The following is a 143,435-nucleotide window of genomic DNA, read 5'->3' as shown; positions in this document are numbered from 1 at the left end:
ACTCAATCCTCACTGATTTCATTGACAGGCAGGATGTTGTCATACATACTAAGAAATTGATTTCTCAGAATTAGCTCATGAATGAAATACTGTAGATTTGCACTGAGAAGCCTAATAGCTTTGTTGTTGTTTTTAAACATCAATTTCCCTTTCTAACCCTCCTGACAGTATTAGCAAACACATTTGAGTAAAACGGCAATTGTTGTTCCCACCTTTTAAGCTGCATGCAAGTTCTCAATAAAATCTCATAAACATCTGTCAAAATGACATTATTATTACACAGCAGCATGATAAGGGGAAAAAGTCGATGATTACCACCAGGTTATTTCCTGGATTTGGCTAGATCCTTTGCTGTGTGACTCAGCATTGCTGTGTTGCTAACAGGTTTATTTGCTAGTAGCAAGCCGGGGAATACACGTTCCGAAAAAGGATATCCCCCAACTTCCCCCTAGGGCCCTCTCCATGTAATGTGGAACTTATTTGATCAGTCTTTCTGAATCTGGATGAGCCGTTCTGTGTTAGCATTTAGCTTCATTCGAAGCATTCGCTTAAAAAACTGAAACTGTACTGAAATAGAACCGCAGAGGTGGAAAATAGCCCCCATTACACTTATGATGTGGAGCCAACACAATTCACAGAACCCAAGATGCTCCTTGACAAAGTCACTGATAACGTTCTTGAAGTCTGTATTCAGAGAAAGGTTTGGTTTTTAACATCAAAGGATGGCAAACAATTTTCTTTTTTTTATTTGAGAAACGAATTTCAGTTTGCTCAATACGGAGGCGTATTGCATTCAAATATACTCTGTTTTTTTTAATTAACGAGTTAATTTTTCATGAGAAAAAAATTGCTCTGTTTTTCTGAATTAATGAGTTAATTTTTCATGAGAAAAAAAAATTTGCTCTGTTTTTCTGAATTAACGAGTTAATTTTTCATGACAAATTTTTTTTGCTCTGTTTTTCTAAATTAATGAGTTAATTTTTCATGAGAAAAATGTTTTTGCTCTGTTTTTCTGAATTAATGAGTTAATTTTTAATGGCATTTTTTTTGCTCTGTTTTTCTGAATTAATGAGTTAATTCAGAAAAACAGCAAAAATAAATTTTCTCATGAAAAATTAACTCATTAATTCAGAAAAACAGAGCAAAAACTTTTTCTCATGAAAAATTAACTCATTAATTCAGAAAAACAGAGCAACATTTTTTTCTCATGAAAAATTAACTCGTTAATTCAGAAAAACAGAGCAAAAACTTTTTTTCTCTCATGAAAAATTAACTCATTAATTCAGAAAAACAGAGCAAAAAAAAATTTCTCATGAAAAATTAACTCATTAATTCAGAAAAACAGAGCAACATTTTTTTCTCATGAAAAATTAACTCGTTAATTCAGAAAAACAGAGCAAAAACATTTTCTCATGAAAAATTAACTCATTAATTCAGAAAAACAGAGCAACATTTTTTTCTCATGAAAAATTAACTCGTTAATTCAGAAAAACAGAGCAAAAACGTTTTTTTTCTCATGAAAAATTAACTCGTTAATTCAGAAAAACAGAGCAAAAAAATTTTTCTCATGAAAAATTAACTCATTAATTCAGAAAAACAGAGCAAATTTTTTTTCTCATGAAAAATTAACTCATTAATTCAGAAAAACAGAGCAAAATTTTTTTTCTCATGAAAAATTAACTCGTTAATTCAGAAAAACAGAGCAAAAATTTTTTTCTCATGAAAAATTAACTCGTTAATTCAGAAAAACAGAGCAAAAAATTTTTCTCATGAAAAATTAACTCATTAATTCAGAAAAACAGAGCAAATTTTTTTTTCTCATGAAAAATTAACTTGTTAATTCACAAAAACAGAGTAGATTTTTTTCTTCAAGTGAATGAAATACGCCTCCGTAGCTCAAGGCTCTAACATGAATATTGAAAGCAATACAAACATTGGACTCTACTATTCCTCAAATAGGCATTTTATTATAAAATGATGTTATGCTTTTGAATGAGTTTGAGAAGTGGTTCACATTCTAACCTAAATATATACAAGTAAGTGATGCCCGTACATCCAGGTAACATCCGGAAATAATTCATACCTATTTTTTCAGAAGCCATACATATTCTGTCAACCCATGTAATAATATTAAATAATTGCATCAGATGCTCTTTTGCTATTTTTTCTCTACAATTTAGCAGGTTGACAGGTTTCAAGGTTTTAGTTTGCAGGTTTCAAATCCGTGTCAGTGATTTTACTGAAAGTTCAAATACTGGAAAATGTAGCTATGTTTGCATCCACCTATTTATATGCAAATAGGTTGGTACAAAAACACACATAAAGCACATAGATGCACATATATTCTAAAACTGCTTATAAAAATGCGTTCAACTGAGGCGAAAACATTTTATACAATTTTTTTTTTTTTTTTTGAATGACTTTGCCTGAACTATGAGAACAATCTCATATCATTGTGTTCTCACACAACAGGCAATAGTGGCTGCCTCCTAAAATCTCCCTGCAGAAATTTCCATTTTATCAAAAAAATAAAGCAAAAATGACAATTATCATCATTGGATAAACTATACTTTAAACTCTTAGGGCCCTGCTTTAACGATCTGAAACGCAAGTATCAAGCGCAAAGCGCAAATAAATTTGTGGGCGGGACTTGGGCGCTGTTGCTATTTTACCGGCGGGATAAATGACTCTTGCGCTCGACTCAAGTTTAAAAGGGGTTGGTCTGAAGTAGTTTCATTATTCAGGTGTGGTTTGGGCGTAGCGGAAACAAACCAATAAGAGCGTCATATCACATTCTCTTAAAGAGCATGATGAACTAGGTGCGCTTGTTCCATGGCGCAATACTTTTATAACGGCGCATTTACCAGGCGCACTTCGCAATCGGTTCACAGCTGAGGAGATCGATGTTCTCGTCAGGGCCGTAAAAGAGAGAAGGGACATTGGGGATTGGACTAACCCACCCAAATTAGCTTCGGTTAAACATGTATTATGATAATTTGGGTAAATGTGTAAGGTTTATGCCTATTTTTCCCATCGTCATGGACACAACAATGATTTTCCTCGTGTTTTAATAGTTTTCCTTATAATAATGAATGTATGCACAACGCGCCACTGACTTTAGACCAGTTTTTTTCTGGTCATTGGCGCAATTGTTTTCTGGAACTGCAAAATAGCACCGGAGATTGTTGCGCCGACACACGCCTCCTTTTTGCGCCAACCCGCCCAGGGAGCGCAAGTTCATTTCCTAGTTTACTGACGTTTGTCTGTGGAGGGAAAAGCCTGATAAAATAGAAATGATAAATGCGTCAGTGTATAAAGTCATTTGCCCCGGGTGCAAGATAGAGCCCTTAGTGTGTGTTCACACTTGGCATGTTTGGTTCAGTTACAAACGAACCCTGGTGTGATTACTCTGTTATTGCGTTTCATTTTAATAAATGTGATTGGTGCCATCTGAATCCTGGTGCACACCAAACAAGCGGACCGAAAACGCTGAAAAGATGGGTCTCGATCCACTTCCAAACGAACTCTGGTGCGGTTCGAATGATATGAACACAACACGGACCAAAGACACGTAAAATAACCAAATGGGACATGATGTCACAAGATGGCATGATGTCACGACCCTAAAAAAGTTTTTTTTCTCGTCATAGTTGCGATGTTGCTCATCCTGATGCTGTTTTCGAGGGATTCCTGATGCTGTTTTAACTCCTTTAAACATTTTATAAGCTCTTCATAAGTTCTCAGCTGGTCAGAGTACCATTATATTTAGACTATATGCACATAAAACGAGCATTTTTAGCCCAGCACACTGCATTGTTTTGGATGTTCTGCCACAAGAAGTTGACCAATCAGGTTGTGAATGTATCCCTATGCCTAGCAAACTAAGATAAAATTGGTATCTTTAGGTTCGGTGTTAAAATGCCAATGTGATCACCAAGCGGACCAGGACTAGTTTTTTTGTTTGTTTGTTTTTTTTTGGTCCAGATTACATGAACCAAGTGAACCAAACTACAAGTGCAAACACACCCTTAACCCATGTTTTGTATTCATGTTCTCTGTGAAAATATTTCAGTAAAAGTATTGTTCAGCATTTCATTTTTGTCTCATATTATAAAAAAAAATAAATAAAAATTTACTGTCATTGTTAGCATAACTTTATAGCACCACAAATCCAAATGACTGGCTTGAAATTGAGCATCCCAATTTATATTTTAGCACTAGGGGGTAGATAATGTAACTATGTAACATCTAACAGGCTTTCGGCAATATCCCCTACCTACAACGATTTAAATCTCTGCACCATTTATGTATAGTGTATAGATATGGCATATTCATAAGGAAAAGCATCCACATAAACCTTAATTAAATTGGTTAATGATAACTGACTGGTAAGAGTAAGAATAACACTGTAAGAGGCATTCATGCCTGTGAGCACCTGACCATCCTTGTCTCTAATTGCATAAATAGAAGAACTTGATTTATCATACTTCAATCGCAGAGCCAGGAGAATGTCTCTCTATCCACATAATAATGCCACCCAGTACTGTGCAAAATAAATGCAACTCTAGACGCCGAGAGGGAATGCTATTTGTCTTTCAATGCAATAAGCAAGGTAGCTATTTCCTTTGAGACATCAACAATGCGCCTGCTATTTTCAAGCAACTTTATTTTACTCCCAAGATCAGAGTCTCTTATTCTTTGTGATATGGAGAGGTGGAACATAATACAATGCAGTTTTCACACTAACAAAGCACTTATGCTTTTGGGCATTATGATTTCCTAAGTATTCTAAGTATTCATTGTCTTCTTGGAGAGCAACCCAACAGTCTGGTGGAAGTCACATGTAGGGGAAAAAGGAATTAATTGAAAAGGACATAATCTCTACTCGAACGCTATGTGATATTAGGACAGGTTATATGTAATTAATCCAGGATTGAGATTTATGATAAAGCTGTACCACCTGACACTGAGGCTTTAGTACTGTACAAGCATAAGTCACATATGTTCAAGTCATTAATAAGACGTCATCAATTCAAGTCCTTAGAAACATCTCAGACTGTCTTACTAAATTTGTCCATTGCTACATGAAACTGGAAGATTCAGCTGATGTAAGTCATTTATTCTTAAGTGCTTTGTTCTAATCGCGTTATTGAATAGTGTCTGTAAACTGCACAAACACTGTTTAAATATTAAACGCTCGCGCGCTGGGCGTTCATTCACTTTCGCTCCTACATTAATACTGAGATTTGTTCTATACTGATCTGTAAAACCAAAAAGACTGTTTAAATATGAATCGGGTGTGTGAACGAACGAACGCACAGATGCATAGCCTACTGTTACAGACGAAATAGATTATAAAGTTTTTACAATAAAATAGACATCAAATAAACTTTTGTTTGTTTCTGCTCATTTGTTAAATATATAGTATGTTTTCATCAAAAATAAACTAATCAACTGTTATCCAATGCAAGCTAATGTAATGCACATATCAAAATAATAAATCCTTAACTTTGAAATATGTATTATAACATGTAAATGCATTGCCTACTTTAAAAATTATTCTTTAAATGGAAAAATAGATGTTCCCAACACTAACTTTGAGCCAATTCTACACAATGACCCATATAACCTATTTGACCAGGATTTGTTTCTAGGTATGCATGACTAAAAAAATTTTTTTACTATATATATATATATATATATATATATATATATGTGTGTGTGTGTGTGTGTATCCTTTCAATTTTTTCTTGGCTGACTCACCTGAATGAAAGGCTCATTATTATGCGGGTCTTTGTCTCTCTCAGGTGAGAATCACCTTATTATACATGATGAGGGCAGGCTTGTTCAAGCCCATTCGCATATTGCCTTGGCAAACAAAAAATGTTTTTCACAATATAACCCGATTCGCAGTTTTATGTGAAAGATTAGGCAGGATGATTATTTTCAGATCATTGTGAAGAAAAAACTTTAGACCACAACATCCATTAGTCAAAAGTAATGTGAACGCATATTTCATGTGTTTTGTAGCCTTATTTCAGAAGCTTTCATTTTTAGTTTCTTCAATAACCACGCATAAACAATATTCTCTCAAAAACATGTACATACATGTTGCTCACATATTATGGTAGCCCTGTTTCTGCTAAATATAGTGCAATTTCACCTGTTTATAAGCAACTGAAAAAAAGCACGAATGTCAGGGCATGTCAGAACCTCTCAAGGACCCCAAATACACCTTGGACCCCTGAGGGTTAAAATCAAAAGTTCAAATTAATAAGGATTATAATCACGTATATAATCTGTAGGATATATATCATATATGCCACAGATTATATATAAAAACAGGTGATCATTAGTTATTCTATTCAGATGTTTCAATAGAAATAAAACAGCTAGAATATAAGGAAATACTGCCGTCTCATTTCCAAAATGCCATTTATTCTTTCATACTTGTTCTCTCTGCACTCTTCATATGCCTCATGTGGAGAAAAAAATCTAAGACTACAGTAAAGCATGAGTGATTTATCATATATTATTGCATTTTTGTGTTAATAGCGTCACACCATATGACTCGGGATGCTTCAGAGGCACTTAGCGCATGGAAGTTTGTTTCCATCAGTGTTTCAATTACAGTGGCTGTTACTTTTTCATTCCTGTGATTTTAACTTAGAGAACCCCATTTGGCAGAGTGAATGTCAAGCTACTGCTTTTACTGTCTTATGAAAACAAGTACCAAAGTGTCATCAGAACACATGATGTGCACCAGCGTTCACAAGCACTTAAAGGCAACTTCTTTATCGCTCTGAAAGAAATATTCATCACCGCTGCCTTTCATTCATCCAAACAAAAGAAAGGAGAAATGAGTGTTATTTAGCTATTTTGAATTATTTATGCCACGTTTTTCCTTTGTCTCTGAGAGAGCGGCAAAGACATTGTGCTTGTTTTGCTTAAGAAGGAACAGATGCTTCTTAAAAAACATGCCGTCTTCTCCATCCAAACACATAGTAAAAATCTACTGAAGCTAAAGGAATGCACAAACAACTCTTTATCAGACACCCACCACCTTTATCCGCAATGTCCCTAACAGATGCTTTGGGAAATAAAACCCAAACTAAAACCAATCTAAATGTGCAAAGACAGTGCTGCCTAAAAGCAGACACCTCTGGAAGCTAAACCTCCCTTAATGTGTGATGCTGTGCATATGATCTTGTAATATGTATGAGGTTTGTGACTAATGGCCCATTCACTTCCATAGTGATAATTCTAATGTTAGCATCAACACCAGCGGATAAATTAGTGGGTGAATGTGAGGCAAAATGTAAAGCGGTTTGATGGCCATTGGGTCTATGAAAGCGTTATATATATATATATATATATATATATATATATATATATATATGCAGTCGATTTATCGTAAGCGCAAAAGAGTTTTGTAATGTTTATAAGGTTTGTAACTAAAGGCCTATTCACACCAAGAGCAATAATTATAACGTTAACTATAATAACATCAACACCAGCAGACGATAACTCAATAGTTTGACTGCAAGTGCATGCTTATGCCGCTTTAATCAAGCCAAAAAATGTTTTAAAGGGATAGTTCACTTTGAAATACATTTTTGGTATGTCTATGGTCACCACCTTACGGAAGCCCTGAACCGCAAGGTAAGAAAATAAAAGAAAGCAAACTTATCTCATTATTTCGACTTACTAAGTCATTATTTCAACATAATATCTTGTTTTTAGGACATATCTCGTTATTACGACTTAATAAGTCGTTATTACGCCTTAATAAGTCGTTTTTTCGACATAATATCTCGTTATTTAGACTTGAGTCGTTATTTCGAAATATTGTCTTGTTATTACGACATAATAAGTCATTATTTCGACATAATATCTTGTTATTTCGACTTAAGTCGTTATTTCAACATATTTTGTTATTGTGACATAAGTCGTTATTTCGACAATATCTCGTTATTTTGACATAATATCTTGTAATTTCGACATAAATATCTTGTTATTTCGACATAATATCTTGTAATTTCGACATAAATACCTTGTTATTTCGACATAATATCTCGTTATTTAGACTTGAGTCGTTATTTCGAAATATTGTCTTGTTATTACGACATAATAAGTCATTATTTCGACATAATATCTTGTTATTTCGACTTAAGTCGTTATTTCAACATATCTCGTTATTGTGACATAAGTCGTTATTTCGACAATATCTCGTTATTTTGACATAATATCTTGTAATTTCGACATAAATATCTTGTTATTTCGACATAATATCTCGTTATTTTGGCATAATAAGTTGTTATTTCAACATAAATATCTAGTTATTTCGACATAATAAGGGACGAATTCTAATGTGCATTAAGCTACATTTAGTGTTCTTATAATGAGTTTCTATGGAGGAAAATGCTTAACATCAAATGCTTTGTGTTCATATTCTTGACTTATCTGTTTTTGTAGTATATTTATTATGAGTTTTGAATCATATTGATTAAGAAATGCACAATTATCTGTGAGCTTGATAAATGTTGGAGATATGTTTTAGGCTACTATCCACAAACAAATTGCTTTCAATTATGTGTGCAAAATTCACAATTTCTGTACCTCAGTCCATTATAAACCACATCATGGATAAAGTTTACAAGGCCATAGTCAGGTGAGGATCAATGGTCTTAATTTATAATATAATAATAGTAATCAGCTGATTGTCTCACAAACGTAACCACATTTCTCCCCACATAGCAAACCTATAATATAGTGAGGGAGAAGAACCACATGAAACTACCCAACGGCATATTTTTTTTCTAACAGGGTAGTAAAAGTTTAGCTGGCTAGTATGAGCTGTTATGCTGTAGGGCTGTGGATGAGCTAGTTAAAATGTAAAGCAACGTTAAAACTTTTCTCACACAAACCGCTCGTTTCGTATCTTAGGCCATCAATGTGTACCTACATTTATGAGTCATTAAATCATGTTTAATTTGGACTTCTCTGTGCATGCTTTTTGAGGTGGTGACCATAGACCTCCATTATATGACTGACAGACAAGAACGGTTTGACCTAAAAATATCAAAATTGAAAATACTGCGGAAACAAAGACAACTACATTTTTACAGGTAAGCTAAAACATACCAAAAACATAGTTCAAAGTGAACTATCCCTTTAAATTACGAAACTGGAGTCTTAAATCTACTCAAGAGTGGGATGTGAATGTGCAGTGAATATTGAACAACAATATGTAATATCAGCTTAAATTATATTAAACTAAAATAATGTTAAATCTTGTATAACTTACAAAAAAAGTTGAAATTGCTTAACTTTAATGAGTTAAAGCAATGTAAAAACATGTTGTCATGACTTATTGATCATATAATGTTTTGCAGCAAAAAAAAGTTATTGAACTTAAAATGACATCAAAGCTGTAATGTGATTAGTTGTCAAGTCTTGCTATCCCCCAATAATACGACTTTAAAGTGGAGGGGAATTTGATTGGCTGTCAATGTATGTTGTTTATCGTTCATCAGATGGAAAACAAAATCATACTGAAAGTGAAACTGATGCTGTCGTTCCAGTTATCGTCCGTGGTGTGAACGGGCCTTAAAAACCTTCATACATGACAAAAAAAAAAAAAAAAAAAAATTATTACATTTATGTAGAAAGCTTAAAACCGTGTGTTACTAGCATAGCATCCTAGGCTGGGCACTTTGGAACGAGAATAGACAGACTTGAGCATTTATGAAATTCAGTGATATTCCAGCATAAATATTAATGTCACTGTATATGCAGGACTGCTTTAAATCTGAACTGTTTTCATTGACCTCTGCCTCATGCCTTAAATTATACTTTCATTTCCTGCTTATTTCAAGCGGGAAACTAATCAATGAGAACGGGTTTAGTAAAAATGTCCACATGTTTCAGAAACCATATATTCCCTCTGGCGCTATTGAAATCTATTGGAGTGGAGTGCAGTGCATATGCAATCATTCAATCCCACCTTTGACACCATATATTTAATTTCAGTTTAAACATGCTAACAAGTAATTTGCTTAACCCTACAGTATTAGCTTACACACACTAAGTGACCAAGCTGACATAACTGAGCGGTTGTTTGAGAAGTCTTAATGCGTGGTTACTTATTACCGCATCCTCAAGGTTTGCTTGATTTGATTCATAACTTGCACATGAACAAGCACTGACACTTAGGATAATAAACTGAGGAAATCTGTGCTTATCTGTGATAGGGAATTCACTACTGTGGTATCAGGCCTTTCTTTAAGCAATTCTCTGACGCCTTAGCCTTTGTGACCATGTGGATTTTAGTATTTTCTACGCCAAGTTCTAAGCTATATTGTCATTGCTATAGATCCATTCATGTTGTTTGGGGAAGAGTGGCACGTCTGATCCCTGGCTACTTTAAATTCATCACCGTTTTGACCAGCGGGAGAAATACACTCAAATCATGTCTCAAGAATGCACTCTCAGACACTCTAGGCCTGTTTGCAGGGGAAAGGAATATCAAAAAGTGCCTTAAACCTGTCTGCGGAGTAAGCGTACAATACTGAGGAAATTGTTTTTTTTTTTTTTCAGTTCTAGGTTTGTCATGAACTTCTAGCTTTACAGAAACAGCATGACAGATCAATACTAAAAGCTACACAGATTGAAAAAAAGTTAGAGTTTAAGACTTAAGCTTACATTTTTATACCATAAGCTCCAAAGTTTATGGTTAATTCATATTGTAGTCTCTCTATATGTTAGCTATATACAAATAGTGAGTTATTCATTCATTGTCACTGTAATTAACAATATTATTAACTTTGAATTAGCTCATAAAGAGTTTGACCATGTTTTGTATGCTTTTTTTTTAACCACATGAGTGATGTACAGTATTTTAAACCAGTAGTAATAGAGTTATAAGTTAAGTTATTTGGCGTAAATAATTCTCACTTTAGATTATGTCATGGAAAATCTGAAAATTAGATTAATAAATCAGATTACGTTGTTAAAATTGATCAATTATGATACAAAGCGTAAAAAACATGATCTAATTAAATAATAATTTCTAAATTACAGTTAAATTGAATGAAGAACTCGTTATTTATATAGGTGATTCATTAACAATGTAGAGACTACAATATATAAACTATGAATAACTAATAGTTTGCAAATGAATTGTGAGTGCTTATATAGTGTTCCAATGAAATCTTATTTTACCAAATAATCAAGTGCTTCAACTTACTTGAAATGTCACACGGTCGAATTATAACTGAAATATCTCCATTATTCTTTGACTTCAAAATTAATTTAATAATTAATAATTCAGAATGACCAAGTACAGAATTGTGGCTATGGAGAATACTCATCTCTTGAATAATGTACGTATTCTCGGTCAAAGCATGCGAAATGTATTAGGATATTTGATAGATGTTTTTAATGTTTGAGCTCTTTTGAGTCTGAGCTAGTTTAAAAAAGATGCAATTCCTAACCCACGTAGCTGAGAGTATATTTTATTTTTAAAATAGTTACATTAGGTTGCATCCTTTGTGTAAGATCAATCATATTTTACAGGGCATTTTACAAAGTATCATTAAAATACCAGAATTTAATTCATTTATACAATAATAAGTATTTACTGTGGTGGTGTTACCACAGTATTGGTCTAATAAATTACTGAATAATTGTGTTATTTAGGTAAAAACAGCTTGTTTTATGACTGCCAGTTAAAATTGCCCCTTTATGCACTAAAAACTGATGACTTTTTCAGCACCAAATTAACAGATTAAAAACAGAAGATGAAAAACATAATCAGGGAATAATAAACAGCAGGACAATAATAAATGGAGGTTAATGGCTAAATTTGAGCTGTTCTTCTAGATATTTCACTCCAGAAGTGTCTCCTTAAAAGAGATTCATTTTGACCAGCAGGCACAAAATTAGGCTGGAACTGTCCAAGGTGCTGGCCTTTCATCTGCAGTCCTCACCTCATCTGTCTCAAGACACCCAATTTAAAGAGAATCATTTCGAGGGGGAAAATATGATCATGGAGCACTTTTGTTAACGTGAGTCTCTTCAGGCAGAAATTCTTAATTTCTACCCCCCAAAAATGAGGCAGGAAGATCAATTAGCATGTGGGAGTATAAATATATTTAATGCAAGGAGCAGGATGACCTCAGTACAAAATAAATACTGTGAGAAAATGGTATCAAAATTCGTTTAAATCTCCCCAGTTCACTTGGTGAGATACACTGAATGTCTGGAATCTAATTTAATTTTCATTAATATTTCAAATGTGTAAAATGCAGCTGTGAAAAACAGCATTTTAAGAAACACACAGACACATACATTCATACGTATAAGAATTATGTACATAGCACATTTACTCATTACACGATGCATCGTTTCTTATCAAGACTTTTCACCACTCCACCATTTGGGAAAAAAATAGCCACTTAGACAAATATATATATATATATATATATATATATATATATATATATATATATATATATATATATATACTTAGTGCACTTTAATGTAAGACACTACATTTGGAAGAAAAGTGCAGATCCAAGACAAGATACTTAGACAAAATGCTGAGGAAGGCATTAAAGGACCTTGCGTTGGTTATAGCTGGAAGCACAGTGAAATACATCATTAACGAGTAAAGTGAGGAATAACTATATATCTCACTGTAATTAAAAAAATGGATGTCAATGGGAGCCTATTACACCTCATCTGAAGAGAATCCTTGGAAATTTAGTGGCATGATTATAGTTTAATAAAACCCAAACTGAACTTTGGGCTCCTGGTGATCTTGGTGGCAATAGCATCAGGTTCAAACAATAAATTCAAACAATAGACCTTATTCAGAGCAGCGCCATGACGGGTATGAAAGTGAGGCTGTGAGGGATAGATTTAGCGTGTTTCCAATGGCATCCGCTGTAAAAAGCTGAATAAAGTGGCTAGATTACTTACAATTTTTCACAGCTTACATTGTCGGGAGTTTGTCAACTGACATTTCTTGGAAAGATATTTTTCCAGTGTTTCATGAGCAGAACAATCCGAAAACATATTAAATAACAGTACAGGTCATTGAAGAGATGCAAGTCTATCCCTCACAGCCTCGCTTTCATTCTCATTAAAAATCAAAGATGGCGCTGCCGTGAATAAGGCGTATAAATGTCGTTTTGGAACAACATGACATCATGACTTTTGCGTAAATATACACGCCACTTTCAAGTCAAGTGAAAGAGCTTTTTCGCATTTTGAGCTTTACACGCGTATATCTACGCCGATAAATGTCTGAGCGAAACGAAGCAAAATGTAGATCTACATCTGGGGAGCGATATTTTTTTTCCTAGGATGGTAGAGGAAGACTATGTTTAGGGACGGGGTTGGGGTAGGTCATATATTTATACAGTAATGTAACGTTAAGTCAACGGCGTTCATAAACACGTTGAAAAGCGATTATGCGTGTTGATAGCACGCCAAAAATGGAAATACGAATTCATGAGATCAGTCTGTTTTGAAATAATTTTTTTCATTTTTGGAAATTTATTTCCACATATGAATGAGGCCTGAAACCGATCTGAGAATAACAGAATACATGTGCTTTTATCCGATCTGTCATATCCATATATCTGTGCCATGTGGGAGGAAAAAAATCTGAATTGGGTCACTTGAACAAATGCTGTCTAATATTCTCACATTTAACCATGGCTAAATGTTGTAATACATACTAAAGTAAAAGAGCCAAAGAGGAATGTTTTCCCAGCCCTGGATACAGAAACATCATACGGTTACATCATTCACATATAGTTGTCTGTTAGAAACAATGTCAATGTTAATAGTGGCCTCTTTACAACAGAGACATTGGAGCAGGGGCAACTTAGTTCTTGGAGGGCCAAAGAACTGCTGAGTTTAGCTTCAACCTTATTTAAATGAACCTCATCCAGCTAATCATCCAATTTGAAATCTGCAGTATTGGAGCAGTTTGAACTAGTTTGACACCCCTGCCTTAGGGGGCATTTACACCACACCGTTTTTAACAAAACACAAAAAACTTGGCCATTCATTTACACTACAAATGATGTTTTATTAACAAAGTTCGGGTGGAGCACATTCAGTTAATTAACACGAGTGGAGTGAACTCAGCAATCAATGATAAGAGGTCTATATATGGGCTCAGCAATCTCACCTCACTCCATCGATAGTTTAGCAGCATCCCTCCACCGCCCCGTCTCCACACTTCCGGTCCTAAACACTCACATTGGGGGGAGTACTCTGGGTTCGGGCCAAACTCCTAGCTTGGAGCCCTCCCCCCGGACAGCACGCCAAATACGCATTTAATCTTATTCACTCTAATTATATGTAAGTGTGAACTCGTGAATGGCATTTTGGCACACTGAAAACACATCATTTTGAAAAAGTGCAAGTTTTTGAAAACGATATTATTATCGTCTCCGTGTAAACTACAAAAACAAAAACGTTGACATCATGCGCATGTGCATGACATATTGGCTGTGTTTGAAAACTTAGGCAGCTGACATTGCCTCGCTGCGCTATCAGGCAATGACTACGTTTACATGCAGCCAATAACCCGTTTAAAACTGGGATATTAGCAAAAACCTGAATATGCTCATATCCCGGATTTTAAAAACCGGGATATTATACCTGGGGTAGCCCTTTTCTAACCTGAATTTTTGGTCATGTAAACGCGTATCGGCATATCTCCATATCCCTGCGCATGTTCTATTCGCAAGGAATCTTGGTCTTTTGAGTAGAGAAACTTCTCGGCGCATTCAAAATCCGCGTTTGGGATACCGGAAGTAAACATGGCGAGACCAGGTGAGACACAGCACAGCATACTTTTGGAGCGAGGTCAGTAACGTTACCAGCATCAAAGCGCAAACAAAGGCGATCGCTATCTGCCCCGAACTATTCATTATCCGCGTGCTGCTGTTGTTGTTGTCTTTGGATACAGGAAGAAGAATCGCAAATGACGCATATTGAGTCTTAATGTTGTCCGTACGTCTAGACGTTAACCGGGCGTCGCCGTTTACGCCGGGATATTGCAATTCCATGTATACAGGTTACTCCTAATGTTTCAGAATCTCGAATAGTGACCTTAACCTGACCATAATCTGAAAATTGGCTGCATGTAAACGTAGTCATTGACTGCAGGCATGAAGGTACCTAAAAGACTTCTGAGGCAGCTTAACGGTATAATGATCTACGGTAAAATAGAGCTTTGGTGAAAACCAAGCGGATATTTAATTACTACTATAGTAATTTCTCACTAGAGATGACATCAAAAGTGGAAACCGTTGGTCAAAAACAGGCAATCAAATCGAAAGCGCCTTTAAAATGCATTCACTTTTGTAGAAGGATTTGATAGTGCTTCAGAAAAGAGCAAACCACTAAATAAGTATCTGTATTTCCTGTTCTTTAGGGATGGAACTTTGACCTTTTTATTTCTTGGATGTAATTAGGTTAACCTTTTGGATACTATATTTGGACTCCAAAAGAATTATTAACTCCCCAGCATTAGACTGTCTCTCGCTCTCTCACAGGTCTGGGCCGAGTAGCCAATCTCCCGTCCAGTCAAGGAATTCATTACAGGTCAAAACAACCTAGCGCTCTTTGAAGCAGTGCCCATTACTCTTTGCTAGACATTTTAGGAGGTCTTACTTGCATGAAAGAACACAACCGCTCTTGGGAATCTCTGCAGATCTAGGTCCAGCAGAGTGGGCTTTGCCCCTTTGAACCGCCGCCGAGTCAGCTTCCCTTACCCAATTTTTCATGTTATCCACATAAATAGAAACAGTCAAACTGAACTGGGGTCCGGTGATAAATTCTCAAAGACCTACTACTTGTCTAAATCCAGTTGTTGGCATTTGGTCAGACGTAGGCGTTAAAAGGGGACTTTGCAAATATCTTTGTTTGATTCGAGAGCCAAATATGCTAATGGGTTGGGAGTCTAAAAACAGGCCATTCAAAATCAGTCTCTTCACAATTTAGATTAATACTGAATATAGAAGAGCACATATTTCGCACTCGTTACGTCTCTCAAGCTAAACAGCTTTTGACTGCTGTTTATATTCTGACTCAGCTTGTTCCAATTGTTCATGACAGCCTCTCACGAAACAATGAAAACCCAATGCTAAAGTTAGTCAAGCAAACAAGCCATCCAGTGCGACATTATTTTGAATCTAATACGGGTAAGAGATTATCAAGGTCGCACAAGCTAAGCTAAAAGCTTCCCGCTCTCCCACACGTTAGCGTTTAACCGTAGTGAGTCATAGGTGGCCAATCTCACAGTACTGCGAAGCATAGCCTGTTTGTGTTTGTGTGCAGCCAGCCATTCTTGTTTTTTGATAACCCTTTCAAACGGATTGCGTCGTATTAATAGGCACCCGGCAAATGTGGCAGCTCCAGCGTTTATATATTTATATATGTGCACAAAAGCAAGCCGCCGTCTGTCCCTATTGATTTATAGCATTATGGGCAAAAATTGCTTTGTTTGAACCTTTTCCGACCTCATGGCCACTCTGTGATGCATCTTTAAACGCTCACTTCCTCTGTTCATGACCTGTCGCTTTTACGTTCCGCTGTCAAATCACAGTTATTTGGCTTATCTCAACCCGTTTGGAAATAAACCGAGACTTTTGCGGCTACAATAACACAAAAGCGTGCACGACTGCAATGCTAATGCAGCGATAAGAGGGGATGTTCAGATTTACAGAGGAGAGACAGATGCTGAATTTGGATGCTCTTGCATATCATTGGAGATGCTGCAAGTGGAGCGTTTAAAATGTGCCATTAATGGCATTCCTCCAATTAGGTATCAAGCCCAGAATCAATGGCGCTGGATTGAAATAATTACAAAAAGTATGCAAATACCAACGCTATGGATCGAGGATCCTGCGGGAATTGGTTATCCTCGCCGGTCAGAATGGGAAACAGTCTGTGTTCATTATGATTAACCTTTTAGGGTCATTCCACGTTAAAAGCGCAGTCAGCTACGGCCTGTCTGATGTTAGGTAACAGATGTACAACAACCTCCATTATCATTGAAAAGGCTGTCCTATATTTAATCCAAATCAAGAGTTTAGGATGTCCTCCTTTTTTTACTGACACAAGTCCACAGGTGCAAAACTTCCATAAGCTCAAAAGAGCACGCACATCCGACCTTTTGTAGAAAGTATTTCACATGATCAGATGTCACAGATGACCTCGAAATATTGCATATTTTACATCTAAACTTTAAAATTTAATCTAAAATTAAAAACAAACACATTCTCAGTGCGGTTTCAAACTGCACACTACTTAGATGAAGATATTGTTTCACATCATAGCCGATACTTGGATCTGAAATAATATTGAACAATCAGCATCCATGAAATAAACCTTAATCATGTTAATTTAATTAACCACAATTCAAATATTTAAATCATTACCATTGATTTAGGGGTAAACTGTTAAGAATTATGTTTTTCCCACCGACACTGGTTTAACGCCCAATTCATTAAAGCAATTATGCAAATCAGGTAACGAGGCAAGCATTCCCATAAAATCTTTGCTCTAGGCAATCCCGATCCTCTAGAGTGTTAGGTTGTGGATGATGGAGTCTGTGATCTACTGTGATCGACTGGATATTTAACATTTCATCATCAATAGGAATTGTGCATGCTTCTAAAATAAAATTCCCTTCGCCACCTGCTATTTTCCACAGATGGTAATAGTGTTAATTGCACCAGGCAAAATAACTCTTTTACAAAGGAGTTTGTGAATAAGGCTCAAACTGTAAACCCAGTTTACATTGAAAGGAGGTGCGTTAGTGCAGAAGAGAATAACAGTAAATATGGGTGGATAGTCAAGACGCAGGCTCATGCCAAAATTACTAGTTAAATTGCACCAAAACCCAGTTTTCCAAATGTTTATTATACATATGGCATTTGTAATACCAGGTGGAACGTAAAAGAACCGCCGTCATCTTCACAAACACGGGTGAATGTCTTTTCAGGCGAAGCACTCGACCAAAGGGAAATAATTTGACTCTGAATATGGATGTGATTCAGCAGTGAGTCAGTAGCATGCACACACAAACCATGGCTAATCCCCAGCTAGACCTATTTTAAGTGGTATCTGTGAAAGACACAAGTCTCCTCCTTGTTTAATGATGTGATTTTGAGCAGAAGAGGCAATTTGGAGCCATACCAAAGAACCAACAGTGTTAATCTCGTCAACGAAATTACTTGCCAAAATGTTCCTTGATGAAGGATTTCTTGATTGTTAACCAGGCAATGTTGACTATGGGGACTAGTTAAAAACATACTGAGTAACAGTGGACTAAGAATGTTTTAGAACAAGAGAAATGTAGAAAGAATCAACATAATCCAATCATAGTACAATATTGTATATTGGCATCATCAATGGTTGCAAGAACCTTTAACATCCATGGAACATTTCCAATGTAAAAAAAAGGTTCTTTATAGAAGATAAAGTTTCTTCAGATCATTAAAATATTCATTACAATAAGAACAAAAATTGGTTATTTAAAGAACTGTTCTCTGAAAGGTTCTGTGAGGAACCACAAATGGATCTTGTTTCTCAAACCAAGGTGGGACCAAGGTGTATTTGGGGTCCTTCTGATGTTCTGACATGCATTCTTTTTTCAGTTATTCATAAACATGTTAATGGTAAAGGTGTAAATTCACTCTATAGCACAAACGGGGCTACCATAATATGTGAACAACATGTATGTACATTTTTGTATTTTTAAGAGAATAATGTTTATGTGTGGTTATTAAAAAAAAATTTTAAATGAAAGTTGCTGAAATAAGACCACAAAATACATACTAAATATGTGTCCACAAGACTTTCAAGTCAAGTGGCGTGTTATCTATACGCATTTTGAGCTATCCGCGTGTATGCATGTATGTCTACACCGTTAAAAATGTCTGATTGATTCCGCGTGTCTGTACACGCCATTAAATGTCTGAGCAAAATGAAGCAAAATGTAGATCTACATCTGGACAGCGATATTTTCTTTCCTAGGATGGTAGAGGAAGACTCATAAATGGTATTAACCCCAGTGACGGGTAGGTTTAGGGACGGGGTTGGGGTAGGTCATATATTGATATATACAGTAATGTAACGTTAAGTCAAAGGTGTTCATAAACACACTGAAAAGCGATTATGCGTGTTGATAGGATGCCAAAAATGGAAATACGAATTGGCGTGTCATACATATGCCATTTTATTGGTGGGTCACAACCTAAAAGTGGGTTGCAAGACCGTTTTGAGGGGGGTCGCGGAGTGTGTATATAAAGAAACAATAACAAAAAAAAGTTGTTTTAAAAGTCACCCTAAATAAAAGTAGTTCAAATTACACAAACACAATCCTACAAGCAGTCTGCTCAATGAACAAATGCACAACTGAACCAAAGCTAAGGCATATGCATGTAATTATGCTGCTGACTGTTCATGTTTAACTTAAATGTATATACCATTATTCAAAATGTGAATTATTTTTCTAAGGAAAAACCTATTTTCATTTACTAAAACTGTCATTTCAGAGAGAGAGTACCTTCAACAAAATAAATAACGCCATGAGAAATTGTTGAAAGTATTCATCAAAACACAAACTGTAACTGTCTTGACTTTATGAAAAATGACTATTCAAAATTGAAACAGCATCTGTTGCTATACAGGCTGATCGTTTTTGGTTAAATAACATGATACATTTTCTCATATCTGTGAAATCAAATACTCTGCAATATAGATGATTTAATTTGTTATTTCTGTGCTTTATGACTCTGAGAATGTACTGACATTTGATCCAGTGCACGTTGTAATTTCCTCTCTTTCCTGGCAGCGTTTTTTAAGGGCCCAGTAATTGAACCTCATGAGGCTAACTTGCAGTTTAGAGGTGTTTTTGATAACTGCACTTACACCATCTTTTAATGCCTCTAAAACCACCTAGTGACTTCCTGTTAGCAGGTCAGAGAAAGAGAAACACTCACTAACCACTGCAGTGTAAACAACACAAATGTATCTATCTAAATGCATCAAATTTATCTAGCTATAGACGACACATTTGTATTTGACAGATACTATAAATCTGCAGAACTGAACTCATTTATCTAAACATGCCAAAGAGGAAATGGACTGATACCGATCAGCAAGCGTCAAGTGTAGTATTGCTTCACTTACTAAGCCAAGTAATTACCAAATGCCATGATGTTTAAAACATGATAGTTTTTTTATACTTAAGAAATTAATATTAAATTAGAAAATATCATTAACGTTAACAAAGATTAATAAATGCTGTATCAGGGTTGTTCATTATTAGTTCATGCTAATTAATGTAATGAACCTTATTGTAAAGTGTTTCCAAAATTTTAGTTCACATGCATACACCAAAGTTAACAGATACAACTACTGATCTTAAGAAATGTATGAGTAAATGTTGAGATTAACATTAGCTAAAATTAACCAATGCTGTAGTAGTGTTCATTGTTTGGACATGTTAACCAACGTATTTAACTAATGCTAATATTAAACCTTATTGTGAAGTGTTGCCATAATGATTATAAAGCCAAGTAGTCAGATAGGAGTTAAAAAGAAAAAAGGGAATTAGTGACTATTAGCTGAAAAAATCAATGCAGAGGCAGACACTAATAAATGATTTTAATAAATCAAGCACATTAAGTCCAAGGAAAGGCATTAAGAAAGAAAGTGTACCAATTGTGAGCACCATATTGACTTTCAACTTGATTTGCATTTGCTTTTACAGAAGAATACTTTTGTACGAGGCAGCGAAAGAACAGGTGTTGGAAGTTTTGGCAAGCTTACAGTAAGTTTGAGATGATGGTTCTGCTTAAATGAAATGCTGCATCTGAGCCTCAAACGCTGCTGTTGTCATAACAGTCAGTCGCATTTTGTATACTGTCAGAGCTCAAGAATCAACAGCTTCTGTGCAGAACACCAGATCAATCACAGTTCAGTAGGCAAAAAAAAGAAGAAAAAAAATGAAAGACGACCAACCACAAGATGTGATTAGTAATCCTTCACTCAACATTCAACATTTGTCCACTGTATGTTGACAAAGAGGAGAACTTATACGTTCAGGTCCATCTCAGAACCTTCAGTGTCATCTTCACATAAAACAAAAAAAAATAAAAAATACACAGCAAGTCAATAGCTTCTGAGAAAGCCGTTTAAAAGCTAATTGAAACAATTTTCTCTTGCTGCAGGGGAGGCCAAATTACATCTTCTTTGAACTGCAAGATTGGGAAAAAGAAATTCTTTGAGTGAACTTAAAGCAATTGCTCAGAGACTGCGAGAGAAAAGGCAATCGCGAGAGAGACAGTTGTAAAGCAAATGGCCATTTCTCTATCATTGTGCTTTGCATTACACTGTTCATCATATATGACACCATGCTGCCTTTTGGAAATCTCAAGAACAAATATCGAACTGCAAAGAGAAGTTAAACAGTCACTCTAGATGTAGAAATAGCTATGTAAAGTGATATTTGTGGAATTCAATTGGGGCACAAGGCATCACGTAGACAAGGTACGCATCCCATTAACAACGCTGAAGGCTACTCAAAAGTTAATGGGGATACGACGGGGCAGAGACATTTGCATTTAAATTGGAACAACTTCCCAAATCCTATCGACCCACTGGAGTCGAGTGTCGGAGAGGATGGAGTGATTGTAGAGACGGTATCAATGTGAATCCACTCTGAGGCAGGATAGAAAGACATTCATCCATAAATCCTCTCTAGAGAGCAACATATACTACTGACTCGGAAGCCCATTGGTGCACCATTCGTTTCCACGTCTGTGTACTTAAATTACTCCTAATTTAACATATTCAGTTGACTATAAGTAACGTTGCACCTACATCTCTACTAACTCTCAGTGTTAGACTGGTAATGTTAGGGATAGAATAAGTTGACATGTAGTTGACATGTAGTTGACAAAGTTACTTATAGTCAGGAGATTGTCTGTTGGAGGAGCATCACAATAAAGAGTTGGCAGATATTAAGCAGACAGTCTACTAATACTATAATGAGAGTTAGTTGACATGAAGATGCAAAGTTACTCAACAGGATGTTCAAAAGGGACCATCAAAATAAAGTGATACCGAAAATTCAAATTATGTAAGGAATAATTGACGATTATTCCGCTTATACTACAGTTACCGCACCTCAAAACATTGTTCATATTATGCATTTCAAGACGTTTGTCAAGTTGCCATGTACCCAGCAAACAAATTTAGGTTCTGGGAACATTAGTTTTTGGTTCCCAGAACGTTCCTAGAACTTTCCCGTAAGGTTAAGGGAACGTTCCCAGAACATTCGCCTTACGTTATAAAAAATGGAACCTAAAAATACCCTACATGGAACGTTCCTATAATGTTCTTGTTTGGTTCCCAAAAAATAACCTCATGGGGACGTTAGGGGAACGTTCTGTGTGTGCTGGGTAGGATTAATTTCTTACGCATTACCGTTGCTAATTCCAAAACGTCATTTTAGAGTTATAATAACAGAGGTTTGAGCCACTGATAGTAGACTAATGATGGGGGACACACTTATGACTCGTTGAAATATTCAAAGACTGACTGTTTCTATCAACTGTAGCAGGTCTTGAACACCATCTGTGAACACAGACTGAACGCGCTGAACTGGCCTAAATGTCCCGGCTTAATGCAGTTATTAGAGAGAGAGTGACGTCTTGGGACGTCTTTTGACCATACGTCAACATCCGCCTTTTTAGGGTACCCTTAAACGTCGGTTACATGACGATCCCCGGCCGTCATACAACTGACGCTTTACCTTTAACGTCGGTTAGGTGACGGGGTAGGTTTAGGATCCGATAACGTCATTTAACCGACGTTTAAGGGTACCCTAAAAAGGCGGATGTTGACGTATGGTCACAAGACGTCCCAAGACGTCAGTTAAATGACGTCTTGGGATGAGACTGCGCTGGAAAAGCATGTGCGTCAATATTATTATTTATTTATTCATTAAATTTGTTTTAATTCATTCGTTCATTCTTGTTTTCTATAATTGACAGTAGATAACCCAATAAATGAAACACACAAAGCCCTTTTAACAAGTAGACCTATCAATAATTATTTATTTGTTATATTATCTGGAATAATTACGAAAATCCGTGCAGCAGGACTATCACTTTAATTATGTAGCCTATTCCGTTTAATTTTCTATAGATATGACTGCATAGTTTATGTGTCCATTGATTGTGAAGTCAGACATCAAAAATTGCAGATCAAGCGCATGGGGCTGCATGTTTTTTTCTTGTTATGAACTGTATCCTCGCGCAGTGATATGGACTAATGCGGTCAAACCTACCTACAAACTACTTTAACCGTGCGTTTCCCTGAAAATAATTGCACACCTTTAGAACGTTCTCAACCAATCAGAATAAACCATTCAACAGCCCTTTAGTATTAGAGCTAATGTTAATATTTATCATTTATAAAAATGAACTATATAGAAAATATTATTTGAAATATATTGACTGAAACAGTAAATCGTCATTAAAAATATTTTAGATTTATAATTATTATTATTTGACTTCATTAAATATTTGGTCTGGATATACAGTATTTATACAGGTTTGTAACAACTTTTGTAACAGGATTAGTAAATGATGACTAACTATCCCTTTTATGTTGAAGCTCCCCAAAGGACATTGTTCTCCAATTAACTTTGCTACTACATATCAACTTATTCTACTAACCTGAACCCCTAACAGTCTACTAATTCTCAATTGGGAGATAGGAAGTGAAAGCCCTCTTGCCACATATTGACCTTTTCAGGCCAGGCTTGGTGTCTACCTCAAAAGATTCCACTAGTATAGCAAATGTGTGTGGAGGCCCCTGGCAGTCCAAGGCCTCGGAGCACAAGAAACCCCTAGAAACCCATCCCTTATTCTTACTTCACCCTAGACGACTTCTTTTCTTTCTTCAGCCTTCCTCATTTTTTAATCTGAAGTCTTCCAAGCCACTTTTTTTTTTCTCCCTCATGCTGTCATATCCAATTGACTGGAAGGCACAATCATCCAGACCCACAGATGGTGTGCTGAAGAGCAGCGGTCTCTCTTATCTCTATCACTCCTGCAGTTTTGCAGGGACACCCGTCACCAATGAGACATTCGCTCGCTTTGACCCAACTTTATCTTGCCCCCGCTGGACCCTTCACACCATAGCTGTGTGTTTGCTACTCTCTTGAAGGCAAATAGTGGCTTCCAGCTAAGAAATGGACAGAAATACCTCCGGAACCCGTCTGTATTAAAGGACAGGCTGAGAGGACCAAATGATTTGATGTGTGAGATGGCCATTAGCATATGGTAATGAAGTGAGCTGTTGCACTTATGAAAGATTATTGCCATGTGGAGGGAAAACACATTGGCGTGCACCGCTCTGGGACGTTAATCAGATTTAGATTAAAATAATATTTCACCCTTATGTCATTCCAAGCATTTGTTACTTTCGTGTAGGACAAAAAGCATCAGAATCATTTACTTTCTATAGCATGTGGGCAGACAGTCCAGTTTTTTTTGTTTTTTTTTTTTAGAAGGGGGTATTCATTTCAAGGGGTGGATGGAGACAAACCAAGAGCAGAGTGAGCCAGGGAAAAAATAGCCAAATAACGTCTCCACTGTTCTCTGCTAAAGCTTTTCTGTAACTGCCTCCATCTCCGTCTGTCTGTCTATGTGCTGGTCAGCTTTCTTTCAGTCTGGTCAACCTGCCCTGAAAGAAAAATAAACCCTTACAGACAACAGACACAAGCCAAGCTCGGCAAACACTGCGGACTTCACAAGCAAAAGCCGGGTTATTGAATTACAGCTAACTTTGGGATTTGGAAAAACATCTCTACAGTAATAAAGGTTATGTTGCTTGCTTACGCATTCAGACGTTAGCAAGCTGTACTAATATTGAAAAACTAAAATATATGAATAGATATAATATCTTTTAACTGTCTAATTTTGGTGAGCTCTTGCAAATTGTAGCCTCTTTTTCCTATTTAGTGGACATGACTGACTGTGCGTGAAAATCCCAGTAACTGTGTAACAGTAACTCAGTAACAGTGATCGTGAAGTACTCAGACCGGCCCGTCTGGCACCAACAACCATGCCACGCTCAAAATTGCTTAAATCACCTTTCTTTCCCATTCTGACATTCAGTTTGGAGTTAAGGAGATTGTCTTGACCAGGACCACACCCCTAAATGTATTGACGCAACTGCCATCTGATTGGCTGATAATTGCATTAATGAGAAATTGAACAGGTGTTCCTAATAATCCTTTAGGTGAGTGTATATACGTATAAATAACGACAGTATAATATAATATAACATAATAGAGTGCCGAAGTTACGACGTCACTCTGTAGGCCAAAACGCGGAGGTGAGTTAGCATTTTAGCATTACGGTTCCCTCGCTCTAAAGTCTATGGGATTGTTGAATGGGTTTTTGCTAAATCGCCTGAAATAAGGTCTGTGGTGAACAGAGCCTCTAGATATTTTCACGTTTTGATCTATGAAATAGAACACACGGTTATAACCTGCTTGTGTTTTTTTTAAACTTTATTGTGTCTGTGTTTTTTAAAATCTTTATATAGGCTACAAAATGTATACATTTTGGATTAACTTGTAAAGATTATCTTGCATGACAAAACGTGTAAGGGTCACAACCCTTTGTTAAACACAGATCTTATTTTTTGTGATTTTCCAAAAGTCTATGGGGAAAATGCATTGCTTTTCGACTGAGGGAACCAATGCGCCGCTAGCTTCCGAGTTGTCCTACAAAGTGACGTCATCACTTCGGCACTCTATATAATATAAAATAATATATAACACCAGTATAATATAATATAATCATTTTCACCCAGTAGGTAAAAAAACAACGGTGCTCTCACAAGGAAGCAATCACTCAGAACACCTTAGCAACCATACATCAACGCCTTGGCAACCACCCAAAATCCCCTATAATAAAAGTTGTGTTTTGCACAGTCATGCATTCATAACCATGTAAGAGACTCAGAACTCTAGAACTTAATTAGAACAGGTCACAGTCTAATGCCCCTCACATGTACAAGCTCTATTATGATCTATAACCAGGGACGCAGGCTTATCTGATTGCTATTGACGTATACTGTATTTTATGTATTCAAATCCAGCTCTGGGGTCTAGTTCCAAAATCACAAACATTTGATGTCAACCCTTTTGGACAGATGTCATTTTCACTTGAGAAAGGATATGACATTCCTGTCCGAAGAAAACCAGTTTGGTCCAGGGTGTCACAGCCTCAAAATTAGATCTGGGAGGGAAAAATCATTACACGAGTAGATGAACGGCCGTCTTACCCGCCCCCCTGAGTCTCAGTTGAAATTTGTTTATTTCTATTCTAATGGCCAGCCTGTCACATGCCATCAAAGCTGTTTCACTGGTTCCCATTTGTGTCTGATGCCAGTCAGCATTAGAGGGGGTGCAGAAAACTCACCCACGTGCTGGTGTTACGACCCTTCTGTTCACTAACACACACACGACACGAGACCCGCTGATAGCTGACAGATGTGTGTACTGCTCTGCTGCCCTTGTGGAGTTGTAATGAGGCACAATCTTCTTCTTTTTTTCTCTCAAAATGCTTGTGACAGGATTTCAGGAACGAATATATTCCTAAACTATTGGAAAGGCCAGATGTCACACTAATGTTGCAACACTTTTCACAATAGTGATAATAACATACAAGCCAAAAGCCCATTGACATATCATTCAGTAAAAAATAGTTCAGGTGCTAAATTCTGATTGGACGCACCACATTTTCATAAGAGCAGTCTTAAATGAGTTAAGTAATATAATGGCATTTTTGTATAAGGTCTAAATGAAAACTTGCGCGTGACGTCACCGTCGGCCGGAGTGCCTGCTGTTACTCACAGTGAGTGGCAAAAAGACTGAGCGGCTGTATTTGTTTTTAGCGTGAATGCCACGAAAAACAAAGTGGGAAAGAGCTTTGCGATTAACTGTACAACTAGGACAAAAAAGGGGGGACAAATAAGGTACAAAATTACACCGTTTAAAAAGACATCACCCCAGTTTCTGTACCTTTTTTTTCTGAGAGTGTATATGTGTGTGTGTGGGTGGGTGGGTGTGCATTTTAATTCATTACACGATATAGTGGGTATCATTTAGCAGGATTATTATTACAAAGGGTGAAAAATGACTTGGATAATAAACACTTGAGCTTGTTTGTCTAATCTCATGCTTTGACAATTGTGGGTGCAATCATGGGAAGCTAACCTTGAGAAAGCAGAATTAGTAATAATTGAAATCCAGATAAGAAGGTTTTTACTAAAGTCATCCAAAGCTCAAGTATGAAATATAATCCACAGGTTATACAAGTCTCATACAAATGAACACTCCACTTATTTTGTTGTCATTCTTTAAAATAAAGAGGAAAGTCATATTATTTGTTACTTCAACCTCACGTTTAAGTCGTAATTAAGTTGTTTGATATGTCAACATGGCATCATGACCTTTTGTGCCGACGTCACAGTTATGTCACGGCACTAGCTGGAGGCAAAACAAAGTGAAAACTGGAGGCGGCCAATACAAACCAGCACAGATTCGGCTACATAATAAGGAGCTTAAATTATTGTTACTATCATTAAATGTCATCGTGTTGTGTTGTTTGGTGCAGGAATTGATGAAAAATGAATATTCTGTATCTGGAATTTTTATTTCTAGAAAATTTTCACATCATTAAAATTGCACAATAATGTCACTTTTTACATTGTCGTCGTCACGGCGTTGGCTCGGCAGAACTGCGGATCGTACACACAAGTCTTGTACAGGACCATATAGTTATAGGCATCTAAAGATTTGTATGCCCTCAGTTTCTCTTTATGATCGTTTTCTCTATAAGGTAGGTGTAGAAGTCAGGCCACTCAACCGAGATAACGTAACGTTAATCCTGTCAGATCGTCCATGCATTGAGCGAGCGTGTACGGGTCGGCCAATCTGGTTCCGTCCATTAAAAATAACTTTTGGAAATAACAATCGCGGTCCTGGACACTGAGTGACCTTACACATTAAGATAAATTTGGATTTTCTCCAGTCATTGTTAAAACACAAGCTACAGATACTTGCTAACTAGCGTTAGTGAAGCGGCCAGAGGGATCATTCTGCCTCCACCTAAGCTCCGCCCACAAAAAAACGTCACCATGTTTACCAACTGAAAAGGGGTCTATATGCATTTTGAGCTATCCGCGTGAATGTCCACGCCGAAACGAACCGTTATCTTTTGCGTGTATGTCTACGCCGTTAAATGTCCGAGTGATTTCGCGTGTATGTGCACGCCGTTAAATGTCCGAGCGAAACGAAGCAAAATGTAGATCTACATCTGGGGAGCGATATTTTTTTTTTCCTAGGATGGTAGGGGAAGACTCATAAATGCTATTAACCCCAGTGACGGGTAGGTTTAGGGACGGGGTTGGGGTTGGTCATATATTTATACAGTAATGTAACGCTAAGTCAACGGCATTCATAAACACACTGAAAAGCGATTATGTGTGTTGATAGCACTAAAAATGGAAATACATACGCCATTTGATGTGATAACATTGATTGGAATAGCAAAATCTGTAGCACATGCCTACTAATATTATTTTTTTTATGCTAAGTGTAAGGACACCATACTGCACATTCCAAAGTCTTACTGTATTTTGCGACACAGCTTACTCACAACACATCTAACCACATCTCACCATTCCCTATGGTCTACTTTTACAGTATGTTAGTCCATTCAGCAGATGATGTTCCCATTAAACCAGTGCAGAAAATGCAAAACAAGGATTCCATTCCTGCTTATTGCTTATTTAAATTAAAGTTGGTTCTTAACACATTCTTCATGTGAAGAATTAACAGTAATATTCATAGAAGCACATTCTCATATCAAAGAGAATGCGCAACGGAATAAGCGTTTTATAATGCATTTGCTTGCAGAAATGCAGTGTGTGTGTGTGTGTGTAGCGTCTGGCTTCAAGTCAATCTGTGCATTGATTGCGGATCTTGATGAGATGAGGTCTTTCGGGAGGTCTTTTAACTGCACTTTGCTCTATCATTGGTGCATGTTTGCATCTGCATATGTGCTTGTTTACCGAACCCATTCAACTCTTTAACCACTCATCCTTTCTCTTCTCTTCTATTCTCTTGTTCCTCTTTCTCATTATCATTCCCGCCGCTTCACAGCAGGATTAATTGGTCTGATCAAACTTTCTCCCAATAATGCGAACAGAATCATTACTAATGAAGTGAATACTCTTTAAAAAGTCTGGAGAACGCTTTCCCCCGGCTTTATTTTTGAGAAATAAAGTGCTCTTGATGAACCAGGCTGATACAAATGCTTGGTTTTTTTTTTTTTTTTCTTGTACCGTCTGATGAGAACACAACTGGACTGAAGCTCCTAATCTGAGTCTGACGTCTTCAGAGAAACAGAACTCGCTGTGCTGAAATGCGAATGCACACACACCTCCATTTGTGCAATGCTGTCTGTGAGCACAGCTTGTTAACTTCACTCCACCGAGCACCCTGTAGAGATAGCGTGAGAGGGGGAAAAAAAGAACATACAGCACCAGTTGCATTTAACGACCCTCTCAGCAGACAGAGGCAGCCAGCATGGGACAGTTCCATTTCACTGGCAGCTCATTGTCATTAGAATGCCTCTCTTTCACCGGCATCCAGTGTTTTGTGTTCCTCCTTTGATTCGGCTTTGTGAGCTGCTTCTAAAAGCTGCTGGAATAGTTACAAGTTATCTTTTAAAGATTTCTTGAAAGGAACTAGTCAAGTCTACAGTATATATCACATGTGTAAAAAAAAAAAACATACTCAATAAGTAGATTACTTACAAATAGTCAGTTACTGATTCCAAAATACATTACAATTATAGTTACCGTAATAATGTAATCCATTACATTACTTTTGGATTACTATTAACTTATGCGTCTATGCGGGATTTTTTCGTATTCGTGATTCAGTGGCTCTGAATTGTCAAAACACCATTCAAACTGCTTGCTACGGATGCGAAAAACGCAGAAAATCGAACCCGATTCGATTTTTTTTATGACGGACGAAAGTTTCCGAGGCATTGTGAAAGCGTGATTGACATAACGTGAGGTCGTATTTATTTTTTAACGTGCGAAAATTTCGGACTAGTGTGCAAGGGCCTAAACTTGGCTTTCACATGTTTGAATCTGATAATTTTGTACCATATTGATACAAAAATAGAAAGAGAAAGAAAATATATCACATGCTTCTACATGAAGTGTCAAGGTTTTCCAGACAGGTTCGTCATGGAATTTGTCAGTTTAATGAAAAACTATTAATTTATGAACTAATAAAAAAATAACAATTAAAATAAAGACAAATATTTGACTTCTTCTAGAATTTTGGCAGTTTATCCAATACCAGTACCTACTCGGTATTTTTTAAACGGTTTCGGTGCCTAAACGGTTCTTGAAACGGTACTTAAGAAAACGAAACCGCACACACTTTGTCAAAAAGAATTATACCCCTTTATTTACAGGGCCAAACTGGACACAATATTAACTTATAAATACAAGTAACATATGGTAATAATAAATAAACCAATATAAAATAAAAGTCCATATTTACATAGTATCAAATAAAACAATATTATATCAAACAATGTAATTATACTGGAGATTAATAGAGATTACTACCAGGGTAATATAATATCGACATGGCAACAGGTTCCCATGTTTTGTCTGCTTTAACTAGTCATGTAAGTTATCTTGTCATTTACTAGTTAAGCTCTTAGCCAGTTTGATATTTCGTTCCCACTGCGTCTTAGCTACGCAGCTTTGAGTAAACATATGAAAGAGAGCGTCTCTGTGTAACCCATGTTTTCTGAATAGGGAAAGAGACGCTGTGTTCGCTGCCAAATATCTCGCGCCGCCGACAAGCTTCGAGATGATGCGCGCGCCAATATAATATTTTCCACGTGAAATGCAGCCAAACATTTCACGTGTACATTTCACGTGTGTTTAATCTCCTCGCTATCCAGCAGACGTTCCGGGAGTGTCCCGCATATTGATCGCAAATTAGTACAAATCTCCCGGAATCTAGAGCAAGAGAGCAAGAGCGCGCGTGCAAGACAGACCAGACAGTGCTTCAATAAACCGTATAGTGCGCGCACATCGAAGAGGGAGAGGGAGACAGCGAGAGACTGCGTGTGTGCGCCTCATGCGATAGACTCAGGAATCGAAATCAGGCACCAAAGTTTTCATTCTTATTCGGTCTGGTTACTACCGTTTACGTCAGAGCCGGTTCCCTATTGGAACCGAGTTTCGGTACCCAACCCTACTCTTAACTGTTATTGTTGCGGTAGCCAGCCCTTCTGGATTATCCTTACTCCAGTTTCAGCGCCCCCTTTTGTATGTTGATGGACTCACATAATTGCTTCCTAGTATGCAGGACTGCTGATTGACTGCTGATTGTCTATCACCTGTTCTGATTTCATTCTGATTAGTTAACCTATATCTGGCTTGTTAATCTGGCGTCCGTTTGTGAAGGATTGTATCATTGTTGTATGCAGGAGGATTCCTGGTTTTCCTTGCCTACCTGTGTCTTGACTCTTGCCTTTATTCAAAACCTCAATGTCTTGATTTAAAAATAATCAAATTGTGGCCATTCGAATTAATCAGAAAAATGTAGAAGTATGAAAGAGTATGAAGTTCACACATTGAATGATTCATTCAAAAACGTTGATTCATCCAGTAATGAAACAAGTCAAGTATGAGTCATTGAATCATTCATTCAAACATTTGAAGAACATTTCTCAGAACCTCCAGTAAATTACATTATTTTATTGTGTTGTCTGTTCAGAATTGTGGGAGAATTGTGATTTCCATTTGATTCTTAATTGAACTAGAATTGTGCAGCTCTAGTAGCCTGGGAAAACCCAGACAACTTCCGTCAAATTTAGATTTGCTTTGCAAGTTAGTCTGGCAAAGAGAGCTCAAAATTCAACCCCATTTCTAATCCGTCGAAATCGGTCAGAAACGTTGGGATTGGCTTAAATAAATCCTTAATAAACTAAATAATTAAAGGTCTGAAATCGTTGCACCTTTACGATCAGAGCGCGCGCTGATACGGAGTAAAACCTTGTTTATACTCGATGCGTCCGCAAAAAAAGTCCGGCAAGACCCCATTTAATTTGGCTGTGTGCACGGCTTTTTTGTAAAAAAATAAGGAGCTTCCGTTTGCGCGTCTAAATTGCAAGTTCATTGCAAAGTTTTTTGTTTTTGTTTTTTTTTGTTAAGGTTTTGTTTTACTGTGTGTGATTTATTTAATGGAAAGCACATTCACTTCTACTTGTCTTGCTGTTAATTTAAAATAAATGTAGAGCAAGTAGCTATTGAGTGTCTATAACGGATGAAGTTCTATAACAGATGAACGTCGCTCTACATACGTCATCTCCTTCATCGCTCTGATTGGTTTTAGGTCTATCCAATTGCGCCCAGAGGCATTTGAGCTACATCCGTTGGTGACGTCTCTTTGGAAATGATTTGTCTATAAAGCTTTGCCAGACCATATCTCAATTACAACCGAGAACGGTTTGGTTTTAACCTTGGCTGTGGTACCTACAATAGCAAAACACATAGCAGGAGCAAAAGTCTTCATGTACATGAGTCCAAATGTTCAGAGAGGCGTTCCTGTCAGCGCTAAGCACTCGACACACCCTCTGAAGTCTTGACTGAAGACCTACCTGCTCAATCAAGCATGCAATGATCCATCACACAGTGCTGTATCCAACCTTCATTCACCTCTGCAGTCCTCTACATCCTTCCAGAAGAAGTCTGACTAGCCATCTTTGGCACTGTAAATCTCGCTTTTGAACTTTTTGTAATAACTTCTTGTCAGCGCTTACTGACTACCTTTCTATCTTCATATAGTCCTCTTTGGGATTTGTTCATTTGATTTGGATGGGGCAAGGACAAGATTTTATTGGAACATATCGGAGCCATAGATTGAAAGATCAAAGCGATGGTGGGTTAAATGAATTAAAAAAAAAATGGCTGGCCCCTGAGATATTATAATGGAAAATGAACAAAAGATAGAGACGACCACAAAAATAATTCAACTCCCTGGAGAGAAGAGGATCATTATTCATAGAGATACAAACAAACTAAACATGGTTTCAAATAGATCAAACATCCATTAAAACTTGTCCTGTCCCTAAAACCATACTGTAAGCTGTAGAGGGATTTGTTGTAAAGGAAGGAGAGAGAAAGACAGCGTGAAAGAACAATATAGAGCGTTTTTGTTGTAAAGGAAGGAGAGAGAAAGACAGCATGAAAGAACAATATATTCTCAGGAGTGCCATTTTTTTTAGATCCACTTTTTCAAATTTAGATGAATGGTTTTCCCATAGCAGACTATCAAATACCCCAAGATCCAGTTATGGATTAGTCCATTACAGACTATGGCAAGCAGACTTTGGAAGAAAAGGAGAACTAAAACGAGGATCAATATCAGCGTGGCCTTTTCAAAATGCCGAGAGCTCCACGTCCGTGACAAACTTTGACTTGACAGACACCGCTCTTGCATGTACTTTTTTAGACAGGTGAGAAAATGTACATACAACCAATCAATGTTATACAGCCAAACATGATGAAATGTTAGAATATGATCTATATGTTAGTGACGATCGTGGCGCTTTTGAAATTTCGTCTAAATCCAACGCACATGGCACCCTTTAGCGTCAATATAACACGCACAGCTTTGTTCGGTAGGGTTAGGGTTAGACCACTAGGAGGCGCCTTCTGGCCTATCGTCTCATATTGACGCCAAAGGGTGCCATGTGCGTTGGATGTAGACAAAATGTCAAAAGCCTCAGTATATGACGCCTTGGGATGAGAACGAGCTGGTTATTCTAATGTTGATCTAGCTTATTGCTAATCTCATACAGCCAACAAACTAACTCATATCAACACACTCAAATGCAGTTTAGTGTGATAGTGTAGACCAAGTCAAAGAGCACTGTGTTACCTCACAAGTTTAATTCGTCAAATAAATTGACCTGTGTGAGTAGTAATTCAGCACTTGCGAGTAATTCGGTAGAATGAAATGTCCTCATTCCTTTATATCCACTAGGGGTGTGCAAAAAAATCGATTCACATTTGAATCGCGATTCAATCTTTACCGATTCAGAATCGATTCATAGAATTCCAAAACTCGATTCATATATATAGGCTATATTTTTTAATGGCGTGCAGGGGCGGAGTGGCAATCGGGTAAGTCGGGACTTTTACCGGTGGTCCGGTAGTGTTTCTATGGTTTCGAGGCTGCGAGGGCCGGTCTGATAAATAGTTATTGCAAGTTCTTGCCGCCCGCTGGTCAAACTGTGCAGCCACTCTGCTCAACCCGTAAATAAATGCATCGATCCGCAGACCGAGTTCTGTAGATCTTTTGCCAAGCGTGTCAGAGGTTACGGGTTCTAATCCGCACTCGTATAGTTTTTTCTCTCTCTCATCAAAACCGAATATGTTCATCACGTTTGTGTGCATTTTATTTTGTGATTTCACCGGAGTCTCCACAACGGCGATAGGTTGAAGCGCGCGTCCGAGAGAAGACTGCGCGAGCCACAGAGAACACTGTATATCCATGACACTGATTGCAGCGGACACGAGCGCTCAGCTTGATTTCAAAAACAACAGGTCTCTTATTTAATAGCGAACTAAATAAATGCTCTGCTACTTAACTGGAGATACCCGCAAATTACGCGCCAATGAACGACTTCACTGGATCTAAACAAATCAATCTAACCATAGATGTTACCAGTAGCGGTGGCTTTTTTAAATCTATTTAAAATATTTTCGCAAGGGTTCTATGAAATTAGTATATATTTTTAGGAAGTTCAATGTGTCGAGTTCACATTTCAACAGTCAACCTGGTAGCTGAAGTAGGCCTACTCCTTAAACCACATTTAGCATAATTGTTTGTTTGATCTGACTACAGCACTTTAAAGCTAAATGTAAAAGCTTTCTATTTAAGTTTTATTTTAAACTTGAATTAAATGTATTTAAAAGCTGGCCAAAGCTTGGCACTTCGCACTTTTTAGTTGCAAAAGTTTTTATTTTTGTATGAAGACATATAAAGTAATATCAAACTTTTCTTTTAAATTATGTCTACTGCAATCAATCACATAGGAAAAAGTAAACTACATTTATATAGACCTGTGAATCGTTTTTTAAATCGAAAATCGATTTTGAATCGAATCTCGAGACAAAAAATCGGTATCGAATCGTGACATTTTCTGAATCGTGCACCCCTAATATCCACGAGACTCAAGTATGGTGCTGATATCTGTCTCTCATTAGCAATAGCGACCTGCTTCATACCACAGTCATGATAAAAAACATCAATGTATTCACTCATCCGTAAACATTATTAGATCCTTTGGCATGACAATAAGTTCCATAATTCCGCTTGGCCATCATCAACCTACGCCTTTGTTATTGTAAGTGGTTAGCGACCCCTAGTAGCGAAAAAAATACATATTGTTCTCTATGGGTTCTGTACTTTCACTGCTTGAGAGACTCTCCAAAGTAATTCTGTATCATTATAACCATTAAAACAACTTCAAAATCCCTTTCATGAGGCTGGTATAGTAAAAGATCTTGGCTAGAAAGTCTTTCCTTCAGCAAGCCGGGCCTTGATCAAGCCACTTAACCTCAGGCTACTCCTGGGGGACCCTCCTTGTCTTAACATGACATTGCTCTATGGCCACGCTGCATGGAAGAACATGAACTGAGTTCCACTGGCCCCAGTTGTGTGCTGATAAATAATGAGTCTCAATTTTTATTCCCCTGGGCTCTCTCCTGGCTATCCTACACATCACAAGACCCAAAACAGATCTAGGCAAAACAGTCATAATGAAGCACAAAGAGATGAATGCTGCAATCATCAGCCACTGATAAATGACGGGCATAGAGCCTACTTTAGATGGCAGCCACTGCGCTTTAACAAAATATAACATTTGATATAGACTTGGCAATAACAGTAACTGTTTTATGGCACATCTAGTCTCTTTAAAAGGTTTCAACACTTCAAAAGCGATTCCAGCTTCAACTGAATAGAAATTTCCAATCTTTCCTTGGTAAAAGTGCTAATACATCAAAACATTAAAATACATTTGAAGACAGCTATTTAGATTTGTACTTTTTAAGCCAATTTGATCCAAAAACAACAGGGAAGAAAAAGCATAGAATGCCCAATTCTCTCGTTCATCATATTGCTTGCGTTACATCAGTCATTAATAATCCCCCTATAATAAAAGCATGATTAGTTTGGTCTGATCTTGCAGTCGTGCAATGCATATTAAAACCTGAAACTCTCCAAATACACTTGACATTTCATACTTTTCAAATGACTCATCAGTCAGTTATCTGCAAAACAGAACTGAACAACCTGTCAACAATGGCTCTTTTTTCAAAACCTAGTGAGCTATCTATGTAGGCAGACTTTTAAGGCATCAAAGGCGCGCTTCTAAAACGAAGACGGTTCAAATGGTAGGCAGCATGATTGTGTTGCCTTCTGGAACAAAAGCTCAGGCAGAGAAAAGAACCCAAGTGCAAGTGTTCGAAACGAACAGTACAAAGCAAAGAGTCACAAATATCAAACTACAAACAAGCAACCAGAATAACCCATAGAATACACAATGATTCACCAAATCAATACAAGCCCATACTTCAACACGCAAGTGACACAAAGAGCACATATACCGGTATATACACTGAATAAAATTGTAAACGCAAAACTTTTGTTTTGAGCTGAAGACTTTTTCTATTTACACAAAAGGCCTATATCTCTCAAATATTGTTCACAAATGTGTGTAAATCTGTGTTAGTGAGCACTTCTCCTTTACCGAGTTAATCCACCTCACAGGTGTGGCATATCAAGATGCTGATTAGACATGATGATTATTGCACAGGGGTGGGCAGTACCAACTGGCTTCACAACCGCAGACCATGTGCAATCACACCAGCCCAGGACCTCCACAACATCCAGCATCTTCACCTCCAAGATCATCTGAGACCAGTCGGACAGCTGCCACAAAAATCAGTTTGCATAACTAAAGATTTCTGGACAAACTGTCAGAAAGCGTCTAAAGGAAGCTCATCTTCATGCTCGTTGTCCTCATCGGGGTCTCGACCTGACTTCCAGCAGGATAATGCACCATGACGCAACGCTCAAATCATTTCAAATTGGTTTCTTAAACATGACAATGAGTTCACTGTACTAAAATGGCCCCCACAGTCACCAGATCTCAACCCAATAGAGCATCTTTGGGATGTGGTGGAACGGGAACTTTGTGCCCTGGATGTGCATCCCACAAATCTCCATCAACTGCAAGATGTGATCCTATCAATATGGCCCAACATTTCTAAAGAATGTTTTTAGCACCTTGTTGAATCAATGCCACGTAGAATTAAGGCAGTTCTGAAGGTGAAAGGGGGACAAACGCAATATTAGTATGGTGTTCCTAACAATCCCCACAGTATTGTACACTCACCTAAATGTGGGGGGTATACAGTACAGCTTATATTACCTGGACACAGCCATCCATTAGTATCCCAGACTGATCTCATGAAGTAGCGTGTGTATGACATGCCAATTCGTATTTCCATTTTTGGCGTGCTATCAAGACGCATAATCGCCTTTCAGCGTGTTTATGAACGCCGTTGACTTAACATTATAGAAATATGACTTACCTCAACCCCGTCCCTAAACCTAACCATCACTGGGGTTAATGGCATTTATAACTGGAGATTTGACTGCGTGTACAGACACGCGGAATGACGCGGACGTTAATGGCGTAGACATATACGCATACACGCGGATACACGCGGATAGCTCAAAATGCGTAGAGATAACACGCCACCTGACTCGAAAGTGGCGTATATGTTTACGCAAAAGTCATGATGTCATGTTGAGTATCCCCAACTGTAGACCTACGGAGACCCTAAAGGGATATGGTGATGAAAAATATATGATAAATAGAAGGTAAAATATTTCAATGCTTAAGCTTGCAAAGCCTTTGCATTATTCGCTTGCAAACAACTAACAAATAACTGGAAAGTTGGTTATGTGGGTGAAAGCAAAGTTTCTCAGGGGAAATGCAAAACATTTGCGAGGGAATACAAATGCATTGATATTTTTTTTTTTTTCCAATTTCATATGTATCACCGTGTCCCTTTAGGGGCTCCGTAGTATACCCAATATTATGTACTATGTGTTTTTATACCTATTAGAGAACATCCTATCATTTGCTTAGCAACATGCTAATGATATACTAATGAAACAAACAAACAAAAATAGTTCTAAAATTATATATATATATATATGCAATTAAATGTCTGTTTGCCCAATATGTGTGTGCTTGGTGTATTTTTATGCATAACACATCATTAGCTTACCAACATGCAAATCTGTGCACATTATGTGAGGAAGTGAAAAATGCTATTTATATGATGCAAAGAGCTGAATGTTCCAAATCAGTTATTGAGGTTTCATTTCAGATGCTGCTCATGTAGGAAGTTGACAGCAAGTGAGCTCACTAGGTTTTGGAATAGAACCGACATGGTTTTATGTCAGAAATGGCTTAGAAGCAATTACAGTGTATTGGCTCAGAGAACCACCAGAATAAAATGCATTGCACATTCTCACAAATCCACAAAAATCCCACATTAAAAACAAAAAAAAAACAAAATGTTGAAGGTGGTGACAAGTACATAGTGTCATTTTATACAGCAGCCAACAGCACTCTAGAAAACAAGAGTGCACTACATCTGAGAGCGACAGAGGACTAGAGAGGCAAATAGAGATTGTGCGCGAGTGTTTAGTGCAGGATGAAACAGAAACTTTTCAGTGAAAATAACTGACTTTATTTATTCCAGAAGGCAAAATGACTTTAGTGCATTGGTGACTGCCAGAGCTGAATAAATACAAGAATATACGGTCTATCAGGAGGCGATGATGGGTGAAGAGGGTCCTCGGAGGAGTGTGGTGGGCATCAGGATTGCTGTTCCAGGGCTTGAAGTGTCATCCTGTTGTGCTGCTTAAAACTGAAGCCCCCTCCAGCGAATCTGGGGCCGTCCGGACGCTGAGGCTGAATCGCAGGCTGTCCTGTCGCTGAGAGATTTCGCTCCTTCTCCCTGTAGAGATGACAGAGAGCAAAACACACGGTTAGGGGACATACAGGAAGTGTTCTTGAGTACTGTCGGAATTAGTCCATTCACACATGCATTAGATTTTGTAGCTACTTTGTGTGTTCGTTTTATCAGCGCCTAGCTCATAGGGTCACATTTTAAAGGGGTGATGAACTGAGAAATCAAATTTTCCTTGAGCTTTTGACATCTAAGAGGTCATCATATAAGTTTCAGAACTGAAAACGTACTTGTTAGTCCAATAAAAGCTTTTATTGACACCAGGCTCAGCAAACGATTCGTTTTTCAAAGTGGGGAACTATGACGTCAAAGAGGATAATAACAAGATTCACGCCTACTTCAACATGGCTGGTTTAGCCCCGCCCACCGATTCGCACATTACACGCATAGCTAAATAACATAGATACCTACCTCGTGATGACAAACTGGATCAATCTACCGAGCCATACAAAATATTGTGCAGTGCTGGTTGTGGAAGAAGACAGTCGCTGCATGCTTCCTCTGGATTCCAATAGGACTGCATGGATAAACTTTATTTCTAATGACGTTCCAGCTGATGAGGTAAAACATTGTCCGTCTGTTCACTTCATTTCACTGAGGATTGTTTTGTAAACTAGACTGGATTTGCAGACCGATTAAGAGTAAATAACAGTGCTGTGCCGTCTATATTGGATATGACAGGAATGGTGCAACACATGGACTCTGGGTCGAACATGTATGGGCGAATCATTCCGGTTGCCATTTTACAACATTGGACGTTTTTATAACAAGTTCCCCCAAGTGAATCGACAGGTGAGTCGAAACTCATTATAATATGCAAAACTGTTATCCACTCACAGCAGTGGGCGTTTACTTCCAAGTCTTCAGTGCGAGACGCCCATAAAAACCGAGCGTTTTTCAGCTAGGCTCAAAACTAGGGTACAAAAAAGCCTATTACTTATTTATTTTGATGTTTTTGAATGCAAAAATCAAGCAAACATCATAAGTTGACCTTATATAACAATATAATAAAATTTAAAAAGCCAGTTCATGACCCCTTTAACACTGCTACAGTATCTTGAATAATGTATTTTGAAATGTAATTTAGAAAAATGATCTAGCCGAATGATTGTTTCTGTGAATTGCTTTAGATAAAACTATCTCCTAATTAACAGCTGGCTAGTTTTATTTTTCATATTTTTAAATCTGAACATAATATTTCTGCTCATTTTAAGTTTTTTTAAATGTTCACCAAAGCTGCATTTATTTGATCAAATATACAGTAAGCAGTAATATTGTAAAATATCATTATAATTTAAAATATAATTTATTCCTGTGATGCAAAGCTGAATTTTCAGCATTTTTACTCCAGTACTCCAGTCAAATATTTTAATATTTTGCTTAATATTTTGTGGATTCTTTGATGACCAGACACTTCAAAAGACGATTATCTATTTGAAATTGTATAAAATTATGAAATTATAAATGACTTTACAGTCATGTTTGATCAATTCAATGCATTCTTGCTGAATAAAAGTAATAATTCCTGAAGTAAATCTAAAAGTCAAAATAAAATAAAAAACAGCTAATTTAATTAAATAATAAATAAAAACAGGAAAAAAGACAAAATTGCCTTAAAAATCCCCCAAACATATGCATTTTACGTTTATACAGTCCTTCAATGTTCGTTTTAAATCATGAATAAACCAAACAAAAGAAGTGAGCCGTGGAACAAGCATCTTGAGTGTAACAGGCCTTTAAAGAAGCGTCTGCAACATTAATGTCTTAATTATGGATAACAAGTGACAAGTTGTTAAAACATGTCTTGAGACCTTGAGACGTTCCACTCTGTCTAACAGCAGTTAAACGCAAGAAAGCATCCTGAGTGTACGACCCCTTAAAGTGCCGAAAGATGCACGGCTGGTTATATTATAATCCCGCAGGCGAACATCCGCCTGGTGAGGTGAAGTAGCACACATCTAAACAAATCACAAATATATCAAGCGATGTATTTTGGTACACTCTCTGTCCTTTACACCTACACACAAAAGATCCACACACTCTTTCCATTTCCCAGAAGAAAACATCTGTTACTTTCCAGCTCCCTTTCAACTGTGCTCCAGTGATCATGGGTCTCTCAAAACACTATTATTCCAGAACCTCTCAAACACACACACACACACACTGCTCACTTTGTTTGTCCGATACCAAATGCCATCAATTAATATTCACTGACTGTGTAATGCAATTTCACAGCGGGCCGATGAAGAAATTTGCCGACAAGCTTTAAACACAAGCAAACACACAGCTCGTACAACATTAAGTACACAAAAATGTTGTGAGTAAGATGAATTATGTTGATACTTGGATGTGGCTCTCGACATCTGTGAACGAGCTTTGACTGAAACTCTTTGTGCTTGACAAGTACACTCTCAGAAAAAAAGGTACAAAAGCAAAAAAAGGTCACTGGGGCTGTACCTTTTCAAAAGGTATGCATATTGGTACCTTAGTGGTACATATTAGCACCTAAAATGTACATATTAGCACCTAAAACAGACATTAGCTCTTGAAATGTACACAATAACACTTCAAATTTACATTTTAGCACCTAAAATGTACATATTAGGATCTAAAATGTACATATTAGCTCCTGAAATATACACATTAACACTTCAAATGTACATATTAGGACCTAAAATGTACATATTAGCTCCTGAAATGTACACATTAACACTTAAAATGTACATATTAGCACCTAAAACATACGTATTACTAATAGCACCTAAAATGCACATATTAACACCTAAAATGTATTAACACCTAAAATATTAACACTTAAAATGTACATTTTAACACCTAAAATGTACATTAGGACCAAAAATTGACATATTAGCTCCTGAAATGTACATATTAACACCTAAATTGTACATATTAACACATATTAACATTTAAAATGTACATATTAGCCCCTGAAATGTACATATTAGCAATTAATAAGTACATATTAGCACCTAAAAATACGTATTAGCACCTAAAATGTCATTTTTAGCACCTAAAATGGACAAAAGGTTACCTTTTGAAAAGGTACAGCCCCAGTGACGGGTTTTATACTTTTTTTTCTGAGAGTGTAGTGTCATTGTCATCTGGAACAAACGGCTTCTGACGATCCGAGGATTGACGTGATATTAACAACCCAGATCCTCGACCAGTAGAAGGGAAAGGATTTGCTCTGTGAAGTCATTATGAGTTAGGAAATCACAGGTTTTATTCCTTTTACCTGGAATGAATTGCCATACATAAAACTAAACGGTGTCTAATAGCAGTTAGCTGTTTTTTCTCCTGCTTTTATCAACGGCCTTCATCTTTTACATCACAAGCACACTTGTTGACAGACGCTCGATGTAACAGGTCTTCCTCGGGTGTCACAGCTGCACACTGACTCAACAGTATTTCCAGCTCTGAATGCGGCGCACTTGAACTCGTTGCTGATATCAGAGAGTCACAGCTGTGCAGCAGGTTAACCGTACGTGTCCACTGTTGCGGAGTCGAGCGTGCCTTTCCAATGCATTCTCTATTGGAGCTGACTCGCGCAGGGGATTATGGGATAGACAGCGGGGAAAGGGGTGAGGACGTTAAAAAGTCGAGAAATGCTGGTGGGTGTCAGCCAATTGCTGAGATGAAGGCTGTGAATTCTGTCATAAGCATTTCAAAAAATCTGGGGCTATAGTAATCCGGATAGATCGAGTTTTCATTTCAAAGCGTTTTCCTTCCACACCAGCATTTTCAAGTGTTTCCCAAAAGTTTCTCATCTACATTGAAACGTCGGAAAACGCTAAATTCACCTTACAGCGTATGCGTAAACCCCAAGCGGCAACCTTCCGGTCTCTCTCTTGAAACCAACACGAAAGTGACTTTTCGTCGACTGACCGCTAAAGACAGGCTCCAAAGAGAGTCAATAGATCCACCATGTTTAAATGCCCAACTTTACAGCAGAAAAAAAATATGTTTACTGCTTGGTGCAAAAAGTGGCGACTTGGACTCGACCCTCTATGGTCTCGGTCTCGACTCGGACTCGAGTAAGCTGGTCTCGACTACAACACTGAGGTTCGGTTTTTTAGTATCACTTTTTTAAGTTTCTGTTTGTTAACATTAAAAAATACTTCTAAAGCATGTATTAATCATGGTTAATATTGATCTCAGCACTTACTAAAGATCTTGTAATGTTTTTGAAAGGGAAATTTGTGTATGAAGAAAATCTAATATGCTGATTTACTGAACAATTATGCTGCATAATATTCTGGTAAGGCTTCCTTTTACGGTCCAGTTACCCATGTAAACACTATGTACTTATTTTAGTAACTACGGTAATAACTAGTAATAACCATGAACCTACCCCTGTTCCATGTACTTACCTTATGTCAGTACTTTCTAGGTAAGTACACTGTAAATACCCTGTAAGTACTGTAGTGTAAAAGGAAGCGTTACCAATATTTTTGTGTAAACTGTCACTTTTTTCAGGATTTTTTATTAACAGAAAGTTCCAGAGAACAGCATTTATTTTTAAATGGAAATATTTCGTAACACTATAAATAACTAATCTTTGATCAATTTAATGCATCCTTAATGAATAATAATAATAATAAAACTGTATTATTTTATTATTTATCAAGATCACAATTTTGCAAAGAACCACTTACTAATTACTATAAGGTATAGTGTGACACTGTCACATGATTATTTGTTGATGTTTTTGAATGCAAAAACCAAGCGAACGTCATAAGTTGACCTCAGTCGAAAATATAATAAAATTTAAAAAGCCGGTTCATGACCCCTTTAACGCTGCTACAGTATCTTGAAAAATGTATTTTGAAATGTAATTTTGAACAATTATCAAGTTTTAGTTTTCTAATTGTAACCCAGATAGCAGTAAAATAACACGACTCTTTGAACTGAAACAATTGATGTTCCTTACTTCTGATCACATTGGCCTATATTCTACATTGTTGCTAGGTGTAACATATCAGTTACGTGGTGCGATACACGCTAAACACAAAGATAAGCTAATACATTTTTTTTTTTAAATCTAAAGATTTTCAATGAATAAGCACATACAGTATAAACCCATATTTATGTGAACATCAAGTGTGGTAAATTGGTCAACAGCATAGAAGAAATTGAAAAGGACTGACACAAACAGGCAATAATTTTGCCTGTTTTGAACAAAACACTGCTTTGAATGATTATGGCCCAATTTAACACCTGTTTATTTGTTTATCTGGGAAAAATAAGGTTTGCAGTGTTCCTGCTCTCCCATGGACTCTAATTATACGATGGTCCTCCATCACGTTAAACTCATCTATTGTTTATGAAACACATGATTCATTAATTGCCGCAAATAAATCAATCAGCATGTTTAGCAGAGCTGTAATAACAGCCAATGAAAGTTTAAAAATCAGGGAATTAGGAATCAGGGCATGACCATATTATATGGAATTATGCTGAAAGCAGTTACATTACGCGCAGAGTTTATTCAATACGTCCCCATGCCGGCAGGAATAATAAAGGGGAAGATATGATTATTTGCCTGTCTTTCAAATCAGTCAGCTCACTCCATCTGGCTGATTATACGTCCCCTCTACCACAGTAATTCAATTATGATCTATAGTTCCACGTAGGCAGGCGGAAAGAGAGAAACAGAGAATAAAGTAAAGAGAAGGAGGGAGGGAAGAATGGCTGCTCGAGAGATTATAAATCAATAACAGATGGTGATTTGTGTGTGGTAGGAATGTGAAGGTTTTAAATCTCAAGGAGTACAGCAGTGAATATTCCCCTCAGACTTTTTGCAGTTCTATTCAACAGCACAATGACATTTGCCACCAAACACTAGGGGTGGGAATCTCTAGGCACCTCACGATTCGATTACGATTCAGAGGGCAGCATTCGATGCTAAAGCGATTAGCGATTATCTGAATTTTGTGTGTGTGTGTGTGTGACTATAAATACTTTGCTTTAAAAGTACAAAGTAATGACTCATAAAGAATTAACGTGCAATATTTGAAGAGCTCTTTTCCAAAACGCGATGTACTATAGTCACACACAGACATCAAGATTTTGCATATGTATCACAACAATGGTGACAATAAAAAGCTTCATGCTGCAATGCATGATGGGTAGCTTTCGAAGTACAAAACATCCTTGATTCCCAAGCTTTTTTGTTTTGGTTGTCACCATTGTTGAGACGCATATGCAAAATCTTGATGTCTGTGTGTGACTACGTGATATATTTGCTCAAAACATTGTGTACACATGCTTTTTATTCACCTTCAAATAAGTGATAATGGTACTGGTCCAAATAACACAGTTCCACAAGATAGGTGGTTATAAATGGAAGATATAAAGACTTTTTTCCCAAGGAAAATAAAAAGAACGTTTAAATTCCATTTTGGGGATCAAAGATGAGTTTTAAGGGATGAAATGAAAATAAAAAAATAAAATAAAAAATGCATTAACAACTGCTAACCTATAAGACCTTTAGTGTTACCAAATAGTTAATACAATAGCAATCAGTCTCAAGGTACCACCACACAATTCCATTCAGTGCGGGTAGTAGCAAAGGAATTATAGCATATTTAATCACAATCCTGTGTGTTTTTCTAATAACACCGTTGACCTTGCTGAGTCCGTTGCCATCATGAAATTCTACAAGCCTACTTGCAAAACTCATAACAAAGAAGCAACCACTCCAATCAAGGACATGTCCTATACAGCTGTATGAGGTCAGAATAAGACCTCTCATACCGGAGAGCAATTACATGGCTCTCCACGTAGCAGAGGGCTTCAATCCAGCAGACATCGCAACGTGCGCCTACTTCAGGAGAGACGGTTTTGTATAGGCTATGGTTTTTCCACCTCCAGAGGTCTACAACCTTCACACAATCCAACGCTGGTGGCAGTTCAATGTAGTATTGAGAGTGTTCATGTTTTGCATGGATCGAATCATTTTCTGGCATTTCAATCCAATTTATTTTTCCTTCGCAACTAATTTCATGTCTTTGTGTGTGTCGATGTAAGCAAATCTCCCTTTAAAAATAAAATGTTTGAAACTGATCCCACTTTAAATGAACTTCACAGCGACGGCAAACAGATCTCTAAAGTCCAGGCAAACAGCCAAACAAATGATTCCTCTTTGAACATCATTGGGAACGTTTCCATCTGCTATCAACTGAATACTAATGCAATCAATGTCAATGTCAGATAGACATTGAAAGTTGCCGTCTGTGGAAGGCAATTTCTCCACAGTGCTCAACAGAGGATCATTTGCATTATGTTTTGGCACAAGACTTAACTGGAGGTTGTTCTAGACAAACATCTCACCATCTTTCACTTAATCTCACTCAGCTTCTTTTTTTTTTTTTTTTTTTTTACATATCTCCCATGAGACCACGATCTTTATTGTAATGGCTTAAAAGTATCTACAGCCACATCCATGACTCAGCGAATAGCTAGAGCAGGGTTTAAGTAAACTACTCCTTAACCACAAGACTTGGCTAAATACCAAGGTTCCTTCCCTAATTAAAGTGCAAGATGCTGCTTTTCAATCCAGAGACAGTATAGAGACCGTATGGTTAGATACAGTATGACTCGCATTAATGTCATAAGAGGACAAATTCCCCCAGCTGAGCCGGGTTCCTCTCAAGGTTTTTCCGCCCATTACCTAAACGGATGACATTCGCCACAGTCACTGGAGGCTTTAAGACATTAAGGCATGGTTTTCTGCTTTCAAACTACATATATTCTGAAAATGTGCTATACAAATACACATAAATTGACCTGACCTTAATGCTAGTACAAAAAAAAAAAAACTAAAACAAAACAATAAAGATGCAATCTTGCCACCCCAAATGATTATAAAACTTTCAGGAAATCTACACATACAGAATGTTCATTCCTACGGAATGGCTTCATGACTTTTATTACTTTTATTCATGAAAAAGTCCAGTACAAGATTAAGATATGCCATGTAGAGAGAATACAAAAAAGGTCACCGTCAAGGCTGGTTAGTACAGTATATTCAATAGCCAGCAAATTGTAGTTGTTGTTACTTAAAGGATTAGTTCATTTTTTTTTTTTTAAACCATGTCATCCAGGTTGTCCATGTCTTTCTTTCTTCAGTCAAAAAGAAATGAACGTTTTTGATAAAAACATTACAGGATTTTTCTCCATATAATGGACTTCAATGGACCCCAACCGTTTCAAGGTCCAAATGAGAGTTTCAGTGCAGCTTCAAAGGGCTTTAAACGACACCAGACAATGAAAAAGGGTCTTATCTAGCGAAACGATCGGTTATTTCAAAAATAAATAAAAAAGAATGTTATGCACGTTCGTGACTCTCCTGTTCGAACTCATTCATCAAAAGGAACAAATCTTTTTTCGAGAACGAAATGACTCAAAAAAAAAAGATTCGTTCATTTTGATGAACGAGATGTTTTCATCAAAAACATTAATTTCTTTTCGACTGAAGAAAGAAAGAAATGGACATCTTAGATGACATGGGAGTGAGTAAATTATCATCAAAAGTTTTTTTAAAAGTGAACTAAATCCTTTAAAGGGTTAGTTCACCCAAAAATGAAAATTAAGTCATTATTTACTCACCCCCATGCTGTACCAACCCCGTAAGACCTTCGTTCATCTTCGGAACACAAATAAAGATATTTTTGATTGAATCTGAGGGCTGGATGACTCTTCCATAGACAGCCTGAGGGACTGGGGGATAAGATGACGTACTGCTTGTAAACAGAACGTTTTGCGCCTCCGGCTATATCAGTACGTCATCTTATACGGTGGGGGGCGGTAAAACTCCTAAGCGGTGAGCAGCCGGTAACAAAAAGTAGTCGAAGAAGAACGGTCTCGTCTCAGTTCTCGTGCATGCGCCCATAAGGAAGTAATGGAAAGTCGAATAAAGTCGTTATTTACGTTTTTTTTCGCACAAAAAGTAGTCTCGTCGCTTGATAAAGTTATAGTTGAGCCACTGTAGGCACATGGAATATTTAAACCTTTTCTTTTAATGACTTTCTGGGCCGTCAAGAGGCAGTCCCTCAGGCTGTCTATGGAAGAGTCATCCAGCCCTCAGATTCAATCAAAAATATCTTTATTTGTGTTCCGAAGATGAACGAAGGTCTTACGGGGTTGGTACAGCATGGGGGTGAGTAATTAATGACTTAATTTTCATTTTTGGGTGAACTAACCCTTTAACTTCAGCATTATTGCCTAGAGATTGTCCACCTACCTATTAAAGAATGGCTTCATTGACACTTCAATTCAAAAAGCGGGCATTCCAGGGTTCTTAGGATGCTTAGAACACATCAATGTTATCTGGCAACAAATTTAGTCAGCTAAAAAGGAGAGGAAGGAGCCCCATGTGACATTATTGATTTAGCTAATGCAAATAATCTAGTGCCACATTAGCTTCTTTGGGCTGCATTTGATTTTTAATGTACCAATGTCAATAACAATTTTAGTGAAAACCTATTTTTGGAGATTTGCAATTTAGTTTCTCAACTCCAAAATTTAGCACTGCATGGCAATGTTTAGAGGTTGGAATAATGGCAGGATGCACCATTTTTCCACTGTATTTTACCATGGCAATGGAAGTAATCATTAGGGCATCAAGATGGGTAGTAGGTGTCACAGTCTGCGTCTCCTGCACTACACTTCCCAGGATCCTCTTGTCTCCTTTCCGGAACTCACTCCCTCATCAGCCACCTGTTCCTCGTCTTGTTTCATCATTTTCACCTGTTTGCACCTCATTATGTTTGATTCCTCTGTGTATTTAGTTCCTCCTCATTCAGTCAGTCATTGTCGGTCGATGTTAGTGTTACTACGTGTTTGGAGTATTTCCTGCCTGTTCCTTGTACCTGTTTGCTATTGTGAGTTTAAGTAAAGTTATTGAATTGGCGCTCCTGCCTCTTCGGTCTTATTCCTCAGCCTGCACTCCTACACTACCCCGTGACAGTAGGAGGAGAGCGCTTGGCTTGTCCACCAATCAGAGCATACATGGATGACATGACAACCATGACCACAACAGTAGCCTACACTAATCGATTATTGCTGGGATAAGCTGGAAGTGTAAATAAGTTCATACATCAGGAAATGGTTGGGAGTTCCACGCTGCCTCAGCAGCGTGGGACTTTAGAGTAAAGGAATATTGCAGCTGCCAGTCTCTGCTTTAACCGAGGAGTTTAAGTGTGCCAAGGTCAGGCTGGAAATGACCTTAGTAGAGTCTCGCGACAAATGTGTAAGGGAGGCAGCCCCCGTGTTAAAAACTGGTAGAAAGTGGTCTCCAAAGAAATCTGTAGTAGAGGCAAAGGCCCTTCAAATTGGGGATATCGTGGGACAAGTACAGCATGGAAGAGCGGTTTTTGGGCTTAGTTTAGCTCCTCCTAAATGGCACAAGGCAGGCCCAGCTTAAAGGAGGAAGCTGGTAGTCACGAGGTGCGAAAGCGGGAGGAGAGGTTGAGGTGTATAAAGGCCAAGCAGGGAGAGTGGATGAGATGGGAGAGTGAAACAAAGCAAGATGGGCTGGAAAGACCTTTGGTCAATGGAAGAGAGTAGGATCAGTTTCCTTATAAGGTCAACATATGATATTCTCCCATCACCACAGAACCTAAACCTCTGGGTAGGAGAGGATTCCTCTTATCCTTCGTGTTCATCACCTGCCACATTAAGGCACATTTTGACAGGATGTAAGGTGGCTCTTAGCCAAGGTCGATTCACTTGGCTCCATGACCAAGTACTGCGGTGTTTGGCTTTAGCATTGGAAGGCAAGCATAGTGTGACCAATAAGTTGCCGCCTGTTCTAGCAAAACATTACACGCAGAAGAAAAAATTCCAACGCCCAGGCGAGCAACCACCAAGAAAAGGTGTTAACACCAATTCTCGCCCGACTGGAACTGGAAGATGGTGGCTGATCTTGATCAACGGCTTATTTTTCCTCCTGAGATTGCCAGCACTAACCTATACGACCAGATATTGTTTTGTAGGGCTGGGTATTGAGACAAATTTCACAATCCGATTCGATTTCGATTCACAAGTTTGCAATTCGATTCGATTACGATTCGATTCAATATCGATTATTTTGGATATCAGTTACAATAAATGGCAATTTTTCTCAAGGGAATCAAATCTCTTAACTAATGCTGTAAACTATGGGAGTCTAGTAGTAGCCTATAGGCTTCATTAGCCTAATATGAAGGTAATAATGAACTGTTTTGTAGCTACACAAACACTTAAATTACACTTTTATTTATTTTTATAATAAGAAGATTATATGAAATATAAACATTTAAATGGTGGCTGTCATAAAAACTTGCCAGATGTATTAAAACATACATTAAATATTGAAGAACATTAAGATTATAATGCATATGTAATATGGTGTATATATTTAGCAAAATGCTCCTTTCTAGAGTTATTTTTTTCTAGCTGACTAACGAGTTTATGTGGGTTTTCTGAGGTAAATATATGACGATACATGACATTGATTACAAGATTTTTAACTGACGTCTTTCCACGGTTGAAGCGCTGATTGAGCGAATCAATGTGACATGATACGGATTTCGATAAGTTGTACTCTATCTTTTAACACACTTTCAGATGCTCATTCATGTTTATTTCACGCTGTAGCTTGTATTATTAATCCGGAAGAGAGATCAGCGCTGCTGCTTCTCTTGTGCTGCGCCAGAGCGATCTCACGCCACAGTGCCAAAACACTATTTATGTTTTTGAATTTCTAAAGAAAATGGACGTAATTTGAAAATTGAGACTTTGTTTCATATCAATAGTAACAAAGGACAAAGATTTTTACGATTTTTTCAATGCGCGCAGTCGCGAGACAATGTTTCCATTCATTCAAATGAAACAGGATGACTAATCGATTCTTGAGATTTAAGAATCGATATCGGTTAGTAAAAATGAGAAACGATTAATATCGAGAAATCGATATTTATTACCCAGCCCTATTGTTTTGTGGTCTGGATCAACACGCATTGTTCAACTGAGTTAACAGTGCCATGGGAGGCTGCGGTAGATGAGGCATGTGAGAGGATATTATATTTCTACAATACACATATTAAAACTGCTAAATTGATCAGATTTCCACATGAAAGACCCACAATGTGCATGTCATACGGACAATCGCTCTTCGAGATTTTTATAAACATGAAATCAAATTTTTTATGGCTGCATAGTAGGAACTAACAAAACTGTGGCAGCTGTGAGTTTTACAAGGAAGAAATTCTCATTCAAAACCTCTGACATTGCTCTCAACCAAACCTCCACAAGATATTTCCAGTCAGTAAGCGCTCACTCAACTATGAAGGTTTGTATTTGCGTATTTGCTTATATGCACGCTGAGTGTTTCTGCACCTTGTCAGCTTGATCAACTCTCATTACTGCCTCTTGTTTGCATCACACCTCATAAACATGGCGATGCTGCCCGTCTCATTCGCTCCCCAGAATGCAATAATCCACATGTCCTCATTTGCATGCAATTTATTGTGAACTTGTCAGCGTCTTGGTTGCCTCCTGTCTATTCCCTCATTTCAAATGAAGGCATCAAGACACCATCGCTCATCGCACGTCATCTGAAACAGAGAATTTACAAACCAAGCCAGCTGTGATTACATTTTTCTCGGTTTTCCGTTAAGCAAGGGGGGGGGGGGGGGGATAGTCTGAAAATGAATGATTTGATGACAGGCAGCATTAAAGATCCAGTCTGAAACTTAAAATGATTTGTTTGCTTTGCAGTGGTTAGTGAAATATTGATGGCTTGTAATAAAATGCTGTCTAGGGACACAGAGCCGTTAATTGACACTGCCAGTTTAGTTCTTCGGGTCAATTTTAGCTCTGCTGAGATTAAAATAAATCTTTTGGTAGGTCTATCATTATCTCACTGTCCCAAAACCCCAAAGTACAAAAAAAAAAAAAAAACATCTTATAACATTTACAACATAAAACGGTGGCATTAAAATATTCTATCAATTTCTTGTTTGTTTTTTTGTAATTCTGACATTTATTATTTAGAAAAAAAGACATTTGACATTTATTTAGAAAAAAGCGGGGACTATTTCAATGTGTGGTCTCATAGGTTTTAATCAATCAATGAAACTTGAAGTCTATTATGTGCTTTCCCTAGTAGAGAGGAAAGAAGTAAAGAGTGTTTATTTGCTTTGCTCTCAAACGTGCTCTTTATGGTTCTATAAATGTAGTAACAAAAGTAACATTCGGTTGACTATTAATTCCGTAAAAACGTATGTGAAATGAGGGCTTACTCCACTTATGATTAGTTATTGAAATATTTCACTTGCACTTAAATGTCTAATCTAATGAGGAAAGAAAATTTGTGGGGGACCACTAATGGAAATAGTGGCACTAAACAGCATTATTCTAGTCTTCCCTTATAAGTTGTTTTTATTGAATCATGTTTTCTTGTACTGTATATGTTTGTCATTTAAAAGGTTATTGTAATGTTTTTTTTTTAATTGTAAAGCACTTTGGGCTCCATTTCTTGTATTTGTATGCAACAGAATACAATTTCATTACGATTATTATTATTATTATAACTCTACAAAACCAGCAGTGCAATATAAGGTTCAGTAACACTTTACAATAAGTTTCATTAGTTAAAAACCTTAGTTAACATGAACTAAGAATGAACAAAACTTCTTGAGCATGTATTAATCTTAGTTAATATTGATTTTAACATTTACTAATACGTTTTAAAAACAAAGGTTGCATTTGTTAACATTAATGCGCTGTGAACTAACATGAACAAACAACGAACAGCTGTATTTTTATTAACTAACATTAACAAAGATGAATAAATACTACCGTAGTTCCTGTTAGTTAATACATTAACTAATGTTAACTAATAAACCTTATTGTAAAGTGTTACCCAATGCAACTTCTGTTCTAAACATGTGATGCATTGGTCAAGTCATCTTTATTTTTTTTTATAGTGCTATATACAATAGAAATAGTTTCAAGCAGCTTCGTAGTAATAAACAGGAAAGTAACAGAATGAATGTTGTAAAGCAGCTGTAATATAATAGTGTCATTATTCAGCTCAATTCAGTTCAGTCTAGACTCAATTCGGCTCATTCATTATGAAACAAGTTCAATTCAGCTATAAGTAGCTCTTCTGTAGACAATAGTGTCGCTATTCAGCTTGAGCCAGTTCAATACTGATTAAATTCAGTTCAATAACAGTGTCGATGTTGCAGACTTCATCCGTTTTGAAAAAAGAAAATTGATTCAGCTATAAGGGAGAAGACAATAGTGTCATTATAGTTCAATTCAGTTCAAGTATTGTTCTCATCCCGATAGCGTTAGTGCAGTCAAATCAATAATATTGCTGAATATTAAGTGCTCCCAACAAAGCAAGACAAAGGAGACAGAGGAACCCAAATTTCATCAGTTGATAGAAATGGAGAAAAAAATACCTTGGAAGAAACCAGGCTCATATGAGGGAGCAGCTCTCCTCTGGACTAAATGACCTACATTGGATCAATTTGATAAAGTCATCAGTGCAATGAAAAAAAGATGCCTGTACCAACCATTCTTCAAAATACAGACTGTTTTTCAGGGAAATTAGAACAAAGCAGAACAAAAAAACACCTCATGATCCCACAAGAGGTTTGTATCATTCATGTCTGTGAGTGGCTATAGCTTAGTCCTGACATGGCAGAAGCTTTCCAAGCCTTCATGTTTTCCAAAATGTATAGAAAAACAACAAAATTGTTGTTTAAAGCAGTTAATCCAAATGTCTTGAGTGAGCCAAAATGGCTTCCGGAGTTTTGGAGCAGATGGAGCCAGTTACCACACCTCAGTGGAGCTGAAGCACACAAGCAGAGAGAACAGAAAGGGTTGGTCGAGATTAAGTTTCAAATGGTCTGTGAGCACATCTAAAAAAGCGAAGGGGAGAAAATGAAAAAAAAAAGAGGGAGACAAAAGAAATTTAATGGAAAACAATAGCATGAAGCATAAAAGCCTTTAAGTGAAAGATTGAGAATAAAACCCAACAGGACAGGAAAGAATACAGAGCAGTAAACACACTTGCACCTATCAAAACAAAAATATAGAAGCTTTAGCTTCTACTCTGTGCTGACAGATTATTTGATAGAGGGGAAATGGCTGAGGCAACTATTTCTTTTTTATCTAAAATTAATTACGGGAATTTCATTTGCTCTTGAAATCAACCATGCAGTCATTAACATTAGGAGCAAAATTACACAGCGCCAGGCTTTTGATCAGCAAGAGACTGCTATTAGGAACAAAGGGAGTGTGATTCATTTACTTCATAATGTCATTGTTGATTCTTTGAAATGCCATTCAAAACATATGCACTAGAGTTTATATTTTATTCACCAAAACATATCAATGTGTAAATGCATAATTCAGAGGATATTTTTCCAACGCAACACCATTAGTGTCCTTATGGTACCAGAACTTTACCACATCACATACATCAATAAAGGTTCCTTCGCTAGAAGAAGAAACGTGTTTGGTTCCACAAAGAACCTTTCTGTGAAAAGTAGATTCCCAGACTCTTCAGCACTCTTATTTGTGAGCATTTGAGCTCATGAAAGACATCTCAAACATGCAAATGAAAAACTTTCCTGACGATACAGCATCGGGCATCAATCAAACTATGGCCGTGTCCCAAATGCCACCCCGCACTAGTGGTCTTCCTACAAGTCCGCACTTTCGTGACATCAGGAAGACTGATCTAGACATGTTTTTAGTCGCCAAGCATGAAATCTGGTCGCATTTTGCGAGTGATTTAGAGGGAGTGAGTGAGAGGGTTGACGACTTCCGCTTCTGAAAAATCCAGAAACGTGAAAAGTCAAATTACTTTTGCTAACACTCTCAGGCTTTTGAAGCCCACTGCATTAGGCTTAACGGCAACACACTGGTCAGTTACACATACACTAAAGTCCTGCATTATTTATTCAACCTTTTAACCATCTATATCCACCCATTGACTCATTTTGACCCATCTAAATCTATTCATTGATCTTACTATAATTGCTACTTTAAGCATGAAAGATTTTCTGCCCATTACGAATGTAGACAGAAAGGGCTGCAACATGTGCTAACCAGAAAGGTTAAAACAAGCTAGGCAAGCAGATTTCCACCCCTTGATCCTTGATCGCATGCCTTATTTAAAAAAAAACAAAAAACTGCCTCCTCCAGTATGCTGAAAATGTGGTCTAAAACTCATAGCATGCAGCATTCAGTGTTGCCAACCTACTCATTATTTAAAGTAGATAAAGGTCCACGGAAGTGCCTTGAAACGTGCAGAATTATCTAATGTGTTCTTCTGAAACAGGAAAACAGGGCGGGTTATATCGTACAGCTCCTCCCCTTTATTAAAATAGCCAATAGCGTTGAGCTTATACCCTATCTTGCGACCAATTCGTACGAATCCGTACGAGTGATTAAAAAGTGGCTAATTCGTACGAGTGAGGTCGTTCATTCATTATATCAGAATTTGTTTAGACAAATTCATACGATTTGTCTAAACCCACGTGATGGTTAGGTTTAGGGGCGGGGTCAGGGGTAGGTCATTCATACGAATTGGCCAATTCGTAAAATATGTACAATTTAGCAAAATCGTACTAATTTGTATGAGTGAGGTCGTATGAATTGTTACGAATTAGCCATTCCGTAAAATTCGTACGAATTCCCGTGAGATCGGGTTGGTTTTATGACCTTATTTCAGTGTCAATTGTTTTTTGTTTTTTTCACAAACCCTGCATAAACGTCATTCTCTAAAAACTACAAAATTTTACATACATGCTGCTGACATATTATTGTAGCAGAGGTTGTGCTGAATACAGTGTAATAATACTTTAGCCATGAAAATGTCGCAAGTAACAGAAAAAAGCACACATGTCAGAGCATCTCAGAACCAGAAAACAGCTCAGACCCCTATGGGTTAACTACATCCATGGTGATTTTACTTAAACCTTAATATCAATCAATCATTCTTCAATCACCACAATTCAATGTAGCCAAGATTCAGTTACATATCAAGGTGCTTTTCTTCAATAACAGCGGTTTCTTGTCGCAAATGGACAGCACTGTCTTTGCTTTTCTTAAATATCTCTGTCCTTCAGCTAAATGCCTTCATCCTTCTTCTGGTGTGAACAAAACAAGACCTTCTCCATTACTTATGAGCGACTAGTTTTACTTGGTGTGAAAACACTGATGTGGGATTTGTGTAGAATTAAGCCATTGGTCTGAGCTCACAAGATGTCAGAGGGAAAAAAGGAAATCAATATACTGCCCATCAGCAAGGCTTAGGTGTAATGTTTAAACGCGCAGCCAGGAGAATTCAAAACAGACGAGGAATGATGTCTGCAGTTGACCCAGACAAACGGTTTAAGGCTGTATGTGTTACAAACAAGACAAAGATATGAGCTCCGAAAAGGATATTTGGTCTACTTAGTCTACTTAGTAAATATTGTTGGACGTTTTTATGAGAAACAGATCGCAGGAAAATGATGTTAACTATATGACACCTTGGTAAAATGGACATGGTAATCGCATTTCATTTACTTATGAATATTATATCTGATAAATGTGCAAACTGTTTTCCTAGACAGGATAGCGGTATAGAGATTTCTGAAATATGAGCCAGATCTCATAGCATCATCAGTATTTCACAAAGTTTATGAAGCCAAAAGGGTATCAGGTTTATTTGATATCTAAAAACATATTGAAAACTCACACAGATATTGTCTTCGGTTTAGATTTCCCAGACCTGCTGGTTTCAAATAAATGCTCTTCTTCTGAACTCAAAGAATCCTGAAAAAAATATCACTGTTTCCACACAAAAACATTGATAATAATATAAAATGGTTTATTTATTTATTTATTTTTTTTTCAGCATGATTGGAAGGCTCATGTGACACTAAAGACTGGACCAGTAATAATGCTGAAAATTCAACTTTTATAAAAAAGGAATAAATTACATTTTAAAATATATTCAAATATAATATTTTTTTAATTTAATTTAATTTAATTTAATTTAAACATCTTTCCGACCCAAAATGTTTTTCAGTGATAACTATTTCTACTTCATATGATTAATAGACAAATCAAACACATAGAATAAATCAACTGCGAGGACTGATAGAACTTTTAGCCGAGAAAAGTAGATCATTAAACTCAGCTTATATATCTCAATTAGAAATCAAGTCATTCTCTGGGATTCAGTTATGAAATTGTAGATCACTAGAGATGATGGATGCCATTTAATTTTCCTCTGATTAAGACGCCATGCAAAGGCAACCAGGCATTTTCCTAAGAATCCTACTGGTCCACCAACAAATCATTAACACTCAGTGGAACATTCTGTGGTGTGACAAGAAGTAAGGCAGTTGTGCTTGCAACCAGGTGGCAGATCCTGGCCAATCAGATCCACGCAATCTGTATCTGTTCTCACAGATGTGTCAACCACTAACAAAAAATGTTGAAGGACGTGTCCCCCAAAAGTCGCATTTGTAGGTAGCATTCGTCAAAGGGTTCCTCATTTCAGTAAAGTAACCATTACCAAGTCTTACAATATGGTTCACAGGGAATAACCACCTTACATGCAGATTCCCCCTGCTCGTGTTTCACGAATGAGGCCCAAAGAGTGTGTTCTGGATGTGTGTGTGGGAATTGGAATAGTTCTGGATGTGACTTGAGTAGTTGTGATAATTGTGTATTTGGGTAACCGTAGTGGTTAGCATATTGCAAACATAAAATCAATGCTCTCCTAAGCAAGTGCTTTAGAAAATAAGAAACGGACAAGCTTCCAAAATACCACACGATTAGTCATAATTTCATTCGATCGAAGGCCAATAGCAGTGGAACTTGGCAGGGTCCAACTAATCAGCGTTTTTCTCAGAGTAACACATACCGGCTTTGCGTCACTCTATAATTTTCAGTGTCACGATTTGCTCCCAAGAACACAGAGTCCAAATGAGAGAATTTTTTCCAATTCACTGGCTCATTGATTTCTCTCCAGCTCCAAATGCCTTTTTCCTTTCTCACCGTTATTTGAGGTATCATTTTCGTCCGTGTCAGAGGCTGCCGTTCATGTCTGCTTGTTGGCAATGCTGAAGGTCATTTTCTGTCAGTTCCGTGAAATATATGGATACACAGACACCATGCACATACAAACACTATGAGAGCTTTCTGCTGGTCTGACTTAAACCGTGGATATAACGTTACATTCTGATCTGGTATTAACGTCTTCCACCTGAATCCACGTGCACTCACACTGAAATCCAGACACAAGGCTATTTTTAAATGCTTAGTTTAGCCAAAATATGAAAATTCTGTCATTATTTACCCATCCTCATTTATGGTGCCTGATGCTTTGATGTTTTAGCTTACCTCAAGGGCATCCAAGTTGTTGGTATCTTTTTTTTTTTCCACAGTATTTTCAATTTTGATATTTTTAGGTCAAACCGTTCTTGTCCGTCAGTCATATAATGGAGGTCTATGGTCACCACCTCAAAGAGCATGCACAGAGAAGTCCTAATTAAACATGATTTAATGACTCGTAAATGTAAGTACACATTGATGGCCTAAGACACGAAACGAGCGGTTGTCAATGTGTATCAATGCAACGAGCGCAGATAGAAGCGCCCTCGCCCTCATAGTACTTGGACGTGACTGATTACAAAGAGGTAAAAACGATATAAATACTGTTCGTTTTCTCACACAAACCGCTCGTTCCGTGTCTTAGGCCATCAATGTGTACTTACATTTACAAGTCATTAAATCATGTTTAATTTGGACTTCTCTGTGCATGCTCTTTGAGGTGGTGACCATAGACCTCCATTATATGACTGACAGACAAGAACGGTTTGACCTACAATACTGCGGAAACAAAGACACCTACATCTTGGATGCCCTTGAGGTAAGCTAAAACATCAAAAATTTAATTTCAATGTGAACTATACCTTTAAAGGGGGAGTTCACCCAAAAATGAGAGGTCACTATTGTGCCGGAACTTGACTCGCGCACGGCTGTTTCCGGAAGCCGGTGATTATAGTTTCTAAAGGTATAAATATGGATATTTTTCTTACAAAAATCCATCGCTTCACTTCAGAAGGACTTTATGAACCCCCTGAAGCCGAATGGATTACTTTTATGATGGATGGATGCGCTTTTTGAAGCTTCTATTCACTCCCATTATAAAGCTGGGAAGAGCCAGGATAATTTTTTTATATAACTCCGATTGTGTTTGGATGAAAGAAGAAAGTCATATACACAGGATGGCTTGAGGGTGAATAAATTATGGGATAACCTGTGGGTGAACTAACCCAAAGTTTAAGCAATAAAAAGTTGTAGTTTTGTGTTACACTGAAGAAAGAAAGTCATACAGGTTTAGAAGAACATGAGGGTGGGTAAATGACACAATTGCAATTTTTGGGTTAACACCCGTCTTTCTCACCTGTACTCCTGCTCTTTGCGTTTCTGTGCGAGGTATTTTTTCTTGACTTCTTGGAGTTCTTGTGCCAAGCGTTCGATTTCATACTTGTAGTCTTCCACTTGGGACTCGCGCATGTTGAGCTCAGCTGTTAAGGCCTGAAGAAGAAATGATAAAAAGGTTATTGTGTTAAAAATTGTGTTCGTGCAATCAAAATCTGATTGGACAAGCTACGTTTGAAACCGTTTAAATAGTTGATATGTGCACGTCTGTGACTTTTTAAGTCATGCAATTTCTGTAATAATGCACTTGTCAAATGCATGAAAAAGTTCATAATGTAATTGTATGAAATTGTACTGTATAATTTGTTAAAAAATAATGAGAAATTAGACAAATGTGCTTAATTTAATTTAAAAAAATGATGTGATTAACAAAATGTTAAATGTACTTAAAATTTATGGGTTTTTTTTATCGTAATGTAACCATCTCACTTTAAATACTCCCTTTAAATAACGGCCAGTCCGAGAATAATTTATGCAATTTTTATATTATTTATTTTTTAAAGAAAAAAAGAGCAGTTTCATGTCAATGCTTGTATTTATTCAACTGGATTTAGAAAGTAATTTGTGTTAACTTTTTTGAGAGAGAGAGTAATCTAAGTAATCTAAAAGTACACCGTTGAAGACGTAATTAATAGCTAGAAATTATACTGAACAACACCCCAAACCATGATAAAACACTAAAAGTAGCTAATAGCTTTTACATCCATTTCTTTGGTGCTTCCAGTTATGTTGCACACCATCTCAATATTGCAAAGCACCTAAGGGCCCATTTGTCAATTACTTTATAATGTTTCCCAAAGCCACGCTTACACTTCAGCAGGCACCTCTTTGCCATAAATGTGTCCTAGTTGTACAGTTATGATCTATCACTGAGGATGTGTTCGGCTTAACACGCGGTCACCTCATCTCTCCCTCCGAGCAAAAAAAAAAAAAAAAAAAAATGGAGTGACTTCCTCTGCCATCTCATTGATCTCCGTCAATCTTTGCACATATCAGTCAAGCTCTAATTGTCATTCATCCAATGTGCTCGAAACCACCCACATAGTGCGGATGACCCAACAGCCCAGAGCTCAGTAATCAAAGGAGGAAGATGGACAGGAAGTGAGAGAGGAAAGAGAGAGAATCGCATATTTGCAGTGAACAATTTGAAAAGGATTTTGCGCACAGCAGGCATTCATAATGTTTCTGTTCAATGAAAGTTTTTCACTTTCAATGTGTGTCCATCCACAAAATTGAATACAAATAATTTGGAGAAAGGGAATTAAAACTTTTTTTGGATTGAAATTCAGATTCGGGTATTGAACCGGGCCAACAATTGCATCGTTTAACCAACTTTCAAGCAAATATCACTTACAAATGAACAAAATACTTCAACTGTTGTGTGGCTTTCATAAACCGTATAATATTCCGACTCGCATGGGTATTTTATAAAGACAAAAACTCTTATAAAATTTCCATTTTCCATTTTGGAAACATTTTCCAAACAAGCATGGAGAGTCAAAAGACCGGTGTTAATGAATGTTAATTTCTTAAAGGGAGGTTGGAGCGGGAGGACATGCTTCAATCACAACAAAGAACGGGTTGATTTTTCCATTCGGCTCATTAGTAGGGCTTCTGTTCTAATGTTAATTATGCTGAGCTCTGTTTATTTAAAGCTTTGCCAGTGATGCCTCCGGTGTGTAACTCATTTTAAGCTTGGCAATAAATTATCAGAAAGCCAAACCCCCCCAATGCCTACCTTCGGGCCGTTATTTTTAAGTTCAAGGACGCCAGAGAGTTGTACACTTCACACTGCAGATATTCTAATAGATCAGCTCCGAATTTCTGCCGAGCTAAGGAGTTTTGAGTCTTTAAAGTCTGTTACGTCCATTTTTTAAAAAGATGGGGAGCCCTTTCTATATTGTCCTGATTGCAGAGGGAGGTTTGCCTCGTTTTCAGTTTCCTGGATCCTAATGTTAGCCATTACATGGCAAAAACCTGGTCAAAACCCAGCTTAAAGATCAACGTATATCAAGGCCATATGGATATTATAAGGTCACCTAAGGCTCAGCAGAGGCTCATAACTTTTTAACCGCTCTCATCTCTGCTTCTCGCCTTTTTAATAGGACAGGACGAGGCAGCTGAAACCGAACCGACTCATTAAAAATGACATTAGTGGTTCCTGTCTCCAGATGGACCTGAACTCTTAATTAAGTGGTGAAGTAACTAATTATTCATTTTGTGAGATGGTGAGAGGTGGAATAAGGCGACGAGGATGATGGGAGAGGAATGATTTATGTGAGAAAAGCCTTTAGTGAGTGGGAAGGGGGATCTAGCTGACATATCACAGATAAAAGGGGGTTGGGGTCTGTTAATAAATTAATTTAATTTCATAATTAATTTAATTTAATATTTCATTTAAATAATACCATTTAAGTAAACTAATCAATTTAGTCAAATTACGTTTTTTTTTTTATTATTATACACTATTATTGTGTAAGTTTATGAGGAAAGAATGGAAAAATGTTTTTATAGCACCTTCAGTTGTTTGGTCTTCTCCCGGAGAGTTCGTTGATAAACCTGCAGTTTTTCTGCTGCCTCCGGACCGGGCTGCCGAGCGAGGATGTGTTTCAGCTCCACGTAAAGTTTATCTTTCTCCTGCAACCACAAAATACACACACAGCATATAATTTAACACAAAGTAAATCAAATCAAGGCATTTGAGCTTATAAAACTTAAACTTTGTTTTGTTTTCGCTTGATAAGACCCTTATTCATCGTGTGGAATCGTTTAAAGCCCTTTGAACAGTTTGCAGTTTGCACTGAAACTGTCTTTTGGACCTTGAACCGTTTGGTTCCCATTGAAGTCCATTATATAGAGAAAAATCCTTGGAATGTTTTCATCAAAAACCTTAATTTCTTTTCGACTGAAGACAAATGACATGCGGGTGAGTAAATTATCAGCAAAAGTTTTTTTTTTTTTTTTTTTTTTTTTTTTTTAAGTGAACTACTCCTTTAAATTAAAATTTTCACTTTTACAAACAGTGAAAAATTCTAGCGCTGTTATTTCAAAATATTCAAAATAAATGGAATGAATTTGAGGATTGTAATTAACTCTATATGATGAAATAGATCCTCTAAAACATCTTAGAAGAAATGGTTCTATTTAGAACCAGAAATAGTTCCATCCCCCGCTTCATATATGGAACTCCAAAATGGTTCTATATAGAACCATTTTTTTTTTTTTGTAAAAGGTTCTATTGGCCAAGTATGGAACCCCAGGGTTCTATTTAGAACCCAGAGGAACCCTTTTTTTAAGAGTGTATAGAACCTTTTAGGGGTTCCAAATACATAGCGCTGATAGAACCTTTTCTTCTAGTGTGCATTTATTGTCAGTCATATGATCAAAAGCAAAGGAAAGAAAGATGTAAGACTCCATCACAGCGCTGACCAAGTAATGACACACACAGTCACACACACGTATCATCAATGTTGCTAATTAGAGAGGGAGTCCTGACCAGTTTGAACTCTAATGCTAACAAATGCAGCCTGTCTGGTGTCTAAAATGATCACTAATATAAAGGCTCTTAGAATATAAATGATGTGCCACAGGAGAAATCATGAATTCAGGGGGTTTAGGATGTCTGAAAGGAGATCGCTCATGATCAAAAGGTCCGGGATTCAAAATGAAGACACTCATGGCCTTGGCAACCACAAAACTGTTCTTTGTCTCAAACACGTTACACATGCACACACACACACACACACACACACACACTATAGATTTACTGCAAAGCCAAAAGCTTAACACATTATTCCTCTGAAGCTTCCACTATTTTTCTCAAGATATTTTCTTTACAAGCCTTCACAGCCATGATGGCCGTCTCTTCACAATTCCATCAATGGTGAAGTGAGCGTGCGCGATAGCGAGTTTGCGAATGAATGATTTATGAGAGGCGTCTGGACTTTAATACACTGACTTTTATGGGATCACAACAAGTCCGAGATCAAACCCAGTCTCAGACTCCACCTTCAGATCGCAAAAATCTGAACTCATAGAGCTTTAGAGACCAAAAACATTTTCATGACCAGACGTGGGCTGAGCTTTGAAAATACTAATGCAGTTAGCGTGTGCTCAACGGAGACGCAACAACCTGTCTATTTCAGTCTTTCTCTTTTATTCTGCCTGTCCTACTATATTTATCAAATATATAACACCAAAAATTACACAATTGCACACTTTATTTCTCAGAGGAAATGTTTTATTGCTCCGAGTTTAGTTTGTCCACAATGCCTCTAGCATACAGATCTTAAATGGATTGTTTCAGGTTCAATACAAGTTAAGCTCTTTTGAATTACTTTTCTCTGACTGTTGATCGCAGACCTTTCTATCTGGGCAAATCTGAGCACAGTTTGTGACATTATCGAGATCTCTTCTCAAGCTTTATAAAGGATGAATGTTCATTGTCTGTTTCTCGAGAGAAAATAACTGGATTTCATTCAAATATTTTAATATAATTTGTTGTTAATATTGAATACTAAATGTTGGATAGAAACACCAAAAATTGAGTAAAATTCCCCAAATGCACTTAAAAGCATGCATGCTATCTTAAAGTGGATTAAACTTTTATTTTCTACGAGAGTCAGTAGTTTTTAAGAAATGGATTATTGTATTCAACAAGGATGCATTAAATTGATCAAAAGTAACATATCCAATTTAAACTTCAAATAAATGTTGTTCTTTTGAAAATACTGAAAAAAAGTATCACGCATCACCACATGAATATTAACAGTACAAGTTTTCAACATAAGAACATACAAAATAAGTTTCTTGAGCACTAAATATTAGATATTACACTGTATTACACTGAACAAAATTTTAAACGCAACACTTTTGTTAAGCTGAATTCAAAGATCATTCCTCTACTTTCATGTGGTCACATACTCGCCTTCCAGCCCGTTCTCATCCTTCAGCGTCACATTGAACGCTATATGACAAAACGGCGCTATGCTACGCACATGGCACCCTTTATCGTAAATATTCACGCGAATCCAAGGCGTCATAAATCCTTTAGCGTAATATGAGACTACCCTACCCTACCCCACACCTAAACCTAACCATCACAGCACGTGTTATATTAACGATAACGGGTGCCATGTGCGTAGTATAGCGCCGTTTTGTCATATAGCGTTCGAAAGAGAGACGATGGTGCTAACGTTAAAACTATAAGTAAAAATACATCAGAAAACAATATTTGACCTCAAGTTCTCTTTGGAGGATTGACAGCCCATACTGTCCTCTTCGAGCAATCCAGAAACGTGTCCATTGTCGGGTTTTCGTTCTTTCTTAACTTTTTTTCTGAACACAGGACAGCCAATACAACACTCACCGCTTCATCCATTGTTTGTTTACATTCGTTTCCGGATGTCACTCGCTACTAGTTTCGCCTCCTCGATGACATCACGCGCGCCGTTAAAGACAGCATGCGATGACTGGTCAGGAAGCAAACATGTAGTCTGAAATGTGTCTTGTCCACGACATGACAAGATTTTATGAGTCAAAATCGCGTAATCTGACACATCGTAACAGACAAAAAAAAAAACGTGTAATCTGAACCAGGCATTAGTGAACTCGTAGAGCTGTTGTACTTAATCATAGTACCGCAGAGTTTACTTTGTCATCATTAATTAATTTGCTCCCACACTCCACTCCGTTTTGAACGCCTCCTGTTTGGTTTCTTTTTTGCCGCCTCAAGTTTGTGTTCTTGTCAATCTAGCCGACAATTAATTTAATTTAATCGAGTGAATTCTTGTCGACAATTGCATCCCTAGGAAAAACGTATAGGTCAAATGATCTACTGCAAATCAAAGCCAATGTCCCCTGCTTCTAGATGATTAAAATGTCCTTTTGCCTGCTGAATAGAAAAGCATCGTCAATTAGCCGACAATTAATTTAATTTAATCGAGTGAATTCTTGTCGACAATTAACCGATAGTCGATTAATCGTTTACATCCCTAGTAAAAACGTATAGGTCAAATGATCTACTGCAAATCAAAGCCAATGTCCCCCGCTTCTAGACAATGATTAAAATGTGCTTTTGCCTGCTGAATAGAAAAGCATCGTCAATTAGCCGACAATTAATTTAATTTAATCGAGTGAATTCTTGTTCTACAATTAACCGATAGTCGATAAATCGTTTGCATCCCTAGTAAAAACGTATAGGTCAAATGATCTACTGCAAATCAAAGCCAATGTCCCCCGCTTCTAGACAATGATTAAAATGTGCTTTTGCCTGCTGAATAGAAAAGCATCGTCAATTAGCCGACAATTAATTTAATTTAATCGAGTGAATTCTTGTCGACAATTAACCGATAGTCGATTAAAGGGTAACTAAACCCCTGGTCAGAGCCTGACTCCACCCACTAGCAATATTTGAAAAATGCTGAAAAAATGGGCAGACCCCAGCGGGGCTAGGGGGCGTGCACCTGAGACCCGCCGTGAGTGACAGCTGCTGTCAGACTCTAAAATAGAGCGAGACTAGTCTGGAGTGACTCAATAGCTGCCTTTGCAACAGAGCGGCCATTTGAAGTCGATGACTTTTCTCCCTCACCTTCACCTTCACCTGAAGTGGATGAGGGTGAATTGTATGTATACACAGGGCCAAATCCATTCGAGCTGCTGGCTCAAACTGCGGTCTTAACTCCCGCATCGCGACCGGCATCTGATGAGTTATGTCGTCGAGTTGATCTCAATAGCGCACGCTATTGATATTATGCCAGCTATATGAAAAAATCCAGCAAAATGCACCGGCTCGTTTGTCGACCCTAGAGGATTAACTTTATCCTAACCATAAATTGTGATTAAAATATCCATGATCACTCACATCAAGACGCCGCTGCGGTGGAGGAGTCCATGCAGGACGAGCAGTGTTTGGCACTGCGTGTGGAGAAGCCCATGTCCACCTCCGTTACTATCCTGATCACTGTACTAAACACTGATAAATCTATGCTAACTTGAAGCTATCCTAACTGTACTATGCTACTAGCTACACAAAATAATCTAAATTATCTATATAATGCTATGCTAAATAGATGCAACAATACTCTATCCTGGTCGTTTTCAAAAATAATCTAAATAACTATATAAATGCTATGCTAACTAGATGCTATTATATGCTATAGTATCCTGATCGTTTTCAATACTCATAAATCCAACTCCTGACTCGCTACAGTAGTTTTGACGGAACCAGATGCTTTTATACCAGGGGTTGCCAAGGGCGTGGTGAGCTCGCACCAAGGGTGTGACAGAGTGCGTCTGAGAGTTCGCTACGTCAGCAAGTACCCCTACTGCAGGAGCTTTCCGTTTAACCTGAAGAGGGCAGCACTCAGACGTTTTTACACCATATATTTGAAAATCAAAACACTTTATACTCAATTGTCAAAAAATGTACTCGAATCAATGAACAGCATTTATGAAGCTCCATTCTTACAGATCATTAACTAAAAAAAGTTGTTTTGGTGTTTAGTTACCCTTTAATCGTTTGCATCCCTAGTAAAAACGTATAGGTCAAATGATCTACTGCAAATCAAAGCCAATGTCCCCCGCTTCTAGATAATGATTAAAATGTGCTTTTGCCTGCTGAATAGAAAAGCATCGTCAATTAGCCGACAATTAATTTAATTTAATCGAGTGAATTCTTGTTCTACAATTAACCGATAGTCGATAAATCGTTTGCATCCCTAGTAAAAACGTATAGGTCAAATGATCTACTGCAAATCAAAGCCAATGTCCCCCGCTTCTATATAATGATAGTGATTAAAATGTGCTTTTGCCTGCTGAATAGAAAAGCTATAAATACTATAATCTGAATATCTCCATCCTCCCTGATTCACAGGAAATGACAAAGAATATCCTACTCTCATCCAATAACCGAATCATGGCTCCCTCAAATCCTCATCTCTCGATATTCTCGCTCACTTTCTTTCTCTTTCACCCATTTCCATCTCTTTCTCTCTCACTGAATCTCATATTTAACAGCATGTCTCCAGTCACCATCTTACACGAGAAGTATTTTTACACCTTGCAAATAAAGGAAAGGGAACAAACAGGAAGTTGTTGCTTAGCTTCATTCTGACTTCATTTCCCCTATATCAGACTGAACAATCATAGAGGGCCATGTGACACAGAGAAGACCTGACGCTTCAGCGTGATCAGGATGACAAGCTCGATTTAAAAGCAAACAGATGTTCTGTGTGTCACTCCATTCAGAAAAGACAGTGTGATTGACAGTGACGGGAACATAGGCTTAATTTTCACCCCCGCAACATTTTTCTATGCCAAAGATTTCGGACGAAAATTGCACGTCTACCGGCTTCCAACCTGTCGTGTCTTGCGGCAGAGACATCCTCCCTTGACAGCTAGAGAAGATTTTGACAATCAAAATGGTTTTATAGTGTTGTTGTTGCTGTCATGGAAAAACTGTCACAAAAGAGTGGAGGCAAGAGTTCGTGACGTGACTCAATTGGTAGGTCACAGGTTTGATGAGGTCAAAAACAGCACAAACAGGGAAAAAGCGATAAATGCAAGTCTTAAATTAATACATTTAGCTAGATGCTAACACTTAACCCTCCTGTTAGCCTCAAATCTGATAAAAAAAATTTCCACTTGACCCCAGTAATTTATACATCCACAATATGAGGTTTGTCTGAGGTAATTTATGTCTTAAGTAAACTTGACATCCACCCATTACCCCCCTCCCCACCCCACCTAACCCCTTATACATCCAGAATACTCATTGCACTACTATGGACAAACGTACAAATCACCATAAAATCTTACTGACTGACCTAAAATTGGAAAAGTATAAATATATTTGGTGTTTTATTTGTTTTATATTATTTCTAAGTATAGCTTTTTGTAATCTATAACATTTGGAAAGAAAAACTAGTTATTTTTTCAAGAAAAGTACATTTTGTTTGCGCTCAATCTCGCAAAAATTCTGTTTTCCCCTCCCCATGGCATAGGAAGAATTATTAGTTCTCATGAGAATTATGTCACGTCATGTTTTTGAATATAATATTTAATATGTAATGAAAATTATAACATGACCTCAATGAAACAACCAAAACAAATGTGTGTGAAATTTGAATATGTCTTCTGTTTTATTATACAGTCAAATTGACCCCAAGGAACACAGATGCTACAAAATGTGTACAGGACATTGAAAAAAATATCAGCAGGTTAATTTTATGTTTACAGAGTTGTCCCCATTAAATTAGGAAAGTCATTAAATCTGAAGCAAAAAATAAATAAATATGTATACAGACGTTAAACATTGAATGGGGTCAAATTGACCTCAAAGATAATAGGAGGGTTAAATGGCTTAAAAGTCTACATTATTTCGACGTACTATGGCAACCGAGAGAAGGCCACATACTATCAATTAAACCTAAATTGTATTTTACCCTGAATATTCCTCATAACCTTCGGCTTAAACTATTTTTGTCCATTTTACTAAGCTAACAAGTCGATCAAATCATGCTCTTGTGCATTTGACCAGATTTTAATTGAAAACAACTAAAGAAATCCATTACAATGTGAAATTGGGGAAAGAGTATGGAATCTTGTTTATGCCACAGAATAAAACAGCGCAGTCTCATCCCAAGACGTCATATAACTGACGTCTTGCGACGTCTTTTGACCAAACGTCAATATTCGCTTTTTTAGGGTCCCCTTAAACGTCGGTAGATGACGTTATCGGATCCTAACTCTACCCCAGACCTAAACCTACCCCTAAACCGTTAAAGGTAAAGCGTCAGTTGTAAGACGGCCCGGGATCGTCATCTACCGACGTTCAAGGGGGCCCTAAAAAGGCGGATATTGACGTATGGTCAAAAGACGTCCCAAGACGTCATCTTGGGATGAGACTGTGTTAAATAAAACAGTGTGACTTTTTATCTCACGTATCATTTCTCAGAATTGCGAGATATAAAGTCAGAATTGTGAGATATAAACTCGCAATTGTTAAAAAACAAACCCGCAATTCTGTCTTTTTCTCAGAATTGCATATTTATAACACGCAATTCTGACTTTATAACACGCATATGTGACTTTATATTACGCAATTCTGAGAAATTAGGAATTGCGTGATAGAAAAAAGTCGAAATTACCTTTTTTATTTTTTATTCTGTGGAGGAAACAAGCTTCCATAAAAGAGTTATGGGATCCCCACTAAAAACCATCAGTTCTGGACACGTCCATGATGCTTAAAGTAGTTCACAGCAGTGTGTACTAAACAGGTTAGTCTGTGTAAACAGCGCTGAAGGAAGTACTCACGCATGAGCTTTGGATATTAAAGGTCATGACCTTGCTCTGAGTGCTGGATCTTCTGCAATTCAAAATAACGCTTTCTTATCTGTTTTACCCACTTGCTCAAAAAACTCAATATAACTCTACGGTACCTTATTCGAAAGTTTCGCTGACCTTTCGACTCATCTGTGATATGATGCATATAGTGTTTTATTACATTATCTGTAGGGCATAATAAACCCGCTGCTTGTTGCAAAGGTAAAACATCCCTTCCCGTCGTACCTCAGCTGGTAATGCGGTGAGTCATTGGGCCATATCTTGCAGCCACTATGCATGATAAAAAAGCTAACCGCTAATCGCCAGTCCAGATTTGCCTGCACGTATATTAACCAACATGATATGGTCCGTGCCTCTTTTATTACTGCTCTGCCTCAATGCAAATAATGCAACAATTAGAGTCTGTGTCTGTGCGAAAAACATCCCCTGGTCTTTGTCTGCTGTAAAGTAGTGCATTGTGAATACTTCAAGATCTATAATGGGTATTATATTCAAAATGGAGCCCATCTCACATCCTTTCTAAATCACAAGTGTCTTCCGTCTACAGAAGTGCAGCATTGTCTTGACTGCAATGGCTTTTTGCTAATGTGTCCTAAACGGGGCTATATTGTACACGCTGTCACAATCTTCACTGCAAACAGCTACAAAACAATACAACAATGCCCTGCTGTCTGACGGCTGTTTTAAAAGGCATCAAATGCAGCTCACACACAGCGCTAAAGCCAATACACAGAGATGTGCCTGAGCGACTTCATAATTACACGGTGAGTTATAGGGGTGTTGTAAGGCAGACAGCTTTAACCTAATTAGCGCCGAACCCCAATGTTCACTCATACTTCCACGCAGACAATGGGTGCATAAAAAGCTGGAATCAGAGTTTGTTTCAATTGGGGTCCATTGGCAACTGAAGTTGTGTTAGAAATCGTGCATAGAAATACGCAATGCTGATTAACTTATGAATCTTAAAAGTTGTTCATTGAACAGAATTGGAAAAAAAACCAAACAAAACAATAATATGAATCTAAAAGTTCAGTTCGGTTCAGTTGGACATCTGATTCAGATCAGTTCGTAAAAACTATATAAATACTGTTCGTTTTCTCACACAAACCACTCGTTTCGTGTCTTAGGCCATCAATGCGTACTTACATTTACGAGTCATTAAATCATGTTTAATTTTAATTCTCTGTGGATGCTCTTTGAGGTGGTGACCATAGACCTGCATTATATGACTGACAGACAACGGTTTGACTAAACAATGTCAAAATTGAAAATGCTGTGGAAACAAAGACACTTACATCTTGGATGCCCTTGAGGTAAGCTAAAACATATCAAAAATTATTTTCAAAGTCAACTATCCCTTCAAGCTTCATTTGATACAGACAATGAAAGGAACCTTTTTAAACTGGCTGTCTGTCTGATGGCATGTTGAAAGCCCATTTTATCATTTCCATGGCATCTGAACTCAAGATCCGAATAGGGAATAAAAAACTCTTAACTCAAACTCAACATCACAGGCAATGTCTACACGTCTTGTAATGGCGAAAGTTAAGTGGACGGCTACTCCTGGAACATTTTGTCTGTCTCTTTCAGACGAAACTTTTCAAAACTTTCCGTCTTATTTATTCCCTCTATCTATCAGTTCTATTACGTGTCGGCTTAGTTGCTTTGGCGCCACCATTATTGGCCTCAAACAAACCAAAGCAATTAAAAATCCCAAATACAATAGCAAGAACGCATACAAAGTTACCCTAGTCGCTCTCTCCATTTCTCCATTCATAACCTAATCAGAGATTTCAAGTGCATTTATGTAAACAAATGTTGCTCCCTCAAGAAGCTCTGCTCGAGCACCTGCTACATCCAAGCAATCACATTTGTTTCTAGTCTGAGCAATGAACAGCACGGATCACTTCATTTCAGATAATGGAGGGCTCACACCACACACAATGAAATGACTCTGCTTCATTGGTATATCTAGACTGTAATGTACTGTAAGTAGAGCATGGCTAAACATATATAAGAGACTATGCTTGTTGTGTATTCTTGAATTAAATGGCAGAAAGGTCAATAATGACAATCCCATACATAAAAAAAATGTGTCTCTCTCTCTCAGTTCACAATACTTTAAAAATATATTACAGTATGTAGTCAAAATGACTTATTATCAGTCCAGGCAGTCCAGTTTGGGGGAAAATATGAAGAATTCTGTGGAATGGATTTTAATATGATAAAAGTAGAGAGTGCTTTACTATTATTGGGCACTGAAAGCATTATCAAATTAGTCCAAATATGTAATAATGGAAAAAGCCAGGCACAGAGGATGTGTAAAACTAATGGTGGACATTCTGATTATGTGGAGCTACGGGCACAGAAGTTATTTTATAGGGGTCTTCTTGATAACTTGATAATAACTCGATAATAATTCGATTGATAATTTTTTTTCTCCCGATCACAAAAATTAGTGAATACACTACCAGTCAACATTTTGTGTTGGTAAGAAGGTTAGGTTTAATGTCTAAGATCGAGCATACATGACAATATCAGTTTTGTCAAATCGATTAATCACAATCTCATCTACTTTAACATAAGTTTTAGTTTACATAATATATGTGTGCATATACAGGTGAAACTCGAAAAAATAGAATATCATCCAAAAGTTCGTTTATTTCAGTACTTGAACGGTGAAACTAATATATTATATAGACTCATTCAGTGTTGTGCAAGTTACTTCCAAACTGTAATACATTAGGTATTACTTGTTACTGCTATTTAAAAGTAATTAATTACCTTACAATATTACTGTCTCAGAATTGTAATGCGTTACATTACTCATGTATTACTTTTGAGTTACTTTCACCAAAATAACTAAGTAGAACTTAACTTTGGGGCTGTAACGATATGCAATATGAAACCGAAATCGCGATTCGCCACACGACTCAGATCCACGAACCTACAGAATCACGACACACCTCTTCCAACTCCAGCGGTATTCTCCTTACCGTCCAGATCCAATGCTGCCTTATCTTTAAATAAGGCTATTAGTATTATTTGAAGTTAACATTATAAAATACGTAGACCTACACCACAAAACTAGTTGAGGATAAATTATTTAAAATTGGGGAAGTCCAGCATTATGGACATGATGACATTTGCGGTCAAAACTTGAAATAAAAATTCTCAGAAAATACATGTATTGAAACGTACTGTATATAGGCTACTTCCTTAAAGGACTCCAGACATTAGACAAATATCAGTCTATGTTTTATTTTTAATATTAGGGAAAAGACACACATTCATGCGTGACAAAAAAATAGGAGGCAAAATCGATTTTTTGTAATTCTGTTAATTACACTGCGCAAATCGGATGAGGAAGGGTTGGCTCTCCAGTCTCCATAGAACTTAAAATATTCATTTTATTTTAGTTTTCGTGTTCGCATTTATGAGGAAAAAACAATGTTACAGACGCGACCGCTCTGAACTGGCACTAAAAGACTGCTTTAAAACTTTTACATATACTGTTGCCTTTAAGAAGTAAAAGCAGACAATACACTGTAATACAACTGTAATACAAGCCTCACTGAACATGTAACGAGTAAAATATTACTGAAAATTGATTAGTAATGCCTTACACTACTGCGTTACAGCAAAAAGTAATATGTTACTGTAATGTATTACTTTTGTAATGCGTTACTCCCAACACTGGACTCATTACATGCAAAGTGAGATGTGTCAAGCCTATATTTGTTACAATTTTGATGATTACGGCTCACAGCTTATGAAAACCCAAAAATTCAAAATTAGAATATTGTGACATCAACCATAATCATCAAAATTATAACAAATAAAGGCTTGAAATATTTCACTTGGCATGTAATGAGTCTATATAATATATTAGTTTCAACTTGAATTACTGAAATAAATTCTACGAAATTGCACGAAATTCTAATTTTTCGAATTTCACCTATATATTATTATATTTATATGAAGTTTTATGAAACAAAGTTCGGGATGAGCACGTTCAGGTAATCAGCCCATCAGCACAAGAGGAAGCCGGTATAAATAGCCTCAGTCTCACAGCATTTATGGATTATTATTTTAAAGAAAGGAATTAATATAACATTTCAATTGGACAATCTGTTTGTCTGACCAATGACAGGCGAAGCAGAAGTGGCACTAGGATTGTTCTATATCTTTTTACCTGTAGCAGAAGCGATTTCTCCACAACCTCCTGAGTCTTAGCTATCAGCCTCCGCTGCAGACAATGAATCTTCTGAATCAATTCAAAGGTGCTTGGATCAGTTTCCTAAACAGAAAGAGAGATTTTAGAAGCAAACTGTTTTGGAACTGTTTTCATTGGTAATACGACTGTTTCGACAGCAAGCCAATGTAGGCTCATACCGATATTTTTCTCCAATGGTGTACATTCATGGGATTTTTGAGCTCGTCTTCCAGAGCACGACATCTTGTCCTCTCTTTCAGCAACTCCCTCTGCATATGAAACACTTCCTGTCTGCCATCAGAACAAAAGCACACTGGTAAAGAAACTCTGGCTCTGGTTTTCAGGCTGTAATAAAAGCAACAATAACCTACTAATTTATAGTCAGTCATTTAAAGTCTCCAGCATTCTGGCAGGACGTAACAGCACTTTGAAAAATGAATTTGAACGAGAGGAAGTAAAGGGATGCAATTCACTTATTTACTTGTGCATCACAACAGGCAAATGCAAACAAGAGGGTGAATGGGAGTGAGTGGGTGAAACAAATCTCTTGGATATCATATCGACAGGTTATGGCTCACAACATAATCCTAGCTGACCTTTTCATCTCTGCACCAAGCTTGTTTGAAAAGACAAGTATGCTTTTCTCGATGTACATGCAGGATGCATTCAATCATTCTGATCTGCTTTATGGTTGGTCTGTACACATTTGCTGCATAGTCTCGCTGTTTATACAGTTAAAGCCGGCATGAAATGGAATTTGAAAATCAGAGTGAAACGGCTTCTTGAACAAGAAAAAATCTAAGGTGTCCATCTGGAATTGATTGAATTGTTGTCATTTCATATTGCTGTGATCCCATGTGAGTGACAGGTTAAAAACATGAGAATTATCCATTTTGATTTTGAGGGGACTTTAATTCTGGTTTCAAAGCTAGTGTTTCGAAGAACATTTGAGCAGTGTTCATCACCACAATGACATGTTGTGGATGGTAGACAGTGCTTTGCTACACGTTTTGTAGATGGCTTGGGTCCCTCCCTCAATGCAAGTTCCCTCTTTCATCTTTTTTATTGTCAGCCAGTAAACTGTAAGTCTGATCATGAAGAAAAGAAATAATGAACCTCACCAGCTAGTGCTACTATAATCAGAAAAACTTGGGGTTGGGACTGGAAGTTCAAGTATACTGAGTGTTTACTGTCATTTTTGTCTGTTACAGTGTCTGATGCTAAAGTAATCATGGACAAATGGCGAATGACATTCTGCTCTGTTTTGTTGCATTTCACCCTACGGAGCCCCCCTTGTCCCACTTTGGCAAAAAAAAATTATAACTATCTTGTGGCCTCAAGATAGTAACTCGTGGCCTCAAGATAGTAACTCGTGGCCTCAAGATAGTAACTCGTGGCCTCAAGATACTAACTCGTGGCCTCAAGATACTAACTCGTGGCCTCAAGATACTATCTCGTGGCCTCAAGATACTATCTCGTGGCCTCAATATACTAACTCGTGGCCTCAAGATACTATTTCGTGGTAGTAACTCGTAGTAACTTGTGGCCTGTATCTTGAGGCCACGAGATAGTATCAATTTTTTTTTTTTGCCAAAGTGGGACTAGGGGGGCTCCGTATCACCCACCTGTTATTTCTCACAACATTGTACCACATGTGTACGCCACCCTACAATTCAATCTCCACATCATCTACAGTAGTAACTTGTGCAGAATGTTCACATCATGCTTTGATATATTCAAGCAATTTATTTTGTACAGTTGTCTGCTGTTTCCTACATTATCAATCGCTAATGTCATGTTTCTTAAAATGTATTATATTGGTTCACTGTTAAAGTCTTCCTCCCCAAAACATCTTTAGTTCATTCCACAAGTCATTAAATGCAAAATGGTTGAACTAATTGTCATAATGTGTCAGGCACACTGCCAGGGGCCATATATGCAAATGCCTATGAGTATATGATTGGATCATTATTGCAATGATTAGTATGTTTCTAGCATGTTATATATTTGGAAACAGTTCTTTACCCTAACTGATGGAGTGAGAAGCTTTTCATTTCTTAAACAACCATGTAGGAGAATGCACTCTTGCAAAAAAAAAAAAAAAAAAATGTATACGACAATTGATGAAATTAACACCTTAGCATTTCGGTAACACTTTAGAATATGGCTCCTTCGATAATGAATAACTACACAAGAACCAATAAGTAACACAATATTAACAATCTATGAACTATTATTAACTAACAAGAAACTCGATTATGAACTAGTAAGTAATAGTGCGCAGATGAAAGTGTTACTAGATACTTCTGTGGGAATTACTAATTATTTGGATCCGTATTATAAAGTGAAGATCATTGGAACTAACTAGTAATGACTCAAGTGTCTCAAATTATCCAATCATAGACTTCTACGCATTTGTCTTTTTGAATCCAAACAGCAAATTATTTTTGCTCGGGTGTTGTATATTTTCTATACATTTTTCAAAGGTGAATCTAGAATTTCACTAATAAAGAGGAATGTAATGAATTAGACCAACCAATGATCAACCAGCTCTCAATCATGACCTTACAAAGGCTGGCGTGTTTGAAAAACATTTGGAAAACAAGGTTTCCACAATCATTCAAGCATTACAGAACAGGCATGTATTTCTATGTGCTATGTATGTAATACTGTATTTTTACTGTAATGTTTCATATTACACTTGCATTTTACAGTATATAGTAAATTCACTTATTAAACATACATACAATATCATAATCACACAAGCATGCATAGACATATATAAAGTGTCCATATATTTATATATCGCAATGGCATTTTACTGTAATTTGTTGAAAGACCAACAGTAAAAGCGCAACTGTGAATCGTGTCAAGTCTCTTGCAATCAACATCCCATTTACAGTAATGGGTCAATTTGTACTGTTAAAATACAGAAAGAAAAAGTGCATTTTTAACCGTTATCATCAAAATCATAGCCATACTTTACATCTGAAAACACTGACAGAGTGCACTATATAGACAACGTGGCTAAACATTTTAATTATCATGTTTGTGAAAAATGACACAAGGACTTGTCATTTTCACAGCACTGATATGTTCATTAACATAAAAACTTACTTTTGTGAGATGAACTAAGGATTTTGAGCAACTTACAGGCTTTTGCAAGTTGATTTTTGTACGAATGTATTCGAGAAAGTGTTAAGGAGGATTCAAGAAATGCACCAAAGCCACAGAAAAACTGTAATGCAAGTCCAGCCACAGCCAGCATGTTCACTGTGTGCTGCAGTGATTCAACTCTGCAAATAAACAACTTGAAAGCTCCATCAGCAAACCTATTAGCACTAGTGGCTTGCCAGAGTCTGGGAAAAGCAAATTACACTATTTCAGCCACAATAGAAAAGCCTCTTGAAAATAAATAAATGACAAAATCATCTCTATGGGCACACACACACACACACACACACCATCTTCTTGGCAGAAATGTGGATGAAAGGGGGATAAAATAAGAAAGATATGACAGATTGTGAGGTCATTTTATCTAATATTTTGTCAAGTGTGTGTTAATGTCCCTTTGTTATCTTTAAACAAAGTAACTTCCCCTCTCTCTTGAGTGCGGGACAACCTATCACACACATGAGTTTGCAACAATAGCAAACCACAACCATTTAACAATTCCTAATGTACAAAATCTAGTCCCGTCCTACATTTTTTCTTGTTTGAGAAGTCATTTCACTCAGATATCTGTCACAAATGGCTAAAACCATCTTTTTGATGTTATAGTAACTTTCAGTAAGAATAAATTACATTGTTTTTCTTTTTCTTTTTTTTTTGTATATCCTGAAACCATAAAAAACCATTTAAAGCCTCTTTAAGGGGTGGTTAGCCCTTGTATCAAAGAGATGACAGAGCTGTAACCAACCGAGTGCTAAACCGAAATGATACGACACTCCGTTTAAACAGTATGTCCTAAAACATTTTTCTCTGAAGCAACGGAGAGAGATGGATGATGATAACGCACAGCTCATTTACCTGAGTGCAATGCAGGTTGAGTTTATGATGGTGTTAGCGATTAGCATCAGTCATTTCCTTTGAGGGGAAAAATAGACTATTACTAAAATCTTCAGTGTAGAGTCATTTCATCTGGCAATGCAAGTAAATTGGAGAGGTGTTTGAAACCGCTGTTGTGCTAAGACGACGGTTAGATTGCTTCTAAATGCATGGATTGATTTCTCAAGACCTACGAGGTCTTTTTAGTCAATGATGATTCACACAAAAGCAATGTTGTTAGTGTCAGCAATGTTTGAGGGAAAAAAAATGTGCCTGTCATCTTCATAGCATCATATTGACTCTGTTGCAAAACCTAAAGGAGACAGTATGTTGGCTGATGTGCTCCTCACACAAAGCCTGTTTTAGACGGTAAGAACTTCATTTAGCTGCGCATGAACAAACAAGCTCAGTGAGCTCAAGTTTGAGAGGATGGATGCTGAATAGTTAAGAGAAATGCTTATAATAAATGCTTTTCATTTAACATGTAAATTATAATTTAAAACCGTTTAGTGGAAATTATTTAGCCAACCTAATATTTGTAGGCTATTTGTTATACTTAACAACATCCTAATTTCAATTTCAATTGCGAGTCGACTTGACCACGTTGTGCGTGATGTAGAGTGGAAGCTCTCTATTACATACCATGTGTTCAAATTTAGGGGCTGAACTGAGTCTCGTTCCATTCGACCGTAAGTGGATTTCACAGGGTATTACGCCATCTTAAGTGAGATTCCAATACGAAGGGAACGAATATGTTCAGTTTGAATGGCACTGCAAATGGGATAGGGAATAAGGGAACATCGATACATCACTTTACAGTAAGTGGAGGGCGAAAATCACCCAGTGCACCGCGTCACGGGTCCACTTGGATCCGAAAACCCAACACTATCTCACGACCAATTCGTACGAATTCGACGCATGATTAAAAAGTGGCTAATTCGTACTAATTCGTACGACCTCACTCGTACTAATTCGTACGATTTGTCTAAACCCACGTGATGGTTATGTTTAGGGGCGGGGTAAGGGGTAGGTCATTCGTACGAATTCATACGAATTGGCCAATTCGTAAAATATGTACGATTTAGCAAAATCGTATTAATTCGTACGAGTGAGGTCGTATGAATTGTTACGAATTAGCCACTTTTTAATCATTCGTCGAATTCGTACGACTTGGTCGTGAGATCGGGTTGGAAAACCCGAGGACCGGTTCGGGTCCAAAACTCCAATGAGTGTCTCGAACACGGGTCGGGTTCGGTAGTAGAGGCCTCGGGTCTCGGATATTTTAAAATAAATATGCGTTTTCCAAATGGTCCCGAGAAGACCCAAATTATTTTAAACAATGTTGGGCATTTAACAAAATTGCAGAATTTAAAACAACTCTATGACACCGTTCTCTTTTTTTTAAGTGAGAGAGCGAATTCGCGCTTTTACGTGCAATGGGCTATAAGCAGAAGCATTTATTTACTCAGTTACTCGCTCCACATAAACCAACCCCTCCATTTTCCAAGAAGAACTACAAAAGTGCGCCATCATGTGGATGGATGTTTGACTACATGCAAGTATTTGAATTGTCGTTAAGCCAGGCCTGTCAATCAATTTTAAAAATACGCGACACTGTTAGAGGTGATAACAGACATTGCGAAAAAGGTGAGGGAAAACAAACATATAGAACAGAAACATCCAAGGTCGTCATCGGTGTAGGCAACTTTTTGTGATCATTGTTGATAGGAAGGAAAAAAGACTGGTGCAGTTAAATGTGTTGACTGCAATACCATATTAAGATTTGATTCAGAACGTCCAATTCGACCTGCTATTGCGGTTCTAATGCCCTGTTTTTAATCGAATTTTATCTAAACGACTTTGTAACAATGGGATTGTAGGCTAAATAACAAAATTTTAGTAAAAGTCAATGACTGGGAGAAGTTGATAGAAAATCTGTTATAGGCTACATTTGAAAAACAGCCATCGGTAAATTTTACCCTGTGGTGGTTCTAATCATCGTATGGTCCGGTAAATAACATAATGCCAAATATTATAGGACGTAATGGGTTACAGTGATGTGTGATTGGAAAAATTGGAAAAATAGAAAAGCCATTTCTAAAGGAAATGGCGTCGGGTCGGACTCGGGTCTAATTTTATCGGGTCTGTCTCAGGACGGGTTTTTCTTTAAAAAAAGAATAATTTATGCACGTCGGGTTCAGGTGAATAGTGATTCGGGTCGATTCGGGGCGGGTACAGTTTTAGGACCTAACCATAGAGCAGAGGCGTTGGAAGAGATTTTAAATTTTAAATGAAAAATTTGAATAGCTCTGAGTTACGTAGGCATTTGATACAAATTAGAGTATTTATGAATTGTTAGGGTGATGAATGTTGAATTTCCATAGTCTACTGTTAAGGGTTAATATCTAAATAAATGAATTCGAATTTGAATAAATGATTCAGTGAAAGCCATATCACCACCAATACGGATGTATTGTTTTAGAAAGAGGAATTGGAAACTCCCACTAATGTACAGATGGATCATGTCTAGAATGTGCAAACAAAATGTATACTGTATTTGAGTGTTCATAAATTCCATTCTAACATTCCTGCGTTATTAAGACCAACTTAATCAAGAAAACAGCTTTTAATGAGGCCTATTCTGTATGTCCTTCAAAACAGAAATATTTTATTGGAATGCAAATGATCAGCCAAGATTGCCAGCACTACTTCCAAACATTTATCAGGTGAGCAGAAGAGTTCTTTCAGGGACAAGACAGGCCTAATCCAACCCTGGAACACTGAGACTTTCTTCATGTTGCACTTCGATTACTTTAGTGCTTGATATTAGTTTATATCTGGGAAATCCAGCACTTCTGGAAGCCAGCATCCTTTACTGGAGCTTTAATACAATACTTTTAGTCGCACTCAGTTTGATCTCTTCCCAATAAAAGCTTCTTAGCTTTGTGTGCATTCAAATACATGGCTGTTTTTCTACACTCAAAGGATTTACTACATCTAAAATACTGTAACATAAAATGTGACACAAGAGCAGACAGTAATTACTGACATCAGTGCTCATATTAATCTTAGCCAATGGTCATTTTACTGCACCTTACAAAGAACAATAGAGCCTTGAAAGAATTTCCAGTCCAGATTGAAAGAAATAAAAGCAGCCTTTTGCTGGCTTTGGCCTTAATTTATGTGTTTTTGGCAAAGCTTTTGTTTTTCTGCTCTCACCATTCTCTCGTCTCAATTGTATTTTGCATAAATGCATCACTGTCCACTAAAAGAAAGCAAGCCATCCATCTTTCACCATCAACAAATTAATTCTACTGTGGCAAATAAATAACTGATTTAGAATGGGGGAAAAAAATGTTTTATTTCAATTTGGTTCTCTTAGTGTTTTCTAAGTGTATTCCTCTTTCTAGGCATATTTGCTGTTGTTTCGACTGAGATCTGCATGAAGATACGGAAGGCAGGAAAAAAAAAACACTGGGTTGGGGTATATAGATTGATTTATTCAGGAAGACAGGGTTGATATCAGAGACTTAAACTTTAATCAACACGCTTATAGAGGTCAGGACTCTCGCCCACACACACACATTTCCCTGAGTTGCAGAACGAGTTCTTTCTAGTTGCACCACACACATTTTTACATGCATTTGAGAAAAAAGGCAAAAAAAAAAATGCAATGATATCAAGAACTGGACTTGTTACTGTCATCAGCACTATTAACATTAGCATCCTCCCACTTACTCACAAGTCACAGGGCCCTATTTTAACGATCTGGTCTAAAGCGCACGGCGCAAGTGCACTTAAGCCGTGTCCGAATACACTTTTGCTAGTTTAATGACGGAAACAATGGTCGGCGGACCCGGTGCATGGTCTAAAAGGGTTGTCCCTATTCTCTTCATTAGTAATGTGTGTGTTTTGGGCGTAACTCTCATCTCCCATTCACTTTAAAAGCCAGTTGCACTTGAGCCATGGCGGATTCGCTATTTACATGGCGGAATTTGCAAGCGGAAAAACTGAACGTTTCAACTAACCCTTTAAAGTCAGCATTGAACGGAAGTTGAGATTGTCCGATATCCGAGTGAAACGGCTTTTGAAATTAGAAAATTTCTTTTTCGGGAATTGATTGGATCGTTGGAGGTTGGACGTTGCATAAAAAATGGAGGCAGATTTGAATGCGATTCTCTTCACTGATAGCCACACCCTCATCGGATCTGGCCACACCCTTCCGCTGTTCCACGTGACCAAAATAGAAGAGAGGTCATTTCGATGGGGGAGGGAACACTGTCAGAAAAAAAGGTACAAAAGCTGTCACTGGGGCGGTACCTTTTCAAAAAGGTACACTTTTGTACCTAAAGGGTGCACATTGGTACCATAATTGTACAAATATATACCATGAAGGTACCAATATGCACCCTTTAGGTACAAAAGTGTACCTTTTAAAAAGGTACTGCCCCAGTGACAGCTTTTGTACCTTTTTTTCTGAGAGTGAAGGGTAATGTCTTCGATTAATGATTATAAGGGTACATCGATTTTTTAAAAATAATGAATTACACAGATAAATCATTTATAATGAACACTATACAGTATTACATATAAAAAGAAGATTTGTCAAATTTGATTTCATGCCGACTTTAAGTTCCGTGTTAAAAATGACAGTGTAAACGCCAAGTAAACCAGGACTAAAATCATTTTCTTTTTAGTTTTTTGGAATTCTTGACTTTGATAGGGCAAATTGCAACTTTTTTGGAAAGTAATTCGCAACAAGTTGGATGATCTGCAGTCAATTGGTCATTATTGAGCAAGACCCCTCTGCTTCGGGGATTATTTTGCAATAGTCTAATCAATGACTGTCTGGTTGCATTTTAGGCAGTGGTTAGAAATCTATTTTTTCTCTCTTTTTTTACTAAAAAGTAAGCTGACATTTTTCTATCCCTCATTTAAATCAGATTTGTGCCAGCTGCCAAGAACATCTGTAAAGACTGCATGCATAAAGCCCCTATTATCTGAGGGATTGCATCTTTGGCTTGTTTGATTGAGCAAAGCAGCCTATTATGGAATGTTACAAGTGAGGCTCAAGGTAGCTCAGCTAGCAGTTAGTCAATGCTACAGGAACGATTATTTAATGCTTATGAAATATTCATGCTGATCTGAATGGAAGCGGATTACTGGTAATTCGTCTGTTAGAATGCCACTCAGTTGTTGAGTCAGAGGATGCATGGGAGGAAGACATCCTTCACCTAGTACAACCAAATGTGGATAAAAGGAGTACGATGACTATACATCCATTTTTTTTGTTTGTAGGTTTGTTTTTTTTACACTTTTGTGTTAAAAAAAAGCCCACAAAGTGTACAATAGGCAGTACCATTTTTCAATACTGAATAATCCATGACATTAGACAACGCTTCAGAAATTATATTATATTATTATTATTTATGGTACCATACACTCTAAACAATGCTGGGTTGTTTGAACCCAAATTTGGGTAAAATATGGACAAACCCAAATATTGGGTTAAATTTTAACCCAACTTCAACTTTCACTTTTTAACTGTATTTTTTTATTACATTTTTAAACCAACATTTGGGTTTGTCCATATTTTACCCAAATTTGGGTTCAAACAACCCAGCATTTTTTAGAGTGTAGTAGTTTTTAAGCACCATCCCATGCAACAATAGTGTGCAAAGTAGAGTAATTGTACTTTATGACAGAGTATGATGTACCGTCCTTCATCACATCTGCCATGTTGCCACGTAATTTTCTCCGTTTTTAATTAGTTGAAAATGACACATTTCAATAATATACTGGTTTCTGAACTAGAAATGTTCACGGTTAAAGGGATACTCCACTTTTTTTGGGGAAATAGGCTCCTTTAACAACTCCCCCAGAATTAAACAGTTGAGTTTTACCGTTTTCGAATCCATTCAGCCGATTTTCTGATGTTTAGAAGAATATCAGAAACTGGTCTCATTGACTTCCATAGTATATTTTCTTTTCCTACTATGGAAGTCAATGAGACCAGAAACTGTCTGGTAACTGATATTCTTCTAAATATCAGAAAAGCGGCTAAGTGGATTCGAAAACGGTAAAACTCAACCGTTTAACTCTGAGGGAGTTGTAAAATGAGCCTATTTCCAAAAAAAAAGTGGAGTATCCCTTTAAAAGAGAAAATGGAGTAATAAAGAATGAAAGGATGGAGGACAAGTGCTAGTGGGCACTGGTGTGAGACAGATATGGAGGAAGAGAGCAGTCACAGAAATGTGCCTACAGCAGTACACATATAAAACAATGAGCTGTGATAGAGTCCAAGGACTCTGTCCAGAAATTGTGCCAGTGAGATAAAATGTCAAAGGTAAGGTCTCCAAAACCCTCCCCACACTCTATTCTTTATTTTCCGTTCCATATTTCAAAAAAGCAGAGGGTGGTTCGGGAGCAGTAGAACGTGTACTAATGCTCGTGTAAGAGCAGTTTTAATTGATGTGAAATGCACGTAAGGGGAACCATGTGATTCAGGCAGAGTTAGCCAAACATAATTTATTTTGGAGAATGGGCTCTTTGAAATCATTTGAAATGGAAAGACCTCCTCATTACAGTAGACAAACACCCAACGTAATAATTTGCTTCAAAGCTGGATCAAAGCAAACTCACACACACACACACACACACACACAAACACACACTTTCACAGCATTGGTCCGTCCTCTGTATTGTTCATTCCACACAGTGATTTTAATATTCTAATGCATATTCAAGGCAAAGTGCAACAGAATTTAGTTCATTATGGAATGAGCTATCATGGTCTCATTGGTATAAGAAAAAATCACTACTTTCTCCCAAAGCTCTACTACCGTCAATCTGCCCATTAAAAAGAAAAAAAAAATTGATAGTTACACCACAAACTTCTAATACAAAGCAGTGAACAGCTATTTAAAGAAGGCCTGGGTGATCAGAGTACCGGCAACATGAGAGAAAAAGTGAGGGTACGCTACAGATTATAATATATAGAAGTACTGGTGTCTACCAGCCCACTTCAAGCACTGATGACACATGATGACCTGGTGGGTAGAGTGAAATGTCTTAGAATGTGTCTTGGTTTAATTTAAAATTGCATACATTAACATTATGTACATGAGCTTTGATTGCAATCTATTTTGAGACGTAGAGTTCATTTGACTGTCATTATTAAGAAAATAGTTTCATTTACATTCCAATCATTCTCTCTCTCTCTCTCTATTGAGTGGATGTTGAGACAAGTTTTCTTGGAACGTTTGAGCACAGTTCTTATGAACCAGAGGAATTTTCATCCAATTTTTATTCAGCTTCATTTGTGGTTGTGTATCGCACAATTTAATAGCTAAGTGGCACGGAGGCAGGGAATTATTTAAGACAGAATCACAAGCTTGTTGATAAGAGTTCAGGGGCCCATGACTTGACAAACTAACGCAGTGGCGTCAAGTCAAAATCGTCACCCTTACACCTTCCACTTCAGTTGGTGACAACAACGGTACAGCGGCTCTCCTTTGGTCACTCTAGTCTACAGAAATATATTAGATCCTATCTGAACTCTTTAGGATCTTTTTGGTGCGTCATTAATACATACTATTCTGAAATGTTACAAGATCTCTTACTATGAGATTCCTGGATATCTCTTTATGAAATGTGAGCGATTCCTTTGACACTACAAAGTTAAATAAGAAGTAAATTACTGTTCAAAAGTCAGAGGTCAGTAAGATCTCTCTAAAAAAAGTAGACACTAGTTTTGAATGTTGTATCAAAAAATACTTTTTAAAGTATTTTTTTAAGTATTTTAAGTTATTTCCACTGCTATCAGAAAAAAATGTGAGTGAACACGAGTGAAACTACTATAATTAATAATAAATAAGTATAATTATACTTTTCTTATGAACTTTCGTTCCATCATTAGTTTCCAAGCACTAAGCTGACTAAGCACAAACTGTTTTCAACATTGATAATAATACTAAAAACATTTATTGAGCAGCAAATCGGCCTATTAGAATGATTTCTGAAAGATCATGTGACACTGAAGCCTGGAGTAATGACTGATGAAAATTCAGCTTTGCCATCACAGGAATCAACAGTTATTTTAAAAGGATAGTTCACTTTAAAATTCATTTTTGGTATGTTTTAGCTTACATCAAGGGCATCCAAGATGTAGGTGTCTTTGTTTCCGCAGTAGTTTCAATTGTGATATTTTGTGCGTGTACGTCATTAATTGTCACAATCACAATGGAGGCCGATTTTCACAACCATATTTATTTAACCATTCCGCCGTTTGCAGTAGTACCTCAATGCAGTACATGAGATCCACGGGGAGGAGTCGGATCAAGATCCAAGGGGTGGAGTTGGGTAGGTTCAGGTGTATGTAAAGGCGGGCATACACTGTGCGATGTCTGTGCGATTTCAGCAAGGTACCTACTCACACTGAACGAGTAAATCGCATGCGATGCAAAGCCAAAGCTCAGGATTTATGTGCTCACACTGTACGGTCCGATCGTCGAGCTGCGACTTCACTGCTCACACTATACGTATAATATCTGCGATAACCCCCTGGATTGCGCCTATTTACGTGCATGTATCCAGAGATATTGTCAAAACAAGCATCTGCTATCAGTATCAAGATGATTTAGTATTTTCAATTTATGCATTTAATTATTATTATTATTATATTATCATTATTAGGGGAGGCCTATAGGCTAATTTTACTATTAAATTGATCCGCTATTATAATTAATTTGCCACGCAATATTTGATAATAAAATATTAATCTTACTCCTCATTAAAAATTGTCTAAAACATTTAGGTCGATTACAATGAATTATATACATATAAAATAACTATTAACAGTCTATAATATGTCCGAACATTGCCATTATTAATCATCAATGAAAATTAAAAACAGGTTTATTTCAAAAACATTGTTTGACAAAATAATAAAAGAGGTGTTACATATCAGGTGGCTTGAAGACGGTGGGTAATATTATCCATTTTGCAACACGAACTGGAGGTAAGCAACAGTAATTTGTAGCTCGTTTTTATTTTAATTTTATTTTTGCTGCAGATGAAATGGTTAAACTTCAGTTTTCGCGCAGGTGCAGTGAGGGAAAAAACACTGAGTTTAGGGCAATCAGTTCGTAGCTTTGCTTCAACTTAATCACGAGGAGCGACCAAAATTTCTGACATGCCATAAATTCATCCGACCATCCGATTGTCGATCGTGAGAGGTTAATCGCCTCTCGTTTCTCCCTGTACACTGCACGAACACTGCACGACAAACGACGCACGACAAAGCTGAAAATCGGTCTGACACGAAAATGAGTCGCACGAGTCAGAATTCGGCTCAAAATCGGACGAAAATCGCACAGTGTATGCCCGCCTTAAGGTGGGAGGAGTTGGATCTGGATCCGACTTCTCCCCGCGGATCTCATGTACTGCATTAAGGTACTACTGCAAGCGTATTGTATATTGTAGTCATGTTACTGGAATAAACTCGGATGTTGTCACATTCTTCATTTGGAAGTCGCTTTGGATGAAAGTGCCTGGAAAATGTATAAATGTAAACATAGAAGGATGTCAGTTTCTCATGAGACTTTTCTTTCATTGACTTGTCCCAGAAAACCTAATGCCTAAAGGAAATATTTCTTCACGCCCGGGCAACGATATGCTACAGTCAGCATCTTTGAGGGAACTACATTGCACTGATGACAGCAATAATGACTAAAATTTGCCACCTGTTTACTAGGGAGGCTTGTATATCTGCAGAGTTCTTGGCATCCAAGCTCGGCAACAAGTCAACCCATCTGGCACAGCGGCTGCTGACTAGTCTCTCTGAAATCTTACCACTAGCTTTGTGATTCTCACATATGTTTGAGAATATAGGAAGGATTATGACTCGTCTATGTTTTCTGTTGAGAGTTCAAGGTGCTACGGGGCATGACTGGTTTGGAGAGATGTGACTGCTCACTTTTTAGCAGATAAATGCATTTAAAATTGATAGATTTTTTCAAGCCAAAAAAAAAAAAAACGCTCTCTGAAATGAGAATGTCAATCCAACTGCAGCTGACTAGCAATAAAATCATGTTTCATGGATGTTAAGTCTATGGACAAATAAAAAAATAGGTTTTTAGCCCTTCTGTTATCTCAGAGAAACAAACGGTTGTTTCATTTTTGAATGAATCACCATTTGAGTGAATGATTTAAGTGAATGATTTAAACTTGCTCTTTAAGACACTTGTTTGACCTTTGAGGTCACTTCTTTTTTTTATTTAAAGGCACACTATGCAAGAATTGTATCTTTTGTCATTTCGGTGCTAAACAATCTCATAGTAGGGGAATCATCCTGGTAGTAAAGCTTGGGGGAGAAATCTCATGAGAATCACGACATGCTTTACGGCAACGACGTCACACACCAACAACAACACATGAAGCATTAAGACAATTGCTCGCATTTCAGACGTTATACTCGACGATGGAAAAAGCAAAGAAAACGCGGTCGGAAGAGAGTATGAAAAGTAAAAGATAAACTGGATGCAACAGTGATGCTGACCTGGCGATCTTGTTGATGGACTAGTAAGTAAATATTTCCCCGTTTGTGTGCATTTTATTTTGTGATTTCACTGGAACGAATAGAGAAAGTCCGCAACGTCGATAGATTGAAGAGCGCGTCCGACATAGGCTGACCAGACGTCCCGAAAAATTCGGGACAGTCACGAAATCTAAGCTGTTCTCCCGAATCCGGTCAACCGGAACCACAACACGCCATTTTTTAGTGGCAGACTAAAGTCTAATGACAGACTTTTATTATAGGCTATAGTCTAATATCATAGTAGGTCAACCCATAAACACCCCCTAGATCTCTTATTTAAAGGCATACTATGCAAGATTTGTACCTTAATATAACAGTTTCAAAGGGGTATCAGGCCATGAGTGCAGAGACGCTCTGCGTGAGTGGTATTTACGACAGTAACGTCAAATACAAGTACTCCACAGTGACTCTAGGGGTCGCTGTTTGACAAAAACAGAATTCCCTGTATAATTAAACAGTATAGCCTTAAACAAACTGTTTAAGTGAATGATTCAAGGGCTCCATCATATAATATACAGCCGCTTGTTTTGTTCTTGAATAAATCTGTTGTGAATGAATCATTTGAGTAAATGATTGAACGAGTCACTCATAAACACAATCGCTTGTTGAATGAATACATATTGTGGACATATAGTTTGAGTGAATTTAATGACTCACTCATAAAGAGTCACGTGTTTCCTTCTGGAATTAATCAATGTCGTGCATGAATCATTTGAGTGAATTATGCAATGGCTCACTCATAAAAGCCCCTTTTGAGAGCCGGTTCGGAGCCCGTGCCTGCGCGCGAACCAGTTCTTTGTGTTTCGACAGCCAAAGAACCGGTTCTCGTCCAGGGGAACTGGTTCCAAAGCGGCACCAACTCTTTGCTGGACTAGAACCGTTCTTTTACCACGTCATGCTTACGTCGGGGGCTGGGGGCGGGTTTAGATGTGTTCTGAACATCTTTTCTGAAAATAATAAAGGATCGCAAATCCAGGAGAAACATTTGCAGAAACACGATGGAGTCCGCTTTTGTAATTGTTATGCTTGAATTTGGCGCAAGCGTTTCTATTTTTGTAATTTTTTTATTGAAGACATTATAAGCAAAAAAGAAAAGTCACAATATAGAACAAATATTGTACATAACTTATCAGAAAAGATTACAAGACTTACATATTTCAGTTGTTTTTAAACCCTTCTTGGTACACGAGTTAGAGATAATCCCAAAGTAATGTTACATGCAAGCGTTTCTAGCTAAAACATACGGCGACGTACACAGTGACGTAACGACGTCGTTCCCTGGGCGCTCTAGTCAGTGGAAAAACAAACAGGTTCTGAAGCGGTTCGCAAATTGAACCAACTCCGAACCAACTTTGAACCAGCACCAGTTCCGAACCACTTCTTTTTTTGGTGGAAAAGGGGTAAAAGACAGGCTAAAAATGGAACCGCATACTCAACTGCTTGTATCAATTATTTATATGCCAGAAATAGTAAGCGTCATATGCAAGTATGTGATTTAAAGTTCAGCCATAGTTACTTCTTTCTTTCGTTAATAAATAAAAGCTTAATGGGCGATTAATGAGTCATTTATTTAGTCATTTACTCATTTTATTATAAAAAGTGAATCTTGTTAGGCCTGAACCAATTTAAAAGTCATAAAAACAGCACTAGTGTACTATTCATTTTCAAATGGTTATCACTTCTGTTTTAACTTTTTAATGAATGTAGATATTTTTGTCTCCAAAAGTCATTTTGGAACAATGGACATTTCGGTACACAGTTCAGACTCATTGAATATTTAGAGACTCTGCAGTGGCCTAAGAGAAACTGTCTGTGAACTCACATTACTGAAATAACAAGTAGAGTGTTAGTAAAACCCATCTATTATAGATCTGGCTTTAGATGCGAGATCTGCCAGTGTTTTCAAACGTTCCCTCATTTTCCACAGTGCCTCCTTTTTACCCAGCCAAGAACTCCATTAAAAGTGGCTTTTATTGCGTGTCTTTTGTGACAAAAAAAAGTGACTGGTATTGAGAGTGGTGAATTGCGGCTTTTGAAAATATCAATAAACATCTCGCGGGGTCAATACTGACAGGAGAATTAAATGACAAGCACCCAATTAGCTTTGTCTCTCGGTGCCGTATGTGCCGCATAATCATTATGTCATTATACCTCTAAAGAGTACATGAGTGTTGCAGAAAAGCAATCAAACACCTGCCTCTACGATGTTTTAGAGTGTTTTAGACATAAAAAAAGATTACATTTGTGCCATCAATGTATGATTGTGAATCAAAAGTGTGTCAAGTGTTTCCCTTTCACATTATTATGCCAGATTACTTTCATACCACTGCCATAATGCAGTCTACAAGAACCGTAAACAGCTTTCACACAAACTAAAGGAATCGATCTCTGACGTCAAACACGCTTTAGTGTGAAAACGCTCTAAGCCCATTCTTCCATATATAAAAACCCTTCCATATATGAACAGAAACTACACCCCCCCTGTGTTACCTGAGGTCCTCGACATTTGATGCGGTCTTATTGAGGATGTTCTTTTCTCGTCTTTGCTTCTTGATCTCTAGCTTCAGGAGTCTGATATCCTCCACTTTTTCGTTGTAATGAAGATGGCCCTTGTTTATGATGGACTCTTGAATTTTGATCTTTTCGTACAGCAGTTTCAGCTCATCGTTTCTCTTCACCAACTGTGTCCCCAGGAGGTCACGCTCACATATCACCTTGACATATAAACACATGTTTAATGAAAAAATCAATTATTTATGATAAAAGGCAACATGCTAAAAAAAAAACAGTAGTAGTCATGTAATCAATACCAAAACCTTGTTAATCTGGTCAGTAAATAAACATTGATTAAACATAAAAAACGGTATATTTTAGTATCAACTTGGTACCAAAGGTCTGGTACTTTTAATAAAAATAAAGCTTAGTTTATTTGAAGAGCTCTTTTCCAAAACGCTATAAATCCATTTCAATAGTTTTCAGGAAAACTACATTTTTTACCTAGACCCACACATTTTGTGAATATTCAAATTATCCTGTTTAAATGTTTTATTGGTTCAGTCTGAACATTTTGAACAATAATTATTAAATCAAACAACAATATTGTTAATGATAATTTAAAAGTTAATCTTATTTTTTTCCAAAACGCTATAAATCGAAATAAACCTCAAACAAATAGTACCAATTTCAACATATGCATGAAAAAAACAAATTATTAATACCAATTTCAACATATGCATGAAAAAAACGAATTATTAAAAATGATCAATATATGATAACGATATTCAAAAAAGGGATGGGCACCCCTCCAGCACATGCACACACACACACAGGCTACATAACATGTGAGCAAAGCGGAGCAGCATGACGCTTAAATATAAGTTAAAAAAAAATAAAAATAAAAAAATAAACATTTCACATTTGTTTTTAATAATATTACATTACTTATTTTTATTATTTCATCTATGTTGAGTAGGCTATGAAAAGGGAACCGCATGAGATGAGTAAGATAGGATCAAAATTCAAAAGCTGCCCAATATCGGAAAATATTTGGAGTGCGTCAGACATGATTTTGACCACTTATTAAGTTTTGTTTTGTAGAAAGCTTGTAAATTTCGTTTCATATAAATTGTATCTTTATTTTAATAAATGTTTCATCGAAAAATTGACTGGATTAATACATTAGAAGTAAATATCAGACAATATAATCAGGACACAGAGGCGCGCAGGTGAACCGGAGCGCGTCTCATAATATGAACCGAAACACCGCGATGCTTGCCTCACACAGGCCTGAGAACTAAGCTACAGAAAGCTTTAAATATCTACTTTTAAACAAAACAATTAAAAACTAAAATAAATTGGCAACTCTCTGCATATGTAGGCTAATTCGAAGTATGCGTTTCTCTATGCGCGTTCACTGCGAAGATGGCGAGTAAGCATCATCAACTTTATCTTTGTTGCTGACACTGACAGAAAACACTAGTTTATTAATAAACAATTCAAATGTTTCATGCATAATCATTACTTTTGCCGGTTCTTTGTGTCAAGCTTTATGCATACGTTGAGATGCGGAATATGCAATTAAAAACGCTCATATGGTTTCTCTCCCATTTAATTAAATCAATATATGTGATTACTGATAATACAAATGGCTTAAATGATCTACTACTAGTCGACTAGAAAACTAGGACTCATTTTGAGGAATGAATGAACATAATAAACCTCTGTTCAGAGTGCCGCCGTGCTGGATTGTGTAGAGCGCTCATTGAATTTGAGGATTTATCGTGTTTAGGCTAAAAACAGGGCTGGCGCTTATCGTGGTTTGGAAAGAAACTGTATCTTGCAGTACATTTTAAACAAGGAAATATAGCGATTCAGCATGAAACGTTGATAGAGCAGTGAAAGGGTTCTGTCCGCAGCAGAATGACACGACAAACTCATTTTTTTTTAAAATGTCGTTTAACGCGTTTTGGAAAAGAGCTCTTCATTTATAGTTCCCCACTTTCACTGGTGTCAATAAAAGCTTTTATTGAACAGTTCTGAAACTTATATGATGACCTCTTAGATGTCAAAAGCTCAAGGAAAATTTGATTCCTTAGTTCATCACCCCTTTAATACATACAATCTTTGATTTTAATAATGTATTAGTAAATGTTGAAATTAATATTGACTAAGTTTACGTTAACTAAGGTAGTTAACTAATGTTAACTAATGAACCTTATTGTAAAGTCTCACCAATAACCTTTTAATGTTGACTTAGCTAATGCATTCGTCTTGTTGTATTGTGTTAGTATAGCAAAATCATCAGCTGAAGTCTATTGTAGTTATAGATAATCATACTGTACATGCATCTAACTACATTTGCAGATGCACAGTGAATTTCCTCTCCAGTTTTCACAGACTAACTTTGACCAAATGGTTTACATATCACGGCCCATTGAAAAAGGCATCTAAGGTTCTTCATAGAATCTTGAATGGCAATAAAGAACCTTCGTTTTTAAGAGTGAACAAGATTCTGTGAGATAACCATCAGAAGTGCTTTCACCTCTGACTTAGGTAAGTTGAGAATTATATATTATATAAATAAAAGGCAGACCTGTGTTTGTGTTTTCTGCAAAGATTTGATGACTTAGCAGTTAGTCTTTTCATGATAATAGCCAAGAACTTCATGCAACATTACAAATGTGGTGAAGGTTTGGGAAAATGTCTTTTAAAGAAGTTTTAGTGTTGTTTAGTGTTTTTTAATAAAAAGTCAGGGGGAAAAAATATGGAAGGCCATGTGCAATAAATAAATAACATTCCCTCATCTAAATACTAAAAGGATATTATTAAAATGGCATATTTAATTTCTTTCTGAACTTTCACTGAACACATTTCTGCATGCCAAATGCCGAAAAGCTGTTTGTGTTTATTATGGTATATGTTGGATGGCATACAGTATTCAATTTGGTTCAGAGAGATCAGGGATGTACAGACGATAAAGATTCATGAATATGAGCGTGGATAGTGAGAGGAATGTGGAAGCTGGTGTCAGCAGAGGCAATTTGGACAGAATGCCCTTTGAATTGGCTAACCTTTACCAAAGAAACCCATGTCAGCAATGTACAGCAGCAGATGTTAACATTACATTCACTTTATAATCTTTCTAGTGACCCAACTGACTCAAAAAAGACCCTAGCAGCATTTCCACAACAGATTTGCATAAAACTTTTTGCGATACTTTCTAAATGTTGATTAAAAAATAATCTAAATGAAATGACAGTGTTTCCATTAACCAATGTTAAGCGGGTAAATGTCATTTTTTTCTCGGCTAAGTCATTCCAAAAATCATGGCATGGATGTTGATAGGTTCATGTATATCGCAGCCACTCACTAGCCATTATTTTTAGTAGAAAGGAGAGGTAGGTGTGTTATCCAAGCATTAATGGCGCAAGGAAAGCCCATTATACTAGTGAGCAGCATGTATGAGGTGTTTATGGCTGTTTCTCCCTCATATCTGCTTCAAGGTCTTGATAATGTGTGGCATTTCTTTGTTGTTTAGAATCCAGTATTCCCGTAATTCCAGTCTTTTACGAGTTTAATAAAGAATTCTGTCTCGTTCTGTCCAAACATACCACGCCTTTTTTAAAGAATGATCAACTTTTACAAGGTGACCTGTAAATGCAAAAAAGTTTTGCGAAATATTCCTTTTTCAAATCCTTTTCGTTCTGTGATCGAGTTTTTGCGAAATTAGCCATATTTTCAATTCACAATTTCAATTTGTGCAATTTGCAGGGTAATGGAAAAGCGGTTACTAAAAGTAATAGCATATGAAGAGTTCAGATGCAAAAGCCTCTAAATGCCATTTGAATTTTTCTTCTTTAATGATGATTTTTATCAAACTTGTATATTTAAGTTCAGCAATTTCACTTAAATAACAATTAATAGGTAATTATGATTGCCATTTAAGTGAAATCACTGAACTTAAATATACAAGCTTGATAAAAATTATCATTCTAGAAGAAAATTTCAAATGGCACTTAGAGGCTTTTGCATCTGAACTCTTCATATTTACATATTTACTATATTTACTTACACATTGAGTATATATATGAGCGCATATACATATTAATCATTATTTACAAAATAAATAAGCACATAAATAAAAAAATATAAGTAAATAAATAAACATATTTTCACAGTAAATAATATTTAGCACAAATATTAAATGAGTTAAATCCTAAATAACATTAAGTTTGCATGGGGTACTTTGCATTTATCTGAAAGCCTAAACTAATCTTGACATGAAAAGCAATTTAAAAAAAATAAAAAAATAAAAATCTACTGACTTTGATACAGCAAACATCAGTTCAAAGTTTTTCAAAAATATTATCAATATTTAAAACATCACTCCGCTTCAGTGCTTTTTTAAAAATAATAATAATAATTAAATATTGTGCGAAAATGCTTTTTTAATATTTTTAAAAGAATTTCAGCTTTTTAATGAGGCTTTATTTTATTATTAACAGCATTTTAGACATTTTAAATGTTAAGCCTCTAAAGAATTTAAAAATACATTTTAAAACAATAAAAATATGTTGATGCATATTTAAGTGGCATACTATAATATCATAATAGTTTAAGTTAATCACATCAGTGCTTACTATTTGATTTATTTGTCTGGTCAGCTAGTTAAGCAGGTTCGACTGTGGACTTACTGAGATCAGAAGCTCTAAATGTCTCAGAATGCCAAGACCAATTTAGACATCCAGTGAGTCAATTTCCTCCCGATTTTTTAAAGAGAGGTTGGCCGTGGCCCCACTGGACTTTCTCAGAAGTGAGACTCCAGATCTAATGACTTTTGAGTGAACCTAGATTACTGTCTCTTTCATCCTTAGCTTAAACATTCTGTTGAAGGAGGAACACAAGGACACGCAGACAAAACCTTCCACCTGTCTGTACTCTGTACCTGATCGAGCTCCTTTTTCTGCCGGATCCTCTCTACGTCAGCCTTTGCTATGATCTTCAGCAGCTCGCGTTCCTCTGCCTCCAGTTTCTCATTGGACTGTTTCGTCTCTTGAGCCTGTTGCTTCATCTTCTGTAGATCATCCTGTAGAAAACAACATTTTAGTTAATTGAACTTTATTTCGACAGTTATGCTGAACTCTATTTTAGCCAAAAAGCCAAATTTTAAAATCTTTATTAGAATCAGTTAATTATAAGTATGCATGTATGTTAGTCGTATATTGATTATTGCTGACAAAATCTACAGTATAAATCTTTTTGGAATTTTTATGTAAGTCTCAGATGTTGGCTTTTCAAGTACATGTCAACTTATTGTCCTAATCTAACTGTCTATTGCACTAACAATGTGTAGTTGTAAAGTTACTTAGTTAGTAGAATGTGAAATAAAGAGTAAAAATGTCATTGACATATTCAACACTGCCATTGGCATCACTTTCCCTACATGAACAGGTTTACATTGACACAGCATTTGTAAGCATTACACACACGCACAATAGATGCTCTTTGTAGAGGTTTGCATATAGGGAGGATCGAATATGTCCCTGATTTATGTGAAGCGCATGAGGTTCAAAAGTGCAATTGTGTTTCCATCTCATTTTGTGTGCAGTAGGAGCACAGTGTGTCCTTCTTTTGTGTCTGTAAACATTCAGGAGTTTAAGTTCAGGGTTGGTCTCGGTAGTCAGGTATTCTGACTAAAGTTCATGGTGTATTCTCTTACAATTTCCTTCATTTTGTTGTAAAGTGCAAAAGAATATTGTACGTAAATAAAAGACTCGAATTACTCTACTAATAAATGCCTGTTTTTATTATGAGCTATTCATCCGTGCATGTTTGTTTTTATAGCCATTCATCAAAATCGAATCATTTTCTCTGCCTCTTAAAAAGCTTTTTTTTTTTTTTTTTATATAACCAGTAAAATTAAAGCCTTCACTTGTTCACTTTTTCTAAATACTCACATTTTTCCTGCCTGCATTTTTTTGTCGCATTTAGTAAGTTCTGTTCTGTGTGTAGACCCCACATCAAGAGAGAGCGATATGCTCTATTACAGATTCAATTAATTTAGTCTGATTCTGATTGGGATGTCAGATTTGATATTCCTTTTGTTGGCAAACAAGGCTCTTTGTGCCTTATTATGAACCAAGTTCAATGTAGCTTTGTGCATGGTTGACAAAATAACAGCATATTAGATAACAGTACGGTGAAATTTAAAGCTTTGATACCACAGCAAAAACAATTATTGAACCTAATCTTTTATACCTTTCAAAGTACAAAATAATCTTTTAATCCCCCATTCAGTCGACCGTTGACTACATCCTCCGTTCCCTGATTGCATACGTTATCGTCCTGGTTTGATGGTTTTCTATTACTACTATTTCTGCGATCTCCTGTGTGTTAGTTGGACACACAGACTTTAAAATAAAATACATCTCTCAAAGTAATTATTCAAGTAATAAAATGAATAAATGAGTAGTCAAAAAAACCCCGACTTAAATTATTTGCATATTATTGGCAGAGTGTGACTCTTGGCTTTAATACATTAACATACATTCAACTCACTCTGACTTTGAGAAGATTTATTTTATTAAGACTTGAGCTTGTTTGAAATGGCTTTTAAAATGAAGAATGTAATACAGCCAAACCATAAGCCACATTTTTTTCTTTGTTGTTGGATTAATATTAATGACAAAGTAATAGATGCTGACAGATCTGCAGTAGATCCCCACCCCGCCCCAGAAGTCAGGATATATGTCTGTCAGAAGCTCGAAATATTGCAGTAAGTTTCCCATGGTGGGAGACTGTAGTAGTTCAAAATCAATCTCTGTCTCTCACCCTTTGACACGTATTTGGTCGCCTGCAGGAAATGCAGTGGGGTAAACATTTAGGTCTGCCAAGAAGGTAGAAAACACACCAAAAAAGTAGATGGGAAAGACAAAAAAAGAAACAGAGGGTAGATAAGCGTGAGTGCTTTACACTTCATTTGATTCCAGTCTTAACCTTTATTCCCTGAGACAGAGGAAGAGAGAGCAAGAAAGGCAGAGTTAGACTGTAGGAGCAGTAGAAAGATCCTGTTCAACATCTAGGTCAGGTTCACTCCAAGAGCCCACACACTAATGTACCAAATGCTACAATATTGTGATGGTATGTTTAGTAAGTACTGAATGTTGTTTTCTTAATTACATTTTGAATATTATTCTTGATAAAGGCCTACAGTATAAAATTAACATTAAAACTGCCACTTTTTCCATGCCTTCCCCATTTCTATTTGTTACAGATTTTAATATTTTAAATATCTAAAAATATTAAAATCCACTAAAAAAAAAAAAATCTATTGTCACTTATTAAAAAAAATTCTAAACAAATAAGTAATCATTAAAAAAATACTGTGTGAAAATAATTAAAAAAAATTAAGGTTATGGCGTCATGAAATATGAGACATGCTGCGTGAAAACAAAAAGAGGTTAAAAAGCTTTAAAATCAAGCTGTAAGTTTGGAAAAGTCTTTAAATTGTGTGGTTTTTATATAGCATAATAAGGCTGCCGTGATTTTGCCAGTTAAGACGTTCCTGGATCAACATATTTTGTTGATTCTGGAACACTTCCCTCACCGAAAATGTTGTCCTAACCCTATTACTACCCCTAAACCTAACTCTACACATAGCATGTCCCTAAAATCAGAGGGAAATGATAAGTAAATAACACAGATATAGAAACCTAACCATGCTTGTAAGCCCTGTAAGCTTGTAAACTTAACATAAACTATAAATTTGCCTGTGGCAAGAAGCAAGAGGTGCAGAGAGGACCAGGTCTGGGACATTTATGTTGTTGTTTTGTTTTTGTTTATGCAGCAGTTGTAAGTGAGGGGCTGCCGCTTTACTTTTGTTTTTTGTTTTTTTGCTTATGTTTCTTTTATTATTAAAGGGTTAGTTCACCCAAAAATGAAAATTAAGTCATTAATTACTCACCCCCATGCTGTACCAACTCCGTAAGACCTTCGTTCGTCTTCAGAACACAAATAAAGATATTTTTGATTAAATTTGAGAGCTGTATAACTACCACATTGGCTCCTAAGGGACTGCCTCTTGACGGCCCAGAAAGTCAATGAAGAAAATGTTTAAATATCCCAAGTGACTACCGTGGCTCAACTATATGTTTATCAAGCGACGCGAATACTTTTTGTGCGAAAAAACAAACAAAAATAACGAGTTTATTCGACTATTCCTTTTCTTCCTTGTAGGCCAGAAACGAGACTTCCTTAGATTTCCACGACGCATGCGCGAGAACTGAACTGATCAGTAGTGTAAGGAGATCGCAATTCTCGCGCATGCGTCGTGGAAATCTAAGGAAGTCTCGTTTCTGGCCTACAAGGAAGAAAGGGAATAGTCGAATAAACTCGTTATTTTTGTTTGTTTTTTCGCACAAAAAGTATTCTCGTCGCTTGATAAACATATAGTTGAGCCACGGTAGTCACTTGGGATATTTAAACATTTTCTTCATTGACTTTCTGGGCCGTCAAGAGGCAGTCCCTTAGGAGCCAATGTGGTAGTTCTACAGCTCTCAAATTTAATCAAAAATATCTTCATTTGTGTTCCGAAGACGAATGAAGGTCTTACGGGGTTGGTACAGCATGGGGGTGAGTAATTAATGACTTAATTTTCATTTTTGGGTGAACTAACCCTTTAAAGTTACGTTCAACATATGCCAGTTTCTGCCTTTAAATTTGTTCATTTAAATCTGATTGGTTAATTGGAAGGTTGTTCCAGGATCAACAAAGATGTTCTACTCCAAAAATATTCTAAAAGTTATTTCAATCACCATCATATCCTTAAAAGAATCCTATTAAAACTACAGTACACCATTGGAAACTTTCATGAAAAATGACAAACGCAACACTTTTGTTTTTGCTCCCATTTTTCATGAGCTGAACTCAAAGACTTTTTCTACGTACACAAAAGGCCTATTTCTCTCAAATAATGTTCACAAATCTGTGTAAATCTGTGTTAGTGAGCACTTCTCCTTTGCCGAGATAATCCATCCAGCTCACAGGTGTGGAATATCAGTATGCTGATTAGACAGCAGGATTATTGCACAGGTGTGTCTTAGGCTGTCCACAATAAAAGCCACTAAGGCCCCATTTACACGATGGGAAAACGCAGATATTTCTCCTCTCATTTACACGAAAACGCCGTTTTTATCACTGAAAACGATTATTTCTAAAAACTCCAGCCAAAGTGGAGATTTCTGAAAACGCCGGTTATGTGTTGTCGTGTGAACTGGGAGAAACGGCGTTTTAGGTTCTCTCTTGTCGTTTCTGAGGATTCTGATTGGCTTGAATGGCTTTATCCTTAACCCTACACTGCCGCCAATAGGTTTGGCATCCCAGATAGCAAACTGACATTGAATCAACGTGGAAATATGACATCGAAACAACGTTGATCTGACATAGTTTTGCTCATCGAATTAACGTTGAACCAACGTCAGACGCGTCATTCTTTCAAAACTAACGGAAAATCAACTTGAAATCAACGCGTTGTTTCAACGTTATGAAAGCAAACTAATTTTCGATTTCATTTAGCTTTGAAGAATGCCGCGTCTGACGTTGGTTCAACGTTAATTCGATGAGCAAATCAACGTTGTTTCAATGTCATGAGAGACGTCGTTTCCACATTGATTCAATGTCAGTTTGCTGTCTGGGATAGTTATGATGGCGCTCGACGGCGTATTTATGCGGGTGTGTAAACGATGTAATTTTTGAAAACGGAGAGAGGGAAAATATTCGTTTTGCTAAATGCCCGGCTTTGTGTAAACATGGCCTAAAATGTACAGTTTTATCAGATGTCGCAAGCTTTGAGGGAGCATGCAATTGGCATGAAGTCAGGTCATGTTTTTAGGTGTTTTCTTATTCTGGAGCCTTGATGAAGTTCTCTGATGGCATAGAAATTGGACAACAGTGTCCATACAAGATGACCTTTGACTTGGTCTAAAATCTGTCTCGTTAACACTGAAGCGGGACCAAGTGCGAGAGGTCCTTTTAAAGGTCGTTCGCCACAGCTCCCCTTTACCGCGGAATGCCGATGAAATTTCAAAAAGCGGAGGACATCATTTAAAACCTGGCTGCATTCTTTACACATCATCTCTTCCTTTTTACAACATTAAATTCTGAAACTTTCTCCCCTCCTCTATCGGTTCAGCGCTAAACATTTTCAGACAGTGTCTGGAGCATGTAATAAGATTTCTCCGAGATCGATGACGCCTCTCGGCATGCATAACAACCAGCTGGACGGGGCCTGTGCTGAGAGCAACCTCTCCCCTCATCACACCCTGCCGTAGCCTCTCGTGATGAGAAAGTGCAGCCCATTCATTAACATGCTAATCAATTCTTATGAAGTGGCCTAATTGTTTTTTCATGGGGTGAGGGTTAGCCAGTGGACAGACTCCGCGCTGGCCGGCTTCAAAGAACACAGGAGCTTCTTTCTTGGTACGTTTGTCAAGGCTTGAGGTAATAAACAACAACAGGAAGAGCTGAAAGGTCAATGTCTTGGCACAATGGACTATGTGTGTGGAGACAAGAGACCAGCGGGACAAAAGGGCATTGCTTCCTATGAAGCCGTCTGTAAGGCAACCCATCTTATAAACACTTGAAAATGCCCTTTAAAGGGATAGTTCACCAAAAAATGAAAATCATTGTCATCCTTACTCACCCTCCTGTCATTCCAAACCCTGTATGACTTTCTTCAGAACACAAAAGAAAAATGTTGCACAGAAGAAGGAAAAAAAAGTTATACAGGTTTGTAAAGACATACAGTATGGAAGAGTGCTAACTCATTTTTGGGTGTACTATCCACTGTCCATCCATTTATTTGTAAAATATACTCCAATAATCTTTCTTCAAAAAAGGAATGTTTGGTCTATATATCATATTAATTCGCTTTTGTCCATTTTACACTTAATTTCAGTCTTTTAAAGTACCATTTTAGTTCCTGGTAATGAAAAATAACAGCTTGAAGCTTTAACCAAATTTGCAAGCTTTTTTAAACAAAGTATAAACATTTAAACATTCAAAAAACACTAATTTTCTTCACTGTCTGCACAATATATGTTTTAACATTATATTTATGTTGTGGATATAGCTTCATAATCTCATATATAAGCAGGTCAGTTAACCGGTATTCAGTTAAAACAGGGAAATCATAGTGAGCACTTTCCTGCAATGTTACTTTTTTTTCTTTTTTTACATTTTTATCAACAGTGATTTTAGTGATTTTAGTTGATCAACAGTTTGAAAGTCATTTGATGTTGTGAGCGTTTGGGGTAAACTACGCACATTGATTACTCTGATTTTAGTATGATTTCAAAGGAGTTGCTTCAGAGTTCAGCTCAGGGGGAAGAAAGAAATGAAGCAATAGTAAACCCATATGTTTACTCTTCATTCTGTTCACAGATTAAAGCTTTACATGAATATGAGATAAATGTTCCTTTTTTTAAATCATTAAAAGTACACTATATAACTTTTGGCCCTCCTGCGGTTAAAAAAAACTGCAAGCATTTTGCAACATTGCTTTGGTTTTTGTGCTTCAGCTCTGCGTTACGGTGCTGAATATGGTTATCCAATTGCTTATAAAACATTCACTACTAGGCTTGAAAGATACAGTAAAGGTGCAGTGTGTATTATTGACAGCTAGTGGTTGAAATGGGTACTGCAGTCCAAATTCAAAACGTTGGAAAGAGTTGACCCCGCCCCCTCTTCCTCAGACTCAACGATCACGCCGGTTTCTAGCTTGAGGACACTGAGCGAAATTGACAATGGAAGGCTAAGTTGTTGAGTAACCTTTTAATATGCTTCCGTTTATTGAGATTTTTAGATGGATGCTGTTAGAATCTGCGATCTCTGACACATTTTGTTTGTTGGCTTCAATAATCACTGCAACACGCTGCATTTTCTATCGAAATACTATTTGGGTAAATCACAGAGACCAAAACAAAAACATACATTCTGACACGGAGGCACACTTCAAAGTAAAATAACTGGCTGTAGCATTGTTTTTCTGAGAAATGAGTATGTGAATTTGGTACAGTATATTTCCTTAATATCTGCAAATATATTATGGTATTTTTATGCATAAGTTCAGTGGGGAAAAAACATACAGCAGCACCTTTAAAACCCAGGCTCGACATGGAATCATTGGTGTAGCAACGACCCCCGTTTCCTTCAAGGGTTATGCTTTGACACTGACGCATTCTGACAGGATTAGCGGATATTGGGAGGTAAAATGTGAAGCCAAGAATGAGTGCTATGACAGCTGCTCCATGGAAATGTAATGAACCCAAGTTTGTCACCATTTACCGAAGGGTGATATTGACTTTCTGTCGTAGGCTTAATATTGCTGACAATTGTTAGATATGTAGGTTGGCTGACAGAGTGTATCTGACAAATTAATAACAGAGGTGACAATGACGGAGGTGCAAATCACCTTTTTTACCAGTCAGCCTGATGAAGCGAACGTAGCGTGACCAAAGAGTTGTCTGTAATGCAAAACACTCAGATGTCTTCCAAGCATGTCTTCCAAGTTTCTTTTTTCTCATCATGAGTTCATTGACATGCCAATGGCGAGGTTAAATCTGAATCTTAATACAACTATAGACCCATTAGTGGCAAAACCCAAGGTTTTGCTTAGATATTTACTTTAGATATACCCCTATTCTAGTTTAAAATCTAGTTCTAGTTCACTATAGGTTCAAATAAAAATAAAACCTTGATTTTCAATGTATTCTCAGGCTTTTCTCAGAATTGTATATCAAATTCCAGTCATGAGAAGTTCAATAAGTCAATCACAAAATCTGCCCCAAGCTTGTCGAACAGAACATTTCCTTGCTTTCCATGTCATCCTCCTTCACAGTTCATTACAGACACAAACCCAAGACTAACTAAGAGACATCCCGTAAGAATAATAAATGAGATGTATTAAGGTTTTATGAGAAAATGGGCAAATGGCATGTTCTCCTGCCTCCTTCCATCTGCATGTGGCCGAGAACTTTATTGAATAATGAATCTCTCACATTCTATGGCCTTCCATCTGAAGCCAGTGGCAAATGACACGTAAGAAAAAAGCATGAAGTAAAGACTAAAAACAGAAATGACTGTTAATGACATGCTAAAAGGCCTCCAACCACTTAAAGCTCAATTACGTATTCCTCAAAGCACAGAGAGTACAACAGACTGGTGACATTTATAAAAAAATAAAAATAAATAAATAAAAATTGTACGATTGAAAAAAAGCTGTCACGTCAACCTACAAGCAACTCCCAAAGTAGTTGAATTACAGTAAAGCTACTTTAGAGAATAGACTCAGATAAAGAAAAGATGCTAACTGCAGAAATTTAAACGGATAGTACACCCAAAAATGAAAATTGTGGTGAAGAAGTAGAAGGAAGTTATTTTAGTCGATAAAGTTTTAAATGTGGATATTTTTCTTACACGAACGCATCACGTTGCTTCAGAAGCCCTTTATTAACCCCCCAGAGCTGTGTGGAGCACTTTTATCAAGGATGGATGCCCTTTAATGGACTTCCAAAAAAATACCCATTCACTCCCATCATAAAGCTTGGAAGAGCCAGGACATTTTTAACGTAACTCAAATTGTGTGCATCCGAAAGAAGAATGTCATATTCACCTAGGATGGCTTCAGGGTAAGTAATGGTGCGTTCGTGTGCTATGGTAATTATGGTAAATACCAAAAGCCGACGTGGAAAATGCGCATGAACACCCCCTCATGTGGTATTTTCCACTGGGCAGCTCGTAGAATATTTTGATGCACGAGTTGCCGAGATGAGAACCTTTGACCTTTTCAAAATGGCGGAGAGCAACGTGAGAGTCATGAATGGTAAAAATATGTACTATTCATGATCTAGAAAATATACAGCATATTATTTACCGTTTGAGTTTTGATAAATCATTTTCATGCTGTAACAGATGACTTAAGCAATCTAAAATAGTTTTAGCTAAATAACTGGTCTGGATCTCCATCTTTTTACAACATTTTATTTAAATCATATTTACAGTCAGAGCAGTATTTATCTGGAAAAACAAAGGACATCTTAATTAGGATGACAGCATTTAGCTTTTTACACAGAATACATTTACATTTAACTGAATACAGCTAATAATCACATAAAAAATGTCATGATCTGCCCAGCACTACATTTCCCATAATTCACTGCCTGGACTCATCTTCACTGATTGCATTCACCTGTGTCTCATCAGCCTGTTAGTCTTCCTAGCCTATTTGTACCCTGTTCACTTATTCACTCTTAGTAAGGTTTTGTATGTTGTTGTGCACTTTCTTCACCGTTCACCGTTTCCCATGTAACAATGACTTCTAAGCAAGATCTCAAATTAATGAATTAGTTCATTTAAATGGTTCATTTAACTCATTTCACAAGTAAACCACTTAAACAATCTGAATCAGTCTAAAATGATTCAGAATCCAATGCTACAAGTCAAAAATGGACAGTTTAGAAGTAAGATGCAGCATTGTAACTTTATACCACAATACTACATATTGACTAAAGCCTTGTTCACACATGATTTTAAAACGTTGGGCTAAACTGTGGGGTTCACACTACATGACTTTCTCTCTGTGAAATCAGGAGTGTTCAAGTTGTTGAGCTGTTCACACCACACAACACAACGTGATTGATCCGCAACAGGAGGTAACGCACTACGCAAGTTGACAACAACGATTCTATCTCTACCACGAAAAATCAGGTGATAAAACAAACCAAAAATTACGCAAAACAGAACGCACGGCAATACCCAGCGAAGAATACTGACCTCAACCCATGCCTTGCTCTGATTGGCTGTAACTCATGACATCACTGAGGTTGAGTCATGCATGCTAGATATTTTTCTGGGCTTGGCGAGGCGTCTGTGAGCATCTTTGATGCGTTGTTGGCTCTTTCATACCAGATTGGTGAGCGTTCATCGCCCGCTAATCCTCCGCGATTTGCACCCGATAACACCCTGACCTGTCGGCGAGCTCAACGATTTGCAAATCGGGCTTAAAATCCCGTAGTGGGAACTTGGCTTCAATAGTTAAGGCAGTAATGGCTATACTTGTAGCTCCAAAAATACTTGCGAGATTTGTGAATGCAAAGCGTGTCTTGATTCGGATGTTCTGGATCTGTCTTCCTCTTGTTTAAGAGGGAAACCGATGATGGCTTTGACTTGACAAGTAATGGGAAACAGGAAGGAAAAGGCAGAAGGTAAAAGAAAGCAGAAGTAAATTGCAGCTCTGGGGCACCTGTATGCTTTAGAGCACAAAAGGCAAAGGGTGAGACACAAGCTCACAAAAACCAAGAAAACAAATGAACGTAGGTGAAAGAAAGGAAATGCCAGAGAGAGTTACATAAGCCTGCAGTGAACTCCCTATCAATTTAAAGTTTTCTGCAACATGTCCCTGCGGCACCTCAAAACATGAAAGATTGCCTTTGTTCGTCATTTCTCTCTTTCGTTCTTTTTCTCTAGTTGTTTGTCGAATGTCGATCTTCTTTGCTTCGATTTCCTTTCCCATCAGCCTATTTAATTCCTTTTGCTCTTTATTTGTAAAGTGACGCCTGAACAAATTATACATGGATTACAGGAAAAATAAGTATAAGGTTTTCATTTAACACTATTTATGACAACATGACATTTATTATTATGCAGTGATTGAGCAGTTACAGCAATTAGAAGAGGCAATTACAAGAAAAGTGTTAATTGTGCACCACTTCCTCTCTAGAACCTTTTTAGTGTTTTTTTTATCCCCATTATTTCATTCAGATAGCTAAAATGGCTAATGTTGTGTAAGCAATACCAAAACTGTGCTGTCCTGAAGCAATAAGTTAAACTCTAAACATCAGAATTTTTACATTCTGAAAAGTGTACCAATATCTTGTTTCTGAAATCAAGTTTGCTTTATTTTATATAATAAAGCAAGCTATTTTTCCAGTAGTTGCTACATTTTTCACATAAATATATGTGTTTTTCAATTTGCAGGTGTAAAATGGATTGTACCTGAAAATTCTTTTCAATTAATCTCCTTCATTGTGTTAACTCAATTTTTCCATTTCAATGAACTTAAGGCAACCAGATTACTTTTTTTTTTTTTAAGTTAAATCAACAATATTTTTTTACAGTGAAGTTTAGTGAGGACACATTTAATTGATCAAAAGTGACAGTGTGACACATTGTTACAAAAAATGTATATTTCGAATAAATGCTGTTTTGTACAGCAATTTTTTATTTTTATTTTACACACACACACACACACAAACTTGTGATCACCAAATCAGCAAATTTAAATTATTTCTAAAGGATCATGTGACACTGAAAACTGGAGTAATGATGCTGAAGATTCAGTATTACCATAACAGGAAATTAAATTAAATATTATATTATATTTTATAATAAAAATTGTATTGTATTTTTAATCAAATAAATGCACCCTGGGAGAGCACAAGAGACGAATACATTAAAACAAGAACATTTTATTTCCTCTTTATAGTTTGAAAGAACATTTCCACTGGATGTACAGATTTCCATTAATGATGAATTAACTTCCTGTGTGAAAGGGTTGAATGTTTATCAAAGGATCTTGTCTGAAATTCTCGTCCTCTGGAAGTAATTGCAAGTGCTCTTGTGTTCCTGATGACGGCTGGTCTTTTTCTACCGTTCTCTGTGGCTTTCCTTCATTAGTACAGGAATCTAAACAGAGGGAGTGCTGAGCTCGGCTCAAACATGCCTCTTACTTTGATTAGCGCGCTCTCCAAAGATTACGTTGATGTCTACCATGAGAGTGTCAGCATCGAGCTCACAGACTTTAGTTTGCTTTGTAAAGTTTCCCAGCGTATTAGTCTTCAGAGCATCTTTTGGTCTTCTCTCTCCCATTCTCTTCCATTGGGCGTCTTGCCTTTTCACTTCATGGTTCAAAGGAGAGGTGAACATCAGAGCCATCATGCTTCCTGATAACCAGTCGGGGTGCCAGACAGCACCTCCTGTGGCATGCTGGGTAAGCTGCTCAAGTTGGGTAGCTGCCCACCAGCCCTTGAGACCCATTTTCTTTTATTAATGAATCTCTTTCTGTCTAGTTCCTTAAAAATGCACAAACCCAAAAATGAGCTTTTAAGGATCTTCAACAGTCAGATACCAGAATATTCAAGGGCATTCAACTATACGCTTCCAATCAAAAAAGACTTTCAGTTATCCGTGGATCTATTTAGTTCTGAGACAGCTCGTGAGTCTGAGATCTGCGAGTCGAAATTTTCCACCCTTGTCATCCAGAACTCCCCAACCTTCCACCCCATGTGTGGAGGAACCTTCCAGTCTAAAACCATCTGTTCGGACCACTGGTCCACACTCCTATGAAACAATCTGTTCAGGCTGATGGGCCGATGCCACTGTGTTCCAGATACAGAAAAGTGGCAGCCCTTCCAACACACTGAGTATCCGAATTCACTCCCTCGTTTTCATTCATTCCATCAAGTGAAGGAACTATATTAGGACTATATTAGTGGAGTAATGTAGTGAAAAGTATATATATTGAATATCAAGAAATGTTATTATTTTAATGAGAAATATTCTATAAATCACACCAGGTCAATTTGAAATCCTTTATGCATTCCAGTGTTCGACACTTCATATCTAAACTTTAGATACGTTGCATCGTTCAACCATATAGGCCTGGAGCTGGTCAATCATTCACTCAGGATTTCTCTCTCTTTGTTTGTCCTTTTCTCTGACTAACCTCCCATCCGACCACACCCCTCACTCTATATCTCAGAACAAGGTCATGTATAATTTACAACTCCAATAACCACCAAAAAACACTGCATATTCATTAAGTCTTTCATGTTAGATGTTGAATTTGAAAGTGCATAGAGTCAAAGACCTCTCTGAACTCAGATTTATATTTCTGTCATAAAATATGGAGGGATCTTTTGTGTTTTCTTTTATTTCTTTCATTTTTTGTGCCATCCTATTTGATATTCCATTATTATCCTTTGTGAGGGTGATATTGAAAGCTTATGACAGGGAGAAGAAGAGACCTGCCATTGTATTTGATAAGCACAAGATCTGGAAAGTAATAATGAAAGGATTATGAAAAATATCTCCTCGAAGATGAATGCAAGGTTACTTTTCTAATGCTGTCTGGTCATGTCAAGAACCGCAAATGAGCACCTACGAAGACCGTGACTAGTCTGCGTATAAAAACAAAAATTAATAATCACACTTGTATGTACTGTATATTTATATCATGACAACTCTATGATGAGTTTAGCATGGCAATATACAGTACACCATAACAATACTGTGTTTGAACCCCTTTCGCCTTCACAACTGCCTTAATTCTACGTGGCATTGATTCAACAAGGTGCTGAAAGCATTATTTAGAAATGATGGCCCATATTGATAGGATCGCATCTAGCAGTTGATGGAGATTTGTGGGATGCACATCCAGGGAACGAAGCTCCCATTCCACCACATCCCAAAGATACTGTGCGTTGAGATCTGGTGACTGTGGGGGCCATTTTAGTACAGTGAACTCATTGTCCTGTTCAAAAAAACAATTTGAAATTATTCGAGCTTTGTGACATGGTGCATTATCTTGCTGGATGTAGCCATCAGAGGCCGTGGCATTTTTAATGATGCCCAATTGGCACTAAGGGGCCTAAAGTTTGCCAAGAAAACATCCATTACACCACCACCACCAGCCTGCACAGTGGTAACAAGGCATGATGGATCCATGTTCTCCAAATTCTGACTCTACCATCTGAATATTTCAACAGAAATCGAGACCAGGCAACATTGTTGTGCAAGTTACTTCCAAACTGTAATACATTACATATTACTTGTTACTGTTATTTAAAAGTAATTCATTACCTTACAATATCGCTGTCTCAAAATTGTAATGCGTTGCATTACTCCTGTATTACTTTTGAGTTACTTTTACCAAAATAACTATACAGAAGTGGAACTTAACATTATAAAATGACTAGGGCTGTGACGACATGCAATAAAAACCGAAATCGCAACATTGTGACACACCCCTTCAATCTCCCAGCGTTATGTCCCGTCCTATTTCCTGTTACTATTATTACTATTTGAAGTTAACATTATAAAATATGTAGACCTACACAGCAAAACTAGTTAAGGATAAATTATTTAAAATTGGGGAATTCCAGCATTATGGACATGACATTTGCAGTCAAAACATTATATATAAATTCTCCGAAAATGCATAATACCATACTGAAACGTTTGTTTAAGGCTACTCCCTTGAAGGAGTCCATATATTAGAAAAATATCAGTCTACACATGCGTATTATATTTAATGTGTGGGAAATAGCTACACGCATTCATGCATGACACATAAACTGACTTTTAGGAGATAACAGCATTTTTTAACAAAGCAGTTCAATTAGTCAATGATTCACTCACGAAAATAGTCTATTGTTGCCACCTACTGGCATAATAATGTAATAAGGAAATACAAACAAGCAGAGCGATACAAAGAGTGAAAGGTCCCAGACAGTCAGTGTTGTGTACTCGAGACTCGGACTCGGTCTCGAGTCCATATTTTAATGGTCTCGGTCTTGTCATGGACTCGTGTGCATTTTGACTCGGAATTGACTCATAATCGAACATATTAGGACTCGGAGTTATTCCCGAGTCCACTCGAGTCCCATTCAAAATATGTCATGATTATTGCTGCATGTTAATATTTCATTCAATTGTTTGATTGAAACGTCCAATGACTGCTGACTTTCTTGTGCACAACTGCGCATGACGACGTTCGCGGTGCGCAAATACAGCAGGACCCAGGTCAGATGTGATGTGGAGCCTCTAGCTCAACTACTGTATGTATTGAAAATGTCTGCCTTATCATCCATATTTCAGTTTGTATATAAGAGCCACATAGAATTCGTGTGCAGTAATGTTATGTTAAAGAGCACTTACTGATTGTAATCATTTTAATTTGAATGATTCCATGGTATATTTGGTTTGAGTATGGTGCCAATTTTTTTGTTACTACCAGATATTTTACATATTCTTGAAGATATCTTTCTGGTTTCAGACCCAACCTTAGGTTGTCCAACCTCTTTGGTCTCGGTCTCGACTCGGACTCGAGTGAGCTGGTCTCGACTACAACACTGGTCCCAGTGCTGTTGGACCATATACACTAACAAAATAAGCTCAATGAACAATGGTTCATTTTTACATAGTTGGAATGTTGGACAATTCATAGAGGTATCCAAACACTTTTAAAATGATAAAAAAAATCTAAAATTGAGTGAACTTGTGGTATGTAAAATAAAAATAAAAAAGGTGATCATTTTATACTTTCATATCATTTAATTATTTAAACGTAATGTAAACGGTGTTCACATCCAAACTAATTGTAATAAGTAACGTAAATCAGAGTTTTTGTCCGAACTGGAATGACGTTTTTAGTTTATAGTTTACATTCATAGTTTCTATTCCTGCACATTGCGCTGTGTAGCCCACTCACCATGCAATCTCATTGGACAAAAATATGATTGGCTGAGACTGTCAAGTTGTGCAATAGTTTCACATTCAATGTGGACAGACAAATCGTTTCACTGGAAACATGTCCCATCATGCTTGCTCAGGACACTGACTAGGCATGTTAACATTAGACCTGTAGATAAACAGAAGAAAGAGGGCAAGACATGGTAGTTGAGAATAAAATGAGATACCTTCAGTTGTTCCATTTCTTTGGCCATGCGCTGGTGCTCCTGGTGCTTCTTTTCTAAAGCCACCTCTTTTGTGGTGATCTCATCTTTCAGCTGTTCAATCTCGCGGTTCATGTTCTTCACCTTGCGTTTCATCTCAGCATTCAGATCCTAAAAGTGAACGCAAGGAGGCGTGTGAGAGACAGACACAAAGGCAGCTGGCCAGGCAGGCAGGCAGGCACACTCAAAACATTCACAGGAAAAGAAGTGACAGAGCAGTAATGGGACATCAAGGAAAAACTGACAATAGAGTACAGTCATTGAAAAATATATCTTTGAGAAGTCTTACACTTAACTATTCTCTCTGCAGTAGTCAAGGCTTCACTCATTTGTCTCCCAAAGACCAGCGTAGTGACAGTGACAGAAAAGGCTTTTAAATGTTACAAAATTATTAGATTTCAAATCAATGTTATCCTGAACTTTCTATATTTATCAAAGAATCTTGAATAAAATATATTAGGGTTTCAAAATATTTCAATAATATTATAAATATTAAGCAGTACAACTGTTTTCAACATTGATGATAATAAGAAATGTTTATTGAGCTCCAAATCATCATATTAGAAAGATTTCTGGAGTAATGATGCTGAAAATTTAGATTTAGCTTTGCATCACAGGAAATATTATTTTTTTTTTAAATATATTAAGATCTGAAAGAGAAAACTGGCCCACTATAGAGCTCCTTGTGGCAATGCTGAGAATGCAACTTGTGTTGCACTATGAATTGCATTCGGACACGTTTGGGAACGCATTGATGCGTGAAAATGATTTTTGCATTGCTAGAAGCATCTGCATTCATGTATTTTTGTAGACTTTCAAGCCTAAATCTGCACAGCAGGATAGGTTACCTGCTATTTCCAACTTCTCACACATGGGGCGGATTCCCAGACAAAGATTAATGTTCATGGCATCTTCACACAAGCTTCCGTGGGGCGTATTACCCAAAGAAGTCATCCCATGGATCTACTGGACTCCATGTCTCCTCTCGTGTTCATTGGTATCTATAATATAAAGGCCTACACACACACACACACACACACATTTTACCTTGGCCTCAATCAGGTTCTTGCTGAAGAGGTCCCTCTCTGTCCTAACATCCTCATAGAGATTCTTTTGCTGCTTCAGTTTTGTTTCAACTTCTGCGATTCTCTTCTCTTCCTCAAATATCTTAATCTGCTTCAGTTTATTTTCCTCCATATTCTCAAAAACCTGTAATGACAGACAAAGACAATCAGCAAGATCACAGTTATCTCTGTTTAAAACCTAGTGAGTTGTCTGTTTACATTAGTATTCTAAAAAAAATCAAGATGTAAAATGAAATAATGTTCAATGAATATTGTTTTTACTGAGGATAAAGTTAACAATTATACCTATCAACTCTCCTAGTTCCTACACTGTAAAAAAAATGTCCTTATGCGTAATCACAACATTTTTTATTTTGTCAAATCAACTTAAATACTTCATGTAGTTCAGATAACATAATATTTTGAGTTCCCGATGATTAAATCAATCTCCTTCATTGTATTAACTCAATTTTTTCAATTTCAATGAACTTAAAATTTTACTTCATTTTATAAGTTAAACCAACAATATGTTTTTACAGTGTAATAATAAAGGAGTTATCCGAATATAGTGTTTGACATTGTCTTAAGTCAAAAAGATTGAGAACCACTCATTTAGATTGAATATCTTGAAAGTAAATTAAGTCATTGCAATGAATTTTGGGATTGCCTTGTCCGTGAAGGATACACTGTAAAAAATGCTGGGTTGTTTTAACCCAATTTTGGGTCAAATATGGACAAACCCGAAATGTTGGGTTAAAAATGTAATGTAAAAATTTAACCCAACGGCTGGGTTAGTCCATATTTTGACCCAAAGTTGGGTTAAAACAACCCAGCATTTTTTAGAGTGTAAGTGTGATACCCACATAGATGTTGTGCAAAGCGACATCATTTTTTTTTAGCTGTTTTGAAAAATTTTGAAACTGACCATATGTTATTCACTGAGAGGTTACACAACTTGCACTGATGAAAAATTCAGACCCAGGATTGCCTTTACCCTTTTCCCAACCTTGTCAGGTTTTGATTTCCTTTCTTTAACTAAGAAACATCCACATCAGGAGAAGTTTAAAGAACCAAACAAACAACTTGGCTTTATTGAATTTCACTGCAGTTTAAATAGTTGCCAATCCATATTAACCTTTTCACTTGTGCATTTAGCAAAGAACAAAGTGCATAGTTTCCGAGGAGTTCAGAGGAGTGAGCACATGTTTTATGGATGCAAGGGATTTTTACACTAAATTGAAAGCAGAACGTGTCCAAGGCTATGCCATTCAAACTCACATATATATTCAGGCTATATTCAGGGTTAAATTCGTCAATTTGAGACAATTGGACAACAGCCTTCAGACATCTATGCCAAAAACTTTGTGTTTCTAGAGATAGTGTCAGGCGAACCCAGAGGTTGCAAATAGTGTGTATATTAATATCAACCAAAGCCTAACGCCAGTCACTGTAAATTCAACAACTCGCAATTCATAGTCAGCTCCAGGGCCTTATAAATCAAACTTGTGAACACCATAGAGTTTTTCCATCATCTCCTCAAAAAATTTTGCTAAATTCACTGATCTAAACCTGGTAAATGTTATACTTTTTATTACCTTAAATGGAATGCACGTTCGTGACTCTCCTGTTCGAACTCGTTCATCAAAATGATCGAATCTTTTCCCGAGTCAATTTGTTCATTTCGTTCTTCGAATGAACCAAATGACACGAAAAAATATTTGTTCATTTTGATAAACGAGTTCTTAAACTTAAAATTTGTCTTTTTTTTTTAAAAAAAAAAGAGCAATTGTTTTGCTTGACAAGACCCTTATTCATCGTCTGGAATCGTTTAAAGCCCTTTGAACAGTTTGCACTGAAACTGTCTTTTGGACCTTGAACCATTTGGGTCCCAGTAAGGTGCATTATATGGAGAAAAATCCTGGAATGTTTTCATCAAAAACCTTAACTTTTTTTCGAATGACATGGATATCTTGGATGATATGGGGTTAAGTAAATTATCAGCAAACGTTTTTTTAAAGTTAACTACTCCTTTAATGGTTTTCTACAAATATCATGCCTCTAATGATGGTGGAACATTGGTAAAATGTAATGAGACAGTCTGGAGGAGGTTAGAGCTGGCCTTACAAACTGAACATCTACAGATTTGTGTTGAAATGAAAATTAAATCTGTAAGCTACTAGAGCAAGTAACAGCTGTTGTAAAATAACTGTGTAATACAACGCTGGTGTGTGAAGGAGGCAACAGAAAAGGGTGTAAATAAATGTTTAATGTCACACGTTTATGGATTGTCTCAAAAACTTCTGTCCCAAGATGGCAGATTTCAGCTCTGAATGGGAATGCTAACGAATAGCTTTCCTCTGGCATTTTAGACCTACTTGTTTTGAAGCATTTTTCTTATTTCTAAATCAGGAGAATTTTTATTCTCTGCAAAGTACAGTGTGGAGTCAGATCTCTGGGGGCAATCTCAAAACCATCAGCGAAGAGCTTTTTCGACACGCGGCCTAACTAATGCTTACGGCTGAACGTTTTATACCTGGAATTAGATTATCAACTTTTCACACAGTCTGTCTGAAAGAAATCAAATGTTAGCAATGCTGAACACATGAAAGCGGTGTTGTGTGTCTTAAATAGCCTCTGGTTCCTAGGAAACTGTGAAAGCTGTTCCAAAATAAACACCTTCTGCAGTGCAACCTTCACGCTCGCACTGTTTGCGTGTGTAAGACAGTATAATGTGAGCTATAGAGATGTGCATCCGGTGTGTATCCTCAAATGAGGCTATAACTTGACGGAAATATAATCGATTTCACGATTTGACTCCACTAACTCTATCAAACTACACTGAGCTGAATAATGACACTACTGTCTTCTGTATAGCTGCTTTATAGCTCTATTGAACTCATTTCATAAGAGTGCGACATTGGCACTCTCATTGAACTAAATTGAATCAACATTGAACAGAATTGAGCTGAATAACAGCACTATTGTCTTCTGTAGAGCTCCTTTATAGGTGAATTGAACTTATTAATTGATGAACTGTGACATTGGCGCTCTTATTGAACTAAACTGAATCAGCACTGAACTGAATTGAGTTGAATAACAGCACTATTGACTTCTGTAGAGCTCCTTTATAGGTGAATTGAACTCATTAATTGATTAACTGTGACATTGGTGCTCTTATTGAACTAAACTGAATCGGCACTGAACTGAATTTAGTTGAATAACAGCACTATTGCCTTCTGTAGAGCTCCTTTATAGGTGAATTGAACTCATTAATTGATTAACTGTGACATTGGTGCTCTTATTGAACTAAACTGAATCAGCACTGAACTGAATTTAGTTGAATAACAGCACTATTGACTTCTGTAGAGCTCCTTAATAGGTGAATTGAACTCATTAATTGATTAACTGTGACATTGGTGCTCTTATTGAACTAAACTGAATCAGCACTGAACTGAATTTAGTTGAATAACAGCACTATTGTCTTTTGTCTTCTGTAAAGCTCCTTTATAGGTGAATTGAACTTGTTAATTGATGAACTTTGCAACAACGTCATTGAACTGAATTTAATCAGCATTGAACTGAATTGTGCTGAATAACAGCACTATTGTCTTCTGTAGAGCTCCTTTATAGGTGAATTGAACTCGTTAATTGATGAAATTTGCAACGTCATTTAACTGAATTGAGCTAAATAACAGCACTATTGTCTTCTGTGGAGCTCATTTATAGGTGACTTGAACTCATTAATTGATGAACTGTGACATTGGCACTGTTATTGAACTAAACTGAATCAGCATTGAACTGAATTGAGCTGAATAACAGCACTATTGACTTCTGTAGAGCTGCTTTATAGGTGAATTGAACTCATTCATTGATAAACTTTGCAAGAGCAATGTCACTGAACTAAATTGAATCAGTATTGAACTAAACTGAACTGAATACAAGTACTATTTTCTTCTGCAGCTCTCATTTATAGGTGAATTGAACTCAATAACTGATTAACTTTCAATAAATCTATATATATATAGGCACAAATTGACAGAGGATTTGGAATGTGCAGGTGAGAATTCTGGCTATATTTTACGGTGTAGATTTTCAAAGGCACCGATGCACCTAGTTTACACAGAATCAGGAACACTATTATATGGAATATATTATGTCTAGTCTTATCTGTCTGTGACAGAAAGAGAGTAAGAGGATGGGCCTGGAGCTGAATGTAAACCTGAATCTTGCTGTTCATGGTGCAGTGCACTTACCCAACATAAAAACCTGAGAAAACAAATGTCAGGGCAAATGCCAGGATGCTAGAGGGTGTGTCAACACCAAAAAAGATAGATTTTTTATAGACGACTTTTCAAGACGGATTTTATTTTAGCACAAAGGTATTTAACGACCACATCATAGTATGTAATTATAATTACCACCGCTTTCTGATTTGCAAAAAAAATAAAAAATCAACAGATGGTTTTAATCCTAAGAACATGTAATTTGAAAAGAATAACTTGTTAGCAGCAGACTTGTTCTAAAACTTGTTATATCTTAAAATACCTTAAAAAGCATTTAATTCACTATTCCAGGTACTTTTATAATTAAATGAATGACTCGTTAATTGAGAATAGCAGGTGACACATTAACCAAACTGTAATTTTCTTATGTTATAACTTATACAATCTATGATAAAAAGTCATGCCGAGATAATGAAGTAGACTTGAGAGTTGATTAACAGGAATAGTTCACTCTCAAATAATAATGCTGTCATCATTTACTCACCCTAATGTTTTTCCAAACCTGAATGACTTTCTTTCTTCAATAGAACACAAATGAGTTGAATGTTCACACTTGTCTTTCCTGTTCATTGACATCATACAGTAATTATGTTAATCAGTATGCGGTTATCGCTCCTGTAAATTACTGTGTACAGAACAAGATTAAACACTCAAAGGTGAACTGACAACAAAATTTAGCTGCAGTTGTGTATGTGGCCTTTATGAAGCGTCTGACATGACCCTTTAAGATTCTATATAAAAACTTTTCTATATAAAGTTTACAGAATTTCTTTTTTTGCGTAATTGCCCATTTATGAAATGAAGCTTAATGGCCAAGTAAAACAGGTTGAAGATCAGTCCTAATTAGACCAGTTCTCTATTTATCTTATTCATTGCACTCTTGACTCAACTTAATAGTTGCCCATTATAAACAAGTTTTCCCATAAGTGCCTAAACGTCACTACCTTGAATTATGCAAAGAGACCACACGTGTTGCGATAGCAACAGTATTATAAAGTCATTAGTGAGACAACTCACAGAAGGACACTGAAGTACTACAGACTGAAGGAATGCCTTCAGGGATTACAAGCGACTCTCTCACCAACTCTTAGAAAGTAAAAGATTTTAAGAAAAAGAAATGTGGAGAGATTTTGATTGAAACATACAGTATCAGCATATGACTGTAAACATTTTAAGCTGTGCAAGTTAGATTTCATGTGTCATGTTTTGACATGGGCTCAAATTCAATTCGCATTTCAGTGCATTTATATGTGTTGCATCTTTGGTACTGCCACAAGGGACACGAGCTGTTTTCCATACTTGATGTTCTACTTCCATAGTTTTAGAGACACTTACTGAGTAAGTTAAGTCTAGTTAAACTAATAAAATGTTATACGTAGCAAACTAATTACATCTTATTTAATAGCACAGACATGTGAAGGTTACTCCATTCCTCCACTGAGGTGTGTTACTGCCACATTAACACAAGTACATCACATGTACGCGTTTACATCTGTCAACTGTCCTTCTGACTGCCATCAGACAAACGGAGTTCAGGTCCAGTTATATTCCACTCAGAGAGGAGTACACGGATATGTTTTTTTTGCGATTTCTAGGCGTTGTATTTCATGTCACATTTTTGGCGATCTCAATCTCTCACAGCTAATGGAGTCTAATGAATGTTACGTGCACATCGAACAGAGATTCATAAAATAATACATTAAATTTCGTTTTGTTTTTCATTCAACCCTATCGTATATCACCAGAACACTTGAGATCATTCTATGATATTTTTGCATCTTTTATAAAAAGCTTGATGCTGGAAGATATTCACTGTCAATGTATGGCCATTTTTTTTAAAATTATACTTGTGTGGTCCATATAAAGAAAGTCATATGGCATTAGAGCAACACCAGGGTGAGTAGATGATCACTTAAAGCCCCCCTAATAATTGTATCCCTTAAAACTCACCTCTGATCACCAAAATGACATATTTGAACGTTTCTTCCTTGAAAAAAAAAAAAAAACTCATTTCAGACGTGATACTCGACGATGGAAAACATGGTCGGAAGAGACTTGGAAAAGGAAAAGAGAATATGACCGTGTGAGGAACCGGAAAAGAGTCTTACTCGGTCGGGCTTTCACTGGTTGGCGCGAGCTAAAAAGCAGCACTGGATGCAACAGTGATGCTGACCCGGCAATCTTGTTGATAGACTATGTAAATATCTTATTCCTAAACTTGTTTTACTTTGTAGTTTTGCTCATTTTTTTTTAAATGCTTTTCATCCATCCATTGTTGATAATTAAAACAGTCCAATAATTATCACATATGTCTAGCTAGCTATTTATGACAGTACAAATATTCCACAGTGACTAAAAAGCACAATTTCTACATAGTAAAGGAGCCGTATGTAAGATAGTGGCCAAAACTGGTACTGCAATCACTTTCAAATTACTGTAGAGTAGTGTATCCCCTCCTCCTCCCCCCTGACTCGAGGTTGCCAGATCCAGCACGTTTGTAGCTGCTGCAGAGCTGGCAACCCGCATACTGGAACACACTTCGTGATTGGCAAATAGGTGGAGGGTGGAGCATCAGACCAAAACACAACATGACAACATCAACATCAATTGAGGGCTGTGACTTCACTTTTTAAATGACAATATCCTGGCTGGACTACTGTTGTCAGTGATATAAGTATTTGAAATGTGTATAAGTATTTGAAGGCCTATTATAAATCTTACAGTGTGCACCCAGCTTAACTTTAGCGTGTGTGTCTCTTCAAACATGCTTTACCTTCTTTTTGAGCTCACTGGCCTCGTTTATGTGGTGATCCCTCTCTTTCTCCAGCTGGAAGATGATCTTTCGTTGTTTCTGGGCTTCATCCCTGTAGTTTAAAATCTCATTTTCCAGAGACTTCATCGACTGTTCGTATTGCTTAACATAGTTCTGTTGTTTGTCGGTTTCATTTGCCGCCTTAATCATATTCTGGGAAAATATGCAAATACAACATACACAAAAGATCACTTTGTAAATATACTTAGAAAGAATGACTTTTCAGAAAATAGGTATAAAAAACCAAGCTTGAGAATAGGAGGATTTGACTCTGTGATATATTGCTATTCAATAGATCAAAGAAGTGATTCTCCAAGGTAAGCTGATATCAAAAGCTATGTTTGTATGCTACAGTGTGTGCATTTGTGAGACAGAGTGTCTCCTGTGCAATTAAATATGAATATCCTTTTATTTTCACACGCACAATAGCAATGCAATATTCAGCACATCAGCAAAAACATCATGCACCTTCTCTTGTTTTCTGAAATCCATCTGTGCATCATAACAGCGTGGGGAAGCTATAAGAACTATGAAACTGCAGAACTGCGGCAGAAAATTAGCTGTGAGGAGGAAAAATAAACCTCAAAGACTCGCAATAAAGCTAACCCAGTATTAAGAGTTGTCTCAGGTGATATGAAGCACGTCCAAAACGCAGACCCGGCGTAATGCGATGATCTCAATCCCCCCTCCCCCTTCCCCCTTCCCTTTTAACGGGTAACTAAAGTCAAGTCACATTTATTTATATAGCGCTTTTCACAATACAGATTGTGTCAAAGCAGCTTCACAGTGATAACATGAAAGTAGTACAACACAGATCAATAATATTGTTAAATATTAAATATTAAATAAATGTTATCAATAATAATGACAACAACACAGATCAATAATAATGTTAAATGTTAAATATTAAATATTAACTAAACCCCTGGTCAGAGCCTGACTCCACCCACTGGCAGTATTTGAAAAATGCTGAAAAAGTGGGCGGACCCCAGCGGAGATAGAGAGGATGAAATAGATGCTAAAACACTCTATCCTGATCGTTTTCAATACTCGCAATTCCAATTCCTGTGGTTTTGACGAAACAAGATAGTTTTTATCCTAGCTCGCGTGGTGAGCTGAAACCTGCGTACGTCACGAAGTTCGGAACATCCAATGGGAAAATTCCATTAGCCACCGTTCAACCTGAAGAGGGCAGCACTAAGACGTTTTTACACCATATATTGTAGAAATAAAACACTTTATACACAAATGTCAAAAAAGTTACTCGAATCAATGACTGGTATCAATAAAGATCCATTCTTACAGATCATTAACTAAAAAAAGTTTTAGTTACTCTTTAATAGGTTTTCATATTTGAATGTTTTCATATTCAACTGCAGTAGCCACCGTTCAACCTGAAGAGGGCAGCACTTAGATGTTTTTACACCATATATTGTAGAATATATGGTCTAATCTTTATTAATACCAGTTGATTCGAGTAACTTTTTTGACATTTGTGTATAAAGTGTTTCATTTTCTACAATATATGGTGTAAAAACGTCTTAGTGCTGCCCTCTTCAGGTTGAACGGTGGCTACTGCAGTTGAATATGAAAACCTTGAAATATGAAATGTTTTATATTTGAATGTTTTTACACCATGTATTGTGCAAATGAAACACTTTATACACAAATGTCAAAAAAGTTACTCGAATCAATGACTGGTATTAATAAAGATCCATTTTTACAGATCATTAACTAAAAAAAAAGTTGGTTTAGGGTTTAGTTACTCTTTAATAGGTTTTCATATTTGAATGTTCAAAAAGCACATTTTATAATTGTTGCAACGCCTCTCTTTCTAGTCTGTCAGTAACGCTCTGTTTAGTTTCGATCTCTCCAAGAAGCCCCTCCTTCTGAAAAGTGCATGCTCTGATTGGTCAGATGAATCGGTGTGTTGTGATTGGTCAATCACTTCAAGTGTGTTTCAGAAATATCACGCCCCTTTCCCTAACGAGTTTCAAAACACTACTAAAACAACTCCACTCAACCTTTTTTTTGCATATGGGACGGGAATTATTTATATGAGGAATATTGCGAAGTGTTCATTTCAAGGAAGAAAACTACAAAACTACTCTAACTAGAACTAGTAGAACTACTAAAACTAGAAAACTACTCTCGTTTTCGTCTTTGAAAAAATGCGGTTGACGAAAATAATTACGAAAATTATTCGTCAACGAAATAAACACTGTTTTGAATCTAACGGTCAAAATGACCGTTTGTGGCCGTTCTAGTAGTTTTGGAATTCTGGCACTTCTAGTGTTAAAATTAAATATTGAAAAATCAACTGACAGGCCTAAGAACGATGTTTTGTCTGTTAACGTGTTCCTTATGGTTGGTTTCATATAGATCATTTTGCTAGAAGTAAATTGGAAACACGTTTCCACACACACACCTTATTGAGGATGCCCTTCTCCCGCACCAGTTCATCTATAGCCTTCTTGTCCATATCCGTCTGATTTTTTGAGACCTCCATTTCTAAGAAAAACAGAAAAAAAGGCACTTTAATATTTTTTTGTTCTTCTTTCAAAGCCAGTGACATATAGCACTAATTGTTACTTTTATTTTTGAAAGGTTTTTCGCTAATTTCAGAAGCACTTTCCACAGTGAAGGACCAACGTAAAATAATTACACAAATCAAAAAGCCCATTATACAGCTGCAGGCGAAAGGAGGTAGAAAAGAGAACTGGGACATGCAAAGACAGAAAGAAAGAGTGAGAATCAGCGATACAGGAGAATGGAACCGTGCCGTGTCTCGGCCGTCAGCGAAGAGACTTGCATGAGTGGACAATGTAGGACTGCGCTTGTCATGTGAAATGGCCATTCCATGTTCTATCCTCTGATGACCCTTCCTCCCTCACTCTTCGGACGGCCAGCTCACTGACCCCGCTGTCACAGCCCATCTCATCAATCTTCCAGCCAACCCTGATTAAGATGACAACATCCATCACCGTGGAATCCCCGATTAAGATGACAACAGGGCTCTGCCTCCATCCATCAAGTGCCAAACACCCTCCATCCCAACCGTCCAATCAGAGCTTGGAGACTTTCACTAATATGAGGTATATTTCTGAATTACAGACTTGATGACAAGTCTGATCATTTGTCAAACTGCCCAGATGGGATCAAGGACACTAAGATAAATTAAGTGCACATTTTGTTGTTGTCGCTCCACGAAACTTCCATGCATACTTATGCTCCTCCATTTGCTCATTTCATCTGCCATTTCAAAGAATAAAGCATGTTAGATACATTCAAAAATGTTCTGAGAGGATCACAGGAGAAAAATGAGTAATTCTGCTGTATTTATTAAAATAGGAGGATGACCGCATCGATGGGTTGCATGAAATGTCCTCATCCTTAAAAAAGGTAAAAATAAAAAGACTATGTTAAATGCTAAGTGAATTATCAGCTGCCAAAGGCATGAAACCAACAAAATTCAGGAGACATTAAAAAATGTTGCATTACTATGCTATGTTAATAATTTAACTATTATTTACTGTATTTAAATAATGTATGAGTTAGTATTTTTAAATGATTTATATTATATATATTATATTTATAAAAATAGCATTGCTTTTATACATTTTTCATTGTTGTTTCATCATGATATTGTTAATATTACATATTATTAAATTATTTCATTTACATTACTTTGTGTTAACTTTTGAACACTCTTTGAAGAAAAGAGGGATTTTTTAATGGGATCATTCTATGTATTTAGTTTTAATTGCTTTAATTGAACTTTAAGAATTAATCAGCTCTTAAACATACTTATCACCAGAAAAAATAAACCTGTGAAAGATGAAAGTATTATGCAATCATTTAATACATTCTTCCTTTTAGAATCTTTCGAAATAAAGCTTTCTTTAAAATTGAGCCAAGAACCATAAAGTTCCATTTTTTTTAATTTTTTTTTTCTAAGAGTGATGATCAAAAATTCTGGCACTGTGCTGAATCGAAACCAGCTGTGTAGATTCAATGTGTACAGTAGTTTCAGTGTTTTTGGCCAGAGAACAATATAAAACAGCCAAATAAGTTTAATTGAATGTTTACATTCACATACTCATGTTATAGGCATACACTTACTCAACAATTATTTTTTAAAAAGTACAAAGAATGGTACAAGGAAGGTCTTTTGTGTTGCAATTGTTCAACTCACAACCTACTCAAAGCTCTCTGGATTACAGGTCAGATGATCAACAACTGTGACTGATGGTAGTGTCCATCTACATTGGCCCTAGGGTCTCTGTGAGCAGTGCAGCGTGTGGTATGAAGGTAAGATACACGTCATTTAGCCAATGCTTTGATCTAAAGTGACAAACTTCACAGGAACAGTCCAGCCACAAACAAAATACTGTATTCAGTGGTGATGGGCTCAAACTGCAGCCTTCAGGTCACCCAGATCTTTACCTCTATATCTACCTCATCAGACACTTGGAGCTGAAACCATTCGGATACACATCCTTTAGTTCATAGAGCCTCCTGAGAAATCTATCGCAACATGCTCAGCTGGGATGGACAGACCATAAGTATAATCAGGGCAATGGATGCTGGTGTTGGTGAGAGGTGATATAGTGTCTGGAAGAAGAACGATGTGAGCAGGTGTCGAGGGTGGGGGAGCGAGAGATGAAAGACCAAAAGACTCGAGTCCAATCTGTTAAAGAACAGTTTCAGATCATACGTCATTCAACGCAGGAACTCGTCTCGAATATTAACACACAATCCTGCCTCAAAATGAGGGCTTTTAGTAGACAAAAAAAAAAAAATTACGCTGGATATCTTTTAAATAAGCACATGGACTTCTTTCACAGTAGTTATCAAATGGTTTCACTTCTCATCCCAAATTTTACACTGGTCATCAAGCCTGCACACCCAACAACAATGTCCATAAATCATTGAAATTGAAATGTGGACTAGACTAGGCCGGACAACACAAACTTAAAAGGCATGAACTTAAGAGCCAGTGATCAGACTTAATACAATCAAATCAACAACCATGACAACAGATTAACTAAGGCCCCGTCCACACTACTGCGTTTTCGTTTAAAAACGGAGACCTTTTGCTACGTTTGCACCTCCCGTCCACACTAAAACGGGAAAAATGAAGACCTAAAACGGAGAAGTTTAGAAACGCTGCAGCTGCGTTTTGCGTTTTGAATCTCCGGAGGGCGTTTTAGTGCGGACGAGACAAAACGGAGGAGTTTACAAACGATGACGCAGAGGCTCACGCTCGACTCTATGATTGGGTGTCATCAGTCATGACGTATCTTTCCCTGATTCGCCAACCACTGTTTACACCGGCGCGCGCATGCCCAGTGTTGGTGAATGGTCACGTGATCCACGTTTTTTCAGTCGTTTTAGTGTGGACGGAGATAAATTCTAATACGCAGGTAAAACGCTAGTGTGGACGGAGATCGTTTTCGTTTTAATTCTCCGTTTTTAAACGAAAACGCAGTAGTGTGGACGGGGCCTAAGACTGAAAAATGGTATAAAACATAAGCAAAGTCCACATGGTTAGTGTGCAGTAACAAATTTAGGCTAAAAATTGTAGCTGTATTAGACATTTTATTAAGGCATTCATTTACCCTTTGATGTACGCAACAAAATACATCGTAAGCCTTTTCCCGCTGTTAGTTGATAGTTAATAGACCTTTCTATTTTGCTGCCCTATGCACAATTATATGGTAAGTTGCATTTTATTATCTGCATCATTTCGTTTTTACATGCCATTTTGTTTTGTGTGTCGCAACCCACTGATTTACAACCTGATCCCCCATAATCCTGTAAACACTGGTTTTGAAACTTAATAGTTAATGTCATTTTGTTCCATTCATTTCCCCTTTTTTGTTTCATTATATTACCCCTTACAAACACCAATACACAGACCGTTTAACGCCTCCAGATGTATGAGCTCTGAACATGAATAAGACAGAGACTAAGGTCAATTTATTACCATGGAATCCAATGCCACCCATGTTTCCTTTCCTTTTTTACTCTGTGGTGCAAACTGTGGTGAAATTACTTTATTACTTACTGGTAAAAGACTCAAGACTTAAAAGGATACTCCACTTTTTTTTTGGAAATAGGCTCATTTTACAACTCCCCCAGAATTTAACAGTTGAGTTTTACTGTTTTCAAATCCATTCAGCCGATTTTCTGATATTTAGAAGAATATCAGTAACCAGACCAGTTCAGTTTCTGGTCTCATTGACTTCCATAGTAGGAAAAAAATATATACTATGGAAGTCAATGAGACCAGAAACTGTCTGGTTACTGATATTCTTCTAAATATCAGAAAATCGGCTGAATGGATTTAAAAACGGTAAAACTCAACTGTTTAACTCTGGGGGAGTGGTAAAATGAGCCTATTTCCAAAAAAAAAAAGTGGAGTATCCCTTTAAGATATCAATGATAACTATGACACTAACATGCTGCTGGTCATCTTTATTTTTCCAACCTAGTTATTTAAAATAGTTTTATTTTGCACAAACTTAAAGGTTGTCACCCTAATTGGGATTGTTAATGTTTTATGTGTCAGATTAAAACTGTTCTGATTTAAAAAATAATAATAATAATAATAATAATAATAGAGGTAGTTACATATTCAAAAATAAATTGCCCATTAAAACAGTTTTAATGTAGTTAGCCACATTTTTTATTTACTTATTTATTTATATTTTCCAAAAAGCCTGACTGCAGTACTATAAATAATGAGACGGCTGTGCTTGGTAAACAACATGTTAGGTCGCCATCCACTCAATGGGGAACCAACAAGAGAGAAATTTGGGGACTGAATCAAATCAGAAAAGAAAGAGAGAGATAAATATAAATGTGAAGAGTCAGTGGTCTGTAAAAGAGACAAAAGCTGAGACAAAAAGAAAAACAAACTGACAGAAGTATAATTTTCTTTCCAAAAACCTGTAATATTCAAATAGTAGGGAAGAACCAAAGGCGGACAGGACAGTGTACAATTGGAAATGAAAATCAGAGAAGTGGTGAGGAAAAAAACTAAAATGAAATTAGATGTATTCATTGTTTGACTGTAATTACTCTGAGCTCTATCTTCCTTCAAAACTAATTACCTGTGTTTAGAAAGAGAAAGAGAACAAAGCAAGGAAGATGAGAGTTTTTGGAAGAAGAGGAGTCCTCCCTTAAGTCATCTTGATAATGTTAGTCAAGGTTTCTCTCCCTGAAAAAATCATAATCTAGTTTTACAAGTCCATTTCTCAACCTCTCTGTCAGTATACCTCACGGTGTGCGGTGAATTTCTACTGTGTTTCGGACAGTTAAGAAGGAGTCATTTCTAATATAAAACGCATACATTTTAACAACTATAAGTTGGTAAAGTAATCATATTAATCTTCATAACTTTGTTGTATAAGCGTCAATACACACTTTTAATAGACAATTGTTCATTTGAGCATTATATTCTAACGTTTTATTTAAGAATTTTTATTATTTATTTATTTTTTTAATCCCTTAAAGTACAAATATTTGCAAATTGTAACTCATAATTATTTTATAAGACCATAAGAATGTTTTTTTTCGTCATTTTCTGGTGGGTGATCGTGTTTTAAGAGCCGTTTTCTATGGAGGTATTCTCCCCTCGTCCTTTTGTCCTGCCGGAAAACCTTCCCCTTGTCATTTTCTGAACAGTCAACTCACGTTGATTTCTATATATATATATATATATATATATATATATATATATATATATATATATATATGCGCCATGACCTGAAAGTGTTTATTTATAGAATTTGCGAGAAAAGGTCAAGTGTCCGGAATACAGTGAGTCTACGTTACCTTTCTGGGCCTTGAAATTTGCAATGATTTTGCTGCTGTTTAAGGAACCTCTCGAATTTCATCAAAAATATCTTCATTTGTGTTTTGAAGATGAATAATTGTCTTACGGGTTTGGAACGACATGAAGGTGAGTAATTAATGACTACATTTTTGGGTGAACTAACTCTCTTACCATTGCGCTCACGTCTCTTGTCATTTGAAGAGTCTCTAGACATTGCACTTTTTTTGTTCCATTGATCTCGCTTTTGTAACAACAAAAACACATTCTGTGTGAACCAGCCCTAATTGGTGCAAAAAAAACCATAGCAACATGTTCAGTATACATCTGTTTCATTCACTTTTCCATTCATATGCCATATTTATGACCATCAGAAGGTTATTTCTGTTCATGTGTTTGCATGCATCACCATTACTTTGCCCCGCTGATCATCAAGCATAATGACTGAAACAGATATATAGTTTGAAACTATGCGTTTTATTTCAAATTTTAATATGACGAGATGGTGAATTGAAATTCGCATGCAACTCGTAACTGCTATATTTATGGTCCTGTGGAATGCCTGTATAATGTCTCACTTTTGTGAACTTTTCCTTCACAGAATCGGTGAGGGTGAAAGAAAATTGAAGTCCTAGTATCCTAGGGAGAAAGTTATTGGTTTGTCAGTGGCAGTGTTCTGCTTTTAATTCATGTAATATTTGCCTAGTTAACACAAGTCTTGGGAGCCAATCGAATCATGTGCAGAATAAAAAAAGATTTTGAATCCAACACACAAATCGCTAACACTCAACTCAAATTTGAAAGCAATTCGATTAATACTCCATGAAACATCATTTAAAAAGCCAAAACACACAATGACACGCTTTGCATCAGCAATTTACAGTATACATTTATGCATACTTAGTAATTAATTCTTTCTTAGCTTAGTTGTCATGAATTCTGAAAGTAAGAGTATGTTTCATAACTCTTTTATTTCATAAGAGCAAGTTCTGCTGTCCATGATTTGACCCCTTTAAATAAATTAGACCCCAGAAGAATGTATAGAAAGAAGTACGGTGTTTATACAGCTGAAAAGATCTGAATAAAGAATCGCAAAGAATTTGACTGAATGAAACAAGCTTATAAATCATAAAGAATGATCTATTTTGAAAATCAAAAATAGCAGAAAGTTTTGCGTGATGTGTAGGTTTAGGGGTAGGGTTAGTGTAGGGGGATCAAATATACAGTACATTGTAAAAATCAATATGTCTATGGAAAGATTTCCCCATAAAACATGAAAAACCTGTGTGTGTGATTTATGAGGACACTGGTATTACAACGTGAACGTGATTTATGAGGACATTTCCAGAATCCTCTTATTTGAAATGGCTTTAAAAACGTACTAAACGGTATATTATTAAAAATGTAAAAGTGCGTAAGTTGGGTAGATTTAGAGGTAGGGTTAGTGTACGTGGATAAAATATACAGTTTGAACAGTATAAAACCATTGGTTACACTTTATTTAGTCACTTTAGACGTTCTACTAATTATAAGTAACTTTTCAACTACATGTCAAGTAACTCTCATTAGAGTATCATTATATTATAGTCAGTGTTGTGCAAGTTACTTCCAAACTGTAATACATTAGGTATTACTTGTTACTGTTATTTAAAAGTAATTCATTACCTTACAATATTACTGTCCCAGAATTGTAATGCGTTACATTACTCATGTATTACTTTTGAGTTACTTTCACCAAATGAACTAAGTAGAACTTAACTTTGGGGCTATAACGATATGCAATATGAAACCGAAATCGCGATTCACCACATGACTCAGATCCACGAACCTACAGAATCGCGACACACCTCTTCCAACTCCAGCGTTATTCTCCTTACCGTCCAGATCCAATGCTGCCTTATCTTTAAATTAGGCTATTAGTATTATTTGAAGTTAACATTATAAAATACGTAGACCTACACCACAAAACTAGTTGAGGATAAATTATTTAAAATTGGGGAAGTCCAGCATTATGGACATGATGACATTTGCAGTCAAAACTTGAAATAAAAATTCTCAGAAAATACATGTATTGAAACGTATATAGGCTACTTCCTTAAAGGACTCCAGACATTAGACTAATATCAGTCTATGTTTTATTTTTAATATTAGGGAAAAGACACACATTCATGCGTGACAAAAAAATAGGAGGCAAAATATATTTTTTGTAATTCTGTTAAATACACTGCGCAAATCGGATGAGGAAGGGTTGGCTCTGCAGTCTCCATAGAACTTAAAATATTCATTTTATTTTAGTTTTCGTGTTCGCATTTATGAGGAAAAAACAATGTTACAGACGCGACCGCTCTGAACTGGCACTAAAAGACTGCTTTAAAACTTTCACATAGTCTGTTGCCTTTAAGAAGTAAAAGCAGACAATACACTGTAATACAACTGTAATACAAGCCTCACTGAACATGTAACGAGTAAAATATTACTGAAAATTGATTAGTAATGCCTTACACTACTGCGTTACAGCAAAAAGTAATATGTTACTGTAATGTATTACTTTTGCAATGCGTTACTCCCAACACTGATTATAGTAGACTGTCAGTAGACTGTTAGGTTATGGTTAGGTGTTAGGCTTTGGGTTAGGAGACTACGTTTACTTGTATTCGCCAAGTTACTTATAGTCAGTTGAATGTCAGTTGGGGGACCAACAAAATAAAGTGTTAGTAGATATTAAAGGGATACTCCACTTTTTTTTTTGGAAATAGGCTCATTTTACAACTCCCCCAGAGTTAAACGGTTGAGTTTCACCGTTTTCGAATCCATTCAGCCGATTTTCTGATATTTAGAAGAATATCAGTAACCAGACAGTTTCTGGTCTCATTGACTTCCATAGTATGTATTTTTTTCCTACTATGGAAGTCAATGAGACCAGAAACTGTCTGGTTACTGATATTCTTCTAAATATCAGAAATTCGGCTAAATGGATTCGAAAACGGTGAAACTCAACCGTTTAACTCTGGGGGAGTTGTAAAATGAGCCTATTTCCAAAAAAAAGTGGAGTATCCCTTTAAGTCTACTAATACTCTAATGACAGTTAGTTTACATGTAGTTGAAAAGTTACTTATAGTTAGTAGAATGTCTAAAGTGGACTATCGAAATAAAGTTTTACCAAACCATTACGCTTCTGGAATGTCCTCACAAGTATAGCAAAACAGTAAAAAAAAATATTGTTTGTGTGTGTGAGTTTGTGTATTCTTGCCTCTCTTTAGTCCAATGATCTGATTCTTGAGTGTTTCCCTTTGGTTCTCCACCTCCACTTTCTGCTCCTGCGTCAGCTGGAGTCTCCTCTGCACCCCCTCTCTCAATTTTGTAAGCTTCGAGATCTCCTGTTTCAGCTGGGTTGCTATCTCCTCTTTTATCTAAACCACACAAGAAATGAACCATTAGTGTATCTATGTGTATATACATGTGAAGCCCAAAATAACCATCATAGTCAAAAGCAGCAACAGCCTGTCACTGCTGTAAAAAAAAAATATTTTCAAGGTTTGTTATCACAACATATTTTCTTTTGTCAAATCAACTTTATAATAATTTATAGTTGAGATAACTTATTATATTGAGTTTCTGATGGTTAAATTAATCTCCTTCATTTTTCCAGTTCAATCAACTTAAAATTTTAAGCAACCCAGGTTACTTACTTTTTTAAGTTAAACCAACAATATTTTTTTACAGTGTAGTAATCACAACATTTTTTTCTTTTATCAAATCAACTTAAATAATTTATTTAGGTCAGATAACATTTAATTTTGAGTTTCTGATGATTAAATCATTCTCCTTCATTGTATTAACTCACTTTTTCCATTTCAATGAACTTAAAATTTTAAGACAACCAGGTTACTTACTTTTTTAAGTTAAACCATCAATATTTTTTACAGTGTGGGATAGTACCCTTAAACTGTAAAATGTATAAAAACTCATAAGGAACTTTTTTCAGTACTACTATTTAAAAGTTTGGGGGCAGTAAGATTTTTAAAGGTAGTCTTCTATATGTTCACCAAGGCTGCATTTATTTGACCAAAAATACAGTAATGTTATGAAACATTATAACATTTTAAAATAACCGTTTTCTATTTGAGTAAATTGTAAATGTAATTGATTCCTGTGATGTCAAAGCTGAATTTTCAGCATCATTACTCCAGTCATCAGTGTCACATGATCCTTTAGAAATCATTCTAATATTGCTAATATATTGATAATAGCTATGTGTTGCGCAAAAAAACATTTCTTATTATTATCAATGTCGAAAACAGTTGTACTGTTTAATATTTTGGTGGAAACTCTGATTTTCTGGATGCTTTGCTGAATAGAAAGTTTTATTTGTATTTTTTATTTGAATATTTTTTGTATCAATGTCACATTTGATCAAATTAATGCATCTTCTCTGCATAAAAAAAAAAACATTAAACCCTTAAAAAAACGAACATTTTTGAACGTTAATGTATAATTGAAAACGTATGCATCTGTGGGAACTAATTTGATTATATCATCACAGTGAATTTAATTACATGATTAACTGACTAATATAAATGCCAATAAACAGATCAACAAAATGCTAATTGCTGGAGAATAAGCAGGACACACATTTTTGGAGCAAGAGTGATCCACAGTGCTGAATCTGTGCCCCCTTGTGGCGACCATAAGGCTTGCAATCATTACTCATTTACACTGACTCACAGGGCGAGCTGGGAGTGCCGACACTACGAAAAAGGTGCAGTAAAATAGAATAGGGAAATCTTATTTTGTGGAATCGTTGCACAGGTTGACTTTGTCTCTTTCTAGAATGCTGCAGAAAATAAAGACAGAAAGAAAGCCTCACATGTTCAGTCAGACTTTTTGTTCTTTGTTATACTTAATTGGTCTACAATACCACACGACGAAAGACATGTATTAAAACAGAATTCCTAATATAGCTTCAGCATATCCTGCTGCAGAGCGGTGCATTCAAGTCACTACAGAACAAAGAGAATAAAGGACATTTCATTAAATGTAACATTCGCTATATTAACCCCCGCTGGAAGCCTGACGGAAGTTTAGAGCAGGAAAGATCCATCAATAGTCTGACGGGAGAGGAAGAGGAATGGAAACCTTCGTCCTCTAGAGCTCTAATTATATAAGACCGAGACAATTTTATCAGACTTAAAGGGGGCAGCTCAATAAATCTGTAGGTGTGTGTGTGTGCGCAAGTACTCTATGCATCAATGTAGAGCAGAGATTTGTTCTTTTTTTCATGGACCGTGAAGTACCACATCTGTGGTGTCCGCAAATGTAAAATGCCAAATTTACACTGTGTTCCAGATTATTATGCATTAAGTGACATTTCGGTATTTCTGTACAATAAACATTCAGATTTGAGTTTTTTAAAGAAAGTGTTTGTTTTATTCCCCATATCTTTTTAGATAAATGGTCTCAATCTGAGACAGGTTCGTTAAATAGTTTGCTGAAACCTACTTAAAGAGGTTGTTCCGCATTATTAAGGAAGTCACAGTTCTCATGCAATATGGGGAGGAAGAAAGATTTTTCTGAGGATGGAAAGCATGACAAGGTTCTGCCAAAGGCATGAAAACAACATATTTTGCGAAAAAACTGAATAGAGATTATCGAACTGTCAAAAGATCACAGAAGAACTTTTATTAGAACAACCAAAGTCCGTAGTATCTCATTTAGTGTGTGTATGGGTACCTTCAGGTCTGATGCTTGCTGTTGGATCTGTAGGGACAGTTGCTCTAGGCTGATGGAGTTTTGTTCATTATCCTGCTGCAATTTAGTGTTGCGATGTTGGAGTTGTTCCATTTCTTTACTGGTTTTCTCATTTATAATCTGTCAGCAAAAACAAATTACTTGGTCATAGTCACAAGTTCTACATGTTCTGTGGAATAATATATTTTGTCAGATATTAGCTAAATCTGATAAACCTTCCCAGTTCTCAAATGGAAATGAACTGGAAATATTGTCATAAAATTGTCTTTCTTTTTTACAGAGATAAAAGTTTAAGTTTTTTATAACAGATTTTTTTTCTTTTAGTGTTATACTAAGATTGTCCTACCACTGACTCGTTCATGATGCTTCATGCCACTAGATCAGAGTCTCTTACTTTGCTTTCCTGGAGCTGTTGTTCCAGTTTCTGCTGATCATCTTGCAGATGCTGGCTCTGCTGAGTGAGTGATTTAATCTCTGATTGTTTGGACTCCAGGTCAGTTTGAAGCTGCTTCACTTCCTTTTCCAACTTCTCCTTCCTCCTCGTCTCTCGTTGAAGCTCATTCTGGCGCACCTGGATGTCCTGCTGGAGCTGTGAAAGACGGATAGTTTTGGTTAGAGACTACCTATCTATCTATCTATCTATCTATCTATCTATCTATCTATCTATCTATCTATCTATCTATCTATCTATCTATCTATCTATCTATCTATCTATCTATCTATCTATCTATCTATCTATCCGTCTACCTGTCTGTCTGTCTGTCTGTCTGTCTGTCTGTCTGTCTGTCTATCTATCTGTCTGTCTATCTATCTATCCCTGTCTGTCTGTCTGTCTGTCTGTCTGTCTGTCTGTCTGTCTGTCTGTCTGTCTGTCTGTCTGTCTGTCTATCTATCTATCTATCTATCAAACCATCCATCTATCTATCTATCTATCTATCTATCTATCTATCTATCTATCTATCTATCCGTCTACCTGTCTGTCTGTCTGTCTGTCTGTCTGTCTGTCTGTCTGTCTATCTATCTGTCTGTCTATCTATCTATCCCTGTCTGTCTGTCTGTCTGTCTGTCTGTCTGTCTGTCTGTCTGTCTGTCTGTCTGTCTGTCTGTCTGTCTGTCTGTCTGTCTGTCTGTCTGTCTGTCTATCTATCTATCTATCTATCTATCTATCTATCTATCTATCTATCTATCTATCTATCTGTCCGTCCGTCCGTCCGTCTATCTGTCTGTCTATCTATCTATGTGTCTGTCTATCGATGCATCTGTCCGCCTGTTCATTTATCTATCTGCCCATCCTATCCATCTATTAGTATTATCTATCTATTAGTCAGTCTGTCTGGCTATCTCTTTGTCAGTCTGTCTATCAATGTTTGTCTGACACACATATATATCATTAGCAACAGCAACCAGTGGTTACAGTAAAGCGTGTTGCAAATTACTACTACTTTCGTTCCTTCCACTCTTTAACTTTTTGTACCCACTTCTGAATTGAATATATTCAGAGTTTAAAATGCTTTGTCAGGCCACTTATTGATTTTCTTACTGTGTTATAGTCTGTAAACAATTTAAGCTAGTTTATTTTACCAGGGAGGTGACAGAAGAATCAAATACGTCCAATTTTACAAGTTTAAGTGCCACATTCACATGGTTTATGTTCCATTTCACAAAACATATGACGACTCAAGACTAGAACTGTAATAAATCCGTAAAATTTTGAAGAGTAACAATCACCAGGCACCATTTTTCAAATATTGATTTGCTGACAAAGCGAGACATTGGAGACAAAATGCTTTCATTTATACCTAAAATATTCTCGTGGACTTAAAATGAGAATAACAGCAGTAAAGCACTGACGATACTGATGCCAATGATGAAAAGAGCCAATTATATCTTTGAATAACTGTTTTTCTATGCATCTGTGTGATTTTTTAAATAATTCAAAGAATGCCAGTATAGTTACTCTGCACACTCACATAATATTATCAAAACACCCAGTGGCGTCATATACAAAGCTTTTTATGTAAGACCTGAGCAATCATGTCCATGGCTTTGTTTTTCTCCGCCTCTATCTCCTGCTGAGCAGCATCAGTGGCTTTAGTGAGGTTCTCCCGGAGTGTCACCACCTCGGACAACAGCTTGTCTCTCTCATTGGTCAGCTCCTCTATGTTCTTTAACAGATCGCCCATGCTAGACACATTCAAAACAAGGTTTATGAACAAGCATCGCTCTTCTCCATCCCCACCAGAACACCTCAACAAGGTTGTAGTTTCTCTGAACGCCATCACACAGAATATACAGGCACAAGCACATAAAAAATGTCTATCGTCAAATACGATTGACAATTAGCATATAGCTAGGATAGCTAGGCCAAGAACTCCCTTCGCATCCATGTAGCCAAAGTGAGCACTTAGGGTAAACAGGACACAATAAACATGAATGTATGCCGATTTCATTAATTAATAAGATTTTAACGTACAACATAACTCGAGAATTTATTCTGATTCAAAGGACAATACCAAATCCTGACTGGACGAGAGGAGGAGCTAGGGATGGAGGAGGGTAATTCGCTCCTGAGAAATGCGATAGCTGCTGATAATAGTGAAGGATCTTAGGCCCTGTTTACACGAAAACGCTCGCGGGTGAGAACGTAAAAATATTTGATCGGATGTGCCTTTCGTTTACACGGTGACGGCGCTTTTGGGGCTTAAAAATGCAAAAAAACTGAAACCACCCGCCAGAGTGGAAATCTTAAAAACGCTCCACCGTAGCGTTCCCGCGTACACAGTTGCGCGGACTTGATGTTGTTGTGTGGTAGTGTATCACATTGCCACCTAGCCACCTGGAGTTCATTATACATCGAATTTCACACACTTTTGTGTCACCATATCACGCGAATTTCCCACCTTTGCGTTTTTTTTTTCTTCAGAATGTTTACGTGTAAACAAATAACCGTGATTTTAACGGTAAAATACCTTAAAAATGCTACAACGCAAAACTGTTAATTGGTTAACAGAAAGTTTCCGTACTATATACGGTAAATAACTGTGATATAATTTTACAGTAAAATACCGTTAAATTTACAGTTTTGAAAGTGAAAAAGAACAAATCATTGTATAATTTACAGTGAAAAAACGTAAATTGACATTCCCATAATTCCCTGTGTGACACTTCACATTTTATGTATTTTTGTTAAAATAACTATGGTTCCTCATAGTTTTATTGTTTTTTTTTCTAATCAGTTATGTACATTAGGGTTTTATGGTACATTTAATGTTGTTAAATTAATGTTTATTGCATTTTTTTTTTAATTCATGTGTGTTACCATGATGGTGTTTAATGTTTGCGTGAATGACACTGTGCAGATCCTTTGTCTATGTATTACTTAAATAAGTAATCACTTGCGATAAGCTGTGATTGCTCATGTAACTCTCATTACTGCTGTGATGATTGATGGTTGTCAGTATACTACAATGGTCTAAAACAGATATCAATACGTCAATAAGTTGGTAAATCAACATTTTTTCAGAAAATAAAATACATTTTATTACTGTAAATTTTAAGTTAAGTCTGTAAAACCGTTAACGTTCCTACCGTATTTTTAACAGTAAAGTTCTGCCAACCACAGCTGCCGTTTTTTTACCGTAAAATTTACAGTTTATTTTTTACAGTGTAGCCTTAGGGCCGGTTCACATATAGCACCTAAAAACGCGTAGAAAACGCTGGGCGCGCCGCATTCTCCATTTTCCAAAGCGCCAGGGCGGTTGCGCTTCAGTTGGTTCTTGTCACATGACCTATTGTGTGCGTATGGTGCGCTTGCGGTATTCTGAAAAGTTCCGCGACCATTATGAGCGTGCATACCGTGCGCCTACATTTGAAATAACGAACTTGAGCCCGCAAAAGATGCGATATGTGAACCGGCCCTTATACAGTGATAGGCGTCGTATATCAGCTGAGAGTCAGGCCCCGTTTACACGAAGGGAAAACATAGATATTTCCCTGCGGTTTGGCCTCTCGTTTACATGAAAACCCCATTTTTATCACAGAAAACGATTATTTCTAAAAACTCCAGCCAAGGTGGGGATTTCTGAAAACGCCGGTTATATGTTGTCGTGTAAACTGGGAGAAACGGCGTTTTAGGTTCTCTCTTGTCGATTCTGAGGATTCTGATTGGCTTGCATGGCTTTATCCTTCTCCCTACACTGCCGCCAATAGGTTTGGCATAGTTATGACGGCGCTCATTCTATTCTATGTATGTTATTTTTGAAAACGGTGAGGGGGAAAATATTTGTTTCGCTAAATACCCGGCTTTGTGTAAACGTGGTCTCAGCTAATACGAGCTTGACTAACGTGACCTGCCAGAACCGGAGCTATGTTTAATTATTAGTAGAAGAATTGCGTCAGACATACAAAAATGCTATCTGCGTGCATGATACTCACTGTAACGTCCTCCATTCTACCAGAAACAAAATGAAAACTAAGAACAGACTGAATGTACAGTAGTATAATATTGTTTACCTGTATTCTTGGCCCTCAAAGACTCCAGCTCCTTTTCCAACAAGATTTTGGAGATTGGTTATTTCCTCCTTTAGTTTCAGGATTGATTCTTTTGCCTGCAACTCCTTTTTGTGTGAAGCTTCAACCATTTTCCAGGCCTTGTCAATTTCCTAATCAACGGTAAAATACACAGATGGTCATTTGGATGTGGCAAGAGAGGTTCCATTTAGGTTCCATTTTTATAACGTAAGGAGAATGTTCCGGGAACGTTCCCTTAACCTTAAGGGAAAGTTCAAGGAACGTTCTGGGAACCAAGAACTAACGTTCCCAGAACCTAAATTTATTTGCTGGGATGTTATGAGGAAATCATTCAGGGGTCATCTTGTTAAAGTTTGAAGACAATGAACACAACATCCATTTTAGAGTGTTCTGGCTAATGTACCATTTTAAGGGTGCTGATTGTGGTTTGGTCTTCATCAGATAGTTTCATGGCTGTGGATAGTTTGACAGAGGTGGACATCAACTCTGCGTTCAGCTCCATGCATTTGGCCATCAGTCTCTTTTCGTTCTTGTGGGACTTCTGCAGAGCATTGGCGACCTTCTCATATTCCACACGAAACCTTCCATCTCCTGAGAACTCCTTTAAAACCTCCTGGGTGTCTATTTCCATGGTTTCGAACGTGCTGTCCTCGGTCTGAAAATGTATTCGAAAGCATAAGTGTGACATCATAAGATGCTATTTGATCACTTATGCAGACAGTGTACTGTGAATAAGTTGAAATGAGTCTGTGCCTTACAGTTTTGTAACAGTTTGCAAGTCTACTCTAGCACTGCTGATGTTAAACTAAAATGATCAAACACAAAGAACAAAGAGCTGGCAACAGGTGCTGCTTTTAAAACAGATTGTTCAGAGTGTTCACAGGCTTCATGGAGAAACCATCACACACACAAAGAAAAAATCATATACTGGAGCTTTCTCTAATCCATCTAAATACACCAATTTTGGTCGAGATATATTTTTTATATCTCATATTTAAAAAATACACATATTTTTTTCTCAACTGATCATTTTAGATCTTGCACTTCAAAGGTTTACAAAAGATTTATGGGATGAAAAAGCTTGAGGCAGTTTGCAGCAGAAAAATAAATAATTGGTGAAAAAAGAACTGCTACTGGAACTGTTAACTGTCCAAGACTCATAATTAGTGGTTAATTTGCAATTCATGCTGTAAAAAAATTAAATAGTTTTACACTTATGTTATTAAAAGGATAAAGAGTATAAAGTGGGACATTTTCTGATAATTTGCCATTTGTGTTCTTTTAAATAGCATTTAAAATTGATTCAGATCTCAAAGGGATAGTTCTCCCAAAAACAAAACTTACGTCATTATTTACTCACCCTCGAGTTATTCTAAACCTGTTTCTTTCTTCTACAGAACACAAAAAAAGATCATTTGGATGAATGTTGGTAATGAAACAGTTGACTGTAGCCATTAACTTCCTTAGTATTTTTTTCCTGCTATGGAAGTCAATGGCTACCATCAACAGTCTGGTTACCAACATTCTTCAAAATACCTAATTGTGTTCAATAACAGAAGGGCAAGTATCATTAAATGACTTATAAGTCATAATTAATTGTCTTTTTGTGGGGAAGAACTAACTCCTATCTGTTTAAAGGAGTAGTTCACTTTTAAGAAAACTTTTGCTGATCATTTACTCACCCCATGTCATCCAAGATGTCCATGTCTTTCTTTCTTCACTCAAAAAAATGCACTTTACATAATATATAATAATTATATTTTTGGACTTTAAATGTTTTTTTTTTTTCTATTAAGCTCTATGTAATTTTGTCTCAACTTAACAGTACAAAATCCTAATGTGTTGTCTAAACACAAACCATTCATGTTAAGTAAAAAAAATCTGTACATCCAGAGGGTGGCAGTATGCGAGCCGACTGCCATTTTGCCCGAACTTAATTTTATTGTGTTCAATCTGCTTAAATCTAAGAACAACTTAAGTTTACTTAATCCGTTTGTGTTGGATTACATGATTGATTTGTGTTGCCTCAACTGAAACTGGGCAGTGCTTTTAGTTTCCAGCATGCTTTGCATATGGTTGAATTAAGAGAGAATAAATGTTAAAATTAAGTGTGATTTTATGGGGTTTTTTTTTTTAGAAATTTAGAAAAGGGGATGACTTGATAGTGTGTAATAGTGTTTAATGTTAAATTACATTGGAATTATTAAATCATTTAAATTACATTGTGGAGAAGAGTGGAGCATTTTGTTTGTCTGTCGACTGATTTCGTTTATTTTCAATTGCTTTGAATGAAGGAGCATGTAAATCTTAGCATTCAAGATGCTAATGTGTGCTTCTGCTAGCAATTAGCTAGCTAAAGTCTATCAATTTAATTAAATGTCACTGAATCAAATGAAATATAAATGGATGAATGAATATAATAAAATGCCTTTGAATCATGTCAGGAAGCCTTTAAAAATGCACGTTGAGACTACTTAAATTGGGTAATTTAAAATTACATAATTCCATTATGTTGAAGTTACACAAACAAATTATGTTTGTTTAACGTAATCCAGTTATGTGGAACCTGTTGACAAATTAAAATTAATTAAAGCCAACATATTATTTTTTGGATGTCCAAGATCTCCATGTCTTTCTTTCTTCAGTCAAAAAGAAATTAAGGTTTTTGATGAAAACATTCCAGGATTTTCTCCATATAATGGACTTCAATGGGAACCAAACGGTTCAAGGTCCAAATGAGAGTTTCAGTGCAGCATCAAAGGGCTTTAAACGACACAGACAATGAATAAGGGTCTTATCTAGGACCCTTCGAGTCATGACTCGAAAAAAGATTTGATCATTTTGATGAACGAGTTCAAAAAGGAGAGTCACGAACGCTCATCACAGAACAGAGCAAGGCAAACATGTGTGCTTAAAACTTAAACTTTTTTATTTATTTTTTAAATGACCGATCGTTTCACTAGATAAGACCCTTATTCATCGTCTGGTGTCGTTTAAAGCCCTTTGAAGCTGCACTGAAACTCTCATTTGGACCTTGAACCATTTGGTTCCCATTGAAGTCCATTATATGGAGAAAATCCTGGAATGTTTTCATGAAAAACCTTAATTTCTTTTGGACTGAAGAAAGAAAGACATAGACATCTTGGATGACATGGGGGTATAAATTAGCAAAAGTTTTTTTTTTTTTTTTTTAAGTTAACTAACTTAGGCTACTCCTTTACGTGTCACATTTTATCTATGTTCACTAAGCATAAATGTTAATTGCTAATGTTTAAACGATGTTGACATTGTGACTTAAAAAGGTATTATCAACCTCGAAAGGGCTCATATAAGTTTCATAAAATTGACAAAGTAGCCTACACTTTTTTGTATGTAACGTAACGTTAGGCTATATTTATCTTGAATCAAATAATAATATATTATTTAGCGTAAATTACAGCTATTTTATCTAATGTTAGCAAAGACTGTGGCCTAATATTCACTTCATTATAACAATTCGAAACACGGACATGCCTCAGGATATAACGTTAGTGTAACTTGGATTAACTATGAAAGATATTTCACTGGGCCCACAACTAATTCAGTGTTTGAGATGCTAATAAAGATCGAACGTTAGTATAGTATATTTGCTATTTCACCCACAGTAAGGCAAAAGTTTCAGTTTAACATACCTCCTCCATTGCGGTCGATTGTCAGTCCTCTATAAAACCCTCAAAATGTTGTTGTTTTGTATTTAATAATAACTGTAGCACATAAACTTGGGTTGTTTTGCTTCAACAACACGCACGACACTGTTTTTTGTTCACCGGGGAGACGCGTCCTTGTTGCCTGACAACCGTGACCCACAGCATGAGCACTTCTCGGTTCAACTACTGTAGGCTACCTCACAAAAAGATTGCAACGGGACATGGCGCTCTCAGCACTGCAAAATATTTTACAGCGATAAGACACCTGAAATGAACAATAAAAAATAAATCTTGTAATGTCCATCAAAGCTTTTAGTGGATGAATCCTGCTTTGTTTATGTGTTGTTCTTTACACTAGGTGGCAGCTTTACACAGTGCTAAAGTCTGATAATGAGGAGGAGTGAAAATTAGTGTTTTTAAACGGTCAGAATCATCGTTATGTAAGGAGGATGTGCTGTATGGTAAAGCTGGACACTTAAAAAAAAATTCTGGTAAATTATATGGTTATTATTAACCATCAAACTTTTATGAGCTAACATGATGTCATTTGACAGATAAAGCATCAACAATTACTGATACAGACATGAGGATATGGTGTGTTAAATCTGAGTTGCTTTTACATGTTGTCTAGCTGCACTTTTCTGTACATTTGTGGTTATTGTTGACAAAGCGGGTTAGGACTGGTCGACCAACAATGGTAACCCACTGTAATTTAAATAGTTCTAATAATTTTTATGTAATTGAACATTAAATACAACTGTGCACTATCAAGTCTTCCTTCTTTTCTAATTTTCTCCAAAACAAATAAAATAACACTTTAATAACACATTTCATATTTCAACATATGCAAAGCATGCTGGGAACTAACAAGCACCGGCGAGTTTCAGTTGCCAGTTTCAATGCAACATGAACGGATTAAGTAAACTTAAATTTTAGATATATTTAAGTCCATTGAACACAATCAAATTAAGTTTGGACAAAATGTATAGCAATTGTGTTGCTTAAGCTCATTTTGATTAAGCAATTTGAACAAGGAGCAAAAAATATTTTTTTTCAGTGCTGTATATATGTATATATGTATATATATATATATATATATATATATATATATATTCATGATATGTTATCACAACATTTTTTCTTGTGAAATCAACTTAGAC

At 36.8% G+C, this 143,435-nt stretch overlaps 1 protein-coding gene across 1 annotated transcript; it reads right to left on the bottom strand.

The window, feature by feature from the left end:
* Window positions 1-38,986: 38,986 nt before the first annotated feature.
* On the bottom strand, window positions 38,987-142,404 carry cfap58 (cilia and flagella associated protein 58). Its single transcript, XM_089132048.1, has 18 exons — window positions 142,261-142,404; window positions 138,993-139,244; window positions 138,572-138,720; window positions 136,084-136,243; window positions 134,454-134,648; window positions 134,042-134,179; window positions 131,562-131,721; window positions 122,900-122,982; window positions 120,433-120,624; window positions 113,360-113,521; window positions 112,277-112,423; window positions 96,469-96,609; window positions 91,515-91,738; window positions 74,560-74,671; window positions 74,360-74,464; window positions 62,338-62,457; window positions 59,783-59,916; window positions 38,987-39,279 (listed from the first exon to the last, which is right to left on the bottom strand). The coding sequence occupies exons 1-18, from the start codon at window positions 142,267-142,269 to the stop codon at window positions 39,138-39,140; spliced, it is 2,625 nt and encodes an 874-aa protein (XP_088988174.1). The 5' UTR covers window positions 142,270-142,404; the 3' UTR covers window positions 38,987-39,137.
* Between the last annotated feature and the right edge of the window lie 1,031 nt (window positions 142,405-143,435).

The sequence above is a fragment of the Pimephales promelas genome, chromosome 6, assembly GCF_988280905.1.
Source record: "Pimephales promelas chromosome 6, fPimPro1.hap1.1, whole genome shotgun sequence".
Lineage (NCBI taxonomy): Eukaryota > Metazoa > Chordata > Actinopteri > Cypriniformes > Leuciscidae > Pimephales > Pimephales promelas.
Note: the sequence above shows the minus strand (reverse complement) of the source record. Positions and strands in the feature narration are given on the sequence as shown.

Bases quoted from the DNA above. Each gene is read 5' to 3' on its own strand.
- cfap58 (XM_089132048.1), bottom strand. The intron at 122,983-131,561 runs GCAAGAATACAC...TGTTTTTCTTAG, and splicing joins GATCATTGGACTAAAGAGAG to AAATGGAGGTCTCAAAAAAT. The intron at 74,465-74,559 runs GTATGAGCCTAC...CTTTCTGTTTAG, and splicing joins ACCATTGGAGAAAAATATCG to GAAACTGATCCAAGCACCTT.